Below are 144,179 nucleotides of genomic sequence, written 5' to 3'. Positions count from 1 at the left end.
TATTATTATGCTTGGTGATTTCAATATTCATGTGGATTCTGACTGTACTTCTGCTAAGGACTTTATGGCTATATTGGACTGTTTTGATTTAGCACAGCACATTGATTTTCCTACACACTGCCATTCTCATACCCTTGACTTAATCTGCTCCGTTGGTATTAATAATGTTTGTGTCCAGGGTCTCGAAGTTGGCATATCTGACCATAAACTCATTGACTTTAGTTTCTCTCTCCCTCTTGCCAAATCTAAAATCAAATCTACAATATCTTATCGAAACCTGAAAAACATAAACGCTGACAATTTCTCTACTGCTATTGCTGCTTCCTCTTTGCCTCTCTCTGTTAATCTCTGTTGTCCTGGTGAGATTCTCTTATCATATAACGAAGCTACATCTAATGTCTTGGAAGCTCTGGCCCCAGTAAAGACCAGAACTGTCCCCTCAGCTCATTCTTCCCCTTGGTTCATCCCAGAGCTCAGATTAATGAAAGCAAAGGCTAGGCATCTTGAACGTCTCTATAAGAAGACTTGTCTTCCTGTTCACGTTATTCTCTACTCTGAATTCATATCACAATATAAAAAAGCCCTTAACACTGCACGCGCTACTTACTTGTCTAATATTATAAACAGAGCAAAGTGTAAACCCAGGACCCTATTTTTGTGAGATCAACAAACTTGTTAAACCACCATCTCCACTTCTTAATGATTCTTCTGACCTTTGTGAAAATTTTCTGATATTTTTTACACACAAAATTGGCAATATCTATCAATCTTGTTCTTCTTTTATTCCTTCAAAAACTTCTACTTTCCAGATACCCTACCCACTCTCTAACTTTACTCTCACCAGTACATCTGTGGCTGAACAGCTGATTATGAGCTCTAACTCCTCCACCTGCCAGTTAGATCCTTTACCAACACATCTACTCAAAAACTTTCTCCCTTCCCTCATACCTATCATTCACATGATAAATAGTTCCCTTATGACTGGTTATGTACCACCTGGACTGAAAATAGCCATGATCACCCCATACTTAAAAAACCTGGCCTTGATGACACAGTACTGAGTAACTTTAGACCAATTTCCAACCTTCCTTTTTTGTCTAAAGTCCGAGAAAAGGTGGTCGCCACACAACTGCAGACTCACTTGGACAAAAATAATCTGCAGGAACCATTTCAGTCTGGTTTTCGCTCCCTCCACAGTACAGAGACTGCTCTTCTGAAAGTACTGAACAACCTCCTCCTCGCCTCTGATTCTGGTGTCCTAAGCCTTCTGGTCCTTTCGGAGCTGAGTTCAGCTTTTGATACCGTCTGCCACTCTATACTTCTGTCCCGAAACAGTTTTACAATGGCTAAGTTCATATCTCACAGACAGGCAGCAGTTCATTAGCAATTCAACTCTCATTCTGTCACCTTTTCCTGTGGAGTGCCTCAAGGATCTGTCCTTGGTCCACTTTTATTTTTAATCTACACACTTCCCCTAGGTCAGATCATCCGGTGCCATGGCTTTAATTTCCACAGTTATGCTGACGACACACAAATTTATTTGACTGTACAGCCTAATTCTGTTTTTCCTCCCTTTTCTTTAACATCTTGCTTACACGATCTCAAAATATGGATGGCTCAAAACTACTTAAAGTTGAATATGGAAAAAACTGAAATTCTGCTAGTAGGCCCTAAATCCCTTGATCTCTCCCATCATGACTTTTCTATTAACATTGACGGTGTTCTGTTTCAGCCCTCTTCCACTATACGAAACCTCGGTGTGTTTGATTCTAGGCTATGTTTTGAACCTCATATCAATCAGCTTGTCAAGTCTTGTTTCTTCCATCTTCACAACATTGTCATTTTAAGGCCCTCACTAAATTTCAAAGATGCGGAAACTGTTGTTCATGCTTTTATAACTTCACGTCTTGATTATTGCAACTTCTTGTTTTATGATCTACCCAAAAAAGTCATAAATCGCTTGCAGTTCATTCAGAATTCAGCTGCTCGGGCCCTCACTTTTACCAAAAAATCAGCTCACATCACCCCTGTCTTACAGCAACTACATTGGCTTCATTGTTAGTTACCGCATCCAGTTCAAGATTCTTGCTCTAGTTATCGAGGCTCGTCATGGTTTAGCACCTTCTTATCCCTCCGAATTGATTATCCCCTATGTCCCTGCCCGTACTCTGAGATCGAGCTCTGAAAATTTGCTTGCAGTACCCAAGTTCCGTCTATCTAGTGTGGGTGGTAGGGCTTTCAGCATATCAGCTTCTAAGCTCTGGAACAAACTACCACAAGACCTTCGTGATGTCTCTTCTCTTCAGACCTTTAAAACTGCTCTCAAAACTCACTTATTCACATTATGTTTTGTTAATTGATTGTTTCAATTTTCCAGCTCTATGCTTGTTTTTGTAAGTTTGATGTAGATTAACTTTCTTTGTCTGTTCCATCTGGTCAATTACGTGTTGTATGCTGACTGTATTGTATATGTATTCATGTTATCTAGTAGCTTCATGTAAAGCATCCTTGGGTTCTTGAAAGGCGCTAAATAAATAAAACATATTATTATTATTATTATTATTATTAAGGCATGTGGTTTATAAGACTGGGATGGTCTAATTTAGTGGCATTCAAAGAAATATCCTGGTTAAAAATTGACCGCTTCGATTTACCCCCAAGGCTCGAAAATAACTGACTTGTCCCTCAGTTTGTAAAAAACAACAACAGTATCACACTGTGGGCCAGAAATAAGAAGCTTCTGTTTTTGTAAAGGATTCTACATTCTACATCAAAAATGTTTTGTTTTTGAAAGTTTTATGTTGTTTATGTTTTTCAGTTGCGTTACTAGTAGATTTTCTGCTTTTCAACTAGTTACGTCACTTCAATCCAGTGCCTCTTTTCTGGTATCTCTTGCAGAATGAAAGTCAATGGTTTATTTACTATAATGATAACTATATTTGTGACCACACCAACGAACAATAACGGTCTGTTTATTCTAAGCTCACACGCTGTGGTTTCAAAGTGTGTACAACATTTTTTGCTGTTCTTGTTGCATTTACACGGCTTTAACCAGCAGATGTCCTCAGTGTGCTGTTTCGAGTGAATAGCTAGTGCAATCGATCTGATCTAACAGCGAATTTAGCTGACGAATTCAATATAGTGGAATAAAAACAACGCCTAGTCCTTTTCACTGCAACTGCAACGGAAGCTAGACAGTGTTGTCGAAACTAGCGCTGGATACCTGAGGTAATTTTATTTTACACTGTTTGCTAGTCTGGCATAATGATCTTATCGTTAATACTTCTCACCATTTATTCCAAGGGTATGACTTATTGTTTTCTATATATCCATTTTCTTTAAAGTATCCTTGAAAAGGGGGAGTAACTTGTCAAACAGTGGTAGCTTTTTCTGGACCTCGGCGATTAACTTCTCCGCAGTGTCGTCTGCCATTTTAAATGCGCGAGCCCTTAAATTATAATGGATTCTGATTGGCTGTCAGTGTTTTATCGTTCAACAGTTGAGAAAAAAAAAAAAAAAAAAACTTTCTGAAAGTGATCCCAACGATATTGTTTCTCTATATCGTTATTGTTATAGCTGTGGTGTGGACAGTGCTATTCTTTTATGTTTAGAAAGATTTTTAGAGCTATATAGAAGTATACCTTGCATACTGTCCATACAGCTTTTCTTATTTAACCTGGAATGTCTAGTTAATAAATCTCATTGCAAATCACAGTGCCTGAGGTTTCAGAATAACTAATTCAGTCTGCTAATGTGTGAGACATTATAATACCCCTCAGTAATGCAACAAATGTGTTTGAAAAAAAAAAAAAAAAAAACAAATTGTTTACAATCTACTGAACAGTATGACACTTGTTCAAATAGCGTTTACATGCAAAAATGGCCAATTTTACCGCAGGAGCACAATTTGTGTCAAAGGAGAGAGATTGAAGCTAATTCTGAAAATGCATGTGGCGCTATTTGGGAGTTTACAGGCTGAATCTTTAATCAAGCAAACACTTTCTTAAGCTAATTTGCAATCATTAGGATGCAGAAATTCATGTCAGATTCCAATCGATTTGTAGAATCGAAGTAGACGTATCCTTACTATAAAAAAAAAAGGCATGACCTATAGCAGGAGAGGTAATGAACTCCATGGATAATGTGCATAATCTGCTCTCTGCAATTTGAAACTGCCGCGTTGTCAGGAGAGTACCTAGGTTGTCTAGAAATACTTCCTAGCCTACCAGATTTTGAAAGAACCATTATAATTTCACTTTAAAATAAAAAGTTCTAGCTATATTTTCTTCATGCTTTGTCTTACTATTCATTGTTTTAATTATGACCAGGGAATACCAACACTGAGCATATTACCACAAAGATTTCCAGTGGAGATTTTGGTATTCATCCTTCAAAAACAGCGCAGGCGTTCAATGTAGGGCAACCGTTGTAAATGTCTTGACCTTCAAGTAAATAATGCATCTAAAAGCAAATAACATAGTTGATGAATAGAACATTACCTCAGACCTCCTCTCAGCCATGTAGCTCATCTCAGAAAAGGAGCCATAACTGCAATCTGCGGTCTCAAGCTTTGCTGAAATCCTATTTAACCCTCGGCTCAGGACCATCTGCACTTTTTTTTTACACTGTGTTCAAGCAAAACATCAACAACAACACACACACACAGACTAACAACCGAGAGTTTCCCCGCTGGACCGGAGGTTGTCAATACTTAGACTGGCCCTATGCTGCCGCGGTAGCCTGTTCATTAACTGATCCCTGCCAACCCCACTAGGGAATATGCTAACAACTCGGATAGGACATTCTGACATTCCGAAGCTGGTCTGGATCTTTTTCAATAATGGCTTCATCTGCAACTCTAAACCCGCATGTTCTCTGTGCCATGACCAAGTTAGAAGGGGAAAATATTGATAGCTTACCTCTTGAAACATAAGCACTCGTCAAGCACTCGTCTTTTTTCTTACTGCTGTAATCCTCACACCCTTCAAAATCTCTAACAACTGTAGCCTCATTTACCAACTGGCGCCTTTCTTTATTGATCCGAAAGAGAAATAAACAGCAAATTACGTATTGGCTTAGTTCTTACTATGAACGCTGATTCTGTAAGGCCATACAGGCTAAATACAGGCTTTCTATAATAATAAACTATGTATAGAAATACACTGCATTTATTTATATATTTATTTGTACTTCTAAAATATAATTTTATATATATAGTTCAATGACGTGACGGGTCATTTTTTTTGTCCAAAGGCCTTGATAATAATGAAAAACAAAGATATGACATCCAAAGTATGTAAGGTAGTACAACTAGAGCTCTTTTATTGAATCCAAAAGGTTTTAGTTATATTTTGCTACATATAAAGGTATTTTAAAGATGTTGAAGTGTCAAAAGATCATTCGGTTTAACCGTCCAAAGGCCAATACGGCCCTTTCATTTGTAATTAAGACATCTTAAAATGTAATAAATGTATATATTTTTTATTCTGGCATGAGTTTATAACATTATATGTCAGCATAGTGCACAATGGTATTAAAATTATGTTTAGAAGTCGTTATGAGAAAGAATGTCTGGAAAAATGAATTTCATTGATGTCATTCAGAGTAACCAATATAACCATTTTGGATAAAGTCATGCGATCAATGTCATGTGACAGGATGTGACATCATTCAGACACCTGCAAAGGACCACATGGTCATGAAGCAAAGTAACTAACTCTCTTTTAACTATTTGAAAAATTCATGATTTCACTTGCTCATACACATGTCCCGAAACATCAGGTCATTCGGTACAACCGCTATAAAACATGGAAAATGTTGTAATATTTTAAAAACTTGTACTAAATATAAAATGTTTGATTGTCCATTAGCTAACTAGCTAGTTAGCTAGATATCAGCCTTTTAGCAATGTTTGAAAATATCGTCATTCGGTAAAACCAAAATTTTGGTTAAACCAAATGACTTTTTTGGTGACAAATGAAGAAAGCTGTGTTAATTGATTATAAAAACCACATAATCTCATTGTTAACACTTAATAAAACTTCAAAATTAATTATATTTCCATTTTTTTTTTTTTTTTTTTTTTTTTTACACTTTTAAAAACCTCATTCGTCAATGACCCATATGTTATATTTTATATATCAAAAGCATATTTCTGTTTAGCTTGGTCTTGTTTAGTATAATGTTACATGAAACATCCGTAAACATTCAAAGAAACCTTAGACATTTCATACTTTAGATGCTGACCCCCCCCCAAACCCTCACCCCTCCTCTTGAATATCATTTATTGTTATTATGCTCAAAAGAGTATGAATGTACAGTGTGACAACATGCCCAACCATTGTCTTCACAATTTTTCTGGGCAGTGATGGTGTAACAAACTTTATCAAGAAATTTCATCAAGAAATTAACTAGCCCCGGTCTCCCTTACAATATTGTTACAAATTAAAAGTAAAAAGGTCATGCCCATTAATGTCTCAACTACTTGTAAGTTTTTGTATGATACATTAGTGTTTTGTGGATTTTTATTGTTGGCTGCAGCACAACTATTTTAAATCCCAATTTTAAAGAAAAAACCCAGCAAAGCTACTTTTGGGTTTTGATAAATGTACCTCTCTTAACACCTAGGTGCCGAAGCAACGGAAAAGACAAATGATATTTGGCAGATAAATCCTTTCCTTTCCTTTGTCACTGTTTAGAAATAAATGTCCCCTTTCTGTTGTTTGCTGGAGTGGGAGGATATATATTCCCACCACAGTGAATTGATCAAAGAAAGAACTAGTTTTAGATGTCAGAAAATGGTGGAGATGAAATTGTGCACAGCAGAGGAATGTCTTATAGAATCAGTGAAAATGAAATACAGAAGGAACCAGACAGAACATGATGAGAGCTGTAAAATTGTACAGCAGAAACAAATCGATACTTGGGGCAGATGAATCAAATCCGGCCCCATCAATCGGAATCCTGTGGGATTGTTGAACGCTCCCTAACTCTGCCCTCCCATTAGTTCCCAATCCCTCTAATATCCCTCTCAAATCCAACACATTCCACCGCAAAGCTTCAAACATCCTGCACTGCCATGTTTCTCCAGACAGGGCCTCAGAATTGTTTCAGGAACCACCATCATTGTTCAACAGAGTTCAGCTGAACACACAATCGTGACTTTCCCAAAGACAATACAAGAAACATCTTTGACACCCACTCAGCCTCAGCTCACTCAATCGTATGTAGTATTTTAAAAATAGAATTTACAAATCTCCTTATCAGACTTTTGATTTTTTTTTTCCTCTCTGGCATTGCAAACATGTAATTTGTTGGGGCAAAAGTGTCATTTCTCCACTCAGTTCTTGTAGTGCTGTGCGAAAATGAATGTCTAACTATTAGCGAGAATAATTTCAGTATATGAGGCAGAGTTCTGCACGGGTCCTGTTTGATAAACCCGCACCCGCAGTTATTAACAGCACACCTGACCCGATATCCGACAGAAACACTAATTCTAGCCCGTACCCGACCCGAACCGTTTGGCATAAAAACTGCGACCCGACCCGCATTAAATCTCCTTCATGACATGAGGTAGACAAAAGTCATTTTCTCATGCAGCCTAACACAAGCAATAAAACCAACATTAGGCATTCTATATGACGCTCCATTTAATTAAACATTGCATTAAACAACACAAGAAAAATAATAGAACAAAGAATGTTTTAGTAGGCCTATTTAACTGTAAGCTTAAAGCTAGTAAATATTTTAGCAGATTCACTTTTTAAACACGGTTGTCTCTTCTGAAACTAAGCAGTGTTTACCTGGCCGCTGGTCCTCTTTGTAGCAGCGCGAAAAATATTCTAAAACTTTTATTCAAATTGTGAATAGCCTATATTAAACACATAAAGCGAGCAAAGCGCACTCTCTTTAATATAATCATAGATTTCAATCAGATGCAGCGTGATTGGCTACAGTGCTCAGCGCTGCAAATCGTGCTGTAAGCCTTTAACGGTCTTCAGACAGAGCGTGAACACAAATAAGCACAGGACCATTTGAAAGCAGCTGTCAAATACACCGAATTGAGTTGGAATAGTCTTGGCTATTGGACCCGCAGTCCGCCCGTGCCTACCGCGCGTCCGACCCGCACCTGCACCTCACCCGACACGAAAATATTATTCCACCCGTTACATAAAATTTGGCGGGTCACCCCCCGCGTGCAGAACTCTGATATGAGGAGCTTGAACTTTAGGTCTTACTACATATGAAGTGTCGTTATTCACTGCAAGCCCTCATTTATCACACAACTGCCTCTTGCAGAACTTCATCTCAGTTATGCTTGATGTTAGCCAATGTTATTTATACATGACTATCCTATATAATCACCATTTTGCAATAAGAAAAAAATAATGCTGTGAAGCACAGCTAAAAATATTTGGCCTTTTCATGACTCACCCTTTAGAAGACTGGATTTCAGTCTCGCACTTGTTCTTATGTTTTTCATATTTTAATTTTAAGTAAATTTGAACCAAATTAGAACAAAATGTTTTAAAAAAGAAAAGGATATGGTTGGGACAATGTGAGATTTTACACAGCAGTAACATAAACATGCTAAAGAATATATGCAAAATTTTTGAAAATACTGCAAAATTCAAGAAAAAAATGTTGCTCCACATAATTGTACATTGAATATACAACAGTAGGTAGCTTACTATATATTATGCTGCTGTCACTTTAATACACAGATCAAGTATACACATGCGATTTCTTTCCCTGCTGTTTCTGTTCACAGACATAACCGACTGTGTTTGTGAACTTTGACATAACTGTATTTGACAGTTTAAGTGCAAAAAGACATGTAAGAGAAATCAGTTTAACACTCACAGGACGTGTGCTTCGGATGTGTGCGCTCAGAAAACCATATATCAGAAGTTTAAAAGTGTTATGGCTTTAAAACACGTGAAAATAATTAACTTTCATGATGATGAAGGACAGCAATGTCATGTGAGTGTGACTGTGAGATGATAATCAAAACCAAACATATGTTTTTTTGGCAGAGTATCTGAGGCATGTGTTGTACAGGCTCCGCCCTCTTCTGTAAAGCAGGATGGGGAGCAGCAGCTGATTTGCATTTAAAGATAAATGCACGAAAACAGCATGTTTTTCCTTACACTCAAAAATGGGCATTTACAACATGATACAATAAATGATATGTGGGGTATTTTGAGCTGAAACTTCACAGACACATTCTTGGAACACCTGAGACTTATATTGTAAAAAGGGGCATAATAGGTCACCATTAATATCTGCTAACACTTTATTTTGATGGTTCCCCTAACAGACATTCTACTGACCATAAATTTGCAAGTACATGTCAACTTATTCTTCTAACACTAACAGTCTACTAATACTCTGATGACAGTTAGTTGACATGTAGTTGCAAAGTTACTTATAGCTAGAATGTCTAAAGTAAACTATCAAAATAAGTAGGCAACAGGTTAAATGCATACATTGAGGGTTGAATTGAAAAAGTATCATCAAAGTACACACATACTTAGAGGGAAAATATGGAACTGTGTACATGGAAATGTGATATTTATACAAAAATATAAGGATTTTAAATGATGGATGTAAGTTTGTAGAAGCATAGATTAATGTTTTAAACAGCAGTTAAAGGGTTAGTTCACCCAAAAATGAAAATAATGTCATTTATTACTCACCCTCATGTCGTTCCACACCCGTAAGGCCTTCATTCATCATCGGAACACAAATTAAGATATTTTTCATTAAATCCAATGGCTCAGTGAGGCCTCCATTCAAAGCAATGACATGTCCTCTCTCAAGATCCATAGGTGCTAAAAACATATTTAAAACAGTTCATGTGAGTTCAGTAGTTCTACCTTAATATTATAAAGCGATGAGAATACTTTTTGTGCGCCAAAAAAACAAAATAACGACTTTTCAACAATATAGTGATGGGCCGATTTCAAAACACTGCTTCGGAGCATTAAGAATCGAAGCAGTGACTCGGATCTCCTATCAAAACGGCTAAACTTCTGAAATCACGTGACTTTGGTGCTCCGAGTCACTGATTCGTAAAGCTCCGAGGCAGTGTTTTGAATCGGCCCATCACTATATTGTTGAAAAGTCGTTATTTTGTTTTTTTTTGGCACACAAAAATATTCTCGTTATAATATTAATGTAGAACTACTGAACTCACATGAACTGTTTTAAATATGTTTTTAGTACCTTTATGGATCTTGAGAGAGGAAATGTCATTGCTGTGAATGCAAGCCTCACTGAGGCATTGGATTTAATCAAAAATATCTTAATTTGTGTTCTGAAGATGAATGAAGGACTTACAGGTGTGGAACGACATTAGGATGAGTAATAAATTACATTATTTTCATTTTTGGGTGAACTAACCCTTTAAATGTTAAAAACCCTTACAGTATTTAATTCGGTCTTAGAAAACCTTTGAGAAAAGGAATATACAGCATGCAGACTGCACAGGATAATATTTATTTTTAAAATGATGGTCCACTGAACATTTATTAGAAAGGTCATGGAGTTTATTCATTATTAAGAGTTCATTTGAGCCTTGAGAGGTGAACAGCATTTCAGGAATTAAATGAGGACATAAAATCTCAAATCCATACATCTTTTCTTCTTCATCTCTGCTCGGTACAATTAAAAATTATTTTTAATAAAATCATTCATACCGAGCTGCCCTCACAGCTAATTACCAACCTGACATTCTTCAAATATGTACCAGCCAGCACACACAATAAAGATTATATAAATTGAACATGAAATTGGTGAATGGAAGCCCAAAGTAGGCTCTAATTAAAATATATATGTTCAGTATTCAGACCTTTCCTTCAGTCATTAGATATTCCTGTTTTTATCTGCCTTCAGCTTCTCCCACTTCATCAAAATTCAGTACATCTAGTCTCAAGTTCACAAGCCCGACATATTGGCCTTTATGCAAACTTTTATGCTTCTGTGTTTCTTAGTCTGGTGATTCTATCTTTTATCTATCTCTCTGTCTGTCTGACTGTCTGTCTGTCTGGACAAACTTTACTTTTCTAGTTAAAATTATAACACAGTTTTATTTAAATTTTGGTTACATAAATAATTTCATATTAATTCCACTTCATTCAAATTTAAATCACAATTCTACATCCTGTTTTCTACCTCAGTTAGGAATTTCAAACCATTCTCATTTAATTTCTGAATGCCGCACAACCCTGATAACCTCTTTATTATTGTTTCTCCAGGTGTGAAGACTCCTCAGAGACAGAGAAGGTGAGAGAACTTATTCAGATTTGCCATGATTGTGTTTTCCTGATGGTTACAGATATTTTTTGGTTGAGTGAGATGGCTGGTAAGAGCCAGCTACCTTTTTTATGGATGTATTTTTTATAGTTTATTAGGTGCAGTGCTTTGCCAGCTGTCAAATGATGTGATAAACCTTTTTGAAATGTTCCATGTAGTCATAGTGACATTGTTAATATTAGGGTTTATAGAGAGAGAGAGAGAGAGAGAGAGAGAGAGAGAGAGAGAGAGAGAGAGAGAGAGAGAGATTTTTCTTGTACAGAAGCCTCTTCTCATTTGTTGAAATCTGCTGCACCACAGACGGCTCGAGTCACTGTAAATTGTAACAGCTGTAAAGGCTGAAATGTTTTTGTAGCACAGACCTTTCGGGAACACTTCACATGAGTATTATATCCCATCTGGGGTGTTGTACTCGTCCTTTAAAATATGAAATCTGGGATAAACTTTTTCTCTTGAGATCTAGAAAGCTCGCCTTTACCCATTTTATTTTCTGGTAAAACTACAATTACGTTCAAAAATAAACTTTGCTGTGCCTTTTAAAGATAAATATTCACTTCTGGTCAAGTTAGGGAAACCTTAGAGAGTATCATTTTCAGAGTGTTTTAATTAGCTTGATAGCGATATTCTGTTGCTCATTTGGTTTGAATGACATTAAAAATAATAATCGATCCATTGATTTGTGTTCATTTCTTCCAAGAAAGAAGAGCCTTAAAAGCATTGCTGAAGTAATCTCACATTTCCTCTAGAAGAGATCTCAGCATAAAAAAAAATTCAGCATAAAAAAAAAAAACTGGCATGAAAAATCAGCATAATATATGTATAAATTTCCAGTGAACTTAGTGAGTTGAATTATGCTAGTAGTCAAACATTTTATTTTATTTATTTTATTTTATTTTACATTTGTACATGCTGTATTTTTTATTTATTTTTTTGTATGGCAGCATTATACAGCTGTCTGAAGTAAAGCTTTAACTGTCTTAAATTAACTTGATTCAATTGGGCATGAAGGACCATTTCAAACATTTATGAGATCAATTATGTTGCCTGATTGTATTTATTTATTTTTATTTCAGTACAAATGTTTTCAGTTAATTTCAGCGTAAATTCAGAATTGACCTTCAATACGTGTTCTTGGCCTTGCGTATGATTTATTAGTGCACTTTATTCCAAGAAAAACATTCATCAATAAACTTTCTTCTCATTTTAAATGACTCTCCTTTTCAGCTAATAACCAATTTCAAAGTTTAACTTAAAAAAAATATATACTCTTAAAATGTGATTATTGTAATTGAAAATGGAATCTGCATTATTGAAAAAGCATCTTCCACACGTCAGTCATTAATTCCCACAAGTTGAGGTGAAATGGCATCGCATGATCTCCTGTGGTTCTGATTACAGATCCCCATTCGAGCCTTGGGCTACCTGAAGGCCATAACACACAATGGGCTATAAAAATTGTGCTAAAAAAAATGTATGGAAAAAAATCTGAATTATGTGCTAAAAATAAATGATATAGCATGTATCCCCCATGACATATACACTAGAAATAGTGTACTAGATAAACAGTACTGCAGCATAAATATGAAAGTTAATTACTATATATTATATACAGGGTTCACTGGGACTGAAAACGGCATTGGCATTGCCAGTTGCATACCTAAATGCGATCCAAGAGTACAGTATATGATTGACAGGTGGTTGTCTGATGGATCTGTTCAGGAACAGAGGAGTGATATATTTTCTGATGTTTTATAAATTTAAGTGTAGCCACTTTTTCCAAATTCTCCTGGGAATCCAAGGTGGGATTTCTTTTTCCTTTTCACATGAATCTCTTTTTAGTGCTGCTCTGGTGGCTGCTGTAGGTTTTTTATGTGGGAGAACCTGTGCTGGGCTTCAGCTGGAACTCTACACACTGTTTAATGATATTAAAACCCCCAGGTTTTGGGGGATTTGACCACAAGTGCACAAACTAAATACTACCAGTAAACAACTTCCAAAACATCTTATGATCAGTAGTAGTCAAAAACGAATGGGAGCCATGTTGCATTCGTATTGTAGACTAATCCGTCCTCTGCATCCTGAACAGCATGAACTGACAGGTGTAGGCGTTCTAAACCTGTCAGTCAACTTTGTGCTAAAACAAACGTTTTAAAATGTGCCGGTTATCACTCAAGACAGATGCTAATACCAGGTGCAGAGGCGTTTCTAGTCTTTCATCAGTACAGGGGCACATGCTCCTCATCAAGTCAATAATTGTACCTTTATTTGGTCTCAGTCCCCTGGGAGATGTTTGCTTCAAAATCTGCACCAGGCCGGTGACTTTGGGAGCAACACTGATGCATTTTCTTGGGTGCCTTTCATTCATTATTGTGCAAATATGGGCAACAGATGATCCAAGTTCAGTAAAGAAATTAATACTTTATCATCAAAGACACATCAAATTGATCAAAAGTGACAGTAAAGACATGTATAATGCTTTTGAACTTTATTAATCAGAGTCCTGATCAGCAAAAAGAATGATTAGAATGATTTCTGAAGGATCATGTAACACTGAAGACTAAATTGTAATAATATTTCACAGTATTACTGTTTTTACTGTGTTTTGGATTAAATAAATGCAGGTTTGGTGAGCACTTCTTCTTCCACTGACCCTAAAATGGTAGTGTAATTTAGAAGCTTATTCTTATGATCATGGAAACCATTTAGTTTACTTTCTATACATAGCAGAACTGCATTCATACTATTGCATTTGTTTGCAGGTGACCATTCACCTGTTAAAGTTAGATACAAACAACCCACAATGGAGTGGTGGAACTATGACGTTACTTTGTAGGCCAATCGGCAGTTAGCATCACACTGGATCCCTCAACAAAACCCAATAGGATTTTCCTTTAGACTTTTGGATTATTGCAAAAAATAAGCTCTGTGATCAACTAAAGTTTATGACACTTACATGTTTTGTCCATCAAGATAATTTTCACAGACGAATACAACTTTTATGAATTTTGAAGCCTAAATGCAATCACCAGAAGCAAAAAGCTAAAGGTAGGCTATAAGCAAACTACACCACGATCCCACAATTTCAATGTCACCACCACTAAGCTTCTGACAACCCTTTTAGTCTCTCTCTAAAAACATTTTCCCTGAAAGTTTGAATTAGAATAGTTTGTAAGAGCGCAATTATAAGCATAACTAGGCTGTAAAAGTGGACTGAGCTTACCTGTTCGGCGTGATGACGTTTAATGTCGCCAACAGCCTCTATAGTCCGATTTAGCCACTTGTTAGCAACGTCATTTTCAAGACATGTAACAGCTTAAAAAATCATGGGTAGGATAATACTGATGTATTTCATGTCTTAGAATAAAACGTTTCTTGAGCTTGTGTTAACCATGGACCTTATTTCAGCCATTTAACCAAAAGCCCATTCAAAACTGACTTTGGGACGATGCGACCGGAAGTGCTAAAATGCTAATTCACTTCCGGGTTTTGGCCTACAAAAATGTGCCATAGTTCCACCACTCTATATAGTCTCATGTAGCCAGACCTTCATACTAACGGCAGAAGGTCTGGGCACAGCTTTCATTGGCCAAGGGCCGCCCAAGAGGACGTTTGACTGACATGTTTTGTTTTGCGTCATGTTTAGGGGTGTGAAAATGTCATTGTCAATATGATAACAGACTGGCATGCATCTAATAAATTATTAAAGGGTTAGATCACCCAAAAATGAAAATTCTGTCATTAAAATAAACACATAGGCAGCAATGACATTGCACCTTTTGAAGTAAAGACATTGATAAATCTCAACGTGACTGCAGTGGTTCAACCTTAATATTATGAAGTGACGAGAATACTGTTTGTGCAAAAAACAAAACAAAAATAATAACTTTATTCAACAAATTTGTCTGTCCCCTGTCATACTGCTACGCTATTTTCGTTGCAGAGCTTCAGCGTTTACGTCTGAACGGCGGCTCAGTATTGGCCGACTCTGGTCACGTGAGCAGCACGACGCATGCGTGTGATGCTGATGCAGGAGCTGGAAAATACTGAGCCCGCATTCGGACGTAAACACTGAAGCTCTGCAACGAAAATAACATAGCAGTATGACAGGGGACAGATGAATTTGTCGAATAAAGTCATTATTTTTGTTTTGTTTTTGCGCACAAAAAGTATTCTCATCGCTTCATAACATTAAGGTTGAACCACTGTAGTCACGTCAACAGTTTTTACGACGTCTTTAGTACCTTTCTGGACCTGTCGTTGCTGCCTATGTGTGGATCAGATACCCTTGGATTTCATCAAAAATATCTTAATTTGTGTTCCGAAGATGAACGAAGGTCTTACGGGTGTGGAACGACATGAGGGTGAGTAATTAATGACAGAAATTTCATTTTTGGGTGAACTAACCCTTTAATTGTGCTTTCTTCTTCCACAAGGGGGTTTGGCATACGATGGCTTTGTTTCCAGGTGGACCGTTAAAGAACGTGACACACGCGTCTCCTGGAAATCCTGTAGAATTCAACCAATCAGATGACGACTTCAGAACTCCTGTAGTGTTTCCCATTTTGTGTGCCTTATGCATCAGACGTTCAGCCAACGGTCCATAACGTCTAAGGCTATATTGTGTTAGAAATGGTGTCACTGATGAAGACAATTATGTTATTTTGGGCAATTTATCCACCTTAGTCTATTACGTTTCTCTTTATTTATACTTTTCTATGTTTTTCTTTTCATCTTTCTTTATATCTTTCCTTTAGAAAATGTAAATCTTGTTGGGCAAATGGGGTTATTAGCACTGGAGAGTTCAGTTTAAGTGCATAAAATTAAAGTTGAGCTTGTAAAAGCTCCTGCAGCATCTTAACGCTGCTGCTCCTCTTTCATGTCAATCAGCATGCAGCATGCATTTTGTTCTCTGTGCGCGCAAATCAATAATCAACATTTGAGAGCATATCAAACTTTTTTTTTGTGATTTATGATTACTTTGTGTACAAAGTAAATACATTTATGTTGACTCTGTGTGGTTTACTGTGTAAACACACAGTATTTGCCACGTCTGTGTTCAGTAAAATTGCTCTAAATAGGCAAATTTAACCGTATAATATTCAGCAGTTGGTTCATAATCATGTGAGCAACGCCCTTGATGCAAACAGGGCCTTAAAGATTGAAAGGATTGTAATTAGGAAAGACATTGGTAAGGCGGACACTCAACTTTTCAGTCTGCAGGCTAAAACCTATTAGTGGTGTAGCATCAGTCTTTATTCCCATTCACCAAATGATCTTCCCTTCATTATCTCATTATGTTATCGCCCTCAAGACTAAGCACCATGCTGAAAAAGCCGAACTGTCAAGCTCTCCTAAAATCGTGTGAAACTTTCCTTACAGATTTCCCCGCATGCGGTCTGAAACATGCAGTCTCTGTTGCCCTGGGTTTCACCTGTTCCACAGTTCACTCCAAGCGGCTTCAAAATGACGAGATAAATTCACCTCAGGCATTCTGTAAGAGTTCAATTAATGCGGGCTATGCCAGTAGATGCAAATTTGCCCATGTGTGTGACAACTTCATTTACGAGGCCCAGAGAGAGGTTTTTCCCTAGACACGAGACCATTATGATTGGATGTCTGTTCTAATTCCTCATTTAGACACCGACATTGGCTCTCAAATAAGCCACTGATAACATGAATTCTTTTTTCTCTCTCCCTGGGACAAACAGAGCCTGAAGAATGATATGGCTGACATTGACAGGTCTACATATGATGCAGTCAGCGAAGGAGATTCTTTCTCGTCTGTTAATGTCAGGTGGGGAATGAGTTCATTTAAATGATAGCGGAACACCAGAATAGTAATGAAGAGGGAGTTCTGGCTTGGAAATCCTGAAGGATTAAAGTCAAGATGAGTGTTAGCTATGTCGGTTAGACGTGTCATTAGTACAACTCATTAGTAATTTTAACAAACATTATTATGTTATATAATACCAAACAGATCATTAGGGCTACTTAAATGAACAATTCACCTTGAATAAGAACCTCATATTGTTTCGAACAGGTCTCTTACAAGAACAAAAGTCATAATGGTTGCAAAAAGTAACAGCATGTGGATTTCGAATGATGTGAGGTTGAGTAAAAAATGACAATTATCATAATTTGCATGAACTATTTCTTTAATGTGCAATTAAAACATTAGGAATGTTGCAGAACTTTGATTCATACGTTTGCTTGCATATAAATATTAACGTATATGGGTCATTGGCGAATAAGGTTTTTAACTTTTAAAAACAAAATGGAGATATAATTAATTTTGAAGTTTTATTAAATGTTAACAATGAGATTGCGGTTTTTATAATCAATTAACACAGCTATTGTCATTTTTTACAAGATGGACAAAATTTGTCACCAAAAAAGTCATTCGGTTTAACCAAAATTTTGGTTTTACCGAATGACACTTTTGGTTATCTCGAATGACGATATTTTCAAACAATGCTAACAGGCTAATATCTAGCTATCTAGCTAGTTAGCTTGCTAGATAGCTAGCAAAAGGGCAATCAAACATTTTATATTTAGTACAAGTTTTTGAAATATTACAATATTTTCCATGTTTTATAGCGGTTGTACCGAATGACCTGATGTTTCGGGACATGCATATGAGCAAGTGAAAACATGAATTTTTTTAAATAGTTAAAAGAGAGTTAGTTACTTGATCCGAAATGGTCACTTTATATTGGTTACTCCGAATGACATCAATGAAATTCATTTTTCCGGACATTATTTCTCATAACAAAGCAATGACTTCTACACGTAATTTTAATACCATTTTGGACTATGTTGATATATTATGTTATAAACTCATGCCAGAATAAAAAAACATATACATTTATTACATTTTAAGATATTTTAATCATAAATAAAATGACTGTATTGGCCTTTGAACGGTTAAACCGAATGACCTTTGACACTTCAAAATCTTTAAAATACCTTTATTTGTAGCAAAATATAATTAAAACCTTTTGGATTCAATAAAAGAGATCTAGTTGTACTACCTTACATACTTTGGATGTCATATCTTTTTTTTTTATTATTATTATTAAGGCCTTTGGACAAAAAAAATGACCCGTCACGTCATTGATCCATATGTTTATTGATGCCTAAAAACAAAAAAAGGTAATTGTGAAAAAAAGTTGAAAATAAAACTCTTGCCAAACTGTGAGATACAAAGATACATTATACCAAAGTCACAATTTGTGAGATATACATTAAAAACTATGAAAAACAAAGTCAAAGATATAAAGATATAAAATCAAATTGTAAGATATAAAGTCACATTTATGTGAAATAGTTGCAAATACTTTTGAAAATGTTCTATTTTTTTATTTTTATTTTTTTTACCTTGAGGTAGAAACTGGTATCTATAAATGAGTTTTTTTTTTTTTTTTTAGATGCTTGCAATAGGTGATTTGATACTTTATATACTTCTAATTTATACTTCTTTATATGTCCATTTAATTATAAAATGGGTTGTTAGAAAACAACAACAACAAAAAAAAATCTGATGTCTTTAGAGGCTTATTTTGATACTGTAGTATTGTTTTCAGAAGTCAGAAAGATGGCATATGTACTGATCACTGAATATTTATCTTCAGTTCATCTTGTGTTGACTTGATGTTATTCTTGTCCAACATGAGGTCTGACACTGTTAGATCTCATGTGTTAGATTTTGACAGAATGGTGTTTAGAAGCTCAAATCAGTTGCCTCCAGGAGGCAAGCCTTAAAAGCCTCTAAATTAGATGCACAGATGAAGCATCTCCTCCTGCTTCATCTCGAACATCTCTGAAAAGCTGACACTTTTGTTAGGACAACTTTTTTGAAAATTGCTGTTATGAATTAGGCATTTCTAAGTGTGACAGCATCTACACAGGGTTCAGGGATCATAGTGAATTCCCTCAGAACCCAAAGCGTGTACACACACACACACACACACACACACACACACACACACACACACACACACACACACAGAGCGGATGTAGAACAGCAAAGACCTGGCTGTGATCTCATGCTAATGGGAGAGAGAGAAAAAAAAGACTAAGTGAATAAAACTTCTCTTCCTCAAACAACATCAATATGTGTGTCAGAGGCATTTGTGAAGTGGGTGGGTGTCACAAAAAGTTGCTTTGGTAGAAAAGAAAAATCTGCTAAGCACAGAAATGAAATGTGTTCTGTTCCCAGACAGGCCAGTAAAGGGGAATGTTAGATTGCTAGAATTACACTCAGGGGGATTTCAGTAAGAATGAATAATCCTGTGTTGTTTTAGCACCCAATTCACTAATGGAATTATGCAAACCAGGCAAGGCAGTGTAACCAAATATTTTAAGAATGTAAAGTATTTCAGAATTGGTCACTGAAAACCCATATTAAAAAATGAACAAAATTTACACGAAAAGATGGACAATACCTTTAATTTAAATATGCATGGCACAGCATTATTCTGGCGGGCCTGATAAGACGCACAGCTGTAACAGGCTGCAGCTGTTTAGTGAACTCACCCTTGAGGCTTTTTGATTTTAATACACCTTTGATCTTGGATATTTATAAAAAGCTTTTCAATGTTAAAACTGAACATCTAATTTCAGTCAGATGATCAAAGATTTCTGTCAAATCAAATGTCCACCAGTGTAGTGTAGAGTAGTTTTACTAGCTATCCATAACACTTTACAAATAATGTTTCATTTGTTTAAATTAACTACATTAGTTAACATGAACTAAGAATTCTACAGCATTTATTAATCTTATTTAATGTTAACTTCAACATTTACTAATGCATTATTAATATCAAAAGTTGTGTTTGTTAACATTAGTTAATGCACTGTGAACAAACATGAATAAACAATGAAGGACTGTATGTTTACACTAACAAAGATTGATAAATACTGTAACAAAATACTGTAAATACTATAACAAATGTATTGCTCATTGTTAATGTGAATACATTAACTAATGTTAACTAATGAGACCTTATTGTAGTGTCACCATTTTTTTTATAAATTGTTTTTTTGTAGATGATTACAGTGCTTTGCACTGAAGAAGAAAAAAAAGTGTGGTTCAGGCTCATTCAGACTTTTCCCAGCATGCACGGGGGCATATATAATTATCATTCCATTGTTCAACCATTTGCTTGTTTAATTCTCGTTAATTGTTTTGTGATGTCAGAAAGTGTGAGTTCATCTACTTGAGTGTTGAGGTCTGTCAGTGGTGGTTCACGATAATTTGTTAGTTAATTGCCAAATTGTTATTAGATTATAAAGTAAATAAGTTTTGCATTTCAACGGCGTATGACATTTTTGAGTTGATTTTTTTTTTTTCATAATTGAAAGTAAAGGTCTTGAATTTTTTGATTTTTTCCAAGTTCTGCAAATGCTCTTTTTTAATGGTGTTCAAATTTAACAAAATGTCTTGTTAAAACATCAGATTTAATAGAGTGCAACAGTAAGTTCTGTAAGTGAAGAAATCCATTCATGTTCTCCATAGGGAAATTGATTTTGAATGATGTATGTAAAAACGTTTAAAGACAGCCCTACTGTGAGCTACAAGGTTGTTAATCGATGATATTTGCTTCTGCTAAAGCCGTCAGCCTGCATTATTTCAGGTTATTTTTTTTAAATAATTGTGTTTAAAAATGGAATATCTGGTGAAAACTACATTACTCATGATGCTGAAGAGAAAATTACGCCAGAGAGTAGAAAAAGCAACATGTGTCAAAAATAGCTCTTTAGCTCCGCCCACTTGGAAGTCAGTGGGTGCCATGAACTGTCTGGTTACCCACGTTCTTTAAAATATCTTATTTTGTGTTCAACGGAAGAAAGAAACTCGTACAGATTTAGAACCACTTGATGGTAAGTAAATAATGACAACATTTTTATTTTTGGGTAAAATATCCCTTTAAGTACCTTTTGTCTTTTTGTCTGATTTTCAAAAAATGTTTTTGCTTGTTTTTGTAGTGATGTGATTCACCTCTTAGCTGATTGTCTTGGTTCATGGCTTATAACTCTTCAACAAAGACTTTAAAAAAAATCCCTATGGGATAGGGGTTGAACAACTTAAGATTTTTTTAAAGTCGACATTTATGTGATTAAAGTCAAGTCGACTAGTCGTTGATGACGTCATTAATAAACAAAACACAGAACGCGTTTTTCCATTCCAATGTGCTACTTTTCCATTGTTTTTCTATGTAAATAGGCACTAGATGAATGTGTATATGATCATTGCACTCGTGTCTTGTCTTTTGCAGCATCTCGCGCATGACACGAATTTCTGAAAACATGGCGCTCAAGATCAAATCAGTTAAAAAAAAAAAAACGTGTCTCCGGACCTTGCATTTTTCCCTATTCCACTGACCACGTTTTTGAAAGCAAAAACGCGCTCTGTGTGAGTGACCTTGAGCTGAGACTGTCATAGCTGTTGCCTTGAGCACAGCTATGACATATGACAGCGCTGCCCACAGCTTATTTCTCCTACATAAGTTTACTTTTATCAGTTCTTTTGTCTTAGGTTGTTATATTTCTCACAAATTTCTGCTCATTCTAAATCAGATACAGATAAAGTAGCACAGTAAAGATTACATTTATATGACTGCATTAGTGAGAAAGCGATTGCGTGTGAATTAATTCTACCTGGCAGCTTCTCTCTACAAATAGTCAAGCTGAGTGTTTTAGTTACTAAGAAATATATGCTAGAACTTTTCAGTTTCTAAGCTATTTTATTGATAAATCAGAGAACAGTTTTGACAATAGTGATTCTGTATTCGTGCAATCTATCTGCACGTGATCTGGTGCTATGTCTGTGTGTATGCGTGTTATATAGCACAGTTTAAAACGGCAACTATCTTACCTGTATAATAAGCTGTTTAACCCTCTGGGGTCTGAAGGTATTTTGGGGCCCTGGAGAAGTTTTGACATACTGTATGCTGACATTTGTGCTTTTTTCAGTTGCTTTTAAACATATTAATAGCTAAAGTCTCATTAAACTGTATTCAGCATGAACTTGGCTACCATAATATGTGAGCAACGTAAATGTATGTACATATATTTAAAACCTGACATTTCAACGTTTATTTGGACATATGTCTCATGTTTGTGTGATAAGTATTCTCTAAGTTACAGTTCATTTTCTTAGGGAGTATCAGAATGGACTTTTTTATGGAGTTTTCTTTATATTGCAAAAAGCACATTTTGTTTTTACTGTGAGTGTACACACATAAAAGAAGACATTTCACAGTTTTGAATGATGTATAACTCTTATATGTATGTCCAAAATCGTCTGAGTATTTTGAGTCTCTTTCGCACTGGTAAGGAAAAAACTGAGGTGGTATCGCTGGTGCGAACGCCGACCCGTGGGAGTTAAAAACGTGCATTCATCCAATCAATATTGAGCATCCAGATGGTATAATCAAATATATCTTGTGGAGCGCTCTTGGAGAATGCATTTATTTGTCATTAACTGTTGGATACAGAGTGTAAATGTGAATTTCAAAGATTTCTTACTTGTTGCGCCCTCTATAGGCCATGACAGTCGACGTCATGCTTAAAGCGTCATGGCAGACCATTAAAGTTGACTAGTCAATTAGTTGGTGCAACCCCTACTATGGGAAAAATGAATGGGAAAAAATACTTCTGGAACCACCGCTACTTAAAAAGGTGACAGGCACTGTTGCACTCTATTGTTGTGGAATTAACTTTTATCTGGTGCAGTATTTTCTTGTTTGATATAGTTTATAAGTGGTCCAGTTTTATTTTCTTCTGAATCCTCAGTTGATTTTCATGCCGAAACGGAACAATTTCTTCTCAGAAAGACCACATCCCAGGAGGTCGACTCAGTCACGTATCCAGGGTGTGGATCAGTTCTGGTCTTCTGTAACACTTATAGCTGTTGCTGACCTAGAAAAGTGGCACGGCTTCTATAACCAGTCCAGCTGTGGAAAAGATGCTCTCAGAAAAAAAGCCTTATGGTCAAGGGTGAGAAACCAAGTAGGACAGGCAGGTAATTTTTATAAAGAAACAAACACTAAGGAGGGAGAGAAGGAACGGCAGGTTGTGGAATGCTCAGCCAAGCTTCAAAGTCAGGAGGGAAAATGTTACACAAAGGCCAAACACAAAGAGAGACTCACCTCAAAGACTCGCAGACAGACCAAAGGGAAAGACGAATCAAAAAGAGGTCAGCCCGGTTTGCCGTAAGGAACTTAAAAATATACATACATTAAAGCAATATGGGTCATTAAATGATCCAAATGTATCTACAGGCAGGTTGTTTTAAAATGGGCGGCGTATATTGCTGGTTCGATTACAGAAGTCCTCTGCGTTGCAGCATATTTCACCTAGCCTATTAAAGGAGCACTTTGTATTCCCTCAGGGTAAATGTCTGGCTTCCAAGATGCTCTGCTTTTTGACCCCAACATTTTTTTCTGAATCATTCATTTAGCAGGCTTTTAACTTGTGATGTTACCTAGGATGCGAGATGTATTATTTACAAGCAGCGGTTTTGTAGTCGAACACAGCGAACAAGATGTTTGTGGCATAAAAATAGCTTTATGTTGGAAGGGATGGTTCTCCAATTTCTCTTGTTTATATTCTCATTATATGCAGAGGAAATGTTCAAAGGATGTTTAAATGCCTGCAAAGGTGCAACAGCAGCATTCTGTACACATTTTTCAAAGGGGGCACAAGGGTGATAATAAGTGTTTTTTTCACATGTTTTATAATTGTTAAAATTAAGCACAATTTACATTTGTATAATTTATTTTTTTCCACAGCAAAAACTCTAACATGATGGTTTTCTATTTAAAGCAGAAGTTGGAACTCGATTGAACTGAGCAAATTAAGACATTACTTTTATTTTACCATAGCATTGTAGACTTTTTTTTTTTTTATCTCATACAACAATCATTTGACATTATTATGAAAGCTGCATATTTTTTTGTGGATTGCATTAAAAATCTATTTTGAAAATAGGCATGATGCCTCTGTGCATACATTACAATAAATAGTGCTAAATGGCTTTCATTTCATCTCAGAATATAACCAGAACACTCATGACTTTGTGGCCTTTAAATGTTGCTAGAACACTGTTCAAACTAATCAATTACAGGAAAAAGATACTTACTCGTCACAATGAAACCCAATAAGCCGTGTTAGGGAGATATCTTTGCATAGATGATATTGAGCAGAGGTTTTGTTTTGCTACCTTGTTAAAAATCTATTTGCTGAAAAGCAATACAAATCCCAGGAGTGAAATAAATCATTGACTTCAGTAGCCTTAATGTAAATGTTCATATTTATTTATTGAAAAACAAAGGAGATTGTTCAATATGACATGTATACAAAAGTGCACTAATTTGTTCACCAAATGTTGCTGTTTTGCCTTTCATATTTAATACAAGGAAAATGTATCATATTACTGTAGTCAGTGTTGGGGGTAACACATTACAAGTAATGCAAGTTACGTAATCAGATTAACTATATTCAAGTAACTAGTAATGCATTACTTCTAAATAATTGCAGTAATTGAATGTTAAATAACGCAAATATACTTTATGCATTTAATCTCACTTTATTAAAGCTGCTGTCCGTAACTTTTTTTGTGTTCAAAATTTACAAAAATTAATGAGCATGTACATCATGAATCCTTTTTCCAAACCGTGTTTCTGTCTTATCCCGAATCACTACAGTACACCTATAATAAGTGTTTATATTCGGACTATTTTAGACTGCGTCCGGTTTGTGTCACTGTGGATTGCGTGACTCCTCATATACATAAACAGAGAAAAGTAGCTCCGGCTACAATGTTCTTCTGCAAGACACATGCAGTTCTGTTTATAAACCACTAGAGCGCCAGGAGTTACGGACTGCAGCTTTAACCAATGTCTTTGCTGCTGAACTTTGATGATCCAGTTCAACCATACTAATAAGCAAAAATTACTTTAGATAAACATCACATTTGTGATTATTTTTATTTTAGTTTTTTGTTTGTTTTTGTTGCTAAAGTAAGAGTGTTTCTCTTTTTTCTCTTGCATCCGATTCTTCCGCAATCCAGAATGGAAGCACTGCTGAAAGGTTTGTTTGAGCTGCGCCCTCTACTGTACAGACATGAATTTGCATTTCCTTCAGCCTGAGGCTTATTTATTTCACTGTGAAAGGGTCTTTACATTTGACGCCAACTCTGAATCAACATACAAAACTGCAAAACTTTCTATGTATTGTAATCATTATGAGCACAACTTGTAATAATTGACCCTTCGCCGGGAGTTTGATTGACAGGCGATCTAACCAATCATAACGCCGAATCCGCCGTTATGTCTGACAAAGCAGTCAGGGGAGTTAGTAAATTAACGTCATGGACTTGAACTTGAAAAATTGTGTACTGATGTCTTTCCGTGGTTGAAACAGCATTCCTTCTGATGTTCAGTCATGTTTATTTGATGCTATATGACTTCCTGGTGTCACGATCACTGTCTGTTCCTGTCAGTTCCTGGACTCCACTTCCCATAATCCTCCCTTCCAATCACATGCACCAATCACCAATTGCCACACACACCTGCAGATCATTACCTGGACTATTTAAGACACACACACACACACACCCTTTGCGAAGTCTTGATTTGCCCCGGTGATCATTACTAAGCGTTTTCTTGTGGACTGTTTCCTGGTTTCCGTTGGACTGTTTATTCTTTGTGATTCTCTGCTGCCTGCCCTGATCCTTGCCTGTACCCTGATTCTGTTTGTCTGCCGCCTGCCTCGACCATTGCCTGTCCTTGTTTATGTTCCTGCCTTTGCCCCTGTCTACCTGTATAAATACTGTTCTTAATAAAAGCTTGCAAATGGATCCCCGCTCTGCCGACCCATCATTACACCTGGCATATAGACCTGTTATAGTTTTTGCATTGGCATTTTTATTACCTTATTTTCCACTTGTATGGATAGGAATGATAGAGAGTAAACTGGTGATGGAGTAAAGAGGGGTGAAAAGGAGAGGGAAATCACCAGAGATAAACTGAAAGTGAAAGATGCTAGGCTACACAGCCAATGACTGAACAGATACCACAGAGCCTTGTTGCATTTGATAGGAAGGAGCCTTAATTAGCCCTGTTCGGTAAGATATCATCTCAGTGTGTGGCCAGTGCTGGGACATTGCTAATTCCCCCAGTACTTTCAGATCACCTTGGTGTGGGATTTGTGTTGACCAATTAATCTCTAGTCTGACTTAAATCTGGGTCTTTTCCTCACACAAAGCTATCGTATAGCTTCAGGAGACTTGGAATATAGCACACAAGCATCCTTAAAAAGTTTTTGGTTTGCCAGATGTGGTCACGCATGTGGAGAAAACACACACAAAAACATTTTTCAGTTTAGTATGTTTTTATTTCACTTTCTATTTTGGTTTTTCATTTTAATTTAGTTTTTGTTCATTTTACTGGTGTATAAATTGTTTTTATTTTGAAAGTGAAAGTGACATGTAAAGGCCAGGTAACACATACTCAGATTTTGCCTCTGCATTTAACCCATCTAAGTTAGTGCACACACATTAGGAGTAGTGAGTAGTGAACACACACACACACACACACACACACACACACACACACACACACACACACACACACACACACACACACACACACACACACACACACACACACACACACACACACACAGAAGCTGTGGGCAGCCATTTTGCTGTGGTGCCTGGGGAGTGATTGGGGGTTAGGTGCCTTGCTCAAGGGCACCTCAGTCATTTCCTGTTTTTTTTTAGACTTTAACCTGCAACCTTCAGGTTACCAGTCTGACTCTCTAACCATTAGGCCACGACTGCCCCATGTTTATATATATTGATGCATCACAAATTGTTCCATCTGATTATGGTGACATGCAGTATACAGCAGAAATTGTATCATCATCATTGTATATTATTATTGTTTTAAATTTATAATATAAAAATATGCTATAATTAAGCTATTAATTAATTAGCATGACTCTGGCATCAGCAGGACATTTGTGATGCAGCAGCATGGACTGGATCTGCTCAGATCTTGTGTCATATGGCCTGTGCTGGAGACATTGGATTTAAGTTTCAGAGTTTCATGGCATAAAATCTTTGAAATATATTCAAGAATTTTCTCTGAGGCCATTTGGATCATCTAATCATCTTTGTTTGCGGCACTTTGTTGCATGCTGGGCTGTTTTATTGTTTGTGCTGCTGATTTTAAATTTACTCAATGTGCATTTTAATTATTTGGACTACTAGAGTAAAAACACCTCTGAAAGTATGTCTTTTTGTGCGGTATGCAGATTATTATAATTGTCATGATGAACACGCACACTACTTTCATCACAACTGGCTTGCTTGACCGAAGTTCAGCACTTGCCACGTTAAAATAGTCATTTTTAAATGAGCCCATCTCAATCTGTTCCTGTTCATTTGCGTTCCTTCTGGGTTGTACGCTCTCTAGAGTGAATGTGTCCTGTGTCTTTGCCTCACTAGTTCTAGAATGAACACATGCTGTGTTTATGAGTGCACATGCTCTCCTATGTGCTAGTATTTCTGAAAATTGTCACAACAGTCACAAATGGCGCTTTTCCACTGCGTGGTACGACTCGGCTTGGTACGGCACGACTCGGCTCGCTTTGCTTTCGGTTTCCACTGCAGTTTAGTACTGCTTCAAAGTGGGTGGGATTATAGACTGATTGTGTAGTTGCGCTGCCTCGTGCCTGCCTGTCTCGTGTTTCAAATCCAATGACGCTGGTAGTGACGATTCTCTCTGACCTGATCTGCAGTGATTACACGTCACATTTAGTATAGGTACGGCACGCTTGGAACCTCCACCACGGTGGTACTATTTAAGCTAGCCTACCGTGCTGTACCGAACTGTACCATGCAGTGGAAAACTTTCCATATTTGACACATTCTTGTAGAGTTGTTACAGAATTTCGAATTCAGTAAAAAGTCACGCATAATCACGCATAATCATTCCCGATTATTGTCGTCATAATCATAATCGTCATAACCATAAAAATGTTTTTACAGAATACACAAATAGACTATTGTGAACTACTGAAGTTATTGTCTCCCAAAAGAAAGAACTGATTCTGAATTGCCTGAAACGAATCATCAGTAATTCCAGTCTCACTTCCTGCACTAACCTATGTAGATTTGTAACACATTTGCATAACGCCCACCTGTGGTCTTCATTTGCTGTCTGCGAACAATGTCTACTTTGACCCGCCCTCAAACACTGTAGTTGGAATTGATATGATAAAACCAATGCCATCATTACTCTTCGTATCACTGTGTATACAAGTGCTGAGGAAGCCTCCGGAGCTGAAATTCAGATATGGTAATGAGTGTTTCATTTATGATGTGCTGAAAGTGGTTGACAAATCACTGACCAATCAGAGCAGAGCAGGCTCTCAGGAAGAAAAAAAGGAGGCTTTAGAGAGACCAAATCCTTTATTGAACAATTTTAGACATTGAAGTGATGCAATGCTACAATGTTTGTCAGTCCAAAATTGACCTTGGATGCATTGTGGTTGAATAGAAAAGAACTGGAGAAGACTCTACAAAATTTGGGAAATAAATTAATAATGACAGAATTTTTATTTCTGCACTCTTAAAAAATGCTGGATTAAAGGGTTAGTTCGACCAAAAATGAAAATTCTGTCATTAATTACTCCCCCTCATGTTGTTCCACACTTGTAAGACCTTCATTCATCTTCAGAACACAAATTAAGATATTTTTGATAAAATCCGATGGCTCAGTGAGGCCTCCATTGCCAGCGAGATAATTAACACTTTCAAATGCCCAGAAAGCTACTAAAGACATATTTAAAACTGTCCATGTGACTACAGTGGTTCAACCTTAATGTTATGAAGCAACGAGAATACTTTTTGTGCACCAAAAAACAAAATAACGACTTTATTCAACAATATCTAGTGATGGGTGATTTTAAAACACTGCTTCATGAAGCTTCGAAGCTTTACAAATCTTTTGTTTTGAATCAGTGGTTTGGAGTGTATCAAACTGCTAAAGTCACATGATTTCAGTAAACGAGGCTTCGTTACGCCATAAGTGTTTCGAAATTTCTATGGTTCACCACTGGGGGGCGTGACTTTGGCAGTTTGATACACGCTCTGAACCACTGATTCAACACAAAAGATTCATAATGTTTCATGAAGCAGTGTTTTGAAATCGCCCATCACTAGATATTGTTGAATAATGACGTTATTTTGTTTTTGTTTTTTGCCGCACAAAAACTATTCTCGTCGCTTCATAACATTAAGGTTGAACCACATTGACCTTGGATGCATTGTGGTTGAATAGAAAAGAACTGGAGAACTGGAGGGAAATAAATTAAGTAAATAATAACAGAACTTTTATTTCTATAATCTAAACAAAGCTGAGTTAAAAAACAACCCAAGTTGGGTTGAAAATGGACAAACCGTTAAATGTTTGCCCAACGTTCTGGGCAGTTTTATTTAACCCAACTATTGTTTAAAAATTACTATATGGCTGGCTTAAAATGAACCCAAAATAGGTTGGAAATTAACATTCAGACATATAATTACTAGAGGCAACAATAATAATCAAAAGGTGAGCATTTATTAATAAGCAATTTAATAAATGTTTAATTATCATTCATTAAACATATTAACTAATAAATGTTAATTTCCAATTATTTATTTTAAGCAAGCAATACAGTACATTTTTGACAATAGTTGAGTTAAATAAAACTACCCAGCAGGTTGGGCAAACATTTAACCCATTTGCTGGGTTAAAACAACCCAGTTGCTGTGTTTGTCCATTTTCAACCTAACTTTGGTTATTTTTAACCCAGCATTTGTAGAGTGTATATAAGCTATTTCTTCGCATACATTGTATCATATGCAAAGGCCCATGATACACAGCTTAAAATGAAGACTCCAGATTTGCTTCCGTAACATCTTATGACAAATAATTCATTTAGTCCTACCTTTGCTTCCTAGGTTAATGATATATTCAAACATAGCACTTATATCTGCTAGCAGGTTTGTCTTAATCCTGAAAGATTACAGCCACCATCATGTGAGTCATTCTGTGCACAATTGGCCGTCATCCAATTCATTACATTAGCAAACAATTGCTTATCCCCCATTAAGCAGGGCCAAATGTTGACTTCTTGTTCTCGATTGTAATGTGCGGTCTGTAATTTCAGAGGTACATCACACTTCACTGTTAATGAGGCAATAAATCTTATTTATGTGCTTTTACATGAACAGACATGAAATTGACAAGGCTTTGAATTGTCTGTGTAAGCGGGTGAGGTACGAGAGCACTGTGCTGAAGCTGCGTTCCTCCCCTCCTGCCAAGCTTTAAAAGAAAGACTTCTAAAAGTTTTATGAAGGAGCAGATCAAAAAGGGTTGAGGCACGATTCCAATTCTACTTGTGTCTCTGGCTGTCGTGTTATTACCTGAGTTCTGATCAGCGCTGGAGTGAGGAGACCATATCCTAAACAAACTGGTTTTATGCCACCATATCTTCCCACTTATTTGAACTGATAGGAATCCGATAAACCTAAATATTTGAGCTACTGTATTGAACTATCGCTTCCAATCTACAGAGTGAAAAAAGACCCTTATGCAGTCTGTCCGTAGGCCTCCTTTTGCAGAAGATACCGACCAAGTGATGCTGGCTCTTGCCTTAAATTTCACTGCATTTTTAATAATTTCTGCACAGTAATTTTAATCATCTCATTATTATTTAGCTTCTTCACTTCCTTACAATATCACAAGAATTGTAAAATGTATGCTATGAGACTGCCATGATGCTTTTGCCCATCTGGATGTTAATTTATGTTCTCTTTTTTTTTTGTATAAAATCTGTCTTCTTGTTGTTCTAGAAAGGTTTATTTATTTATTTATTTTTTGATAGCTTGATTTTGAAGCAGCTTTTATATCATAGCACCTACAATTTCTTTCTTATGGATAATCGCAGATATAAGTTAATATTCTGTTAATAAACTTTTCCGCTCAGTTTTGGCTCAAAATAGTATATTCCCTGATGCAATAGTAACGTTAGGTTTTCTGTGTGGAGTAATTAGGAGTAAGGCTGCGTTCCATTTACTTGGGAAGAGGGATGTAGGAGCTGGGAATGATGTCACACCCGAGTTTACCGCGTTACACTAAACCGGTCAGAATACTAAAGTGGACTTGTCCAGGCAAACCTTTGTTGTGCTTGCTCTTTCGGAATATAAATACTTAAAAATGCGGTATTTTGCACAGATAATGCTAAGTATCACGTCCAGTGTTGGGGAAAGTTACTTTTAAAAGTAATACATTACAATATTGCGTTACTCCCTAAAAAAGTAATCCACAACTAAAAAGTAATTCCTCTGCACTTTATTTCTCTCAACATGGGGACAGGAGAGCTGTTAGTCAATAAATGTTAAAAGTAACTTGTGTTACTTATTTGAAAAAAGTAACTTAGATATTTTGTTGTAAATTGAAAGAAGTAATGCATTACTTTACTAGTTACTTGAAAAATTAATCTGATTACGTAACTCAAGTTACTTGTAATGCGTTACCCACAACACTGATCATGTCCACAAATAGAGGTTGAATAGTACTGTGTGGACCACTGAGTGTGAGACAAACAGAAGTGCTTGTAAACAATATTTTATTACTGTTTCACCACGGTTGATGCACTGAGCAGCCATCCTGGATTCTTAAGTCAGGGTTGTTGCACTTCCCCTGAGTTCCCCAGTTGCAAATCCTATTTAAAGTGGTGATAAAGTTCCTTATTGAACCTTTTTCTGGAAAATAGGATGTTGCTCAGCCCCTTTGTGAGAATATGAAGATGAAGCAGAGAATAAAAATCACATGACTCAAAATCGGAACAGAGTGAGTTTTGGAATTTTGTTTGTTCAAAGATTGTAGTGAATTTGTAAAACAGTTTTTACATTTATTTATGAAATACACATTTTGAGTAAGCAATAAGGTACGAGAGGCTGTGCTGTATCGTGAATAACTCACTGCTGAAGGGCATTGTTAGGCACGACGTGAAGCTTCTTTATGAGTGTGTCAGTCAGTAGCGAAGACTTTTACATTTGAAAATACTGAATTGTTGTGAACACGAAAAAAGACGCAACTGACAAATGCTTTGACTAGCACTGTCAGTCACGGGCAAACCCCATAACTGTTAAAAGGACAAGATAATACATCGGACATTTAAACAGATTTTTTTATTGTGAACATAGAACTGACCTGAAGGAAAATGCCAAATCTGAATTCAGATAATAAACTTGCTCACTTGATCTTTTTCTCACAGTACTCTTCTACATAATACAGTAAACATCAATGAACAATATCAATTGAGAACATACAGTTTACGTTGCTAAGAGTGGTTGCTAACGGTGTTGTGTAGTGATACACAGAACCGTTGGGTGAAGCGGTCATAGCCGTGTTTTACTGTGAATAAAACACAGCTATTGACCAATCAGAATCAAGGACAGGAACTAACCGTTTTATTCACGATAAAACACGGCTATGACCGCTTCACCCAATGGTTCTGTGTATAACTACACAACACCCTTAGCAACCACTCTTAGCAACGTAAACTGTATGTTCTCAATTTTAATATTATATTATTGCAATAATATTTCAATATTAATGTTCTATATTTTTGATCAAATAAATGTAGTCTTGGTGAGCATAAGACACTTCTTCCAAAAACAATAAAAAAATCTTACCAACCTCAAACTTTTGAACAGTAGTGCTTTATATGTATTTGTAAATTGTATAGTGTATAGTCTGTATAGTGTTCATTGCAAAATGTGTTTTATTGCAGGACACAGCCTGTCACAACACATTTGAGACATTCTTGAATAATGATCTACATTTATTTTTCAAGTATTTGGGACATGGTTTAGTTTTTACTTTTGTTGACAGGAACATCTATTATATGCTCCTTCAGAAGCCAATATTAACATCGTAACATTTTTATATTTCATATCTCTAGAGTCCTCCACAGTTTCTGACAAGTCCACCTCAAGAACAGTTGCTTATTGACAGTAATGCAAATGCTACAATACATACCGTGAGTCCTAGATCTCATTTGAATTCACTGGCCGCATTCTAACTAAAAACTAGTTACAAGCAAATCAGTCGTAACACAACAGCTGTAGTATATGCGGATATTTGTGTATCTATTTTGCAGTAATGCAGTTAGGTGAGCATTAAACAACTGCTTTCAGCAGCTGTTGGCCTTGGGTTCCTCACCATTACCGCTTATGTGAGCCAAACCAAATTAGTGAATGACAAGACACAAGGAGAGAATTTCAATATCGGAGTCTAAGCATTGCTTCTTAAAATCCTCTCACATGTCATGCCCTATAATACAATCAGCAAGTTGGTTAAAGAACTGACAGAACGCCGGCTGTCTGTAGCAGGCCAACAAGACACTGTTGTATGGTTTCTTCTTTCCTTTACCTCTTTTCTCCATCTGTGCTAGTCTTTCTCACTTCAAGGTCTGTTTGCTCGCATTCTGATTCAGTGACTGTGAGTTGATTTTAATTAAGGCGGTATTAATCACAAGCACAGTGTCCTGTGTTCTTCAAACCATAGTGGCTGTCACACAGTCTACAAGCATATGACTCCTCAGAAGTATGTTGCAGTGTTCAAGTAATGTGAAGATAACACCTGTCTTACTAGGATTAAAGGTTAGTTCAAATATTTGAGTAGCACAGCAGAGTGGGTCTCATTAAGCAAGCACACATTTAGACCCAAAGACCACCGGCGTGACTAGACTGCACCAACATCAGGGGCTGAACCTAGTGTCTTTCTTAGACTAGTTACCCCATAACTATTGTAATTTTTTAATAATTTCTAGGCTATCAAATCTAATACCAGTTTAGGTAAAGGCTAGTAAAATTCACTAATTCATATTATAATATTTAATATATTTATTTTAATATTATATATAAAAATAATAATATATTTTTCTGTATTAACAATACAATATTAAAGGGTTAGTTCACCCAAAAATGAAAATTATGTAATTTATTACTCACCCTCATGTCATTCCACACCCGCAAGACCTTCGTTTATCTTTCAAACACAAATTAAGATACTGTTGATGAAATCCGATGGCTCAGTGAGACCTCTATTCCCAGAAAGATAATTTACACTTTCAGTGCACAGAAAGGAACTAAAAACATATTTAAAATAGTTCATGTGACTACAGTGGTTCTACCTAATATTATTAAGTGACGAGAATACTTTTTGTGCGCCAAAAAAACAAAATAACACGAATTTTCAACCATATCTAGTGATGGGCGTTTCAAATCTGCTTCAAATCTTTCGTTTTGAACCAGCGGTTCGGAGAGCCAAAGTCATGTGATTTTAGCAGTTTGGCAGTTTGAAACGCAATCCGAACCAAGATTCGAAGCAGTGTTTTGAAATCGCCCATCACTAGATATTGTTGAAAAGTCATTATTTAGTTTTTTTGGCACACAAAAAGTACTCTTGTCACTTTATAATATTAAGATAGAACCACTGAACTCACATGAACTGTTTTAAATATTTAAATATTTAAACATATATAATTATATACTACGCACTATATTAAAGGGTTAGTTCACCTAAAAATGAAAATGATGTAATTTATTACTCACCCTCATGTCGTTCTGTACCCGTAAGACCTTTGTTCATCTTCGGAACACAAATTAAGATCATTTTGATGAAACCCTATAATTTGAATCTTTTGTTTCGAATCAGTGATTCGGATCGTGTATCAAACTGCCAAACTGCTGAAATCAGTGACTTTGGTGCTCAGAACAACTGATTCGAAACAAAAGATTTGTAAAGCTTCAAAGCAGTGTTTTGAAATCAGCCATCACTAGATATTGTTGAAAAGTCGTTATTTTGTTCTTCGCCGTTTTATAATATTAAGGTAGAACCATTACTCACATGAACTGATTTAAATATGTTTTGAGCACCTTTCTGGATCTTGAGAAGTTCAGTGACATTGCTGTCAATGCAGGCCTCACTGAGCCATCGGATTTCATCAAAAATATCTTAATTTGTGTTCCGAAGATGAACGAAGATCTTACGGGTGTAGAACGACATGAGGGTGAGTAATTAGTGACATTATTTTCATTTTTGGGTGAACTAACCGTTTAAAGGCACAACTAAAATGTGTCATTAGTGATGCATTGTTTTAATGTCTGAGTGGAAGATTTGCAAAATCTTTAGAATTTGTCACTGGTGTTATTGCAACCTATGTTACAACTCTTGCCTCATTCATGAAATTAAATAATAAAATTAAGAACAAAAGTGAAGTATCAAGTAAGTTTAAAAATGACCCTTTTATGCTTGAAAAGTTTAAGCATGGAGCTGCTCATTTGGATTCTTAGACTACCTCTATCTCTCTTCTTTCGACCTTTCCTTCAGATTCTTAAATATGCTAGTCAGTACTCCTTTTGAACGTGGAAAATTCTTTATTCTGAGAGCTTCAAATATTGCAGCCGTGGGATTTATCCTCTAATTATCGCATTGTGATGACAAAAAAAGGCAAAACTGCATAAATTGCAAATAACTCCCAGACTGCTGTTCAGAAACCTAATCGTTGAACATTCTGACACTGTTCGCTTGATGCATGTCAACATCCTCTTTTAGAGAAACGTATTCACGTTGTATCCTCTGAGGGAAAACAGAGACAGAGGGGAAAAGCCGATGCTAGCGTGACGGCCATGCCACATTACTCAGTAAATGCTGACTGATTACATTTCACATGCAGCTCTAGCAAATTTCAAATTGCTAACCTACTCTTGTCACATTGTTTCCACTGTGAAATAGATAAATATGTCCTGATTCTAAAGACTTTCAGCAATGGACATTTACTAAGTGTCAGTGAAGCTGATTCAGAACAAACTCTTAAATTAATTCTCAGTATACCTGAAAAATGGCCTCTGTGACAGTGGAGAAAACATAGAGGAGCTTCTGTTGTTCTGCTGAGAGGATCCTGAAACAAAAAAGTACATTTTTACAACAACAGTTTTAGACTGGTATATTTTCCTACACATTACTGTATATGTAGACTATTGACATGTGCCTGTAGTTCATTCAAGTTTTTGTGAAATTTTAGTTAAAAAGGTGATGTAAGTATAAGTGATGCAAGTATTTCAGAGTTATCCACTCTTAGACACGCCCCTTTTCCCCAAAACTCCGCCCTTCAACTGGAGACTGGTGTGAGATCGCAGCAACATTTTTGTTTGCACTTTACAAAGCCTATAGGGCCTTGATATACATTTTATTTTTGAGATGAAATTGAATATCAGGATGACTAAAAAAAATGCTTGCGGCACCTTAAGACTCAAAAATACTGGAAAAAATAAATAAATGAAAATGATTTTAAAAAATGTAATGACAGAAAAAGTCTCATGCTTTCATCAGGAGCACCAATGACAATCTATAACTTTCTCGATTTTCAGTCGATGAACTCTCTGTAACCACAAAGGTGCTGCAGCACATAAATAGACTGTCTCAGTTGCTTTCTTGTTGCATCATGGGTCTGATGCCATGCTTTTCTTTATTTTCCTTGTATTTCATGTTTGGTTGTTTATTTATTAATTTATGTATCTCTGCCTCTGATCATATTGATCACAAAGAATATAAAAAAACAGGACTCTTTTAACATACCAAAGACTTGGCCTGGACCTTGAGGCAGTAGAATATTAAAATGACATTTGGTTTGATTTCACTAATGGTCCTGTGTCTGGACGAGAGGGCAAGATGCTGAACATTTTTTGCTGTTGTTGTGAATTCGCTGTAGCATTAGTTAGGAATAAAGCCTCAAGTGCAACTAAAAGAAACTTTGTCTGACGCTGAATTGTCATCATCACTTTTAAAAGGTTTGGATTGCTGAATTAATTGGATGTAATTTTATATTTATTTGATAGTTGCAGTATCTCAGAAGTGATGTAAAGGAGTTCATAGAACAGTTGTGTTTTATTTACATAAACTTGATATAGAAACTGTAAACCACTTCATAAGAAGTACAACAGTACAACTATAGCAAATATATGAAAATTTGAATTCTCTCTTTCTATTAAACTGAACTAATTCATACTGTCCTCTGACTTCCTCTTTGCCTCTGAAAGCAATTAACTGAACGTTAAATCGCTTCTAGGCAGGGCAGACATCATTTAATTAATATGAAAAATGTTAATGTTGATGTCACAGTTATGGATGGACAGACTAAAGATATTTGACACTTAAGCTATGTTTTTTTTTTTTTTTTTTTTTTTTTTACAGCTTTAGTTAGAAAAGAAAAACTTAGTAAAGAATGATGCATCTGAACAAAAAAATAGTAGCTATTTTTAACCAGCGAGTGATTAACTCAGACACTGTTAACTGTCGAAATCTGATCTGTGTTGTTTTACTCAAAGATATGTCCTTATTTTTTTTCAGACAATTAGGTTTTGTAGTGGTCTACTACTCACCGTTTCGTGGTTCACAGCTCTGCAAAACCAGGAGCATATCAGGCAACAATAGAAACACTAATTGCCATGTTTCCAGATGGATGAGCCAATAGCAAGTTACTTTCATCTGCTTTACACAAGTCACCTCTGCTGCTCCTGTGGCAATAAGCCTCCTGTGGATTGAAGAGTGGCCAAAGAATAAAAAGTGGGCCTCCACTCTTTCTATTCCCTAGCTGGCCTAAAGCAAGAAAAGAAAAGATGCATGCAGCAAGTAGTGAGTTCATATCAAATATAATAATTCACAAATAGTGATATGGGTTAATTTTGGTTTGAGGCACATTTCACCTGAAAATGAACTGTCTTATGTATATATATATATATATATATATATATATATATATATATTGCGATATTTCTTGTTTTTTTAGAAAAAAAAACTGTCATAAAAAAACACCATATGCATAAAACCTGAGCAAAAACGGTATTTTATTTTATCAAGACAGTATAATTTGCATTTATATCACTAATCACTATTTTATGCAATCTAAGTAAAGGGAAAATATGCTTTAAGGTTCACAGTATAGCAGTTTTTAAATTCTAAAGTATTTAACAACAGAAAGTGCATAGTCCAATCCATGACTGCATGACTTTTATATTTAATAATGTAAAGCTGCTTGCTTAAAAAAAGTCTATTGTATAAAGTGCTGTTTAAATAAATGTGCCTTCACTGAATTGCTAGTGCAAACATATCCACATCGCTATGATCAGATGCTTTCTTGCTGCTGCCACCGCTGCCATTTTTGTTGTGTGTTTATTTTGTTATTGAGAGGAAAGTGTGCAGGACATATTTACATATTCTATCGAAACGCCACTCTCAGCAGTGCGGTTGGCATCGGGATGTTAAGTGAGTGCTCAAATTCGATGCCTTTCCAGAGTATTGGATTTTAACATGGCCTATTTTGCAAACAACATGACTCTTGTTGATCTCCTCAGTGGTTTCTTTATAGTGCAAGCCGGAGTAACTCTACCATCTTGTGAGCTGAGTTTGCTAACAGTAACACTAGCGATGCACCCTTACGATCTGAGATAACACTACCTTCTAATGGCCAGGTTTAAACCAAACACAAAGCCACGAATCTTGGTTGTAAACAAACAAATAAATAAATAAATATCGATACAGTGCTTTTGAGAATCAATACAGTATAGGCAAATATAACATTGCGATATTGACGTGTATCGATATTTTTTTAATATTCAATAAAAAAAAAATAAATAAAAAAAAAAAGAAAGTTAACACCTTATGTGTTCCACTGAAGAAAGAAAGTCATATTTGGTGTTCAGAACAGCATGAGGGCAAGTAATAACAGAATTTTCATTTTTGGTGAACTGTTCCTTTAAGTAAAGGGTTAGGGTTAATTAGGTTTAGGAATATGGAACACATGCACAAACATGCAGAAACAGAATGGACTGAGGTCCCCTCAGGGTTCATTGATAATCTCAAAATAACACTTTTTATCAGCTCTCAGCTTTTATTAAGTAAAAAAAAAAAAAAAGTAGGACTGCTGGGACTTTTGTGAAAGAACAGAGTGGCACTTAATCCAAATTACATGAGATATCGCCATGATGTCCATATGAGCTCTTAGACGTTACTTATTTAGCTCATATCTATCTATCTATATCTATCTATCTATCTATCTATCTATCTATATCAGAATATGTATGGATTCAATTTTGTTTCTTTCTTCTTTCTTCAATTAGTTGCAGTCTTCCTTTTATTTTAAAGGACAGGGAGAATAGAGAATCTTTGAACCAAAATTGTGTGAAATGAGGATAATTATCATATAATCTAGTAGGCATTAATTTTAAAGATGAAAGAAGTTTCCATATATGAAAAAAAGAAATATTCACAGAATGGAGTCTCTTCACAGACAAACTGGTTTTCAAATTGGTCGAGAAAATAAATACAGAACAGCGAATGGAGAAAAAGAAATCAGCACCGACAAGCTACTTTAAGAGAAAACAACTCACACATACAGAGAGAGAGAGAGACATGCACACACACAGACACACACACACACTTGTGCATTATCACAATGACTCAATCTGATATGATGTACCATAATGGGAGAGTGTAATCTCCACAGCTCTATTGGTCTAATCTCTGTGCCTCTGCTTTATGCTTTCTGTCAGGTAGACAAAGTTGTCAGTCAGGTTGGCAAAGCCATTTTCGGCTGTCAATAGGACACAGGGGGAGTGCTGAGCGTCTCAATAGAAACGGAGAAATTACAGCGTGACTGAGCTCAGTAGAGACCCGTCCTACTGATGATGGATCGACATTCCAAGGAGCCTTCGCTCGTCTCTTTCACTCTTTCCCTTTACCACTATGATTGAAAGACACTCCAGGAGAAAGAAAGAAAAATAAAGAAAGAGAGAATGAAAAAGAAGGACAGTGGTAAATCGGAATGATAGCAGGATTGTTGGATGTTACAGAGAGTAGAATGTTTTTATATATGTTCTGGTGAGGGTTTGAGGGTTTTTTTTTTTTTTCATGCATAACACAAACTGTCAGACGTCTGTTGCCTTCTGAGTGTTTTTTCAGTCTGTGGTATGTAGAGGCAAACCACAAAGTCAACACTGTCACACTGAGATATATTTTGACTGAATTTGTTCTCTAAATGCAGAGTGTAAAAGATGGGCTGTCATTTTTTGTTTATCAGAAAGCTTGCAAAACTTGATTTACAAATATAGTGAGGCCCAAAAGCATAGAGAAACAAAAACTGCCACCACTAGTGACAACTTTTTATTTGATACCAAAATAATATTAATAATAATAAAAGGTTTAGCATATGTGTTTGCATGTTTACAGTCAAACAGTTGGATTTTTAACTCTTCCCCTGCCAGTGTTTAGTAAACAACAACAAAAATTGCCAGCCAGCACCAGCATTTTTGATCATATCCACAAAACTTTCATGGCCCCTAAAATATTTTATGTTAGTTTTGATTTATATGCTGTTAAATGTTTGATGATCACGTTAGCTTGCTTGTGCAAAAGCAACTTCTATGCACCTTCTGGTTTACACAGATCTTCTTCTTCACTTGTTTTTGGATCTGGAGATGCTGTTCTATTTCAGAAGATCCATAAAAAGCACCCCCTACAGTGGGGGGGGGGGGGGGGGAAAAAGTGGATTGCTGGAAAAGCTCATCAGTGGTGGGGAAAGATTTAAAGGAAATGTAAATGCAATTCTGAAATAAAGCTGCAAGCGGCGATGAAAGGGCCCTCACACCTGGGGCCACCACCACCCGGTGGCCTTAGGAAAACAGTGAATAGTGGGTGACATGCAACGAGTAAATACAGTTGAAATATGGCATTTCAAAGTGTTTTCGACGTGTTACACTTCCTGCTGCCAACAGGTGGCACTTTGACTATTACTGCATATTGCCATGTAGATGTCTTCAGGCTAAGACTGTTATCAATCATGTGAAGTTTGGAGCAGATCGGAACAGTTACAATAACTTCCTGTTTCGTGGCGTTAATCGCAAACATTAGCATTTAGCCAAGTGTTGCATGATTTAACATGTTTCTAGTATGTTTGGTACTTCATGGCATATTTAAATGTGTTTCTGGGAGTGAATTATTGTGCAAAGCATGCCATTTCCTGTTGTCAGCAGGTAGCGCTATGACTAACTGAATATTGGCATATAGATGTCTTCAGGCCAGGACTCTTATCAAACATGTGAAGTTTGGGGCAGATTGGACACTGTATGCCTGAGTTACAACAGCTTCATCCTTTATGGCGAAACATCAGACTTTGTCAGGCCGCCACAGACACGCCCTTCAGCGAAAACTCAAGACCATCGCAAGTTAACATTGCTAAGGCCTTAAGATTAGACTCACCAAATATGATTTTGATCTAGTTAAATCTCTACGAGGAGTTAATCACAGTGTAAAACATTTCATTTCCTGTTGCCAGCAGGTGGCGCTACGACTGTAACTAAACATTGCATTATAGATGTCTTCAGGTCAGGACTCTAATGAATCATGTTAAGTTTGGGGCAGATCAGACACTGCATGCCTGAGTTACAACAACTTCCTGTTTCATGGCGAAACATCGAACTTTGTCAGGCCGCCACAGACACGCCCTCCAGTGAAAAGTCAAGATCTTCGCAATTTAACGTCGCAAAGGCTTTTAGATTAGACTGACCAAATATGATGTTGATCTGATTAAAGCTCTAGGAGGAGTTCGTTAGAGTGCAATGTCTGGAAATGGCAAAAACTACAAAAATTTTGCAGAGAAAATTCAAAATATCTCACTTCCTGTTGGGTTTACAGATTTTGCACCCAGGGACTTTTTTGTAGGTATTGGGCTGTTACATGTGTCTACCAAATTTCATACCTGTACGTGAAACGTAGTGTGAATGGCGCTTAATTGAAATTTTGTAGGTGGCGCTATCGAGCCATTTTGCCACACCTAATTCAGAAACCCATATCAGAGGTAAATTTTCACCACTTCTGACGCGTGTGCAAAGTTTCATGAGTTTTCGAGCACGTTTAGGCCCTCAAAAATGCGATTCATTTCAGAGAAGAAGAATAATTGACTGAGCAATTACATTAGGGTCCTCGCACCACCGGTGCTCGGGTCCTAAAGACACACAATCCTGTTATCCACATAAACAACATACACATATAGGTCTACAATTAATATAAATACAATACCAATGCAGAGTGCTGAAATGTGGTCAAAATACTGAACCTAAAAGTACAATGCACCAGATACAGAATTAATACTCATTTCTTTCTCATTCCTCAGATATGTGGACGATAGTGGATGTGTCATATTCTCAATGATGTATCTGACACGATGTACAGCGATCATAGCCCGAAGATGGAATTTTTCAAAAGGCAAAGGCCGTCGCTGACATGTTCAATGTGAATTCACCATCATTCAGTGGGTTGAGGAACCGTGATGATCAGGATCCGGTGAGTAACTGCTGGAGCAGTGCTTTCATTCAAAGGCAACTAGTGATTTGTTCTGTATCTGATAAAATCTGTGATCTCCACCATGTTCATGTTAATGATTACCCCAGCATATTTGTGCAGGGCCTGTTCTTCTGCTCAGAAAGAACTTCTAATCCATCTTGTCCAGATACCAAGAAACTGAACTGAGATAAAGTTTTCGAATGAATATTTCATTAGAATTTCTAGGGGGCCGTAGAGTATGCCAATAATTATTACATTTCCCCAGTATAAAGTGCTGTACATGTATGTTTCAGAATCCTAGACATTCATATTCAGACTAGTGCAAAAATGTTATGTTTTAATTTAACACCATTTCATATTATTTCATGTATTTTTCCTCTCCTGGGGTTGTCTGAGTGAAGTTTCTCCAAGTTTGCGATATATTTGGAGTTTTATTTGACTGCGTCAGGGGTTATGATGTTTAGTTAAGTTTATCTACAGGGAAATACATTGCTGTAGATTTGATGAGTAGATGTATTTGGAAGTTAATCTGTTTCACAATAACATAACTTTGTAGAAATCCATTTCCTTTGCATTTTATTTCCATCCAAAATGTCCATATGTTCAAATCCCAAATGTAATTTCCAAAACATGAAAAGAGACAATTCTGCTGCAAGTCAAATGCAACACTAAAAAAAACTGTTTCTACCAAATCAGCAAACCACACTTGTTTCTAAGCATACACTTAAAAGGAATTTATGAGTTTCTTAAAGTTTCTTAAAGGAGTAAAATCTTATATTTTGCATACTTAATAATTTATAATTTGTCCCTAAGCTCCATTTGCAATGTTAGCCAAGGTTTCTTGCAATTTTTTTTGTTTTGTTTAATTTCACAGTACATGTTCGTTGCACTTTTGCCTTTGATATAAAAGACCTCTGTTTTGACCTCTGTTTTGATTGGCCAACCTCTTTCCAAGCGAAATGAGTAGCATTGCTTTATTTGAAGGACATAGTTTTTCTTTCAGGTCTAATATAGTTGCTGTTGTCCTGTCCTTCAATAACAACCTCTTTGGAATGCCTTCATTAAGATTCACAGGAATAAATTTCTCTGTATATCTTCCTGATTTCTTAAAATAATAGTTCATATCAAAGATGTAAATTCAGTAATTTTATTTACTCAGCCTCATGTTGATTCAAACCTGTATGTTGTTATTCAGTTTATCGTGACCAGGAGCTGGAAAGGGATATATGTATGTATGTATGTATGTATGTATGTGTGTGTGTGTGTGTGTGTGTGTGTGTGTGCTTTTTTGTGATTTATGAGGACACAAATTTGTATAATGACATGGGTATTACACTGGTATTACGACGTAAACATGAAACATGAGTCCTCATATTTAAATTAGCTTTAAAAACGTAAAAATTCAGAGTGTGTGTGTGTGTGTGTGTGTGTGTGTGTGTTCAAGGAAAATTAGACTTCCTGACATGACCCCTGTGATCGCATCTTTTCAGGAGAAAGGCAGGCAGGTCATCCAGTTTAGAAATCAAGGGACTATAAATTGCACTAAAGAGGATCAATAAACAGTTTAAGCAGAAGTCAGCTAATTACTATGAGCCCATAATCATATATTACCTTCATCACTGCATTTACAGCTCATAGAATAAAAAATCTCTCATTTTAATTAACACACGAGCAGTGATTCCTGCGTCCCATTCCTCATTTTCGACTCATCCACTTCTTCTTTCTTTATTTCCCCCTGCCCTTCTCTTCTCGTCGAGCTGTGCATGTGACCTTGAGCCTGGACTCCTCCTTCTGTCTGCTGCAGTCATGAGGGGCTCAATGATAATGAATCCATCAAGCACCTGAAGCCACAATCTAAAGCTGTGATAACCATGACAAGTGCACACAAACACACACACACACCCACACACAAACACACACACACACAATTGAGGCATATCAATATGATAGAGCTTTGGATTCTGGAAAGTTAGAAGACCCATTCTCTCAGGAAAAGCCAGCATGAAATGCCCTTTCAAAGTAAAGTTCAGTCAGTGTATGTGATTGTGAAGGTAACTAAAGCTGTTTTTAGTGACATGTACTTTGTGCAGAGCTCTGTGGTTTCAAGGAACGCATTTCTGTTTGCTGAGAACCAATTTTCTTTGATCAGTTGAAAAAGCACAGGCCATTTCTAAATATAATGCAGGTCTTCAACCTTGGCATGAACCCCTTGGTGGATAGAGAAACTGAACAAAGACACTTTTTTTATTTTTAATAATATGCATAAATAATTGCAGAGCCCCACAAATGACATGCGGGGAAAAAATATATATCTTGTGGCCACGAATTAAAAATTCATTCCCACAACTTACGTCAGCACGTTTTACTAATTCTTTCTTCGTTTTAAGTAAATCGTGCGCACAATATAATTTTTTTTTTCTCTTGTTTTAGTAAATCGTGGCCACATAGTAATAATTTGTTACCTTGTTTTAGTTCAATCAAAACGAGCGAACCAATTGGTTCAATTTGACCAGGATTTACTAAAATAAGGGAATGAATTAATAAGTTGTGGGAACAAATGGTTAATTTGTGGCCACGATTTACTAAAACAAGAGAACGAATTCTTAACTTGCAGGAACGATTTCTGGCCACGATACAGTGGGAGTCTGCGTCTCTCGTGCCTCCCTTGAGCTCATAGAGAATGAACAGAGCCCCTAAAGCGTGCGGTGGGTTTTGTGGGGAGTAATAGAGAATGAATGGGGGAAGGTCACGTGAGAGGAGGCAGTGCCTCCATCGCGCTATGATTGGAGATGATCGGTTTGTGCGATAAATCCCACCTCTTGTTTATGATACACATACATATATTTTTTTGTCTGCATGTCATGTTCTCGGCTCTGTAAATAGTTATTTTTAAAAATATATATATTTTCAAATATTTTTTTTTTTTTTATATTTCATTCTATTTACGTAAAATGGAAGCTTTTCAAATTTCTTTATATGTATATATTTTATAAAAATTATATAGATAATAGATTTTAATAGATCTATTAAAAAATAGATTTTATGAACATTTTACATTGATGGAGTTTAAAGTAGTATTTGCATACTAAATTGTGATTGGTCTGTTCTTTCTTTCATCTGTTTATCCAAATGTCGCATTTATACTGCAAAGACAGTGTCATATTGTGTGTTGATTCTCAAACAGTCTCTGAAAACAAGACGCATAGTGAGCATCATGACAGCAGTAAAACAGATGTTCTGATGCTAAAAAAAAAAAACCCTAAAACTTTAGCAATATTATTTGGTTGCTTTGCAAACACTGCTATTTTTCCTGGAAATGCAAATCTTTTAAATTAGCTCACTTCAAACATTTTCCAGGTGAATACAATATCAGGCTTATGAAGCTCCAAGAAATAAACCCACTGTTTTTTTTCTCACTAATGTACCTCAGAAGAAATGCTCAAAAGCTCCATTTGCTCTTAGCGGCTCCGGATCTGTGCGATTCATGTGTGTAAAACTGATCCTGCCTTTATGAGATGGAAGGGGTGAGGGTGTGATTCACAGATCGAATGCAAATGAAGCTAATGAGTATCAGGTTAGTCACGGAAGGGATAGCTGTGTGTGTTTTTCATCAAGGGCTTTTTAGAGCTCTCTGACGCTCTTAGTAAAGAGAAGCTAAATCAAGGTGATGACCTGTGTGTGTGTGTGTGTGTGTGTGTGTGTGTGTGTGTGTGTGTGTGTGTGTGCATGTTTTTGTGACATATCAGGACACAAATGTGTATAATGACATGGGTATGACATAGGTATTACAAGGAGAGGGTTACTTATGAGGACATTACCCCATGTCCCTATTTTTCAAAAGGCTTATAAATCATACAGAATGAGTTTTTTTGATGTGCACAGTTTTCTGTGTTGGGTAGGTTTAGGTGTAGGGTTGGTGTAGGGCGATTGAAAATACGGTTTCTACAGTCTAAAAACCATTACGCCTATGGAATGTCTCCACAATTCACAAAAACAAACGTGTGTGTGTGTGTATTTGTTGTTTGCATGTCTCAATTTGTAAGTGAAGTCTCATCCACTAGTGCAGGATTGATGACGTCTAATGGGCTTTAATGCCTAATGGAGATTGACAGTAACTCTACATTTAGCAAAGCAATTAGCATGCAGTAACGACCACCATGCTGCAGTAACTCATGTCTCTCACTCTCACTATATATAGTGAAATTCTAAATGGAAATAAAATGCATATTGAAATATTTTGTAAGATCAACTGTGAAGTATTCTATTAAAAATCTATTGTCAGTGGAGTCTAAAAGTGTGTCACAAGCCCCATATGTTTCCGTAAACATGTGGACAAAGAAAGAGAGATACGATTTATCTCTCTGCATGCAGGGCGCATTCTTTCCGACACGGAGTAGACAGCAGCTGTGATGACTAACAGCTCAACTTTCACTCTTAACCTCGGGACGGTGACCTTGTTCTTTTTATCATCCCCTATAAACTGCATGTTGATCGCTGCATACAGACTCTGACCTTGTGCAAATCAGGTGTTGTGTTTATTTTCATGTAGACAGTAGAGTAGACCACAGCCTTTTTCTCTTGGACAGGGCTTATATGACACAGTCCAGCATTGCGATGACCTCTGGTAATTGTTTTGCTAATACATAACCATTTCTCGTGACCTTCAGCTCTTGTATGGGTGTTCACATTCTCAACGTGGATGGATTATAATGGAAGCAATCTAGTTTTATTGTGATGCATCACAATAAGTGTGTGTGTGTGTGTGTGTGTGTGTGTGTGTGTGTGTGTGTGTGTGTGTGTGTGTGTGTGTGTGTGTGTGTGTGTGTCACTAGCAAAGCCAAGGTAATAGCTTTGATTCCCAAGAAATGCATAGACTAATCAATGTATGTCTGTGTGTGCATATAAAAACAATAGAGCATGACACTTCCAACTTTGCTTTGGTAGTGTCATGCTCTATTGTTTTTATACACAAAAAAAAAAAAAAATATTTTTTTTTTTTTTTTTTTTGTGTGTGTGTGCTGTCAATCGATTAAAAAAAAATTAAATAATTAATTAATCGCACATTTTATCTGTAATTAAAAACATTGGAGGTTTTAATATTTTTATATTGTAATAATTTCACAGTTACTCTCAAAGTAAAAGAGCAGTTGTGGCCTAATGGTTAGACTTATAGTCAGACTTGTAACCCGAAGGTTGTGGGTTCGAGCCTCAGTACCAGCAAGAAATGTAGGTTGGGGGGAGTGAATGAAAAGTAGGGATGCAAAGGGGTGGGAAATGTCTAGTAAATATCCGAAAGCTTTCCAGAATTTTGGAAAATTTCGGGAAATTTTGGAAAGTTTCTGGAAATTTACCGGAAATGTTCCTCCCCTTTTCATCCCCATTGAACAGTGCTCTCTTCCACTCCCGTTACCCACAACTGAGGTGCCCTTGAGCAAGGCACCTAACCCCCAAAAACAGCTGCCCACTGCTCCGGGTGTGTGTTCATGGTGTGTGTTCAATACTCACTGCTGTGTGTGTGCACTTGGATGGGTGAAATGGAGAGCACTAATTCTGAGTATGGGACACCATACTTGGCTACATATCACTCACATCACTTTCATGTTTTAAATATTTTTTTAAATGGCATCTTTTTATGAATGAAGGCCAGTATCACTGATACTAATACTGGTACTGATGTCTCTATGAAATTGATTAAAAAAAAAAAAAAAATGAAATATAGACATTCAAGATTACAGTATAACTGAAAGCTATCAATTTAAACATTTAGTAGGCGTTAAAAAATAACTTTTAAGTTAAACAAACTTAAAACAATCTTCACATAAACCCATTATAATAAATGTCACATTTACCTTTTGAATAAACAAATTGAATAAACATTTTTTATATCTTCTTTTTGCTAGATCCTCTTGATTTGAAGTTGTTGCATTTGTTTTATTGATTGTGAATAATTTAAGTTGCTTTCTGGCTTATGTCACACAATTCATTTTTCCACTAGGTGCTCCTCACTACTGAGCAGCCCGCATACACCATATGGTCAATTGGGCACGTGCCCAGGGGCTCCACGTCCGAGGGGGGCACCATGCAGAGCCGTATAAATGTTTTCAAATAGTGTGGTGAGGGAACAGTTTAACAGCCAAAGATGTTTTAGTAAATATACAGTGTTTTTTTACAGCTCATTTGGTTCCTCTGCTGATCTGGAGCCCTGGGCAAATGTGTGGTAATCTTTCTGTGGCTGCAGTTGTTGTCTTGACTTAGCGAACAGCGCTGTACAAATTTACACAGATCACCATTTAGCTATTCAACAGAATTACCACAAACAAAGAATTTTCATCCATTAAAAACCTGTAGTTTGCGGGCTTTTGTTGTGTTGTGTTGGTTTGGGGTTCTTATTTTTAGCCTTGCATCTCTGTCCAGAAGTGGACCACTAAGGAGATGTATGTCTGAAACCTTTAGCGAGCACAAAAGCCTTTGTCTCATTTCACTCCTGACAGCATGTCATCCCTGTGATGCTGTGTTTATTTTCATGTAGTCAGTAGACTAGATCACAGTCTTTCCCTCTTGGCCAAGGTGTGTATGACATATTCCAGCATTGTGATGACTTCTGGTATAGTAATTGTTTTGTGGCTCTACATAACCACTTCTTGTCAGATGTGTCATACACACATAGACTGGAGAGAGGGCATGTAACGCCTCAGATTTGTGAGTCTATTTTAAACGCGAAAATGTGTCTTTAATCATTGAAATGCATAATTACCGTAGGCAGAATTGTTTGAAATGTTTTAAAAACTTTATTTTTTTCTTCTTTCTTTCTTAAACTTTCTAGCTAAATTTTTTTTCATACAAAAAAATTGTTTATTAAGAAAAATGGTAACACTTCAAGGTTTCATTTGATAAAGGCAGCCTACTAAATGTCAAAATTTATAAAATTTCTATAATGAGTGAGTACATCATGAATCCATCTTCCAAGCTGTGTTTTTGTCTTAGCCTGAATCACTACAGTATACCTATAATAAGTGTTTATATTCTGACTATTTTAGACCGCTGTGGAGTAGCCCTGTACCTGCGTGACTCGACATAGACATAAACAGAGAGAAGTAGCTACGACTAGAATGTTCTTCCACAAGAGGAATGCAGTTTTGTTTATTAGAGCGCCATTTTTAAGGTTAATAGTTGTATCCATTAACATTAGTTAATGTGCTGTGAACTAACATGAACAGTTTTATTAATTAACATTAACAAAGTTTTGTTGTTGTTGAGTAAGTGAAACGTGAGCTGTCTTTCCCCGCCGTTGATGGAATTTTCCGTCATTTATGACATAGCGCTTCCCTGCCATTAGCCGTGTTTCCATTACAATTTGCGCAATTTTTCTAAATGTCGATTAAAAACTATTGCGAAATGACTGCGTTTCCATTAACCAATGTTATGTGACTAAAACGTCTTTTTTTTTCCTCTCGCGAGAAGTTATTCCAAAAATCATTGCAACAGATGTTGGAAGGTTTACGTATATCCCAGCCACTGCACTAGCCATTATTTTCAATCAAAGGAGACGTCGGCATGTTATCCAAGCATTTATGGCACGGAAAGCCCCTTATACTTGCAAGAGCGGCCACGTATGAGGTGTTTCTGGCTGTTTCACTCTCCTATCTGCTTCGAGGTCTTGATAAATTCAAATTGTGGTGCTTTTTTTGTTGTTTAGAATCCAGTAGTCCCGTAATACTTTTGTCTTTTATGAGTTTTACTCTTGTCTTCTGTCTAAACATACCGTGCCCTCTTTAAAGAATCATCAACTTTTATATACGGCAGGTGACCTGTAAATGTGAAAAAGTTTCCATTGCAGTTTTGCAAAATATTCCTTTTTCAAATTGCCTGAAAAACCACTTCATGCGAGCGTGAAAACTTTTTTGCGATATATGGGAGTTTTTGCGAAATTAACGTGTTTCCATTGAGTGTATTTTCAATTTGCACAATTTAAAGGGTAATGGAAACGCGGTTACTGAAGGACATTTCCAGCAAACCATGTTTTCACTTTTATACAGTAGGGGGCGCTATTATGCATAAAAGAGTACAGAATCTCCGGATCAAAACACAGGCGAAAAAGAAGCAGAAACAAGCGATAAAAGCATTGCTTGTGCACATGTAAAATAATGCAATCATCAATGATTAAAAAGTGTATAAATCAAAACTGCCTGACATTACCAAATTAAATGTCGACCCGGGACGAGGTACAGGACTGTGCAAGCTTTGGGGGTGTTGATCTACTCCATCTATGTTTTGATCATCATTCTGAATCCGATCCAAACAAAGTTTTTGACACAAAATGTGATAGCAAGTGTTAATAAAAAAGAATGCATGAAGCTAGAATAATTTTAATTTATATAAAATATATTGCTAAAAATATATTGCTTATTGTTAGTTCCTGTTAGTTAAAGTGCCCCTATTATGCTTTTTTGAATATTACCTTTCACGCATTGTGTAATATAGCTGTTAGTGAATGTAAAAGGTCTGCAAAGTTGTAAAGATCAAAGTGCACAATTCCAGTCTCACTTCCTGCTACATACCTACAGTGTAAAAAATTTGCATAATGCCAGCCTATGGTCTTCATTGGCTGCCCACGAACGACTTTGACCCGCCCTCAAACACTGTAGTTGTAGCTAAGGCCTGGAAGAGTTTGATTTGTGTCGAGAAGATAATTTACTTTGCATACACTTCCAGGATGAGGACTCGCACTGGAACTGATACGATAAAACCGACGCCATTTTTACTGTTCGTATCACTATATCAAGCACAGAGGAAGCCCCCGGAGTGTTTTTTGACCTTGAATGCATGTAAACCTATTGAAGACCTCCAAAACAAAATTAGGAACCTTTAAAATAGCATAATAGGGGCAATTTAATGCATAAACTAACATTATTGTAAAGTGTTACCAGAAAAATGTGTATTAGTTGACTGACATTTTTAAAGAATTAAGTTAGTAAGCCTCAGGACTGTCAGCCTGATATAGGTGTTTATATTCGCAGGTTATTCACTACCAGTCATTATTTTAATTGATTTAGTGAACAGCGTTCTTCAAATCACACAGATCACAATTTAGCTCAAAGTAGAAGTGTTATTCAACAGAATTACCACCAAAAAAATAAGTTTCAGCCAGAAAACAAGCTGTACTGTGTGGGAGGGTTTTTGTTGTTATTTTGTGCGTGACATTTCCCGGCATTGTGATGACCTCTGGAAATAGTTTTGTGACCATACATAACCATTTCTTGTGATCTTCAGCCCTGATACGGGTGTTCATATTCTCAAGTTATCCGCTACCAGCAGCAGTCATTCTCTTGAGTTAGCGAACACCGCTTTTCAATTTCACACAGATCACATTTGTTAGAGATCACAAGGTGTTATTCTGTTGAAAACAACCTGTTCTTTTTGTGTGTTTTGGCTGGTATGCGGTCATTATTTTTAGCCTTGCTTCTCTGTTCTGGAGTGGATAACTAAGGAGTTTGTCTGTCCGAGGCCTTGACCGTGCACAGAAGCCTTTGTATCATTTCACTTCTGACAGCATGTCATCTCTGTGACTAACTAAATGACCGCCTGCCACAGCTGACAAATCTACCAAAACACAATGACACCCACCATGTCAAAATTATTCCAGAAAAACAGTGAAAGTAAATGTACTGCCCCTGGGGTGGGGTGACTGTGGGGCCAAAGTTATGGCGAGATGACAGCAGATTCAAAACTTTAGCTCGCCGAGCCCTGAAAAGAGGCTATTTTTTCTTCCTGTAACATTGAGTATTTGGCAGGACCTTCTACTGGGAATTAATCTATCTCTCTCCTTCTGTCCTTCTCCCTCTTTTACACACAAATACACACACCTAGTGCCTTCATTTTTGTCTCAACATGACTCTAAAATATGGATACTGTCCCCACTCTCTACCCTGATTTTCAGCTTGCATGCTTCCAATAAATAAACCTGTCACAACACTGTCTATATACTTGTTCTATTTCTGGACCAATCACTCCCAAGGTAGAGAGACACTTTCATGTCATAAGAAAATACACTTTTGTGTGTGTGTGTGTGTGTGTGTGTGTGTGTGTGTGTGTGTGTGTGTGTGTGTGTGTGTGTGTGTGTGTGCACTCGCATATGTTCGATGTAAACAGCTGCAGATTGTGGTCTTTTGAATAATTTCACTATTTAAGGCTTTCCAGCATTCGATACTGGATCTAATTCAGTTTCTTTCTTGACCCGTCATTGTGAGTGAACATAAAACCCTGGGAACTCTGGCCTCAATTAAAATATCATAATAGCACTTTCCATGAATAGGGTAAAAAAAACTGAGCCTGAATATCTATTATTTAAAATGTAAAAAAAATGTCAGTGAGAGTTTTGCCCGAACACTTATTTGCCCAAACTTGTTTGCAAATGTTGGTTTGAATGGTGAATGCAGTCTATATAAATATTTTTACATAATGTTTGTTTAAAAAATGAAAATTAGAGATTTTTACCAAATTTTTGTAATGGAGGAAAATCATTCAGTACTGGTTGCACTCTGGATGAAGCAAAAAAATTATATTTTTGGATTTAATTAATGAATACTTGAATATTATAATAATATTACAATATTTTAATTATTTTTGAAACTATTTTGAAACATATAATAAGATTTTTACCTCCAATACAATAAAAATGTAAATACCTGATTCATGGAATGTGTCTGCTGTTTAAAGGGGACCTACTGTATTATGCTTTTTTATATTTTCAACTTTCTTTAGAGTATAATGTTGCTGTTTGAGCATGAAAAGGTCTGCAAAGTTAAAAAGCACAAAGTCACTCCAAAGGGAGTAAACACTGTTTCTGAACTCCCTGAAACGCCCCATTGTAGTCTTCCGGAAACTTACAGGTCACAATATTCCTCATTTAAATTATTCCCGCCCAAGGCTTGCATAAAATAAAGGGGCCTGGTTGAGTTAGATAGTAGTGTGTTAAAACTTGTGGTTATGATAAACACACTTGAAGCTGTTGACCAATCACAACACACTGGTCCAGCTGACTAATCAGAGCACACTGCGCTTTTCGGAAGGAGGGGCTTCATAGAGACAGGAACTAAACAGAGCGTTACTGACAGACTGAGAAGAGAGGTGCTGCAACAATGTCAAATATATGAAAGATAATGTTTTTTTTGAACATTCAAGCATGAAAATCTATTCTAGTAAACCCATAAAACAAAATCATGACTTTGCATAATAGGTCCTCTTTAAAGGGGACCTATAATGCCCCTTTTACAAGATGTAATATAAGTCTCTGGTGTCCCCAGAATGTGTCTGTGAAGTTTCAGCTCAAAATACCACACAGATCATTTATTATAGCTTGTCAAATTTGTCCCTATGTAGAGCAAAAACAGGCGGTTGTTGTGTGTGTCCCTTTAAATGCAAATGAGCTGCTGCTCCCGGCAGCTTTCCAAAAGAGGGCGGAGCTTTAACAGCTCGCGTTTCACTTACTCAACAACAACAAAGCTGGAGAATCTCATGCAGCAAAATGACGATTGTCAGTAACGGTCGAACACTGATGGAGAGACTCAGGAAGAAGTTACAACTTTTAGAATGCAACTGGATGTTTCTGAACGGTTAGTGGATAAATGTATGTAGTTGCTGTGGAGTTGATTCAACTCATCGACTAGCATGTGCCATCATGTTAATCTTCTGTGCAAATCCAGCGTTGAATTGACCCTCGTTTGTGAAGCAGTCCTGCCGTAAAATGACGGCATGGCAACAACACTCTACTACAGCAGCTCTTCCTCTTCTCTAAAGCAGCTTAACATAGCCTCACTCCCTTTGTTGTGTGTTCCCGGAGGCAGGATTTATGTAAATTTTAGGGTTAGTGATGTCACTAACCCGGGAAGAAGCTCGTCGTAGTCCCTACTAGCCGTTTGTTGTAGTCCTTAAACAGAGAATTCTTTAAAAGAAAATATCTCCCTTTGCATTGAACTTTGTACTTTTATGCTGTAACTGCAACATTGCACTCTAACTAAAGTTAAAAAAGAGAAATCATAATCAACCACCTCTTTAAGACTTTCCCACATTATATCTTATTCATTGTCTCGCTGACCTATCATCATTACAATTAAACTCTTCGTACTCTGGTCTCAATGAGAACATGATGATAGTGTTTGTCATTGTGTTTAGTCTTTACTTACTGAATCTTCATTCTCCATGTCTGCCCTGTACCCTTTCAGACCTCTATATGAAAGCCACAGTGTTCAAGCCACTGGGGGCTACACTGTGCCAAGCAAATATCCTGTATCTCTCAGTTCCACTCACCTAAAACCCCTCCTTAGAGACAGTGAGGAAGCTTGTTTCATAGACAATATCATTATGGCTTACAATAGCGCTGATGAATATTTCATTGTGTGTATGTTGAGCATTATGTGGAGGTGTTTAGAGTTCCCACGAAGTATGAAAGGGAAACTCACACTCGCTAAATGTGTGTGTGTGTGTGTGTGTGTGTGTGTGCGCGTGTAAATGTGCTTAGTGTCTGCTGTGCTGAGACCACAAAGCTGTCAGTCCAATGTGGCAGCGGGGAACCTTGGAATCGTGTGTGTGCGCCCATGTGTGTCTCAGCCACCCTTTTTGTCTGCTAGCATCATTTCTATTCAGACAGCAACATAAACACTCTCCCTCATAAACACACTATTAGATTATGGAAATGAGAGCAGGGAGCATCTATTCCAGTGTAATTCCTTTAGGGAGGCGTTTAATTTGAACAAATAAATAAATAACAGCCCTGCATCAGGTGTTTCGTGAAAGGTATTGTGTAAATATAGCGTGGAATACAAAATAATAATCACAGCGTTTGATGAAGAAAGTTCACACAGATGATGCTTGGCACTTTTAAAGTTGCTCGCTGAATCTCATTATGCCAAAGACTCTCTGTATCTAAAACAGAGCTGACATTTGCTACACTGCTGAGATGCTTTTCAAAGAATGTTGAAAATGACCTTTAATTTCTGAACCGGCCCCACCTTCTTTGTCTGAACTTTTTGCTGTCTAACACATGTTGATTAGCTAACTCTCATGACGGCAACGGCGCTGTTTATTCGTTTTTAATATTGCGGGTAGGTGATGTTTCATATTGGATGATGTTCATAAGTTTATACTGCATAAAGCTTTAACATTTACTGAGTGTTTTGTAATTGCTTTATTTTTTAGGAAAAATTTCTAGTTTCTTTTTTAAACATTAATAACTCAAGTATGGTTTTTGCCATGAAAACAGCCAAATGAAAGGTTCATACCATTACAAAACCAACCAACAAACAAAAATAAGCATTTTTTGTAATGCAAATCAGCATTTTAGCATGCATGTGGAGATTTCTCTCTGGTTCAGTTACTATGTGTTACTATGTGTTACTTCACATTTGTTATGTTGTTAGTATATTTGGTTTTATTTAAATCATGAATGTACAGATTTTAAACTGGTCATAGTATTAGAAATTACATTTTTCTTAAAGGGGACCTATTATGGCACTTTTTACAATATGTAATATAATATATGCATCCCCAGAATGTGTCTGTGAAGTTTCAGCTCAAAATACCCCACAGATCATTTATTATTCCATGTTGGAAATGCCCAATTTTGAGTGGAAGGAAAAACATGCTGTTTTCGTGCTTGTATCTTTAAATGCAAATGAGCTGCTGCTCAGAAGAGGGCGGAGCCTGTACAACTCGTGCCTCAGATACATCTGTTTGGTTTTTATTATCATCTCTATCGCGGTCACGCTCATGTGCCATTGCAGTTCTTCGTCATCATGAAAGTGAATTATTTGCATGCGTTTTAAAGCCATAACAGTTTAAACTTCTGATAAATGGTTTTCTGAGCGCACATCCGAAGCACGCACACAGAAAGCTGGCGCGCGTCCTGTGAGTATTAAACTGATTTCTCTTAAACGTCTTATTGCACTTAAGCTGTCAGATACACACAAGGTTGTCAAAAACACACAAAGTTCACAAACACAGTTGGTTATTATGTCTGTGAATGTAAACAGCAGGAAAGAAATTGCATGTGTATATTAGATCTATGTATTAAAGTAACAGCTGTAAATATGAACCAAAAAACAAAAGAAAAATGGAAAATCACTCACTGCTCTTGATTAAATAACTATAGTAGCTTTAATAAGAAAACATTTCTTACTTGAATGCTGCTGTTAAATGCTCTGGCGAGGAGATAAACATGGCAGACTGTGTACAGCTCACTCAGGGGAGAAGCTAAGCTAATAGGGCAAGTTCTGTCGCCAGTCGTGGGCGGGGCTTCCTGGAACTGCTCGTTTGGAGAGACTGTTTATGATTTATGGGGATTATAAAAAAAAGAAGTGGGTGGATTTTTACCATTATAGGCTGGTTGTTTACACACACATCTTTGTTCAAATACCTTGTAGTGAATTTTGCATAATATGTCCCCTTTAATCTTTTTTAGGTAAACAACAACAACAAAAAAAAAAATCGATGCACCATAAAACCCATACGTCATGTCAGAAGTTCCAAACTTTTTGTTTTTCTTTGAAATGCAGGAGACATTTGAACTAGACTAGACCTTTAAAGCTTCAAAAGCACCATAAAAGTTTTTCATATTAAACAGTTTTCCATATTTATTATAAATTATTTATCCATGCACATTTTTTTTTTTCTTTTAATTCATGTGCCCTTGTAATCTTTAATCAAAATAACTTCTCCCTCTTGCATCGACATCTCTTCCGCTCTCTGATGATGTGTTTACTGGCGCAGCGGCGGGACAACCTGTCACTCACATGAGATCAACCAATAGCAAACCACAACCCCATGGACAAAATCAAGACCCGCCCAACATTTTTTTGTTTGAGAAGCAGTTTCACTCAGATATACGTCACAATAGGGAAGAAAAGATTATCGCAACTTCTGTTTCATGCCGACTTTAATGATATTACTCCTTTAAAATAAAAACACTCAATATAAGGGTGATTGTCATGATGACATTGAATTGGCATGATTAGTGCCAATTTAATTATGCCAAAATTAATAAAGCACAAAATATAAATTCCAAATCCAATTTATGAAAAACTACTCTTGAAAAATAGCCATTTTAAACATAAGAAAGAAAGAAAAAAAAAAAAAAACTTTTAGATATACCGTACAGCTCTTCGCTGCTTTTCTACTCTTGTCTTTCACAAATGAACCCTGGGTCGTTCGTCTGCTCTCTTCAGAAACACTGGAGTAATTTCTGTGGCTCGGTTTTCACAGGAAACCAGGCCAGTGTGAGAGTGAAAGTCACATGAATTATGCAGCAGGGACACCTGTGTGTGTGTCTGCTGCTGGAAAAGTCCGGAATGAGAGATATTTTACATTATATCTGGATCAGTCTGTCAGGACTAGCATATGCCCCATTTTTCCCTACTACCTGAAAGGCAGATGAATCATCATTTGGATACCGTGTTAAGATGTAATAACAAAGATGTATGTATGTGTGTGTGTGTTTACAGGTTGAGAGTGAGGTTATGACTCTAAAATCATATCTTGTGCTGTCACAATATGATTACGTGCTGTTTTTTTTCTTGACTCTACTGGTTCAGATTTTTTTTCTTTCTTTTTTTTTTAATCTTGGAACTAAAGATTTGTCTTTTTTCACTTATTTAGCACTAAGGTTTGTCATCCATAAAATCCTGCCTCTTGTCCTAACCATAAAGCAACTGTTCACTCTAAACATGAAAGTGATTAAAGCGGCTTTGTTTACCCAGGAATCTCTATAGCAATGAATGGGAATTTGAGCGAGGTGGGAGGTGTTTCCTTCACACAGGAAGCGAAAACATATTAGTCAGCTACGTGGAGAGTCACATAGCAGGTGAGATGAGATTCTTTCAACTGCTAATGTTTTGATAAGAGTGAAAGAAAGAGAGAGTTTTTAAATGTTTCACTGCCTTAAAGGGACAGTTCAACAAAAAATGAAAATTCTGTCATTATTTACTCACTTTCATGTCAACTTATATTCAACCAGAAAAGAGGAGAAATTCTGAAGAATGTGCTAGTAGTTCTTTTGTATTTAATTACAATCAATGAGACTGAATCTTCCAAAAAGGACTAGCTGATTCATTGAAAAGATCCAACTCAAATGAATGATTCATTAAACTCATGAACATGCCAAGGAGAGCTAAAACTAGTTTAGTTCAGTGGCGTTTGAACTAAACTAAAGGGAGGTGCCTCCTCAAAAAAAAATTGGATGAGAAAATAATCCATATTACATATAAAACAACACAAATATTACAAATTACGACATTAAAAAAGTCACTTGTATTTCTAAAGGAACACTGCCCAACAGCGACACCCGCAGGTAAAGTTACTGTAGGAATCATGCCTCCCTTTCAACTCATAGAAAACCATTTGACCCCCTATAGCGTGCGGTGGGTTTTGTGGGGGGTAATTGAGAATGAATGGGGGAAAGTCACATGAGAGGAGGCAATGTCTCCATTGCGCTATGATTGGATGTAATTGGTTATGATTGGATATGATTGGTTTGTGGATAAATCCCACCTCTTGTTGACGTGCACGTTCCACACGTCAGTTTGAATGAACAAATGATGGCTTCAATGGGAAGACTAATTGAAAAGTAAGTAAACAGATCACCCAGTTAGATATCACCGCTTTATGTCATGTCAAAATCAAACTTGAAATGGACTGAAAACCTGATTTTTAGTGCAATCAGCTTGGTGAAATTAAAAATACATCTTCGTGTCTGTGACAGACGGTGTTTACGGAGCATGACTGATGATCCAAAATAGCCTAAGTTGACTATTAAAAAGAAAAACATCAATACACAAATAAAATATATTGTTTAAATTGTTACAGCCTTTAGTTATTATTTTGGAATGAATGTAGAAATGCTTAAAACACTAACTTGATGAGATTAACTTGGTTTTGATAAACAGAACATTTATTACAATACGTTGTTAATGTAAAATTACAAAATAGAATTGTATTTGGTTTCTTTTTTTCTTTTTTGATGTAAAGTAGTGTTCATTTAACAAGGAAGATGTGTCAGCGTTAAGAGTAATGCACATGAATTTACATTTGATTCATAAATAAATAAAAAATGTGCCTCCTCATTTCAGAACACCACTGCACGCCACTGGTTTAATTGTAGTTAAAATGTCTTCAGTCTTCACATTTCATCCTTCTGTGCTCTAGAGAAGGGTCACATGGGTTTGGAATGACATTAGGGTGAGTAAATAATGACAGAAATATATTTTTTGAAGTACTGTTACTTTAAATCCATCACACAATTGATTTGTTTAATCAGACAAGCTGACACCAAGGAAACATTCTGTATAATATCTGCAGACATTTAGCAGCTCATCTGTAAGTGTCTCTAATCTCTTCGTTTAGAGTTGCACATTTGAGTGTGACATTTGAGAAAAGTCAACAATGATTTTGGATTCAGCAGCAGTTTTTGCTGTAGTGCAGATGAGAGAATGCCGTTTCACCTAATGCTGGCTTTCTGCAGGGTCTCGCTCAGCAGATTAATACAGTTTTGCCTTAGGCCAACATTACATTTAAAGTTATATAGTTATGATTTTAATTATTCTGTTAGATGATAATTCTTAATGATATTCTGTTCTCCTGTGATATGTTATCAGTTCTGCAATCCTTTTATATGAAATTATTTCTGTCCATATTTTATATCTTTGTAGAAATCAATAAGAAAATGTGTTTTATGTTACTTTACATTTCGCAGCGTATGTCTGGAGTTTGATGATCTCAAAGAACTTTTAAAAATCTTCATATACAACATGACTGAATTTAAAAAAAGGAATCCAATTCTATCCCAAGTATATGAGTATGCTGAGTTCATCCCAAAATGGAAATGATGTCCTCATTAACTCACCACATGTTGTTCCAAACCTGTATTATTATTGAAAAGAAAATTGGATGATGATTTATACTGCCAAGCTAAAGCCCCAAAAATACATAATCAGTATGACTCATTCAATATTTTCCAACTCTTCCAATATGACAGCCATACAATAGCTTTGTGTGAGAAAGAGACCGAAATGTATGTTGTTATATGCTGCTAGATACTATAAAGATAAAGATATAAGAGATACTATTTTTAATTGAACACAATGACAAATTATATTTAAGGTGATTATCGATTGGCTGAAATTTAGAACTGTTTATCATAGATGGCTGTTGTATGATTTCAAAAGACTTGGACAATAGCACACAAGTCAAGTGGACTGCTATTATGATACTTTTAAGTAGAGATGCACCGATGTATCGCCCGCCAATATTTATCGGCTGACTGTTGATTATTTTACAACCATCTGCATATCGGCTATAGTATGAAAAAGGCCGATATAACAAACCGATGGTTTATTAATTAACTGCGTGAAGGCACTGAGCTGTATAATGTCTGTTGCATAATCCAACCTTTTTCTCTGGGTAAAATAATTAAATACTTGCCAAAACAAAATGAAATCTGTACAAAATACAGCAGTGCCAACCCGATCTCACGGCAATTTGTACATATTTTACGAGGTGGCTAATTCGTACAAATTCGTACGTTTTATGCTAAAATCGTACGTATTTTACGAGTTGCCAAATTCGTATGAATTCGTACCTCTAACCCCGCCCCTAAACCTACCCGTTACTGGGGTTTAGACAAATCGTATGAATTTGTACGAGTGAGGTCGTACGAATTAGCCACCTCGTAAAATACATACAAATTGGTGCTCGTCAATAAGGACCTCCCCGGGTAAGCGGGAATAACTTTAAGGACAACTGAACTGTGCAGCACTGTCACTGTCCCGAGCAGGCCAGTGCTGCAGTGCTGCGAAAGTTTATCCTTGGCATGTGGTTTAAGCCTTGTGAATTGCGCAAGAAGACACGAAAGAGAAAACAATTTTACTAGCAGCGTCTCAAGACAGCATGTGAATACTGAATGGAGTTGTTTTTCGCTGCTTCTAATCCACACAAAATTATATCAAAATGTCACCATCTTGGTGAGTATCCTTGTAAACATAGTCGGTTTTGTCTTAAATGAACGTAAACAGCTGAGAAATAAAATGCTTGTGTAACAGTATATTGGATCCGTGCAGCTCTTAAAGTCAAAACACTATCTATTTTAATGACAAAACTTCAAATATGAAAAATATCGGTATTGGAATCGGCCAATAATTGTTTAAAATCGATATCGACCCCAAAAAAAAAAAAAAATCTATCGGTGCATCCCTACTTTTAAGTTGCATTTTTTTATGCTATTTTTACGATGTTATACATGATATACTGTGAATACCATCCACATTTCTTGTATGGAAAACAAGAACATCTCATTTTGTGATCCTCAAAAAAAATTACAGGGTCGGATGGGTAAATGATTTCATATTTTTCACCATTTTTCATCACTATTGCAGAACTAATGACCAGAGCAGTTACAGCAGTCATGCTAATTAACTTTTAAACTTTTTGTGTACATCTGAACAGCTCTGTAAAGTTCTGTAAATCACAGGTAGCTTTTGTTGTCCATATAGTTTCTGTTGTCAATCATAGATCTGAAACATTTCTCTAGAGTCAATTATCAGCATCATAAATGGACCAAGAGTTGCGGTATGCTTAACACATCAATGCTGCAGAGCAAATAATGGTGCTTAATGGCAAAGGCGTAGGAAAAGACAGGCTAATAATTTCAGTACAGCATTATGGATTTCAAAACCACCTTGTTGTCTTGCAGTCTGCCTCTTTCAACCTTTTGCGGTTCTGACATGAAACCATAACTAATTGCTTGCGTATACCGCAGCTAGTCTTAATGTGTTGGGTTTATTTATTTATTTTTGCTTTTCAAACTTGATGACGTGAAACTCCACATCTGCTCATTCCACAAACAATGATTAATATCTCATGTTCAAGCACCTTGTTTTTATCGGTGCGAGCTGTCAGCGAGATGGATATGAAGAGGCACAGAGCATGATGTATTCTAGATAGAGTTCCTGACATGCAACCACAGTGTGAAAATACAGGCAGACTACCTGTCCTCCCTGATATAGAATCTGTCATTCACTTCTAGCAGAAGAACATTGGTTTAGGGTAAAGTGCATAAGGGGTTTAAAGGTGAAGTATGTAATTACTGCGCCACTAGTGGCACCAAACGGAACTGCAATCACGTCCTGCTTTAGCAACTGTCATTAAGATGATTTCAAATGTTAACAGATATATTTCTCCAAGAGTGTTCATTATGTTTGCATTCATTTTGTGCCACTAGTGGCAGACTCACTTCACTTTAACGTAATACCAGCATTCAGCCCAGATGGATGCAAAACAAATGTAACATGAAGCATTTAAAACATTGCACTTAGTTATGTCCTTTTTTGTTAGCACTTTATTGTAGAAATCAGTGTATTACATCTTTTTCACAAAGCCAGAATGCTTCATTTTAGATAATGTGACAGAAATAGAAACAAATGTCCTGCAGAGAGTGTGTGTGTGAGTGTGTTTGAGGATGTGTGTGTGTAGGCTGGCAGCTGAAGGACAGTTTGATGGGTGCTTTGGGACTACGGCATGCCAAGGAAGGGATTTACATCCCTGAAAACACACAGAACATCCTCATCCAAGTGTGATGATCACACACACACACATACACACACACACACACACACTTTTTCCACACATGCATTTGATAGGCTATTCAATAAAAATCAGGCCAAAATTGGATCAGCAAGGACCTCCCTCCTGGCTTTCTTGTCTCCCAAACACACTTACCCGACAGGAGCAGAATTGCCAGTTTGATAACTGAATGACAAATGTTAGAGAAACAGTCTGAACCATGATCACATCCATAATCCTTCCAGGCCTGTCAGAGAGAGTGGAAAAAAGCCAGAGAAGATGAAGACGCTGCTCAACAAACCTCCATACAAAAGCATTCAAAACTCCTCTTGTTAAGAAAAAAGATGTTTTGTTTTGTGTGTGTGTGTGTGTGTGTGTGTGTGTGTGTGTGTATGTGTGTGCCAGCCAACTTCCATTACCATCATGCCTCATGGGGAAAACATGACTTTTTTTTTTTTTTTTTTTTTGCAAAACTTAAAATATCTTACCTTAAGTCATTGAAGTTTTCAAAGGAAATGTCCACTAGAAGTGCTAACTGTGCTATCTGTTGATATTGGATATTTAATTGTGCATGCTCATGTACCCTATTTTTGAAAATATATATGAGCAATATCACATTCGTGATATTCGCAATATAGCACACTCGTAGCTGTGCTATATTGCTGTATATCAGCACGGCTGTGATTCAGCCGTAGGTAATCACAGTGTGCTGATATACAGCAATATCACACAGCTACGAGTGTGATATTGCATTTATACAACAGTTCGACGGCACGAGTGTGTAAAAGAACAACAATGGATTGTTTTTAAAAACCCTCTTTTGTGAGGAACTACTTCCTTCTGCCATGGATTCAAATCTCAAGATGACAGTTTAACAGTTGAGCCCAAGCCTCTGTTACTAATTCTAAAACGTCACTTCAGAACTAGTAACAAAGGAACGTTGAGTCGCTTCATTGAAGCTTATTGTATTATGTAGAGTATGAGAGAGAGAGATTAACTAAACAGGTGTATTACCTGCATCTGATATAGCATTCATTCTTCAGGTCGATGTCCATATTATATCCATCATAAAGAAATCAGTTTGAATGTCCGCAGAGGAAAGCAACATCTTTGAATTTGTCCTTTTAAAAGTTCCCAAAGCACTAAAACAACTTCCTTGTTCTGACTCACTCATAAAGAGAGTCTTTGCCGCCATCTAATGGGGTAATAATGTAACTTTCACTGATACTATTTACGGACCCTTTCTCAATACCAAATACTGCATATTATTTATATAAAATAATATTTATTGAAGAACAATATTTAAATTAACAACAATAGCCACTATAAAAAACATAAAAACAAGCCAACATTAAACAAAAAAGCAAACAATTCAGTCAAACGTACAAAAGTAGCACTCCAGTGCAGAATTTAAGTAAAATGTAGCCTAAATATAAAGTTATTAAATTTAATTTCCCCCTTAACCCAAATCGTTTTGCTCTGGAACAAGTAATAGATTGACAAAGATTGCCGGTTTGATATACCCCAAATGAATTATATTTTTAACCACTATCTACATAAGAGCCAGCGGCAAATACCCGAAGGACTGGCCGAGATTAATCTGTTCTCTGTGGGTACATGAGCACTGAACGGCCGCTGAAGGCCTGCAGCTCGCATCTGCGGAAGCTTCAAAACAACTAGTAAAATAGGCGCTATGTTTATATATGAGTCACATATTTGAGGTGTAAGTAACTACATTCCTCCTAAAAAACTACGTTTTGTGACATAACAGTAGTATTTATAAAAAATATATATATATATATACTTTTTTTTTTCTTTTTTTTTTTTTTTTCTTGCGTATATCATGGCAGAACTCAATGCACAACTATAAGGTAAAATGGGGTAAAATGAGGTAAAATGCAGCAGGTAAAGAGGCGCAATAATAAAAGTTTTGAGTATGAAAACTTTCCCCCTAAAATATCCTCATATTTTTCTTTGGCATAGGTAATGTTTTTTTTTTTTTCCTTTCCCTCAGGAATAATGTGAATTTGAGAAGATGGCATTGATTTATGGGATTGCCATTGCTTAAAACTCTTTATTGGGATTTTCTTTCATATCTCCTTTCCATCTTTGTCGTTAAAGGGGTTTTCCTGTAACACTATAACTCATCTGACGTATGATTTTTGTTGTTGTTGTTGCATATCAAATTCTGTCATATAGCTAATGTTAGTTGGCCCAAATCGAAGGCATGTGAGCGCAGGATGTAACAAAATCCAAGTGAACGCTCTTAACTTACCATTTATAAGCAATTCTACAGTCTAAAGGAGGGTTATCCAACCAATACACAGCTTTAAGACGCTCCATTAGTCTTCTGTATATTTGTTAGCCTGTAGGGTGTCATTTACAGTAATGGGAAGGAAAGGGTAACATATTAGGCGTGATAAAAATAGATGGTTTAAAAACACAGCAAATGGCTCAGAACATCAACAAAATCGAAAGCATGCTGTGGAAACCTCCATTTGGTAATATGAAACAGAGGCGTTCTAGAAGCTCGCAAGCCCATTTTATATCACTTTACCATAATCTATTCTCACATGGGCTCTCAGGAAGACAGCAATGGTGGGTGAAGAGTTATATAGATATAGATGTGTAATCTTACAGGAGGGTGCGGCGGTATAGCTGCGAAGGGCCGTGCTGTGTTGGCTAATAGCGGATGAATTGGCCCCATTAAAATCCTCTGCTGTTCTCCTCTACCTGTCAGTGAGTCTGTAAGGAGACATGTTACAAATGGAGGCTGAAATGATTTCGCGTTTCCCTCCTCCTTATTTTCATCCCCCCTTCCTGAGCAGGCCATCAGCGGAAATGAGGCGGAAAATAATGGCTCTTCCCCTTCTGTTTTCCACCCTGACCCTCTCAACGCTGACGACTGCCACTGTTCACAGGTCAGTTCATCCCACTGCCCTCTTCTCTCGAAAGACATTTACCTGCCCACATGACTGTGCAGCTGCATTTCTCAGCACGCCAACAAGACACTGAGGAGACTCGATGGATAGCGGTCATCATCCTCAACAGGTTCTGGAATTGTAACTTAAAACCTTCTTTGATGAATTCAACAGTAAACACAAATGTGTAGAAATTAGGGCTGTCACAATTAGTGCATTGAAGAGGCCATATTTACAAAGTCTTGATTTTGTTTTGGGAGTATTATAATGGGTTTTCATGTTTGAATATTTAAAAAACACATTTTTCCACTTATTTTTTATTTTTGATTGCAGCACCTCTCTTCTCAGTCTGTCAGTAATGCTCTGTTTAGTTCCTGTCTCTATGAAGCCCCTCCTTTCAAAAAGTGCAGTGTGCTCTGATTGGTCAGCTGAACCAGTGTGTTGTGATTGGTCAGTCAAGCAGGTTTGGGAAATGTCATGCCCCTTACCATTACCGAGTTTCAATACACTACTAATTCAACTCAACCAGGCCTCGCCCCCTTTTTTTTTTTGCATATGCTTTCGGCTGGAATTATTATTTAAATGAGGAATATTGTGATGTGCACATTCCCCGAAGAAAAATCAAGGCTACAATCGAGGTGTTTCAATGAGTTCAGAAACAGTGTTATGTATAGAAATGATAAAGAGAGAACAGCTCCCTTTGGAGTGGACTTACTTTGTAACTTTGCAGACCCTTTTCATGTTCGAACAACAACAACATTACACACTAAAGAAAGTATAGTAATAGAAAGCATAATAGGTCCTATTTAACTTGCACAATTAACCTTAAAGGGTTAGTTCACCCAAAAATTTTGTCTTTAATTACTCACCCTCATGTCATTCTACACCCGTAAGGCCTTCGTTCATCTTCGGAACACAAATTAAGATATTTTTGATAAAATCCGATGGCTCAGTGAGGCCTCCATTGCCAGCAAGATAATTAACACTTTCAGATGCCTAGAAAGCTACTAAAGACATATTTAAAACAGTTTATACGGTGGTTCAACTTTAATGTTATGAAGTGACGAGAATACTTTTTGTGTGGCAAAAAAAAAAAAAAAAAGACTTTATTCAAAAATATCTAGTGATGGGCGATTTCAAAACACTGCTTCGAAGCTTTACAAATCTTTTGTTTCGAATCAGTGGTTCGGAGCACTGCCAAAGTCACATGAACCATTGAAATTTTGAAATTCTTATGACGTAACGAAGCCTGGTTTACTGAAATCACGTGACTTTGGCAGTTTAAGATCGTTTGATACACGCTCCGAACCACTGATTCGAAACAAAAGATTCGTAAAGCTTCGAAGCTTCATGAAGCAGTGTTCAGTTCAGTGACGAGTGCTAGATATTGTTGAATAAAGTCTTTATTTTGTTTTTTTGGTGCACAAAAAGTATTCTCATCACTTCATAACATTAAGGTTGAACCATTATAGTCACTGTTTTAAATATGTTTTTAGTACCTTTTTTGGGGCATTTGAAAGTCTAAGTTAACCTGCTCTCAATGCAGGCCTCATGAGCCATTGGATTTTATGAAAAATATCTTAAATTGTGTTATGAAGATGAACGAAGGTCTTACGGGTGTGGAACAACATGAGGGTGAGTAAATAAAGACAGAATTTTCATTTTTGTGTGAACTAACCCTTTAACAGGTTTACACCATTCATTTTTAACAATTAAATTCAAGTGAATTCAATTTGACATTACAAAATGTTTCATTCTTATGACTGGAAATTATCCTAGCAGAAGTGTGTCACAAACAAAAGCCTATCAGTAAGTGACAAAAGACACTTTTTACTGGTAATTTATTTATAAATAAAGCCCCAGATTGTAAAGTCATTTGCAGTCTTTGTTTGGTGGTAATTATCACCAAAGCTTAACAAGCAAAATGTTCTGTCGTTGCATTTCCAGTCCATTTTAATACAGACAGTTATAAAAATATAGATTTGTTGTTATTGTAGGTGTGTGAGACAAGTAAAAAGCAAAAATTTATGCTACTAATTATACCGTTGCATACATTTTCGCTGTTAGTATCATATACACAAATTGCTGAACCCAAAAATAACCCAAAGAGTTAACAATGAACAAATGAATAGATCAATTGTGACAAATATTTTAATTGTTTAGCATTCCTAATATGAATACTGTAAATGCATAGTTCATCTCAGACCTACCTCTATTTTTTTTTCATTCTGTATTTTAATTAAATTCTCTAATCCATATTATGTACTCCTGTAAGTAAATGCTCACATTTCCTTGTCTGTCAATATAGTAGCTTGGAAAAGCTTCCTGTTATTTCTAAAACGCTGAAGAAAGGATCTGTGTGCAAAAAGTTGCTTTTAATTCTTTTTTTTCTTTTTTCTTTTTAGAAATATACAATACAGCATGTGAGCAGCAATGGCTCTTATGTGCATGTCAACAAAGTGCAGTTTGAAAACCATCGATCAGGAAGAACTCTCAGCAGTGTTTACCCATCATGTCTCCTGTTCTTTTCTAAAACTGCTTTGAGTATATCAAGTCAGAGTGATACATGATTCCGAAGGCTCTTCAGATTTGTGCTGCTGCACGGACATATGTGCAAAAAACATGGGAGGCGAATTGCAAAGTATTGATGGGATACAGAGAAAGCAATACAGGCAATGATGGAGAGCAGGATCAAAAGACGTGCAAAATGAGCATCACATAAGCCTTCTTTTGCCTCTACTTTATTGCATTCATATTTTGCAGCTCTATTGAGCTTCCCCCCCCCCCACAGTCTGTCACTGGTTCAAACACACAGCGTTTTTATTGAGCTAGTGTGTTTTTCAGGGCGAAATTTAGGTGCGTTTTAAAGGCAATCTACAACTCTGTTCCAGAATAGCGTGTGAAATGAAGCTCACCGTCGAAGATTATCCGGACCATACCGGCAGTCAAAAGGCGCGGGGTGTAGGGGTCTTTTGTGTGGCGCCTGGCAGCATTTTAGATTGTTTGCCTGCCAGGAAATGACAGATTGGGTTTGAACAGTGGGATTCCCTCCCCATCAGAGTTTCTTAAAGACTTTGGCGTGGGACGTGCTGAAAAAAAAAAAAAAAAAAAAAAACCTTGAAATTGCACTAGCATATTAGGGCAATCCATTAAAAATGGTCTTTTTGTTGAGAAAAAGCGAGAAAAAGTGGGTAAAAAAATGCTACATACACAAACAAATCGTGACATCCTTGGAAATTATAGAGAAATGTCATTGGATTTTGAAAGGACATTTCCACGCACACATATGCACACGTTCGACAGTTTAGCTGTGATTAGAGAGTGTTTTGGTCTCGGCTGCAGGCTGAGTAAATGGGAGAGTGAGGCCTCCTGCAGCTCTTCAGAGTTATAATCACCCATCAGCAGGACTCAGGGAGAAATAAGGAGGGTGGAAATAGGGGGCCGTTCTCGCAAACAGCTTCAGAGTTAATTACCTCCGGATATAGTGACTGTCCTGAAGTTTGGCATGCAATAACCATTCTCACTCAAATACACGTATTCTTCAGATGTTCTTTATCGGAACCTTCTGTTGATTGTGTTTGTTTTGTGCTCTGAACAGATATGTCAGAAAGCACTTGAAAAGTCCAAACCGCCTTTAAATAAAAGAAATATACGGCTCTCCCCACTGAGATGGAGATTAATGCCAGGTGTTTCATTTCCACATTGGAAAATGAAACTCTTTGAAGATGACCAGTGAAGGTGAAATTAAAGAAAAGTTCTGAAGCTATTTATTTGATATGAAGCAGGCTATGTTCTTGACAAGAAGTAGTATGCATGTTTCTTATACTGTAGACCCCAATTTGGATGTTTGGTGGGTATGGATAGAATGTGATTGTATAGACTTTATAATTTACTTTATGTTGGGCTTTGTGTATTTCTGTTTTGGTTTTCGCCTTTTTTATTCATAGTATAGACCTAATGCGGCAGAGATACAAGCGCGTAGCCATCTTTACAGTTTTGTCTTTGAACATCTCTTTAAAGACAAAACTGATTGACTCTTCAGTAAATGTATTTCAACTTTCACAACTTTTTATTGCTCAAAACCTGTGAAATTTGGCATACTCTTAGAGAAGAGTCTCACCTTCCACCATGCCAAATTTGGGGTCTCTATCTCAAGTCATTTAGCACCACTGACAGTTTAATTTATTAATTTATATATTCTATTGGATTTTTTTCTTTTTCTTTTAACATTTAAACATTGTTCATGAAAACGGTTGATCGGTATCTTCAGGATAATTTTGCTTATTTAAATGAAATGTATATGAACTTGTGACCACACCCTTGAGTACAATAAGTGTGTGGTTATAGCACCACCTACTGGTCAAAAGTTGTAAATTAGGGTTATTTTTACTTATAACCTTTGAGGCGACTTTAATGTTGTTTATATGTCGATGTGGTGTTTTTAATGTGCTTTAAGAAAAACCATGTGCAAAGTCAACACTATTTTTTACTTAAAACTACAGTGAACCAAGATGCGGTTTGAAATTAATGGTGTTTCTGATGTCACAAACTGCCTTGTAACCAGTCACGTCGTGTGATCGTCAACAAGTGGATCTTTGAGCTGGTGTGAGTGGAGGCGGAGCTAACTTGCATATTCATAGAACCGCGTATACTAAATGAGGCAAGGGTGTAGAGTTACATTCAAGCTATTTTAAGGTATGAAGAAATTTTTTTCAAAAAAAAAAAAAAAACATTTAAATATGTCATTTTGGTGATCAAACATGAGTTTTAAGGGATACAGTTATTAACTACAGGGGGACTTTAAGTCATGCTGTCCTATGATTCTAGTTTATTCTTGTGTGTGTTTACCATTCACATTAGCTTGGTGTAAGACACTCCAGCAGCTACTACAGGAGATTAATGTTTCATAAAATGCCTGAAAAACACTATCACATGTGAAAATTCATTCTCAGTGGGAGACTATAACTTTCTTGAATCTCAGGAGACAAGCAGAGATAACAAGCATAGGAAATGTAGAATATAGACAACACTTTGCTACACAATCTATAGGATGTGACCTATAGGCAACACTTCATATGTCTGCTTGGATGTCTGATGGCTTTATGTGATAGTGTAAAAAAGGTGTTATGTAATGAAACTGTATTATGGAGGATATTGTAGTTTTGTACTGTACAATAAAGGAAGTCGTTGCCAGTATAGATATGAACTATAAAATGGTTAGTCATGACCCTAAAATTCAATTGGATGAACTGTGTTCAATGTGTAAAAGGCTGATAAATGCTCACTTGTCACTTGTACACATGCTTGTACACATTCTATGCACCATGTTTTTATGTTGCTTAGCAACTACAAATTAACAGTTAGGTTAAGGAACTTTATTATTTGTTGGAATATGATTATTGATTATTTACAATTTATTGATTAATGGTGTCTTTTAATATATTGTTGTTGTTGCCACCACCACCACAAAAAAAGCACCTTGTGTTACAGTTAAAATTACATTCCCAAACTAAAATAGATGCAGTTCTTGAACCCTTTGAGTGACAGGTAGAGTTTACCTGCTTATTAATGAATGAAACCACAGCTCTTCCATAACAATCATCACATTTATATGAAAGCCTTTTTTTTTTTTTGGCATCAGCGTTTACACAGCACTGTGCTTTTGTGGAATTGCGGCACTGCTAAAATTATATATAAAACATATTTGTAATATTGCTCTATTGCTCACACCTAGTTATAACCTTATTTGCCTTTGAGCAAGCTCATTTGCAATAACTAACCATTCACAGGTAGTTACAACCATATCTTATATATATATATATATATATATATATATATATGAGAACATTCAATAAAGGAGAGCTATTCCCCCTATTCCTGACATATGTCTGTACCCCTGTGTCCTGTACCATTATGTTTGTAGTGACCTCCAGACCACTCCTGTGATCAGCACTGTCATGAAAAAGTTTTTTTTTTTTTTTCTCCTCCTCTCTCCAGTGAAGTCCAGGTCATTTGAGGCCTCTATCTGTCGGCTGCTGAGATGTCAGTCACATATTGTGATGATGTCGCCTTCTGCATCAGAATTCTCAGATGAAACAGAATTCTTTGATGGGCAGGAGTGTTGAGGGAGTAGGCCACTGAAACTGCTGGTGTAGGTACTCAAGAGTATAACGCTGAATAAGTCAGACATGGATAGAGAGTAAAAGAGGCAGGAGAAAGAAAAGCTCACTCATAGAAAAGTGAGTGCTGACATGTTGAAAATGAATTAGAATGACTGTCTTACTTTTATATTGTATTTTTAGATTTAGGAAAATTATTATTATTATTATATCCACTGACAATCATGCATAATGGTATAATGCCAATATGTGTGTGTGTGTGTGTGTGTGTATATATATATATATATATATATATATATTATTATTATTTTATTTTATTATTATTTTTTTTTTTCTCCTGGTTTAATGATCCGTTGAAATGGTCTTATCTGCCATGAGTTCAAATGCAGAAGCACAAAAAAGAGCCTTTTTTGCAGCTTAGTTTTGACAAATTATCATTTTGGACTGGCAGAGAATTTTCTGAAAGTTACAGTATATTTTCATAGTTAATTGAACTATTTTATCTCAAAAGATGAAGGATAAGATGATTGTGATGTGATCACTTTCATGTCCATTTACAAAACGAGAAATTATCAATGGTTCATTTTTTTTTTCTTCATTTTTTAAAAGCATGCATTCAGTGGTTTTCATGAAATCAGTAGGTCTGTTTCGTTCACTAGCACTTGTTATGCACTTAACACAACTCTGAGTGTGGTGTGTTTTGTTCTCTAATGAATGGCCTCTCCTTTTAAAATCTGTGGATTATTACTCTCAGTAGAAGCATGTATGGGAAGGTTATGCTTTTGACGTTGAGTGACACTGTGAATCTGTATTCAGGGAAATGAAGAGCCCTTTATGGCCACAATGACACCTATTCATTTCCACATCTTCTCATAATCTCTCTCTCAGACACACACACACACACACACACACACACACACACACACACACACACACACACACGGAGACATTTCAGCTCACTTTGGATATGTCATTAACACTGCTTTTGCACTGATACACAGAGCACTGGAAAAATGATTACCTTAATATAACACAACTGAATTGAATGGCTTGTGTATGTGCGTGTTTGTATGTGTGCATGACTTCATGTGGTTGTGTGTATGAATGAAAGAGTATGCATGTGGACAACTATGATCATCCATTGGATACAGAAATGAACATGGCACTGAACATTTAGGTGAGCCAATGCAGCACTTTTAAGACTAGTTCATTAGAACTCCACTAAAACAGTGAATATAGAACCAACCAATGCATCTCAAACGATATAGGGGAGCTTCTTCTTCAGTCATAATTCTTCCACCCCTGAACAGATGGCCCTCTAATCATTGTAGACACTTGCACCTGCTAGACACAACAAACGTTTCACCACCGTAGACAGCCGGCAATTCACAGAGCATCTCAAGATTGCAGAAGTCATGTGTTTCTGTTCTGCTCTGCTGAACAAAACACAACTCTCAGTGTAAAGATCAGTGGCAGCTGTCTGCATAAAATACAAGCTCTGAAAGGCTAAGATAATGACATATTTGCAAAAACAGGTTGCTTTTTATTAGTGGTTGAATGAAGTGTTTTTTTTTTTTTTTCTTCTTTTGGTTGATGCAGGAAAACGGGTGGCTGATATAAAGCCATATATATGACAAACCAATTGTTTTTATTGTAATGAAAGATATCAAAAGCAAAACTAGAGGTTTGTTAGGTTTGAAATGATACAAAATGGATAGATTGTTTAAAATGAAGAGGAGAAAAATATTTGGATTTTGTGGTTGTCTAATGTTTGTTGAACACTTCCATAGCTAATGTGACGAACCTTGTTTGCTCTGCTAGGACACCTGTGTGAACTTGAGACTTCGTACATGCATGAAAAATCACCTTGACACCAGCTGGTTAAAAGTCACTGCAAAAATGATAAGAAAAGTGTTGTCAGTTCTGAGAAAAGGCAAAATTTGTTTAGAGGCCTCTAGGTTTTACATTTTGTATCAAATGACATTTATTCATTTTATATATGTATTTGATATTATTATTATTATTATTATTATTATTAGCATAAGACACTGAGCATAATAATTATACATAAGTGTCTTATGCTCAGCAAGGCTGCATTTAATCAATAAGTAAAAACAGTTCTGTCATGACAACTCTGAGTGTTTGGCATGGTAATGGGTATGACAATGTTGTATGTTTGGTCTTGGTGGAATAGATCTGCTACGCTGCTGCTGCTTTTATTGCTGTTGCTGCTGCTGTTGATTATTGCTGCTGCTGCAGAGCAAGTACAGGACTTGCTACTGCCAATACATACACAACACGCTGCTGTGAGCAAGTAAGAGATGCTGCTGCTGTACAATATAGCGTACATGAAGTACCCGTAGCAGATCTATACAGGTGAAGCTGGGGAAGGTGGAGGGTTTCTGAAGCACGCTGCACTGCTAAGGCAATGCTACCAAAGTATTTTGAAGGTTGAGCACGCAAGCTCATTGGCTACTGACACAGCAGGAACCAATCAGCTGGGCCCTATAGATAACGATGTAATTACGAGCAGGTTGAGGACCTATTAGCCTGTGCCATCTAGTTTCTTGACAGAACTTTGTATTAATATTGTGAAATATTATTACAAATTAAAACAACTGTTTTCTATTTTATTAAATTTTAAAGTGTAATTTATTCCTGTGATGCAAAGCTGAATTTTCAGCATCATTTCTCCAGTCTTCAGTGTCACATGATCCTTCAGAAATCATTCTAATATGATGATTTGCTGCTCAAGAAACATCTTCTTCTTCTTCTTCTTCTTCTTCTTCTTATTTCTTATTAAGCTGAAAACAGTTGTGCTGCTTTGTGTGTGTGTGTGTGTGTGTGTGTGTGTGTGTGTGTGTGTGTGTGTGTGTGTGATACTTTTTTCCAGATACTTTAATAAATAGAAAGTTATGAAGAACAGCATTTATTTGAAATAGAAATCTTTTATAACATTATAAATGTTTTGCTGTCACTTTTGAGCAATTTAACATATACTTATAATAAAAATACTGGTTTCTTTCAAAACAACAACAAAACAAATCTTACTCTTAATTCTGTCAGGACCACTATCATCAAATATGATTGATAATTGCATTGAGTTTGTATTGGCGGTATGGTTCTGTTCTGGGCAAGAACTCCCTGCACATCCATGCAGCCTAGCATGGGTAAGAGCAGGGAGAGCAGCGATAAGAGTAAACAGAACAGAACCAATATATGTGCAGATATCATTAATGTCAATAATTTAACATGTACACATATTTCAAGAATTAATCTGATTCAGGGGAATCATAAGGCCAAATCCTGACTGACGAGAGGATCGAGGAGGTTAATTAGCTCCTGAGAAATGCGATACCTGCTGATAATACTGAGGAGCTTATATACGGATGCTGTGATAGGCATTGTATTCCTGTAGGTAGACGTGAGTCACCTGGGAGTCAGCTGATGCGAGCTTTACTGATGTGACCTGCTAGAATTGATGCTACGCTTGATTTCTACTATTAGTATTATTAGTAATAAAACTAGTAATTTTCTTTTACTCAAAAATTTATGAAATTCACACAAAATATGCATTATCAAGAACATCAGAATGGCCAAATATCAGCCGATATTAGTACTGCATATAGTATATATATAGTCTCTCATCTTGATGTCTCTCCAATCTCCCTGACAGAGTGCGAGAGAGAGAAAAGCAACATCGCGAGCAGGCTATCAGGATCTAGCTAGCCTTCAGGGAGACAACTCCTCCTTGATATTATGGACTATTCTCATGCAGGACAGACTGTACCATGTCAGACAGTGAAGACTGCGCTGGAAGTTTTAGGCGTAATGAGGAAAAAACCTGCCACTGTCCCCTGTGAGGCATCTCTGGTAACAACAGAAAACTTGTTTGATGGAGGAGTCATTAAACCTCTACATGTCATCACCTGTTTTCACTTCTCTACATACTACCTCTCGCTTTCTCTCTACCTCCCAGCAACTGTCTTCCACTACCGCACACCCACCCTCCGCATCTTCCCCTCCCCTCCACGCTGTGTTCTCTGTGGGCTGTGAACAGTGGTGTCATGGGCAAAGCGCCACACAAGACCTTTTCCAGGTAATTGAGTCTTCTAGCTCACACCACTAATTTGTGAAGCTCAGCTCTCCCCGGCAGTTACCCGAGAGACAAAAAAAAAAAAAAAAACATGAGGAGAAAATAACTGGCCTGAGTACAATATGTTAATTGGTTTCTTTTAGGTTATCAGATCAGAAAAAGGTCATTGTTCGTTTTGAAATATTCTGAGAAGAGCATCCATGTTGTTACTAAAACTATCACAGCATACCACTGTGGTCACCAATAAGATTTCCTTTCTCTTTCATCCTTTCTTTCCTTCTTGCATTCATTCATTATTTCATGTATGTGTATCTATCTATAGTGTATGCTACAGACACTAATAAGATCAGACTAATTAAACAGACATGTTTATTTTATTGTTACTTTATTTTGTTAGAAGAATTTCCTTCCAGTTCTATCACTCTGCTGTCTATCACAGCGATTTACTAAATCGGTTACCTTCAGTTATATAGTTAGAAGTCATTAAACAATTTTTTCAGTGCAGAATGTCATGTTTGACCAATCAGAATCAAGTTTCCCAGAGAGCCATGTAATAAGGACACGTCACAACTGTTCTAATTATGTCGGAGTGAAATATCATGCTGTTATTTCTTAATTTCATCACTGTATGTCTGACTCTGTAATCAGTCTAATGACCCCATGAGTCCTGTCTCATGACTCTGGAAAGCCTCTCACGGCTCCTGATCTACTGATGAACTCAGGGGTCGACGTCTGACTCGCTGGAGGACGCCGTCCCCAATCAGCTGCTGTAAACCAGTGTCATTCAGAGAGATGATCTCCTTCTTCTGTATTTCCTGCAGTTTGTGCTGACAAAATGAGAGATTTGACCTGAGATTCATAGGCTGTACTTTAAAGTCAGCATGAAATGGAAGTCTTTTCTTCCCTATTGTGACGTATATCCATGTGAAACGGATTCTTGAAAAAGAAAAAATGTAGGGTGGGACTTAATTTTTTCCATGGGGAATTGATTGGATGGTTGTGGTTTGCTATTGGTCGATCTCATGTGAGTGACAGGTTGCCCCGCCGTCACGCCAGTAAACACGTCATCAGAGAAGAGAAGAGATGTCGCTGCAAGAAAAAGGGGAAGTTATTTTGATTAAAGATTATGAGGGCAAATTCATTTAAAATAAATACTAATGTAAATCAAAATAAGAATTGTCACTTTTGGTTTCATGGTGACTTTAAGGTACACTCTAAAAAATGCTGGGTTAAAAACAACCCAAGTTGGGTTGAAAATGGACAAACCCAGCAGTTGGGTTGTTTTAACCCAATGCTTGGGCTAAATGTTGCCCAACCTGCTAGTTTTATTTAACCCAACTATTGTTTAAAAATGAACCCAAAGTATGTTGGAAATTAACATTTATTAATATGTTTAATAAATGAACATTTATTAATAAGTTTAATGAATAATAATTAAACAATAAACATTTATTAAATTGCTTATTAATAAATATTCATCTTTTGATTATTATTGTTGCCTCTAGTAATTATGTGTCTGATTTTTAATTTCCAACTTATTTTGGGTTCATTTTAAGCCAGCCATATAGTAATTTTTAAACAATAGTTGAGTTAAATAAAACTGCCCAGCATGTTGGGCAAACATTTAACCCAACCGCTGGGTTTGTCCATGTTCAACCCAACTTGGGTTGTTTTTAACCCAGCATTTTTAGAGTGTATCATATATATCAAATATTCCTTTTTAATCAGTCTGGATTTGTTAGGTTATACCAACGAAAGTATTTTTTTAATGGTTAGGTGAAAAAAGCTCACAAGGTTTTAAAGGGTTAGTTCATCCAAAAATGAAATTTCTGTCATTAAATACTCACCCTCATGTCGTTCCACACCCGTAAGACCTTTGTTCATCTTCCGGACACAAATTAAGATATTTTTGATCAAATCCAATGGCTCAGTAAGGCCTTCATCACCAGCAATAACACTCCCTTTTTCAATGCCAAGAAAGCTACAAAAAACATATTTTAAACAGTTCATGTGAGTACAGTGGTTCAACCTTAACATTATAAAGTGACAAGAATACCTTTTGTGCACCAAAAATAACAAAATAGCGACTTTTTAAACGATTTCAAAACACTGCTTCATGAAGCTTCAAAGCTTTATGAATCTTTTGTTTCGATTCAGTGGTTCAGAGCGTGAATCAAACTCCCAAAGTCACGTGAACTATTGAAGTTTCAAAACACTTATGACGTAATGAAACCTTGTTTACTGAAATCGTGATTTTGGTGCTCTGAATCACTGATTCGAAACAAATGATTCGTAAAGCTTCGAAGCTTATTGAAACAGTGTTCGCCCATCACTAGATATTGTGGAATAAAGTCGCTATTTTGTTATTTTTGGCGCACAAAAAGTAATCTCGTCACTTTATAATATTAAGGTTGAACCACTGTAGTCACATGAACTGTTTTAAATATGTTTTAGTAGCTTTCTGGGCATTGAAAAAGGGAGTGTTATTGCTGGCGATGCAGGCCTCACTAAGTCATCAGATTTTATCAAAAATATCTTAATTTGTGTTCTGAAGATGAACGAAGGTCTTACGGGTGTGGAACGACATGAGGGTGAGTAATAAATGACAGAAATTTCATTTTTGGGTGAACTAACCTTTTAAAACAGAGCCTAAATATAAAAAAAAGCAGACAATCGTATTACAGATAGACATAGCGAGAGAGTGAGAGAGGCAGACTTATTGTATATGTAAGAAAGTGCAAGAGTATATGAAATCATACAAATCACTATGAGGATTCTCGTTTAGAGAGTGACTGAAAGTTTAATTTGCCTCTCTGATCAGGGATGTGTTATTTCATCTTTTGAAGCTCACTCTCCCCAATTCACACCATACCAGTGAGAAGCACCTATTCAGTTACAGTGCAATAACAATGCCAAGCCAAGTGTGAACTGCATCATGGGTAAGTGGGTAAAGAGCTATTTCAGCCCTCTGTGTTAGTGACACTTCAGCCAAAGCTCCATCACATCAGTCAGCGCTGAGATAATGAAGTCTGAAGGGGAAGGATGGAAGCGATGCTGGCTTTTAGTTCTGAAGCAGCAACCAAGTGCCTTCATCATGGGCCGTATTCAAGTTCTCTGCCTTGCTCTCGCTTTTTACCCTCTTCCTTGTCAGAGAGCAGTCTTCTATTTGCTGATCATTTGTCATCTGCTGTAAGACACTAAGAAGAGTTGATGTCAGAGATTTTGTAAGTTCTGCATGTAAAAGAAACGAGATGGAACATGTCATAGATGTGTCACGAACTGACAGTCAGAATATTATATTTAGAGCTTTTTGATTTAGAATTATATTATGAACAAAACAGCTTCAGTAATTACAGACTAAGTTGCTAATTTAGACCTTGATCTAAGATATGTTTGCTCATATTTCAAGTTCAGCCCTTCAGGATTTGATTTACGGTGTTCTGAGTTGCTATTGTTTGGCAGAGTTGAAGAGCTAATAGCAAATTATCTCAGAAACAGCCAAGAACTTTAAGCCCTAGCTATTTTAAATACTGGATGAGAGATATTGCCTCATGTCTGTATTTGTTCTATCTATTATCTTTAAGAATTTATTCTTCAAACCACTGAAGTTTAAAACAATGATTTTGCCTTTAGGCACAGAAGTGAAATCCATTTTGAAAACTGACAGATCGACCAATGAATAGGTGGAGAGGAAGACAATGTGGCAGATAAACAAAGATTTTCCATCTTTTCTTAACTATAAATGAATTTATCAAGAACATCGCTAGTGAGAGAACAGTTTCTCCAGAACAGGAACTCAGACAGACTTGAAAGTAAACAGTGCCACCTCTGGTAGTTTTTGGTACTGCATGCAGTTTGTGTCCCCAGATGATGTTCATTAAGAAGAAAAAAAATAATAATATTCCCCACAAAATAAATTTATATAATCAATTACATTATATAAAACTGACTGTATTGAAACACTATTGATAACAAGAGAAAATATGCTTTAACAAGCAGCACAATACAATGCTGGAAAATGTGTGAAATTACATATTCTGCATGTGAGGTTGCATCAGGGATTAAAAACAGATTTTAGATTTGGACAAACGTAGATTTTGCAACATAACACATAATTAACGTCCAACGAGTGTAAATAAGAATGCAATTATAAAATTAACAAGGCAGTAAGGTCTTTTTTTTCCCAAGAGCTCATTAGTGTTTGTCTGTCTTTGTGTTTGTGTGTGTTTTTGTAGTAAACTCTGGCACAAGCCACCAACAAACACAATTATATTATACAGTTAATAGTTTAAGCAACACCAACACAGAAGAAGGCATAAACACCTAGAGTACAGTAAGTGGTGCTAATTGGTCTGTATGTCAGACAGTTTCAACACTTTTCTCTTAGTTAGTCATATGTATTTACTTTGAGATTAAAAGGCCACAGTTAATAAGACATTCTCACTGAAATGCAGAGATCAGCATGAGAAAGTTAGATATTCAGGCTCATCTCATCTTGTGCTTCCTCCGCTTTTTCAGTATATGTTAAAATATTAATGGGATGATAATTTCCTTACCCTCATATGCATGTGCATGGAAGTGTCGCTATCAAATAATTTATTAGAGTCACACTGCAGAAGCACACACACACACACACACACACACACATACACACTATGCAATATATACAGTCTCATTCTCATTCTCTCTCTCTCTCTCTCTCTCTCTCTCTCTCTCTCTCTCTCTCTCTCGATAATAACCATGGCTGCGGGGTTTGAAATGATCCTTTAAACTGAGAGCCATCAGCAGTTTAGAACACATGAATACATTCTTTAATGCAGGCAGTAATAAAGTAGCACAGTCTGTATAAATGTACCAAACCTCATGTGCATTACTTCACAAGATGAAAAAGAAAGTTGGCAGGATATTAATGCTCATTTTACATTAGTTACATTAACAGTTACAAGTGTTCGGGAGTAACTAACTATACATGTCAATGCTACTAACTTTACCACATTTTCTCAGTAGATCGATCTTATCTCAGATGCTTTCATAATAGTGTAGGTTTTAAAATACTGTAATTTTTTACCTTTTCCAGCCTTATCACATCTGATGCATGCAGTTTACAGTTGAGCAAAAGCTCAACATACACTACCGTTCAAAAATATTACTGTTTTGTTTGTATTTTTGACCAAATAAATGCTTTGTTGGTTTATATAGGCAGTCAAACCAAAATTTATTCAGAGTTAAACTGTGTCAGAAAAAAATAATCTTAATTATGTCAGATAACACTTAAATAAAACATGGTCAGGTAAAAGTGTCTTAATAATTTTTGGTCCCAAATTTTTATCAATTTTACTGGTAGTCCACTGTATGAAGAATTTTTGGGTGAAATATGTCACAGTTGACTTTATTTTGCTATCCTCACTTACATAAATGAAATACAGTGTCCTGCACCCACTAGTAAAAATATATAAAAAATGTCTGAATAATTTTTGGTTTGACTGTGTGTGTGTGTGTGTGTGTGTGTGTGTGTGTGTGTGTGTGTGTGTGTGTGCTATCGTTCAAAATGGGTCAGTAAGTAGTCACTTATTTTCAACAAGCCTGCGTTTACTTGCTCAAAAACACAATAAAAATAAAAACAGTAATATTGTAAAATATTACAGTTTAAAATACCTTTTTTCTATTTGAATACCTTTTAAAATGTTATTTAATACTGCTTAATTCTTAGATTAATATAATATTCAAAAGCACAGCATTTATTTTTATAGAAATAAACATGGACTAATAGGTTATGGAGCCTTGTAAGTCTGAAACTTAGGTTTCCTTAGGAGATATTGCTTGAATTAATCATTGCCTGACTGGACAACAAAGCATTAGTTTCCAGACACAGTCAAAATATATCTTCTCCAGAACTACCTACTCGTAACCATGAGTGCTACATTAGCTTGCAGCACCAACATTAGCTGATGTATTGGCTATAAATGCAGTGCCCTTTGGAGTAGCTGAGTTATCTGGCATATTGTTTTACCCTCGTAGCTAACCAGCACTTAAATGTTTGTGTTCTATCCGGCTGGTCTTCCATACAGGTCGGCAGATGGATTCCCTATGAGGCCAAGCCAAGATGTTCTAGTGCCTCAGAGTATTCTGGGCAGCCACATCATGCAGTTATGTTGTCAGGGACTACTGGAAAGTGTGATTTTTACTTTTAGACATCCGCAACAGAACTTGTTAGAGTTACAAAATGTGTGAGAATGCAAATGTGTAAAACAGTCCACATTTATATTCCAATGATTTTGAATTTGCTGCTTTTCAAATATAGTAACTGTTTGATTATGCAAACAAGGGCTGTTAAAATAGAGATTAAAACTCTCTCTCTCTCTCTCATTTAAATCCTCTATCAAATGCTCTGCTGATATGTTCATTTGACTGTGCAAGCAAAACTCTCACTTTTCTCTATTGAGTTTGCTTTGTGTGATGTGATGTTCTCCTGGTGAAAGTTTATTTATTGCTAATTGGTTGCTTTTTCATAGCTTAGGAGTCTAAATTGAGTTCTCAGATTTTTGTTTATGAAGTGTTGGAGGTAACGCTTTACAAGTAACGCAAGTTACCATGTTGAAAGAAATCAGGAGTGAAGCCCTATTCATACCAGCAGTGACAAAGCGACATGATCCCATTCATTTCAATGGAGCGCTGGCGACGTCTGGCAACACGAGCGACAGTGACCGCAGGTGAATGTAGGCGACCCAAGCGACGGGAGGCACGTGGCAAAAGTTCAGAAATGTAAACTTTATGCAAATGAGAAGCGAATTTCACGAGCGAAAACCAATAGGAGTGAAGGCTCTCTGGAGCTCACATCACCGTCTCGTTATGTTGATTATTAAGGACAAGAAAATTGATCATTTGTCAAATTCGAATGACGTTTTAGTAATTTTTGACAGTATGTGTGAGTTTAATTTGTTGACTGATCGATCGTTATTAATCTAGTTAATGATTTAATGCACTGAGCACTGCAGTCACAACACTCTCCAACTGCATGATGTTACTTTTAATTCTTTTAAGCCTAATTCCCAGTCAAATTAGAATGATTTCTTAGTTTTATATATCATTTGTGATTGCATTTTCTATAGATATGGCCAGACGTGCAGTCTACCAATAACATTAGAGCGACAGCACTAGGAACGCCCACGGTACACAGTACAGAGACTAGCGACATGCAGCGAAAATGTCGCTGGCGGTGTGAACGGGGCTTAAGAGGCAGTGGTGTTGTGTGCGCTTCGTAAACATGATGGATATTGTAGTTCTGGACTAAATGTGAGCATGTGTTTACTCATCTCACTTGCACAAAAACATAGTCAGTATTCCTCAAAATGAATAAAAACTGTAAAATGCAAACTCAGAATATTATGCAAACCTGCAATAATTAAATATGTTAAATAACACAAATATACTTTATGTATTTAGTCTCACTTTATTAACCAATGTCTTGGTTGCTGCTGCTATTAACACAATTAACAAGATAACATAAATAGGTAATTTGGTCTCAAAAGATAATGATGAGAAATGTTTCAGTTCATATTGAGATCTCTGACTTTGTATTGCAGAATGTGCAAAACTAAGCAAAGTTTTAGAAGTTGCTGAATATCTAAAAGGGACATTTGTGAGATCACTAGGGTCTTAAGTTGGAAACTTTAGCAGTTTGTTTTTTCTCAATGGATTCTAGGAGAAACAATTGAGATATAATGTAGGATAATGACAGAAAAATGCCTTGACATTGTATTCTCCAGGAGGAGTCGTGAGAAGCGAGAACAACCCCATCTCCACCCCCTACCTCCCTCTCTTGCCTGTTTTCTAGGGTTGATTTACTTATTATGGGCTCTTTCTCCTTCATTCCAGTTGCACACAGATTAGATGGGTTTCAGATTGGACATCATATATCAGCGAGTCAATCCATCATGGATGTTTTTTTTTTTTTTAGGTGACTTGCTACTGCCATCTGTTGAAGTCTTTTGTGTCCTCTGGGCTGTATTTTGCCACAGTTTTAGGTTTGTCTCTCAAATACTGTATACTTTAGCTTCTAGTTTCAGTTGTAAAATGTTTTTCTTTTTTTTTTTATGCATATGACATTTTGATTTTTATTCAAAGCAACTTTCATTACATTTTAAGTATACATTTCAGTTCATGCATTTCCAAATCAAACCCAGGACCTTGGCTTTGCTAAAACTTTTTAGCTGTTCTCTGACATTTTTTTTTTTCAATCTTCACCAAAATTGGGTCAGACAATTTACAGACCAAGCCTTGCAAAAATTATTGAATGGTTTTTTCATTTTCTTCCCCTTTCCCTAGCAAATCTGTAGTGAATTTGACAGCAGGGCCACTAAGTTAGAAGGGTGGTTATATCTTGGCTATACTTATTGAAATTTAATATATACTATACAATGGCCTGATGGTCCTCATGAAGCTTCAAGATTATGCCAAATTTGTAAAAATTTCTCTAATAGCTTAAAATTACGATTCTTCCATTATCTGGCTCTTTCAGTCATGCTTAATGTGGATCTTTGCCAATCCAGTGCCTGGCCTCATAATTATTATGAACTATATTTTATTATTGTATCTTGTTCAAGGGCCAAGGGCCACTGTTTGGCTCAAACACAAAATGCCACTTCCTCCCACTGAATCAAAATATATATTTTGAATATTCAAAGATCTTTTAAACTCTATTAATTCCACTTGTAGGTTTTCATATTCTCTCGCACATGTTTGAAATGATCGACAGCCTTGATCTGCGATTGTGATTGTGAATGGTTGTTGGAGGCTAAGGTTTTTTTTTTTTTTCTCTCTCTCTCCCAGAAGAAGTCAGAAAACATTCATCCACCCAGGAGCCTTTATATTGAGAGTAAAGAATATTTCAGAATGCAAAAACAGGTCAATATAATCTGAAAAGCATGGTTGAACTTCAGTTCTAGTGTAGATAGGAACTGACCAGTCACAAAGTGCAAAAATAATTCAGAATTCACCATTTTACAGTCAATATTGCTTCATGTCAAAACTTCTTAATTCTTGTCCTGCTTTTTGAATGCAGGTTCATTTTTGTTCTTTTCTTTTTTTACTCCCAGTGACAGTCAAAAGAATGAGTGAATATGAATGTCTCACTCTCTCTCTCTCTCTCACCCTGAACCTCACTCTTTCTTGAAATATGTAGAACTATTCCTGTTATACTAATACATTTCAGTGCAAGTGAAATATAACTGAACACAGGACACTAGCTTAAGGAAACTTAAGGTAAATAATTGAATTATTTTAGTTATTCTCACCTCTCATCTTCGATCTGTCTGTCTGCCTCTGCGGCTTTCAGGCAATTGAAGAGAAGTTTCCGGCAAAGAGTGTGGACATGTACATAACCTATTCTGCACAGGCTGAATTTAAAGATTACCAATGCTGAGGAAATACATCATGTTACACCAGAGGAAATATTTGATTAAATTTGCCTAGGAATGGATTCAGTTGTGCTTCACAAATGGAAGCGAGGGCACGCGACAGGGATTTGATAAATGAGTTCCCTTCGCCCAAGTCTCGAAAGCCAGAATCTTGGTGAGCTTACAAATGTGGGAAACTGCAGCGTGATGTCAGAATATGATCTTTGCCACTTAGCTCTGCGGTTTACATCTCAGCCACAGTGCTTTGACTGACTAAACTGCTTTTTTGAGGTTTTCCTTTTTATGCAGGTGAAAAACATTAATAGTTAGAATATTTTAGTTTTAGATACATTTTAGTTTTTTATAGATATTCATAGATACATTTATATTCATCTACCAAACTATGCATTTAAGCATAATACTTTCATTGTAAAAATAATAGTATCAGTAAGTCATGGCAACTTATATTTTTTACATTGTTTTTACATCAAAATAAGTTAAGCACTTTCAACTTTTTTATATTACATGAAATTCAACTCCACATTTTAAGTCAGTTTAAAATAATTTATTTGAAATGACTTGTACAACCAAGTTGGTTATACTTAAAAATTTTAGAAAGCAACTGAACTTCGGTTTTTAAGTTGAAATAGTTGGAAATTTGTTAGTTTTATTTCTCTTTTGAAAACAACATCTTAAATCTCATAGTTTTTAAGTTGAAATAGGTGGAAATTTAGAATTTAGGTTTGTTTCTTATTAGGGATGCACCGATCCGATATTCAGATCGGGTATCGGCTCCGATACTGCCATTTTTGCCGGATCGGGTATCGGCCGGACGGGACCGATCCAAATCCGATACTGTGCGTATCAGTATATGGCTGTAATACATAGTCTGTGTTATTGTTAGGCTCCACAAAAGGCACAAAAACATTAAAAAGCACCAGAAAGTTTCTGTGCACTATATTCCAAGTGTTCTGAAGCCATTCCATAGTTTAATTTGAGGTACAGTTAAATTAAAGTTCACGTAAATGCCTCCCTCCGCTACGGCTGTCAGTCATTCTCAATTCAGCATTCAAACTGCGTGTCGCGTTCGGTTACAAGAGTCAACACAATGAAACTCTCTCCAAGATGAATCAATGTTTCTATTATTATACTTCATCTGTAGATAACGATACCGGTAATACAATACGCATCAATATATCTTCACTTTGTGCTTTGAACTTTTCAATGCGAAGCACTGCCGCTGCGCGCTGTGACTCCATGATGCTTCAAGCGCATCATTCTGCACACGGGATGCGCATAGCGCTTTGTGCCGCTCTGTATGGGAGCCGTTCACATTATAATACTTTTGCGCAATGAAAGTATTTTTTTTTGTTCTGTCCTATCTATCATATGTTGCTGCCTCATTAAAAAAAAAAAACTCCGCTATAAATTTAAAAGAAATGTCTTTTAATTTTATAGTATAGCCTATATTTATATATAAATATATTTAGTTTATGTTATATGACTCAAACATTCATGAAAAACAAGCCGTGAGTCATGGATGAAGGAATCATCTGGACTCCTGTTTATTTTGAATGTCTACCGAGCTAGTGAAGTTATTGGTTTATTTACAGTTGTTACACTAGACTTTCGATATATGAGGTTGCGTTAGACTTTCGCCGTCATTTTGACAGTCAGGATCGTAAAAATACCATCATAATTATTACCATGCATCATTTTCATTTTTATATTTTAATGATAAGACATTTAATAGCTTCTGATTTCGTCCACATTTTCATATTTATTCACAAACTTATAGGATAAACAAGTTGGCTATATATATATATATATATATATATATATATGTATATACACGTCACACTACCGCCGGTGACACTCCACGACCGCGGTGGTGCGGTTGTCATGCCGACCGTCACAGCTCTAAGTGAGGCATACAGTTTATTAGGCAATTTAGCACTTTTTTTAATTATTACTTGAATATCGGATCGGTATCGGCCGATACTGAATTCCAGGTATCGGATCGTATCGGAAGCAAAAAAGCCGGATCGGTGCATCCCTATTTCTTATATTATTTATATACAGTCAAGCCAAAATGTATTCAGACACCTTGAACATTTTATTCATTAATACTATAGTTTAAAAAAAATGGTAATAAAATATGACAAGATCTCAGAGTTAAACTGTGTCAGAAAAAAATATATATACTGGTAGTCCACTGGTAGTCCACTGTATGAAGAAGTTTTGGGTATAATATGTCACAGTTTACTTTATTTTGCTATCCTCACTTACATAAATAAACTATAGTGTCCTGCACCCACTAGTGTATATATATATATATATATATATATATATATATATATGGTGTTTAATTATTTTATGTCATAATATTAAAGGAATATAGAGTAATGAAGAAAATAGGGAAGAGGGAGGGACAGAGAAAAAGAGAGAAAAAAAAAGTTCTGTACTGTACAACATAGGGGCCTTAGACATTTTGGCTGGCACTGAGAAAGTAAAGTAGAGCGGAAATGTCAGCTGGACTCTCAAACAGTCACACATTCCAAAGTCTGTAAAGTCTTTGATTGCAGGGAATCTTTTTTCCTTCAGACTTCATTATCTCAGCTCTGACTGATGCAATGAGCTTTGGCTGCAGTGTCACTAGCACAAAGCACAGAAATGACACTGTAACCACTTACCCATGATGCAGTTCACACTAGCGATGACACTGTTATTGTCACTCAAACTGAATAGATTCTTATCTGGTTGTTCATAATGGGCAGAGAAGGAAGAAACATTAAACAACTTGTTGCACATTATAAACTGGGATTCAGGCTCCTTACAGCAAAAAACCAAACAGTGAATAGTGCATTCTATTGGGTAATTGAAGATGATAATCCAGAATGCAGTCTCAATTCAAATCAGTTTCTTTTTAGTCTCCCTTTTCAACAAAAATATATATTATATATTACTTACAATATTATATATTACAACAAAAGCTACTACTACTTGAAACTAACTAATGATAATGATAGTAATAATATTGGGGTCGGGAAATTGCGTTCCCTCTGGCGCCCCCTCTGGCACGTGTTGTATCAATATAATAATAATAGTTATAAATGTTATTATTAATGAATATTTATGTATTATTATGAATTATTATTATTATTAATAAGTAATAATATATTTATTATAATAGTATTATTTATTATTAGTAGTAGTAGTACACTGTAAACCCTAACGCTCAAAAAATTAATTGGTTTGAGTAGGGCAAATTCAAATTAAACAAATTAGTTCAATCAAATTAACTTTTATGAGTATTTAGAACTTTCTTTTACTTTTGAGTTCACGAAACTGACACATTTTAAGTAATCTGAATTGTTTAATTGTTTTGAGTTTTATGAACTTTCTTTTAATATAGAGAGATTGTTATTATTAGTAGTAGTTGTAGCAGTAGAAGTATTATAGTTCAGTAACATAGTTCAGAGCCAGACTCGAACCTGTGTTGTCCATATGAGCACTACAGATCAATGTGTTACTGTTAGGCCACAGGTCAGACAAGACAGTTCTGATATAATATATGCTCATTATTCGTGTTTTTTGCTCCATCCAAACTAGTATAGAACCCGTTGAACCATTGCAGGTAAAGACAGAGCACACACAAAGGTATTTACTCTGCTTTCACAGTATGTTGGATAACAAAAACAAATGAAAAATAGCATGTTTAGTTGAGGTGCATGATAGTAGAGTCTTTGTTGAGATTCAGAATGAGGAGCGAGCAGAATGATCAATCAAAATGCACTTTTTTGAGAAGATGTGACTTGAGGTGATGAATGGGTATTTATTTTTTATTTTTCATTTTTTTTGGTAAACAGTTGTGTGGTTTGAGTGGCAGGAGCGCTCACGGCTTATCTCTCACTTTGAACTTTTGCTTATTTATTCTGAAACATAAGCGTCAACTTGGTGAGTCATTGCTGTGCTTCCTTATGCGGAAAAACAGCAGTAATTGATCGTTACCACGCGTGAATCCGACATTCACTGACGGTTTTAGCTACAGTCCCCTTTCAGTTCCTGCCGAGTAAAATGCTTCTTGCAGTCCTCTGAAATACTCAATGACCTTTCCAAAGCTTGTCAATTACAGGAAACCAATTAACATATTGTACCCAGTCCAGTTATTTTCTCCTTCTCACTTTCACTCCTTCTTCCCGTTTTTGTCTCTCGGGTAACTGCTAGGGAGACTCGAGCTTCGCAAATTAGTGGTGTGAGCTAGAGGACTCAATTACCTGGAAAAGGTCTCATCCATGACACTGCTGTTCACAGCCCGCAGAGGAAAGCAGGGAGGGGATCGGGACCGGCGCTGGGAGGGAACGGTTGGGAGAGAGGAAGATAAAAAGAAAGATGGACGGATAGGGGGTGAGAGAGGAAGTGGACGTGGATAAAAAAAGAAAGAAAAGAAAGCAGGTGATTTGATGTGGAGTGGTGTGGTTTGCTTTGCAGCTGTGCCAAAAATACGAGCGGAACTTCTTGGTCGCTGTCCATGGTGCTGAACTGCTTAACAAACCACTGGCTGCTGTCCATGGTGCTGAAACCCTTGTGTCTAGCATGTGCCAATGTCTGCAATGATTAAAGGGCCATCTGCTCCAGGCTGGATGAATTATGACTGAGGGGAAAGTCCCTTCTATAACGTTTGATATGCATAATTGGTTCCGTTGTAACTCATCTCTGCACTTTGGATGATGTTTGCAGTGGATTTCGGATGTTGCTCACTCTGTGTTGGTCCATTAGGTGTTATTTTGAGGATGTATGAGTTCATTGTTGGAGCTTACCTTTGACAGTTAATTCATCTTTCTCGCTCTCTCATTTTATTTATTGTCCTCCAGTAGCTGAATTAGTGTTCTCTACTGTCTAGTGTTCTCTCTCCATGTCCCCATTCACACGTGTCATCCTATATTATTGCAATAATTGTTTCAGCCCTCTGAGTGTACCCGGCGCAATAACAATGTTAATGACCTCTCCGAAGTGAGCTGAACCTCTGTGCGTGCATGTGGAGATTATGGGGAAGAGTGTTTTATATGTGGAAATGAATAGGTGTTATTGTGGCCATAAAGGGCTCTTCATTCTGCTAAATACCGATGTATACTCAGTGTCAACTGCATAACCCTCCCATACATCCCATACTGTATATACTTACAGTCATAACCCGGGGAGGTTCAAAGAGCTTTGTTAGAGAACAATAACTACTGATGGTAATGAATCAGTGCTGGAGGAGAATGTTTTTAGTGTTTTTATTTGAAATATAATTACATTGAACTTTGGATGACAATTGTGAAAATGGACAGAAATGTCACTTTGTAAATACTTTGCATTCAAAGAGTCTGGTTTATGAAATTTGAGGGTTTTAAAAAGCATGATATATATATATACAAAGCAAAAATGGTTTGAGGTGTTGATTTGGCCTCCAAATTCCCCAGATCTCAATCCAATCGAGCATCTGTGGGATGTGCTGAACAAACAAATCTGATAGATGGAGGCCCAACCTCGCAACTTACAGGGCTTGAAGGATCTGCTGCTAACATCTTGGTGCCAGATACCACAGCACACCTCCAGGGGTCTAGTGGAGTCCATGCCTCGACGGATCAGGGCTGTTTTGGCAGCAATATATATATATATATATATATTAGGGGCTCTGTATGTTGTCACTTTGACAAAATCAATGAAAAAAATCCTGAGGAAAAAAAATATATATATTTATATTTTTATATATATATATATATATATATATATATATATTTACAGATGACTACTTTATACCAAATATAATGCTAAAAATAATGCTGTATGAACCATTTATGGTCTGAAAATCTACAGAGGGTTTTGGAAATTTGAGTCTGGAAAAGTATGGAATTTTGAAATGGAAAATGTGAAGGAACCCTGCACCTAACATGTTCTCCGGCAGTTTATTTCTGCTACAAACGAAGTGATATCACCATTTGCAGGGCATTGAAGGTACTATATCTTGTACATTTTGCACTTACTCACCCAAACTTGTCAACAAGGCTGCTTTACATGAACGTGAGCAGGTAGTTCCTGAATCGCAGGTGTTTCATAATAAGAGAAGTAATAATAATGTTGAGGACTAGTGCATCTTTGAGCCTAAAATCAGATACTCTAAGACTTTTACTCTAGTGGTATTGGAACTGATGACTTGTAACTTGTAATGGAGTAATTTTAACTGTAAGGTACAGTATCTGTACTTTTACTTAAGTACAGTATGCTCTTTGGGTACTCTTTACACCTCTGCTTCCTCGTTACTTCTCGCGTGAGCTTCACAGTGCACGTATGAAAGCAATGATTTATAGTTCAAAAAGTTTAAAATATTAGTATTTTTCTTACACAGAAAACATTGATTCATTCACTGGGGTTGAATGGATTACCATCACGATTGCTGTGTGTGGTTTCAACCGATCGGCACCCATTAAAATTCTACATTTTAATGGGTACCGAAGAACCCATACATCAGGGATGGCATGAGGGTGAGTAAATGATGAGAGAATTTTCCTTTTTGGGTGAACTATCCCTTTAACCCTAAACGCTGTTTTTCTAGTGCCTCCATCCTATCAGAAGGACGAAAAATGAGCAAATGAACCACCTTTCACATCCAGTTACTAAATGACTTCCTGTGTTTTAGTAGGCCAGCTCCCTGTAGATCGGTGCAGAGCATGTCCGCCCTCATCATGCTCTCTGTTCCTCTAAGTGCTTTCCATTCTATGACACTGATCGATGGAGAACAGTCATAAACTCTCCTACTGGAGGAGTTCTTCACTCATAATGGGAAACACCAGGACAGTGTTTTCCTGTCATTTTGTCACACATAAATCTGCTGGTTGTAGATGAGTGTTTCTTCAGCTATGGACACTTTTGGCCTTGCGGACATATTTTTCACACTCTGGCTAGTTTATTTAATTTGTCTACTAACAATGTCCAACAGTGGACAGACATGCCTCACAGGATAATTCTGTCATTTTTGTCATTTTGTTGTGAAAGTCAGGAACGTTTTCGGCCCAGTGTCATTTCCATCACATTTCAAAATATGTATTGTGCTTGAAAGCCTTCCGTGATTGCCATTTTATTCCAAAAATGTTTAAAAATGCTCTAAAATACTCTTTTCCTAAGTCTATTTTCATAGCTAGCATTTATTTGTCCTAAATACACACAGAAAAATCATATTTTCACATATTTGACAAACGTATTTGAAAATATGAAAATATTCTTTTCACAAGTGATATTTACCTTAATATTTGTCATATTTGTCATATTTTGTGAATTGTTTCACATTTAATTTCAAGCATGCTCTTCACTGACATGTTTCTCTCTCAGTGGGGTAATTTACATCACAACCAACATTTTTTTCTTCTGATAAAGTTTTTTCAAAAGTTATTTTACTTAGTATCCAAGGAGACAAACGTCAGTGAAAAGCGTGAGAGTCATCTATCATTGAAGAAACTCCCAGAAATATATTATGGCATGTACTGTCTAATGAAAGTAACATGTTTGACACAATTTTAGCTAAATAGAGAGTGAAAAAATGCCTAATTATTAAGAAGAATTATTGATAAATATTGACGAATTATTGAGAAGCTACCCACACTAAGAAAAATAAAGTAATGATACAAAGCAAAAAAGTGTCAAAGTACTAGTAAAAATTCGGTTTGCCAGAGCTGCAAACTTCTCTTCTGCATGGGCTCACTGCCCTTTCGTAACCTACAACCTGTACCATTTTTGGCATAAAGAAAAAAACAACAGCCAAACAGCCAAAATACTTAAAGTATACAGAGTCAAAATGCTCATCTTCTGTAGCAGGGTTGTTGTATTTTGGTTTCAAACAACTTTATTTGAAGTTTTCTCAACTGTTTTTATTTTAATTTTTAGATTTGTGTTTACATAAACCCCGCATTATGAGGACAAAATGTCCCCACATAGATGACAAAGATGGCAATATCCAAAATCTTTGTCCTTGTGGGGACCTTTTTTTGGTCCCCATGAGGAAAACAGCTTATAAATCAGACTAAGTGATGTTTTTTGTAAATCTAAAAATGCAGGTGATGGGTATGTTAAAGTTTAAGGGTAGGTTTATGGTTAGTGGATAGAATATACAGTTTGTACAATATAAAAATCATTATAGAAAGTCCCCATAAAACATGAAAACTCAATGCATGTGTGCATGTGTGTATGCTGATTAAATAATTTTTAAAATATATGTTTTTATTTTTGCCAATATACAGTATAACTCCTCCAAATGTGCTTCAACAATTATTGTTCTTAAAGCACATGCAGCACTGATGGTTCACCACCCAGAAACCCTCAGAGAGGATTGGCGACAGTGGGTGCCAAGTGAAGTTTCTGAAACATTCAGTGAACAGAAAACAGGGAGACATTTGGGACTTGGGCAGTGAACAGCAATCTAACAAAAGATAAAACTTAACTAGTGCTCTCTTAAGAACCTTAACTGTAAATATAGGCTACTAATAATATTAAATACCAGAGACAAGGTTATTAAAGGTCATTTATAATCACACTCACTGCAACTTTGCAATTAATGGTGCATGAACTTCTAGTTTCATCCAAAAAACAAATAAACAGATAAATAAATAAAAATAGAACAAGGGCCCATGAAACCTCCAAAGCAAGTCCCAGAGGAAATTTTGTGTTTGAGTGCTCAAATCTCAGGACAGTCAGTGCATCCAGTGGTAATTAACTCTAAAACAGTTTGTGAGAACAGCCCTGTATATCCACTCTCCTTATTTCTCCCTGAGTCCTGCTGATGGGTGATTATAACTCTGAAGAGCTGCAGGAGGCCTTACTCTCCCATTTACTCAGCCCGCAGCCGAGACCAAAACACTCTCTAATCACAGTCGAGTGTGGATCTTTGCATGTGTGTCTGACTGAGTCTGAATGTTTTGCACATTGATGCTTTTTCTTCAAAATCAATTCACTATCATGAGAGAGAAGTACCTGAATTGGTGTCTCTCCTCTTAGTTGTCCAATCATCCATTTTACCATTTTCTGTCTTATTTGTCCACACAGCTCAAGACACAGTTGGAATGACTGTTGTTTTATTTTTATTTTATTTTATTTTATTATTTGTGTGTGTGTGTGTGTGTGTGTGTGTGTGTGTGTGTGTGTGTACCTGGTATTCCCTATATGGTAAGTATAGTAATACCAGTAAACTGTGAACTTTTTTTTTTTGGTCCTCATGAGGAAAATGCAGAAAATTTTCTGTCATGGGTATGTTTAGGGGTAGGGTTAGTGTAGGGGATATAATATACTGTACAGTTTGTATAGTATAAATATAATTATAAAACTGTTAGTTCCTGTCCTTGATTCTGATTGGTCAATAGCTGTGTTTTACTCACAATAAAACACGGCTATGACCTCTTAACCCAACAGTTCTGCGTATTACTACACAACACCCTTAGCAACCACTCTTAGCAACGTAAACTGTATGTTTTCAATTGATATTGTTCATTGAAGCTTAGATTGAGTGAGCGAGTTTATTCAGATTTGGCATTTTCCTTCAGGTCAGTCCTATGTTCATAATAAAAATCTGTTTAAATGTCCGATGTATTATCCTGTCCTTTTAACAGTTAAGGGGTTTTCCCATGACTGACAGCGCTAGTCAAAGAATTTGTCAGTTGCGTCTTGTTCTGTGTTCACAACAATTGAGTCTTTTCAATGTAAAAGTCTTCGCTACTGACTGACACACTCATAAAGACAGTCTTTGCCGCCATCTAATGGCGTAATAATGTAACTTCTGTTGCTGTTCATGGTCAGGGATTATGTTTTCCTGCGGAAGGAAGGCTTTTATTGAAAGTTTACTTTTTCATGAAAGTTGCATTGATACATATTTTTGGCTTTAATATTTGTATTGTGTGGTAACCATTTTATAAAAGCAAAAATGGCCTTGCGTCGTGCCTAACAACGCCCTTCAGCCGTGACGTATTCATGATACAGCACAGCCTCTCATACCTTATTGCTTACTTATGTCTATGGAAGGTCTCCATAAAACATGGAAACCAGTGTGTGTGTGTGTGTGTGTGTGTGTGTGTGTGTTTGTGTGTACAGCTGGGTTAGTTAAAGGTCAGAGGTTGTTTACTGGGGTGAACATCAGCATTGGAAAGAACGTTGAGTTTTACTTGGTATTCTTAAAGAGAACTTCTCCATCTTTTGAGAAAGACAAATAAGTCACACACACACAGAAGGGAACAGTTCGTTCTGACTTCTCTCCAGGTAAAATACTTCAGTTTAGTTTTGTGAGAGTTTAGCATCACAAAAGTTGAAAGTTGGCAGCAAAAAAAAAAAAAAGATGAACAAGAGTTTTGTAATTTTGTATGTTTATTTATTTTATTATTATTTTATTTAATTCTATGCATTTAATCAGCAGATCCTGTATCTGAAAACAGTAGCACTGAAAATGTGTTTGGGTATAATTTTCTATTTGAACTCGGCAGCATTTGTTAACTCGCAGTGGTTAATGCTTTAGTCTGTTGTTTTCTGTAGAAGTTCTGCTCCGCTGAAGTGTCTTGTTTCATTAGAGTTTTCTGTTTTGGTTGGCTGACTAAAATATAAACCTCATCAGCATCAACTTTCATCAAATATATTTCAGGCAGCCGCTGGTAAACTGTGTTCCATGCCCAAAGCACCACACTGGGTTCAGTTTTAATCGGCCAGATGAAAAAGAAAACCCTGTTCCTAACAAACACGCCAGCAGAGCAGAACTTCTACAAAAACAACATTAAAACATGAACCACTGAGTTCCAATTAAAAATTACACCAAAGAAGTAACATCACTACTTACTTCAGATGCAGGTTCAGCTGATTAAGTGTGTAGAATTACTACATATGTAATTCTACACACTTAATCAGCTGAATCTGCATCTGAAGTAAGTAGTGATGTTACTTGTTTGGTGTAATTTTCAATTGGAACTTGGGGGTACTGATTTTTCAATTCTCAAAACGTTTTTCAAAAAGTCATGCAAAGGTTATGCATCGCCATACATACCAAAGCATTGTATTTTTATTTTTATTTTTTTTATTTTTTTTAAATACTGTTTTTCTTCACAAACATTTCAGTCAAGGTTGTTGTCGATGTAATAAAGAGAGTCCACCCAAACTCATTGCTCATTAAATATTCTTAATCATTATCAGATGGCGGTCCAGATGGTCTGTGGTGCAGTTCATTTTGCCAGGTCATTTTTACAGATGTGCTTTCACATATAAATCATTCATGTTATCATGGAGAAAAGAAAACCCATGATTATGCTTTTCTTAATCATTTTGATTTCACTACATGATTGAAGCTGAGAGCTGACAGGCATCTGTATCCTCCAGGTGTACAGAAACAAATACGCCAGTATAAGCCTTCACTGTTAACATCTTTTAAAGTACAAGACGGAACTGTACAGAACAGAATTTCTTTTTCCTCCCTGTCCCGAAAAGCTGCTCTTTGGGGTTTACAAGGTTTTCATCTTGACAGCTGAAGAGAAAAACACACCTCAGTCTAAGACAGAGAGACATAAAATGAGAAATATGGGCAAAGCCTGAGGAAGGAAACCAAGTGATGCACTGAAAGAATGGGGCGGAATGGAGTTTGGAGTCATTGACATCTATTTCTCTCCCTCGTATGTCCTCACAGGTTCCATCCATCCATTAATCACCTCCACTGATAAACACTTTTCTACCACCCTCCTCTCTCTCTTTCACCTGCTCGCAAATGGTTGTTTGCAGTTCCAGTGTGTGGCCTCCGTGAGAGGAGTCTGGGGAGTCATGTATCACTTCTGCTAACACCATTCAAGGCTGTTTCAGGAGACAAACAAGGATGATGGGGAAACGCCACAGAGACCTGCTCATGATACATGGCTCTGCAGCTCCACTTTACAAAGATATATTAGCTCTGTCCAGATGGACGATGTCAATATTCAGAGAGCATGGAGAGTTAAAGGTGAAGTGTGTAATTTTCATTGAAATACCCAGTATATATAAGTAACCATTCAGAGATTGACTTTCCCAAAGAGAAACACTGTATCAACTTCTAGCCTAATCAAAGACATGAGTTTTGGGTATATTTGGGAAGATGGGGTGTAGTGAACAGGGTGATAGATAGATAGATAGATAGATAGATAGATAGATAGATAGATAGATAGATAGATAGATAGATAGATAGATAGATAGATAGCTTGGTTGTTCGGTTGCTTGGTTGGTTGTTTTTTTTGGTTGGTCGGTAGGTAGGTAGGTAGGTTGCTTGGTTGGTTGGTTGGTTGCTTGGTTGGTTTTTTGGTTGGTTGCTTGCTTGGTAGGTTGCTTGCTTGCTTGCTTGGTTGTTCGGTTGGTTGGTTGGTTTCTTGGTTTTTTTTAGTTGGTTGCTTGGTTTTGCTTGGTTGGTTGGTAGGTAGGTTGCATGGTTGGTTGATTGGTTGGTTGGTTGTTTTTTTGGTTGGTTGCTTGGTTGTTCGGTTGCTTGCTTGCTTGCTTGCTTGTTTGTTTTTTTTTGGAGTTTTCAATTCACCTGAAATGTTTAACGCAATCAAACCATTGATCTGTTGCTCTCCTCTTTTGTCAATTCCAGAAATTACATACTTTAAAAGTAATATCGGTGTTGTATTGCAGTGTATTGGTGGTGTAGTGCAGAATGTAGCACAGAATTATTACACTTCAACTTTAAGGAAAGATGTACAGTAGTTTTCATCCAGAACTGCTGTATCTGAGTGTAGCACTCACTTCAGGAGCGTGTGAATACCCTTGTGTGTTGAAATGTGTTATTTGAGTAAGTTAATGAAAGATTTCCATTGCAGCGGTGGTGTTTGAGAATTCTAAATCAAAATACCTGATTTGAATGTCAAACGCATTAATTAAGACGCAGATCTATAATGAATCACTTTACATGCAGTTTCATCCTGTTGACAACACAGCTGCCATAGATTCTGATCATCCATGAGAGTCTGTTAGTTAATATACAGTTCACTTACAGAATCCCAGACCAATTAATTTTGATATCAAAAGTGTTAATCTCTAAAGGTTTACTTAACACAACCCATACGATGATAACGAAGACTGTTACGTTAAAAATTGGTAACCGGTAATAGTCTTATTTAGACAAAGTCATTATAATTAAGCCTTGTCCATTAGGAAGCTTGAATTAGCTCCTTTCTTTGTAGTGTTCTGCCTCATACTTCATCAGATTAGATCTCCAGTTGGACGACAGCACCTGTGTGACAGCTGAGTCTGCAGAGCAGGTACTCATCATCAGCCAAGTTAATTGAAATCATCAAATTATAAATCAAGGGCCTACTCAGTAATTTCTATGCGGTTTTATTCCTCTGCCAGTTAGGTTGTGAAAATGTCTAATTAAGGATATTATGGGAAGTTAATGAATTGTTTTCTGTTGATCTCGGGATAATCTCTAAGCAATCAGTGAGGGGGTCACAATTGCACTGGCAAAGGTTAACCTCATTCAGCACAATCAGAAAGGATGCCTATTATATTCCTGTATATTTTTAACAAACCCGCTCACCGATAATTCATTCCTTCACATTTAGTAATTGTAATGAATCGGTGACTGTCAACCGGTGGGTTGTGACCTCAAAAACCGGAAGAAAAAGCTAAATGCAAAAAATAAATTGCAAATAACCATACAGGACAGCCAAATTAATAAGCTTATCAACTTTTAAAAGACTTTAAAAGACTTTGCATATCTTCTGTTTTTGACATCAAAGGTTTTCTAATTACATTTTTTAATTAAGTTTTTCTGCCCATGGTAGAAACTATGTATAGCTGCCAAAATTGACATACCAGTATGAACAAAATGATATAGATTGCCACTCAAAATGTTGGGGTCTGTAGGATTTTTTTAAATTATTTTTTTAATAATAATAATAATAATAATACTTTTATTCAGCAAGAAGCGTTAAATTTATAAAAAGTGTAAAAACTGAATATTGAACATTTATATATTAGGAAATGTTTTTTTGAGCAGCAAATCTGCATATTAGAATGATTTCTGAAGGACAATGACACTGAATGATGCTGAAAATTCAGCTTTATCCTCACAAGAATAAATAACATTTATACACATATAAATGTACATTTTAACATATATAAAATATATTTTAAAATATATATAGAAAACTGTTATTTTAAACTACAATATTATTTCACAGTATTGCTATTTTTATTGTGGTTCTGATTAAATAAATGCAGCCTTGGTGAGCATGAGAAATAAATAAAAAACAAACAAACAAACAAAAAAATGACATGCAACAATTTTACAACCCCAAACATATCAACGGTAGTGTAAGGCAGGGGTTTTCAGTTAAGGGGTTCACAAGCACCTGTTAATTCAGAAGCATACACTCGAGTGAAACAGCTGTGCATGTGAGATTTGGCTAGCAAATCTTTAGTCATCCACTAGAGGGGGCAGTTTGACTATTCTCCCAGGTAATCATTGGCTACAGTCACAGCAGATTGGCGCAATTGAATTTGAGCAAAACAACTAATACCCTGTCAGCACCGGACGCGAGCTGTGACACAGTTTTGCACACTATACACAGTATATTAAGTAATATAGCAATAATGTTTGAACACATTAAGTAATATAGCAATGATGTTTGCGTTGGTTGGGGGTGGTGGGGGTGCGAGTGACTACCTTAACTTGGGTTCACTTGTTATGAACATGGTTAAAAAACATGTTACATAATACTTACTTAAAGGTGGACTCAGTATTATTTAAAATACGCTGTTTGGAAGTTAGTTGGGCCGATACCAACAACAAACGTGTAACCAGTCAGCATTAGGGTCGTATCACGATCAGGGAGACAGAATGAGCAAGAGGGAGATTTGAAAAAAACTGCAGAATGAGAGATGGGACACAATACAAAAGAGCTCAAAAGAATATCACTGGAATGAAGGTTTATGACTGGGCAAGCGCTTTAGGACCTGCGTTTATATTAGAAAAGCTTTCCAGCGCTGGAGAGAGCTAAGAGGGAAGGCCTGAAAACAGACGCAGAGGCTGCTTTGATTCCTTCTCATGTGAGTAATACTGGATTTTGATTGTCTGGAGCTGCTGTTCTGTTGGCGATTAACAACAAACTCTTGTTTGTATTTACTCTTGTGTACTGTACGTTCATTTTTTGTGCTTCCTTGTCGTTCGTTCATCAACTGCGCTTTATTTTTCGTGAAGCATTTTGTTGCGTGTCAGCTGTGATAAACAGACATCCACTCGCATTGCGTGTGTAACAGTGGCCAGATAGTGAGAGTTTTGCAGACTGCACACTGACGACAGCTAGAGAATGAGGTGTTTAGCGTCATTGGTAGTGCATTCGCCTCGCATGCCAGCAGCAATCGGGACTGACTCGGAGCAGGGTGGTTAGGATTGGAGTGTGAGTTTTGGAGGCGGAGCAACGAATTTGAGAAATCGCATAGTGCACCTTTAACTGCATATTGTTGAGCGTATTTCTTAGCAATATTACTTATTAATTGTTTGCTAAAAATGTAGTATTATGTTAGGTTGTCACATGTAGTCTGTTTTGGTTTCGTTTTCACTGTTTTGTTCCTGTTTTGCCTACCTGAGTTCCTAGTTAGTTTCCTTGGTTGTTAAAGTCCCCTGAAATCAAAATTAACTTTTTTAGCTTTTAGTATGAATATGTTAGCCTTAATGTTATGAATAAGCTAGTCTCAGGCTCAGCCTCAGACGTCATGCCCACGGACCGTTGGCTGAACGTCTGCTGCATATGGCACACTTATTTGTAAACACTTCAGGTGTTTCGAAGTCGTCATCTGGTTGGTTTGAGTTATACAGGACGTGTGTGTCACGTTCTTTAACGGTCCACCTGGAAACAAATGCCGTGACGTTAAATCCCCTCGTGGAAGAAGAACACGGTCATGTATACAAATTTTCAAAAGTATGTGAAGTTCGTGGCTCCATTTTTGCAGTAAACTTGCACAACATTCTTGAATGAATAATTCATTGATGCATGTTATTGCAGGGACTTCGACTTCACATTTTTACGCCCCTAAACATGACGCTGTGATTGGTTGCGTTAAATGTCAGTCAAACGTCCACTTGGGCGGTACTTGGCCAATGAAAGCTACAATAGAGTCCAGACCTTCTGCCATCAGTCTGAAGGTCTGGCTACGCGAGATTATGAATAAGCTGGTGTGTTCCAAAACAATGGCAAAATTTGATATAATGCATTGATATAAGCATTCAAAACTTACAGTCTCTCACTTCCGCTAAAATGGATCACGGATTTTCATGACATCACCATGGACTTCAGCTTCTCATCAGATCTTCTGTCCAATCAGATGCTCTCTAGAATCTCAAGTCCCACCCCCTACATTATAAATAGACGCTGAAGATGTGGCTGAAATCGGTCACTTGTTCACAAATTACTAGTTTCTATATGGTGAGTGGCACATAGTGTACTATATAGGGGATAGTGAACAATTCAGACAGTGTAAATATGCTTTCCATTGGCCAAGCTGTGATCTAGACGAAACGCTATTGGCTATTTTGAAAAAAGGAGAGGAGCTTTTAGATATATCCTGCCCTGTCTCCCCGTTTCATTGGAAATTATGTCAACACAGTGAATAAAGCTGCACATTTCAGTGGGCCTTTAAATACTTCCATACACCTGTTCCTGTTCACTTTTATTACTCCTTGTCAGTATTTAAGCCCTCAGTTCTTTCTGTTCCCTTGTCCGGTATCGTCTAAGTTTAACGTGGTTGTGTTTATGTTTTCTCCTCCGATCTATTGAGATTTCAGCCACTATGTGACATAGGTTGCCATTTGATGTCCAATGTAAAATCTGGGTCCTGAAGCAACTGAAGTAACATTACAACATTGAAAGTCAGGCCTCCTGGGTTTGATGTTACATGCCCAAATCTACAAACTAGAGGTTTGGACGCGATCCATTTTGAATGACCTCAGTGCTTGGATCAAAACTGCTGTTTGCTAGATGCCAGGAGCGTTTGTTTCCGGTATTCAGGCTTGATTCCAGGCTTCATTATGATGAGAGAAAACTAGCCTTTATATAGCACTAACATAACTATCGTGCACAGTTTTACTATTTGGAATGAGGATTCAGATGAGAGGGCACTGCACCCTGGGTACCCCATCTCCTTGAGGTGTGATAGGTATCGTACCGCATGGTGATGAGAGAGAGTCTCCAATAAGCAATTAATCAAGACACTTGACTCAGTGTTGAGTCATACAGAATCCCACTTTTTTCCTTATAATGCTGATGCACACTTCTCTTCATCAACATGCTGTTTTTCCAATATGAGCTGTCACAGACAATTTCCTGGATGGTCTTAAATAAATAGATGGTGATGAAGAGGCTTAACAGGACAGAATAAGCAACCGTGGAGAGGTTTGAGTCCTTAATGTACTGCATTCATTGCAACTTCACTGGAAATTGTATATTAAAGGAGAGGTGTGTAATTTATGCACATCTAGCGTCACCAAATGCAATGTAAATGTCATTTTTTTTAACTAAAAGGACTACAATTGAAAGTTAACTGTCTGCTCTTGAACTTTCTAATAAAATGAGTCAATCGTTTTTGATTTGTTTCATACAGAGCCCCTAAAGGTTGTGATGAGGGAGAAAATGAGATGGGATTAAAAATATATTTCAATGCTTTTGTCATGAAACTGCTCTGAAGCACAAGTGAGGAGCCAAATGCAGCTTTATTAGGGCAATCAAGAATCATAATCTATAAAACAGCCAATAGGTCAAAACTAGGGATGTAACGATTCACTCAACTCACGATGCAATACGATTCACGATGCTGGTTTCACAATACGATTTTCTCACATTTTTTTTTTTTTTTTTTTTTAACAAAATTAAATTTAAGACAAATTATAAATGAAAAAGTGTTCTTTTATTATTTCTAAGACAGAATGCTGCATATTTCTTTGTGAAATTGAAATATTGAAATATGCAATTTTAGAACTAATCCCAAAAAAGTCCCTCCAATTAGATCTTCCAATGCTGTTTTCTCAGGAGAGGAGGTTTGTTTCGGCTCAGCTCCTGCTGTGTCTGTAGGCTGCAGATATAGTAAAATCTAAGTACAACAGTGACAGAAGTTTCACATCATTATAAAGGCAAGATTTTAATATTTGCTATAATTTGTATCTTTACACTTTCAAGAATTACTTTTGAACACGTTTAGAAAAATATGCTATAATAATCTACATGTTATTAAAAAATCCGGTAACATTTTACAGTAAGGTGTCATTTGTTAACATTAGTTAAATATATGAGCAATACATTTGCAATACAATACAGTGCATTAACTAATGTTAACAAATGCAACTTTTGATAATGTATTAGTAAATGACGTTAACATTAACTAAGACTAATAATTGCTGTAAAAGTATTGTTCATCTTTAGTTCACGTTAACTAAAGTAGTTAACTAATGAACCTTATTGTAAAGTGTTACCAAAACTCTATGTACACATTTAGAAAGAGTACAATAAATACAATACATGCACAAGCACAGCTTTCTCCTTCAGTCTGTGGAATACATCCTTCCTCTAATGTTAGATGAGGCAGACCGGAAATAACTTTCTACGACGGAAAACGACCTTATCTTTTGCCATGAAAACAGATCTCCGTGGTTCTCGCATTCGTCGCCGACTGCTATTAGTGTATGTTAGCATGCTATTAGTGTACATTAACATCATCTTGAGGTATCTGCAACTTAATACTTTCATTTTTAGTCTTTGTAAATGCCGCCAATGCTGCCATTTGAATGAGGAAGGATGGGTCGTCCTCAACATCAGCGCTTGACAATCAACTTGCTCACTGCTCTCGCACCTGTAAAGCATCGTCACACAGTAATCAGCTTCGGCGATAGCGCCCCCGCTGTTTAAAATGTGTATCGCGATTCGTTTAACATTTCAACCGACTTTAATCATCACATATTTTCATAGATTTTAAATCAACTCGTGATGCATTGTTACATCCCTAATCAAAACAAAGGGCAGATAAATCAACAAGACAACAGGGCAGAAAAAACACTGGCAAACAGGGAAATCCGGGAAAGTTTCGCTTTCCCCTGAGAAACTTTGCATTAACTCGCAATACCTTTGGTTCCCTCGCAAAACTCAAAACATTAAAAAACGATCAAGGACCAATGTTGTTATTGTTAACTATATCTATTAAATTTTTATTATTTGCAAAAAGTTGAAATAAAAAACAATAAAATATTATTTGGAATTTTGGAATTGGGAAGCCTTTGAAAGCTCTTTCTATCTATCAATCATGCCACATAGAAAAACAGATGCCCGAAGCATTACTAAGATGGTCGCCAACTTGCCTGACGTGCACTTTGGTCATCTCTCATTCCATTTCTCTCACACTCTAGTATAGTATACAATATAAGCTATATAAATATATCATCAAATGATAAATAAATAACATTTAGGATGAAGCCGCTGAAGTGTACAGCTTACCTACCGAATGGCTCACCGGATTCAGTCATTCTGGTTTCCCCTGTGTCTGGATAATGTGGTGAGAAGTACTACAGCCTCACAGTCGTGTAGACGGGCAAATGTCTTTTGAGAGAAGAGGGCAGTGGGATGAACTGGCCTGTGAACGGTGGCAGTCGTTTGGGTTGAGAGGGTCAGGATGGAAAACAGACGGGGAAGAGACATTATTTTATGCCTCATTTCCGCTGATGGGCAACAAGAAAAAGGTGACAAAATAGCCGAGGTAAAAAACCTCAGGAAGTCATTTTAAACTCGATTTGGTAACATTTCCTCTCACGGGCCATTTGGTGGTGAGAAATCGAGGTTTTTAACGCTGCTGAATCATATGCTATTAGCAGACAAGGCAGAGCCTTCAGGGGATAAATCCTGTATCCTAAAGGATTACCACTTCCTCTCTTTAAGTTCAAGTCGGTCATGCTTTTGGGAACGCCATGAAAATGAGTTACACAGATAATATCCTCTAAATTAGTGCTGGGAGCTTTTACAATTTTTGAATTTCATTCTTTCTTTCTTTCTAAATGCATGGTTACATTACCTGTATTTTCTGAATAACCTGCAGGTTTAATGACCAGAAAGTCACTTCGGTCAATAGCTTTTTGTCATATAATTGTCAGTGCCATTGCATATGCCAATGAGGATGTTTTTTTATGATTATGATTCAAGCTATATGTGCCCTGTGGAGCCCATTACTGTTAATGATGTATAGCTGACTCACTGTAACAAAAAAAGACTTAATGGGGTAAAACTGGGTAATGACTAATTTCAAAGCCCCCCTATGGACATAAATTATCATGAAATATATAGAACCGAGGCATGTATAATATGGGTCATAAGGGGAATTATTTAAGACATAATCTACTTACATGGATCAAACTTGAAACAGATGAATGATCCAGTTTAGCGCACACTTTGCTTATGCCATATATTTTGTAATGAATGGGTGGCCAAATGATCTGTCACTGGCAACACTGTTTGATGATATTTAAAGATTTATAGGGTATAATGGGGCTAAAATATACTTCTTTTTTTCTTGTCCCAAATTACACTACTGATCAAAAGTTTAGGGTCAGTAAGATTTTTTTATTATTATTGTATAATTGTGTTTAAGAAATTGATATGTCTTAAAAGGATACATTAAAGGGATAGTTCACCCAAAAATGAAAATTCTGTCATTAATTACTCACCCTCATGTCGTTCCAAACCCGCAAGACTTTTGTATATCTTCGGAACACAAATGAAGATCTTTTGATGAAATCTGAGAGCTTTCTATCCTTCCATAGACAGCAGCACAACTGAAGCTTTGACGCTTCAAAAAGTTCATAAAGAGATCGTAAAACGAATCAATATGAATTGAATTTAGTCCAAATTTTCTAAAGAGAAACGATCACTTTATATGATGAACAGATTGAATTCAGGCATTTATTCACATAATAAACATTGATCAGTGAACATAAACAGAAGCTCAACCGAACCTGCTTGATGCGCGAGAACAAACCTCTTGCAGAAGCTCAAACGTGCTGCGTAACACGAGAATGAACCTCATTGGTTTTCACACGTCATGCGAACATGCCTAAGCTTCTGTTTACCACAACTGATGTGTGCGTTGATGAATGTTTATGTGAATAAAAGCCTAAATTAAATCTGTTCATCCTATAAAGTGATTGTTTCTCTTCAGAAAATTTGGACTAAATCACTCAATTCATATGGATTAGTTTTACCATCACTTTATGAACATTTTGAAGCATCAAAGTTTCAGTTGCCTAGCTGTCTATGGAGGGACAGAAATCTCTCAGATTTCATCAAAAAGATCTTAATTTGTGTTCCGAAGATGAACGAAGGTCTTACGGGTGTGGAACAACGTGGGTGAGTAATTAAAAGACAGAATTTTCATTTTTGAGTGAACTATCCCTTTAAATTGATCCAAAATGGTGACAGTAAAGACATTGTTACAAATCATTCCGTTTCAAATAAATGCTGTTCTATTGAACTTTCTATTCATCAATGAATTGTGAAAAAGAGTATCACAGTTTACACAAAAATATGAAGCAGCACAACTGTTTTCAACATTGATAATAATAAAAAATGTTTCTTGAGCAGGAAATCAGCATATTAGAATGATTTCTGAAGGATCATGTGACAGTGAAGACTGGAGCAATGATGCTGTAAAAGCAGCTTTGCCATCACACAAGAATTGCAATATACGTATATTAAAATAGAAACCGTTTTGTTTGAATTGTAATAATAATTTGATCAAATAAATGCAGCCTTGGTGGGCATACCAAGACACACACAACACACAAAAAACAAGAGAGTCTTTTAGTCTTTGTACCCTATACAAATCATCAATGACACCAAAATTACCACTGATACCCCAATGATACCACATTTGTGTAGCAAAGGCTATTTGCAAATAACCTGATTAGGCCCATTTTTACAGCTGTGGACTCCTTTTAACAGTGACATGCAAAGTAGCTCTGTAAACAGAATAATAGATTCAACCAAATAATGTCTTCATAAGAAAAGGTTTTTCTTTGTTTGAGGGGTCTATTGAGCAGGATATTCATTGTGCCTGGATCTTTTCCACTCTCTCTGACAGGCCTGGAAGGATTATGGATGTGATCATGGTTCCGACTGTTTCTCTAACATTTGTCATTCAGTTATCAAACTGCCAATTCTCTTCTTTGGAGAGGGGTGGAGGGTGAGAGGATGGTGGGTTTGAAATGAACGTGAGCCAACAGAGAGATTTATACTAATCCAAATCTTGGATTGATGTTCATAGAATATCACGTCCGCGTGTGTGTGTGAGTGTGTGAGGAGTGTGCGTCATTCTCTTTAGATTCGAAAATTCAGTGTGTATTCAAGGACCATTTCTTGGCGTGTCACAATCCAAAATCAGCAATTAATTGCCAGAAAATACCACCCGCGAGCTGTATAGTACATCTGTCATCTTTTTTGTGACATCTTTTTGGAAGTGTCAGTATGTGAATATTAAACACCTAATCTCAACCCAGCGTACTATTCTTCTAAATATCCACTGGACATTAATTTGACAGCGCAGCTCCGTGAATATTAGAATTAACTAGTTGCATGTTTAGATGCAAGAAACTGTTTAGAATGCATCATGCTTTTTGCCTCTCAGTATTAATCTCAATGACAATTTATTGATGAAATCTAAGGAGCTTTGACATCAGATATTAATCATTGTTTGTGCAAGCAAAGCTAGTTCATCTCAGCGGATTTGAAAAGCAAAAGGCTCCACATTAAGACATGAAACGGACCAAGACCAGCTGCAGCTACAGCCGGTCCTGCTAATTAATAATGGTTTATATCAGTACCATGAGATTCAGTTTGGAAGTGGCGAAAAAGAAAACACAATGGGGGGGTTTTGAAATGCATATCATGTTGAACTACGCAGCCGAAGAATACTGCTTTTGTAAATAATGAATTCTTTTCTTTTAACTGTTTAGTTCCTTTCAAACACACACACACGTGGATCTCCCACATTGAAACTGATAATAACGAAAAACAATTCAAAGGTAACAAACTGTTTCTGCTGGCTTATTGCCTGTGATGTTGTTTATGTTCCGCTAAGCATTATTTCAGATCTTCACTTGGAACATTAAAGTCCATTACGTACTTTCCAAACATAAACCAGCATAAAAAAAACATGGTGTTTTAATCTGGTCTACTGTATTCCGTATTAGCATGGCTTTGATTTCTCTCCCTTGATTCAGTCACATTGAAGGTCATTTGAAAACTCTTTGATGCACAGCTACTCCAGTCTTGTAATCGGATGTAAAAACAGATGTAGTCCTCCTCATTATTTTTAATAAAAGGAAAAACAAACCAGAAGAAGAAAATCATGCGGCAGAGGTATATAAACAAAACCGCAGTAATTAAAAAAGAAGAAGTGGAAAATAAATCAATAGAAAAAGTTTTCACGTATTAGTCAGATACCGAACTTCAAGATTCCACATGCCCAGATTGTTAATATGCAAATGTGTAAGTAATGATGGCACAAAAGAAGAGAAATTTCTTCCGGTATGTGAGCCATTTGGATAATCCATCAAAGTAACAAATAACAAAACCATTAGATACAGCACTTAGTTTCTTCTATATGGTCACGCAACCATATGTATATGTATCGGATTCATGCATGATGCGTTTGATGTGCACACTTTAATGGACAGAATGATTGTGATGATCATTACATGAATGGAGACACATCTGTTTTTATATCATTTAATTTTAGAAATTGTATGTATTTGTACAGTATGTCGCTCTTGTATAATTGTCCTTAATCATCAGAACAGGTATAGGTTTTTTTTAATATAATTAGTATATATGAAGGTGTTTCTTCAACTATAGGCACTTTTATATTTTATTTTCAACTATAGGTAGAAAATAAACTGTTCAACCGTGTAGGCCCTACAGACAGTATATGTTGTACATGAATCCAGGATAATTTTTTTCTTTTCTTTTTTTTTTTTCTGAGACATGAACATTTCCACCACATTTCTAGCTGTGGTTTATAGCATGAAAATTATATTTTAAATATTTTGTATTTTTGCAATAAAATGACAGAATTCAGGCTAATTTCCAGCTTTTTTCAGCAGCAGCATTTTTTCACAAAACTTTCATGGCCCTCAGAATATTTTGTTGTACGAATATCTGAACATAAAATAAGAACAAAACAACCATTTTCATACCTGCAAACGAGTCGCTTTTCGGCGAAATTCACCGTTTTGAATCAAAATATGTCATTTATGTGAAACGTAGTTTTTTTTTTTTTTTTTTTTCCGGGGGTGGGGGGTGTCAGGGTGAGTTTGCAGGCACAATAAATCGAAAATGGGCTACTTTCCCATAGACTGGAGTGAGACCATAAACGTCTCTCGAGCTGTTGTGATCATTTTTGGCGCTCTGTGGTGTGACTGACACATCACTTTAGCGTTTCAGTTCAAAATGAGGCAGAGCGCACGTGAACCGATCATCTCTTCCGCTTTACAACACGAAATAAACATGAATGAATGTAGGATGAATGAATACCGAAGGTATGCTGAAAGATCCAGTACAACTTACTGAAATCCGTATCATGTCATATGTAACGTTAATCGATCAATCATTGTTTCAACTGCAGAAAAGCGCCAATAAAATAGCTTGTAAAAATGTCACATTTACCGTAACATTTACCTCAGAAAAGCCGTTCAATGTCAAAAAACTTGGTAGACAGCTACAAAAATAAAGCTACATTTTGATATATATCCACTGTGAGTCATAGGCCAATAACATGTGCTTCAATACTGAACGAATAGAAACATAGTATTAAAAACGAGTAGAAACATAATTAAATCATTAAAAATTTATTATAACGTTATTATAAAAACTTCTTTATGTGTAATTTATATGTAAGTAGCTTACAAATCAATTAATTTTAACCTTTAATATTATAATGATGTACCAGCTGTGGTTCCACAGTATAGTTTACAGCATTAGTTGAGAGATATTTTTTCTTTGAGGAAATTTGCCATGTACTGTACCTGATAGGCCCCAAATTAATCAATATTGAATTGAAGGTAATCAAATCAAAATCAAATCGCAAGCTTCTGAATCAAAATCGAATCCAATTGTGGAATTTGTGTCAATGCCCAGCCCTAGTGTCAATAAATGTTTTTTTTTTGTTTGTTTTTTTTACTTGAAGCAAATGTCGTTTTTTTCCATTTATTTTCTTGTGGGAGTGCACCAGAATGCTTAGTTTATATGTTAAAATCACGAAAATTTTCTCATGAGGGAGAAAATGGAGGTTTACTTTGTAAACATGTCACCTTTTTCACCACTTTGGAGTTTGCAGGTATGATTTTATTCTAGCTTAATGCATTCTTTTTTATCAACACTTTCATTTAAAAAAAAAAAAAAAAAAAAGCAACATTTTGAACAAAAAGCTGAGAAAATCATGTTTTTGTCAAAGACTTCGTCCAGATCAGATTCTGAATGATGTTCAGAACAGATCGAGTCCATCAACACCCCCAAAGCTTCACAATCCTGTACCTCTTTGTTGGTTCAAACTATTTTTTGTTTGATTATCACCATAGCTTACATGTGTTTAAGCAATGCTTCTATCACTTGTTGCTTTTTCTTCGCCTGTGTTTTGATCCGGAGATTCTGTACAGGATGCGTAATTTCCCCCCTTACCATATAACAGTGAAAACATGGATTGCCAGAAAATTCCTTCAATGGCGAGGAAAGAGTTAAGGTCAAAATTGCTGATTTTGATGGAAATTACACCTGTGGGAAAGACTTTTTGAAGAAAATGTATATAATTATAATTTTTGCACTACAAATATTGAAGGTGTAAATGAAATGTTCCAAGTGCAAAGACTGTTCATGAACATTTTTAATTTTGTGAATATATTTATTCTGATAATCACATTTACTTGTTCAAAATGATAATTATGCCACCCCCCATCACCACCTTTTCATTTTAATCATTTGGCGCATAAAACTTAGGCTGTAAAAACAGACTGTGTTTGTGTATGTGAAGAAGTCATTTGCCAAAAAAGAAAAGTGTGTTATTATTTTTACTTGCAAATAGGATTCAGAGAAGATACAAATGCTACAAAGTTGTTGGAAGTTAACACGGCTCTTCTATTGCGATGCACCTGCCATTAAGTTAGAAAAAAATGCAGAATAAAACCTTGTCCTGACAGACTGATCCAGATATAATGTAAAATATCTCTTATTCCGGACTCTTCCAGCGGCAGACACACACACACAGGTGTCCCTGCTGCATAATTCATGTGACTTTCACTCTCACACTGGCCTGGTTTCCTGTGAAGACCGAGCAGCAGAAATTACTCCAGTGTTTCTGATTGCAGAGAGAGCAGACAGAAGGTCTAGGGTTCATTTATGTTCTGTGGGAGACTAGACAAAAGAACGCCATTTATTTTCTCCTTCTCCTCTTCTCTTCAGTAGCCTGGCATTTAATGTCGTTTCTGCAGCAAAGTTTTGAAGAAGAAGTACCTGTGTGATTTGAATGTATAAAGAGAAGCTAAGTGTTATATAACAGTTTAACAGAGAAAAGCTGTGTTCTTTGTAAAGAAGCATAAAGTGTAACCTAAATCCATTATCTTATAATTTAATTTTTCTATATGCAATAAACTCAGTGGAAATATATCTATCTCATCCAAAAAGTTGCTACACAAGCTGGCAACAGTTCATTTTAGGCCCTCAGGTGTATCTCAAATGAATAACTTTTAAGTGTTATCTTTAAACAATAAGCACAATTTCACTAAAATTGTGCTTCAAGAAGATAATAACAAAAAAATAATATTGTGTGGTCCTGAAAAGATCTGACCATTTAATTATAACCATTTAATGTTACAAAATCAGTGAATGCCTCATATTGTAATTAAGCACAATGCATCCTAAAACATTGCCAAAGATATAATTCTGCTTACATTCACTTTAGCAACACAAAAGTAAGCTATTTTCTGTGATTGTGTGGGAATTTTCATTGGAATAATAACTAAATGCTGTAAATGGTCAAATAAGTTGTGCTACAAACCAGTGCGTTTATGATTACGATAATAATCAAGCTGCATATCGGACAGTTTTTGTACAGCTAAAATAACTGGAAGCAGATGAGACCAGAAGACTTGATACCTTCAAGTTACAATGGCACCTGCTCTTATGTTAAGAATAAGGTGAATACCCTAAGACAGACCATTCGTACTAACAGTATGATGTATATATGTGAAGACAGAACTTGTTGCATTAATATAGTATTCAAATGAAGTGCGGTCATAGGTGTGCACTTATTGGTTTTGCAATGACTTTAAAAATTACATGCAATCAGAGTAAACGGGAATATAATGGAATTTTTGCACTGCTTCCAGACATATTCATGTGAAATTCATTACTTTTTTTTTTTTGATAGTCCACTTTAGACATTCTACTAACTCTTTGCAACTACAGTACATGTCAAATACCAGTCATTAGAGTATTAGTAGACTGTCTGCTTAATATCTGCTAACACTTTAATACGATGCTCCCCAAATAACATTTTACTGACTATAACTTTGCAAGTACATGTCGACTTATTCTACAAACCCTAACCTAACAGTCTACTAATACGCTAATAAGTGTTAGTTGACATGTAGTTGCAAATGTTACTTATAGTTAGTAGAATATCTAAAGTGGACTACTGAAAAAAAGTGTAAGTAACCAATTTTATTGTTTGTTTTTTGTCCATCAAGTTTCAAATACAAAAACAAAATAATAAAATTAGTATTTTTATTTGTGTTTATTAACTGGATTATCCAAAAATAGACAATACCCATTTTTCATACAATATATATTATATACAGATTACTGTGATACAAAATGACTCATAACTCCTACATGCTAATTTTCCAGGTCTCATTTGCACAAAGTTAGTTAGTCTCTGAACCTTCAGGCAAAAACCACCCCAGCTAGAGAACTAAGAATACTTAGTTCTCCATTTCTTACACAATAATTCACTGGTACGAGCTTCTTCAAACTGGTTTCCGCATTCCCAAACAATTGTTTGTGACAGTATATCATACCCTCAGATGTATTCTGTAATTTCAGTAATAGCGTCGCATCAGTGAGTCTGTTGATAGTCTTTTGATCATCAGAAACAAAGTCTCTGAAGAGCATTAATGAGGCACTGTGTCGGGCGTGTTAGCGTTCCCCCATTAGATCCTGTCCTTATTATTCCATATTCTGCATTATATTTACACAATAGCCTTCACAAAACACCTGATGCAGTGATGTTTTATATTTATTAGTTCAGATAAAAAGCCTTCCTTTAGGAATTAAGCTGGAATAGATGCTCCCCGTTCTCATTTCCATAATCTAATAGTGTGTTTATGAGGGAGAGTGTTTATGTCGCTGTCTGCATAGAAATGATGCTAGCAGACAAAAAAAACGAGTGCAAGAGAGAGAGAGAGAGAGAGAGAGACAGAAGGATGAAGAGAAAGAGAGAGTGTTTAACATCCTCCTCAAGCCGCATTGTTAGTCTCAGTAGACGTTGAAAAATATACACACACTCTTAAACACACGCATACAGGCATGTATTAATAATTTAGTAGCAACGTCTCACTAGGGTTCCCATATGAAATATTATTTCCTTCATTAATGGAGTTTAAAAGGGGACAGAGTGCAGTTGCTTTTCTCAGCAACAGAATGTAATTGTGTGCGTCTCATCTGAACTCAGAGTCGGAACCCCTGAACGCTCCGGCTAAACAAGAAATGCACACATAATGAAATATTCATCAAAACAATTGAGTGCAATAATTGTATTGACAATGGTGGTCACCTGTGTGTGTGTGTGTGCGTGTGTGAGTGTGTGTGTGTGTGTGTGCGGGCATCTGTTTTTGCTTCAGGGTGCGTGTGTTTGTGTAAATGCATTCAGAATAGTATGTGTAGGAGTGCTTCTTGAGGTCCTTGCGTTTGGACTTGAATAGATTGTGAAGGTCTGGATGTAAAAATGCCATTCAGAATATCCATAATTGATTTTTGGAGTTATTGTATAATTTTTTTTTTTTTTGAGACAGAACTTACCATGAGCTCCAAGGCTGGTAAGCAATAGTACATGCTTCTGTAATCAGTTTGATTTTTAAAAGAGATCCAGTTCCCAAAATACTACACTACTGGCAATTTCGAAGTGAAATCCGCCAATCAGAGAACTCACTGTCACCATGGAAATAGAAATTGCAAGCAGGGTGATGATGAATTTTTGGCAGGCAATAAAAAGCTAGATACCTGACTAATGTTAGTTAATATGGGATATTAACGGACAAGAAAACCTTTACAGCTGGAAAAGAAAGAAAGAAAATCTGTCATTAATTACTCACCATCATGTAGTTCCAAACCCGTAAGACCTTCGTTCATCTTCGGAGCACAAATGAGGATCTTTTTGATTAAATCTGAGAGATTTCTGTCCCTCCATAGACATCTGCGCAACTGACACTTTGATGCTTCAAAAAGTTCATAAAGAGTGGTTTAGTCCAAATTTTCTGAAGAGACTCAATCGCTTTATATGATGAACAGATAGAATTTAGGCTTTTATTCACATATAAACATTGATCAGTGAACATAAACAGAAGCTCAACCGAAATTGCTTGACACGCGAGAACAAACCTCTTGCGGAAGCTCAAACGTGCTGTGTAAAACACACGAATGAACCTCACTGGTTCTTACACGCGTCAAGCAAAACATGCTTGAGCGTCCATTTACCACAACCGATGTGTTCGTTGATAAATGTTTATATGTGAATTAAAGCCTAAATTCAATCCATTCATCATATAAAGTGATCATGTCTCTTCAAAAAATTTGGACTAAACTGCTCAATTCATATGGATTCGTTTTTTGATCTCTTTATAAACTTTTTTAAGTGTCAAAGTGACAGTTGCGTAGCTGTCTATGGAGGGACAGAAAGCTCTCAGATTTCATCAAAAAGATCTTAATTTGTGTTCCGAAGATGGATGACATGAGGGTGAGTAATTAATGACAGAATATTCATTTTTGGGTGAACTATCCCTTTAAGGTTAGGTTTAGGGGTTGGTACCTACTTATAACCCAGTTATTTTAATTACTTTAATAAGTACATCATATGTACATGGGGAACAGGACTGTAACCTTACTCTAGGTTTAGGGTTTAGTTTAGGGTTAGCATGTAATTATGCATAATTTACTGTTACTATAGTACATGTAAGTACATGTAACGTGTAACAAAGACACTGTAAAATAAGGTATTACCAAAACTAACATACTGATATCAATTTCCAGATAGAGATGCAACGGAGGTCAGCTAGTAAGAGCTGTTCATGTAAACCTCAGTCCCCTGATCTCAAGAGGCGCACTAGTGACAGACGCTAGAGACTGCTGTCTTTGTCCTTGTTAGCACGTCTGCCTCCAATGCTGGAGACATTGGTTCGCATCCCGCTTGGAGCAAGTCGAGTTGGACCGGTTACATTGGTGCCGTGACCCGGATGGGAGTGAGGTTTGGGGGGTTGAGTGTAACGGAGGCAAGAGCTGTGTGGGTAAACCTCACTCCCTTGATCTCAAAAGGTGCACTGGCTAGAGACTGCGGTCTTTAGAACGCGCCCACCTTCCATGCCGGAGACGCCGGTTCAAATCCCGTTCTGAGTGGGTCGAGTAGGACCGGTTACAGACAGTAAAACATCTCTTTACTGGTGGATGTCTAGAAGTAACTTGTCTTCCAGTCATAGCCTAGACTTAGTGCTCTGGTCCATGTCATTGTAAACCATCAGAAAACCATAATGCAGACCTGCAACAGGGCAAAATCCCAAGCATTCTTTATAAATCGGGTGTACTTTACAGCAATATCCACCATCAAACTGCTGATGTAGCCTTAGATTTATGGTCAGTCAAAAAACCAAAACTACATCAGAGGTGACAGAAAGCAGCAGTTAAAAGATCTCTGCTGGGTTCCATAATAATGTCAAAAAATAAGGAGACACAACGGGGAGGCCAAAAGTCATCATCAAGCTAATCAATGAGCCATGGAGGATGGAGTGTGTCCACTTGAAAGCCCCTTCATGTCAACCTTGTGACACTTTTAACATACAGTGATTTCAAGGAAGTTCCAACCAATGGCAAGAGGGTTTACTAACATCAAAACTTAAAAAAAATGTAATGTTATGATTTATCTCAGAGATGTTTGGTTAATTTTTTTTAATCCCCTTTGAGAAAATTAATAGGGAAAATTCTTTGCAAACTAATGCCACTGAAAAAGTGGGTGGTAGATATAATATAAAATGCTAGAAAATATCCAAATATTTGCAAATTGTTTACTTACTATTCCAAAGTTTTAGCAATGTACAACTTTCAGTTTTTCAAGTTTCACCTTTTTACCTTTCATTTCAATGCTTTTGCAATATATATAGTAGTCAACATTTGAAGTAGATAAAAAAAAGTTAATCGAAGTTGTCCTAAAAAGAAGGTTTTAGGACAACTTTGATGAAACGTTTTGATCCAGTTCCAATGTTGACTACTGTATATATTTAGTGCTGATCCTAAACTTTTGAACAATAATGTATATATTACTATTATAAAAAAAAAAAAAAAAAACTTTTATTTAATTTCTACTAACTCCTGTGTAACAGTTACGGTCAGCAGACACTGACTGACAAACACTATCACTCTTCTCGCTGAAAGCAGATACCTCACTTTTAAAGACAGATTAGCAGCTGAGACTGACAAAAGAAGGTAATTGCCACTTATTGATCCATGTCTACAATGACTCTTTAAAAGCTTGACAATACTACAGCATAGAGCATGTTTCCTCACGCTTGTCTTTTTTGTCTGATAATCGAGAATATGTCTTTTTAGAAAATCTGTATGTGTCAATGTGCGTGGCCTTGGTTTATTCTGAAGATGTTTATTCTGAGCATTATTTGCATGTTCTTTGGGGAGATTTCTCTCCAATAGCATTAGTAAAGCTCTTGTTAACGGCACATCACCTTGGTGCTAAAGTCCTCAAGGAGTTATTAGTCTTGTTTAAAATAACACAAGTTTAAATAATTCATAATTCAGGCTCATTTAGCTGAAACAGTGTGGGTGTGCGAGCAGGGGGACAGGTCTTGCATTATAAAGACTATTAATATTCCATAACGCACATAAGCAGCTCAGCCCATTTATCCATCACGTCATAATGAAGGACTAACACCTGGGAGCTTCCATGAAACAGGCTGATATCAGATGACTATATTAGTGTGTTACTTTGAGGTGTCTGCATGTGTGTGTGTTTGTGTGTGTGCATTTAGGCTCATCAGATTGAGTTACTCCCAAATTCCCAGAAGAATAACCTGCCCAAATTGCTTCTTTCTCCCTTTTTTCCACTCTGCCACCTAAACAGATGTTGACACTCTCTATCCATCTAAGAGTCGTGGACAATGCCCTGTGGAGGACTGACTGGGGAATTGTGGCTGATACACATATTGCGCCGCTCACGGTCGCTGTAGGCACAGTTTGAAGTCAATATCCATCATTTGAATTGCAAATTGGTACATACACCGATATCACCTCACTGTTTGCAGGGGATGAATGCGAGGACAAGGTCACGGTTATGGGATCAGAGACCCTGACTAGGTCCTTGTCACTTACAGACATTGGCTCTGCTGTTATTGTAATTAAAACTCTAATGGACGAATTCTCGTTGTGAGTCGCGAGTCACATTGAGCACAAGAACCTGCTAACCACACACAATACAAACTTTCAGGAATTGAGGTTTTTTTTTTTTTTTTATGCTGTTATTTTCTCTGTGAAACAAAAGGAGAATTTTGAAAAGGAGTTTTTATCTGCAATTGCAAGTTATAAAGTCAGAATTGTGAGATAATTGTGAGGAAATGTCAGAATTGTGAGCTGATTTTTTTCTCAGAAAATTGGACTTTATAACTTGCAATTGCGAGTTTATATCTTGCAATTTTGAGGAAAAAAGTCAGAACTGCGGGATATAAACTTGGAATTGCAAGAAAAAAAGTCAGAATTCCATACCTTTTGCATACTGGTTAATAGTATATTTTAAAATCAGCTTTGCCATCACAGGAATAAATTACATTTTAAAATATATGAAATATGTCAAAGCCATAGTTTGAGTCTTTTCCCAGTCCAATTCCCCTCTCCCGTTTCCCATGATTTCCTGTCTGTCCTAAATAAATAAATGCAAAAAAGGCCAAAAATGTAACTTTAACATAAATAAATGGTATTAAAATAGAAGTAATTATTTTAAACCGGTTTTACAATATTCGTTTTTTACTGTATTTTTCATCAAATAAATGCAGTCTTGATGATCATAAAAAAACAAAAACTAATTTTGACCGATAGTGTATATTGATGTTTATAGTGACCTGTCAAGAAGAAAAAATCATATAAAAGTGCAATAAAAGTAGTCCATGTGACTTGTGCAGGACATTATATGTCCACCAATGCTACAGTTGTGATGAACAGACCATTGTGATTATGAAAAGTGGGTATTCACTATCAAATCAAATCACAAAAACATTGAAAACAATGTGTGGAAACTGAAAATAAATGCTACTGGTAACTGCAATCCATTCTTAAAATCTATTAATTTTACAAATAGATACCATACTTTTTTCTTTTCTGTTCTTTTCTTTTCTTTTGATTTAACTGCAATGCAAATAAATAGTATGACAAGATCATATTATGTTTCTTAAACGTATTACATTTTGTACACCTGTCTAAAAGCAAGTTTGCTGTCATGTGCTCAGCAGACGCTGTTTGCAGAAGATTAAGCGCATATCCCTTTCATCCGAACCACCCACCTGTTTCTGACTAAAGCTCATCTTTTGGAATAAATCTATTCCTTGATGGCCCCCTACACATGAGAAAAAAAAAAAAAACATACACTTTTTTGCACTCTTAATTAGTGAGAGTGGAACGCATTTGTTTGGATCACTTTTCATTATGTCACTCATCTGAAGACATTTAGAAATGATCTAATGCCAGAGTATAGCAATGGAAATCTAATTACAATCGTGCGCCTGTGGAGTGCATCGAGTTTGTCAATGCGCATCTGTATAAATCATTTATTTTGAGTTGGATGTCATCCAGCTCCTTGTCAAATCAAATCTCATGATAATCAAGATAATCACAATAATTAAATCTGGTAAAATGTATTATGCGATGCAAGAAGCCTAAATTTATAAGCAACTTTTTCCTCTGAGGAGGCAATCGAGGCAGTGCCTTATCAAAAACAAAAATTAGAATAAAATGTAAACAATTGAAGAGGAAAGCAGTCTCTCTTGAGCTTATTGTGTTCTCATTGAGATTCTGAGGCATGAATTCCGTAGTGTGCTGAACCAACGTTATTCATGGCAGACCACGCGATATTTGCGTTGATTCTAGCCAAAGAAGTGGATGCGATTGAAATTCCCATGTTTTGAATCAGATATTCAATATCAAGATTGGTTAAATACAGGAACTTGTCTAAGAAAAAGAAACGCAACACACGTCGTCCTTATCATCACAGAATCTGACTTTATGAGAATAAAGTGTGTCGTCATCAAGGCTTTCACAGCCGATTTTGAGCAACTGCTCAAACTGTCTCGTTTTGCTCTCGCGGTACTTCGATGGCACATGTGATCGTAAGGCAGCGCCGATCAAAGTCAGACAAATTTTCTAGCCAGAAATTTTCTGCTTTTGTCAGGCGACAACTGATCTGTGTGGGGCCGCATGAAGCCGAACAAGCCTGTTGTTTCCGTGTTGCTATGATTGGCTCAATGTTCTCAATCACTCCACAAATTTGCCTTAAAATGGTGGAAATGGATGGACTAATTACAAATTAATCAGCACACCTACTCAAAAATAAAATCAGAATGACTGACTTACTTGAAATGACTTGAATCGGTGAGTGAGCCAGTATTTAGCAAGTTCCAGTTTGATTAAATTCATAGGCTTTGCCAAGGATTTGTTGACTAATGGTCCAAAAGAAGGTGATTACATTAATAATGTATTTCAAGCATCATTATTATTAGAATGAGAAATATTAGTGTAGATATTATTTTTTTCTAGCAAAATAAAGATGTTATAAAAATGAAAAAACTTAATGAGACTTCAATGTGATTTGACGAAAGAAAGAAAGAAAGAAAGAAAGAAAAAGAAAGAAAGAAAGAAAGAAAGGATTGCAGAGTAGCTGCAGTACAGTGGCCTTAGGCTGGTTACTGCTACATGAATACTGATTGGTTTCATAGCAATATGTGAAACGTTACAGTGAATTTCCTTCAGTGTGAAAGCTCTGCACTGGATTGGGATACCCCACACACACCTCATACAAATGGTTTTACACATTAAGATGTGACTTCCAGTAATTGTCTGTGATTAAAACGCACACAGAACTCATCTTCATTTACACTGCCTTAGATCTGCAAAAGATTAGATGTAAATATGTGCTGTGGCATTCCTCTCAATAACGAAATAAATAAATGACAGCAGTGAGAAAACTGTAGTTAAGAAAGCATCTTATCATAGTGACGTGGATATGTTTGCACAAGCTCTGCAATTCGACACTCCAGTCAAGTCACTTCACATTTATTTATATAGCACTTTATACATTAGATTGTTTAAAAGCAAGCAACTTTACAGTATTAAAGGTGGGGTAAGCGATATTTCAAAAACGCTGTTGGACACTTTGGCAAGCTGTTTTGAACTCCAAAAATGAACACAAAACGAATTTCGATTTGGCCTGATTTTGTTTGAAATGACGTCACACCAGTTTGTTCTTCGATTTTGCTTGAAGCATATCGGGGCCTTTAGTTTAAGAGATTCAGGCCTGAGACCAAATGTCAGACTGTATGGGGTTCACACAGCCAGACAATTTCATGCAAATCTTCACAGACCTGCTGATCTTTTTAAAGAAATACTATGTGCTGTAGATCTCAGAGATCTGAATCACTAAAACAAAGCCTTAAAAACCCACAGCATGTCAAGGAAAGCATTTATCGACAAGTGCTGTAAAGCCTCATGCCAAGGCGCATTTAAAGTACACATAAAGAAAACAACAAAGTGAAAGGGTTACGTACTTTGGGAGAACTGCCTGCAATTTCTGCTGTTGAAATGGTCATCGCCCGAGGAGTTCTATACAGATAGTCAGAAAGCAGACCTTTTTCTGGACACAAGCGGGGAAGAAGAGAACAAAGGTCAAGCATATCTGACACAGAGCTGCATGGTTGAGATGAAGCTTAGAGGTATCCAATGCACAGGACAGATTTTAGAGGAAATTATATATAGGTTAAAGTCGGATTGAAACAGAAGTTGGAATAGTGTTTTCTTCCCTATTGTGCTGTATAGTTGAGTGTAATGGCTTCTCAAACAAGGAAAAAAAATATAGGGCGGGACTTGATTTTGTCCTTCGGGAATTGATTGGATGGTTGTGGTTTGCTATTGCTGTGATCTCATGTGACTGACAGGTTGCCCCGCCCTCTCGCCAGTAAACACGTCATCAGAGAAGAGATTTCACTGCAAGAGGGAGAAGTAATTTTGAATAAAGATTATGAGGGCGCATGAATTTAAAAAAAAAAAATGTGCAGGGATAAATAATTTATAATAAATATTGCAATATTCCATAAAAAAAGAATGATTAATTTTATGGAGCCCCTAAAGGAACGTGGTGATGGAAAAAATATGAGATGGGAGGAACAAATATATGTCAATGCTTTTGCATTCTCTCACAAATGTTTTGTGTTGCTCCGTGAAACTATGCGTTTGCTCGCAAAAGCTTTGCGTTCCCCCAAGAAACCTTGCGTTCCCTTGCAAAACTTTTGCTTTCCCCCGAGAAACTTTATGTTCACTTTGCGAAACCTTTGCGTTCCCCCAAGAAACATTGCATTCCCTGGCAAAACTTTTGCTTTCCCCCAATAAATTTTATGTTCACTTGCGAAACCTTTGCATTCCTCCAAGAAACTTTGCGTTCTCTGGCAAAACTTTTGCTTTCCCCCAAGAAACTTTGCATTCGCTCGCAAATCACTCAAAAGTTTTGTGAGCGAATACAAAATTTCTCAGGGGGGCATTCACATTCATTGAAGCAAATTTCATGCCACTTTTAATCAGAAAGGCCCACTTAACTTCTTACAATAATTCTGACCCTTCACACTGACGTTTCATCTTGTGTGTGTGTGTGTGTGTGTTTGTGTGTGTTTGTCATGGTTATCACAGCTTTAGACTGTGGCTCTGACTTCGTGATGGATTCATCATCAACAAGCTCCGGCCCCCTGTGACTGCAGCAGTGCAGATGCTCAAGGTCACCGGTACAGCTTATCAAAGAAAAGAAAAAAAAAATGATGAGGGAAAAGTGGGGGGGCTAGAAAGAGAGAGAGGATGAATGGAGAATAGTTAGAGATGATAGGGTAATTTGAAGTGACAAATATGTGTGTATGAGCTTTAAAAGCCGTGGGTATGTTAAGTATGTAATTAACTAGCAGTAATTGGCTGCCATTTAAAAACTGTCTATTGATCCTCTTTAATGCCGGGATTTATAGCCTCGGAAGAGATTCTTTACTGGGATTCCTGATTGCCCTTCTTCCTAAATGAAGCGTTTATGGATTTCCCTCATAAATATTATATACCGATCCTTAAAGTTTGCAAAACAAAGTGCTGATTCAGGGTTACCTTTCAAACTTTCAGCAGAAATTCTGTTTTTACATGTTTCTGAAATTACATTTGGGATTTGAGCATATTCACATTTTTATTCAGATAAATCAAATGCATTCCGTTTTATTTTGGAAAAGTATTTTGTTCACAATAGATAAAGGCCAAACCCATCAATTTATTGCAAGGGCTGTATTTCCCCAGAGAAATCAGAACATTTAACTATCATCATTCTGTCTGAAAGAGAGAGAAAACAAACATTACAGCATGGTCAAAACTAAAAGATAAGTCAAATTCTGTGGGGGTGGCCAAATATTATATTAATTCAGTCACTGGTGCTTCACTTGTATAAGCCAACATCAGCATTTACTATAAATAGAAAATGCATTACACGGGTAATTCACTCGTTTTTATGTTCCTATAATGCAGGAAAACAGATGCAGTTTAAGGTCTGTGATGGAGCCTTGACCTTGCAAGAAAGTGATGTAAGTAGCTATACACTTGTAAATATAAAGGTTGGAGTTTGAATTGAAAAGCGTTTTACAGTTCAGACTTCAAATTCTGATTCAATGAGTTGTTTAAAGCAGTTTCATAAAAGAGGTAAAGCCACGCATTACAGTAATTCACAGGAAGTTTTCAGAAAGAACAACATGAACTTTTTATCTCCTAAGAACCATATAGCCAACTCAAGAATCATATAAGCTTTGAGTGAAAATGTTTCTGACAAGAATAGGGTTCTTTGTTGAACTAACCTTTAATTTTAAGAGTAGCTATACCTGAGCCATTGCAGTTTGTCAGACTAAAGAGAAACGCTTACAGACATCAGAACTTTAAGGAGAATATGTCCTAAATGAAGTGAAAACATGTATATTTATTTTAAAACATTGTTACTTTATAATAAAAAAAAAAAAAAGTCCTTGAAAATTATCTAAAAGAGCTTTCCAGGTCACATCAGCATATCAGGAGCCTAAAGCTCTTCAATTAATTGATAGATGAAGTTTTGGCTGTGGGAAGAATTGAAGAGAGGATAGTATAGCATATATCTGATAGGACGAAAGAGTCTTAAAATGCTGACATGATCATTAAACTGTAGATCAGAAACGCAAGCGTGGTGGAGTGTAGAGACTTGAGCTCCCCTATCAGCAGATGAATAGATCACACGGTGTCTTTGATTCAATGTGCTGCTTCTGCAATTTTTGGGAGTTTAAAAAGCTTTTGATCGTGATGGTCTGCCAATGCAATTGATTTGACCTTTGGACACTGTTGAACTGTTACTTTACAGGGTCAGATGAAGATCTTGGCCAGTTGTGCATTGCCCTTCATTGACACTCCAGATTAACATCAGGTATTTTTACTGCAAAAAGTGAAAAGGCTGTTACCTTGAAGAGTTTCCTTGATTCGACACATAAAATGACTTTGTGTGTGCGTGTTTGTAACATAAGCTAGTTAAGTCGTTAAGTAATATTTTTTGAATAAATACTTGAATAAAACCAGATGTAAATTTGTTTAAAAGTAGATAAAGTAGATTTTAGATGTAATTTTATTGTAAGGTTACTTTAATAAAAAAAAATTTTTTTTCTAAAATTCTGCCAGAACTTGACACGTTTTGTTATGTATGATAGTTTGTTACTTATTTATATGAGTCCTGCAAATACAAGTGCAATTTGCTACAGTATTGTTTAACTTCACTATGCCATATACTGTATGATATGTGCTATGACAACACATTAAAAAATAAAAAGAAATGCAAATGGGTAAAATATGTAAACACGAAAAACGTTTATATATAAACAAAATGACTAAAAATTAAAATAAAACTAGCATAACTAAAATATAAAAACTTTTCATTTAGTTTAAGTTTTTCAACTAATATTTACATTTTATTTATTTCAGCTTTATTAACTGAAATATTTTAAGTAAGCAATAAGGTATGAGAGGCTGTGCTGTATCGTGAATAAGTCACGGCTGAAGGGTGTTGTTAGGCAGGACGCGAAGCTTCAGCTGTGACTTATTCACGATACAGCACTAGTCTCGAGTACCTTATTGCTTTTATAAAACGGTTACCACACAATACAAATATTAAAGCCAAGAATATGTAACAGTGCAACTTTCATGAAGTAAACTCTTACTATAAGCCTTCCTTCCGCCAGAAAAAATAGTCCCTGACCATGAACAGCAACAGAAGTTACATTATTATGCCATTAGATGGCCACAAAGACTGTCTTTATGAGTGTGTCAGTCAGTAGCGAAGACTTTTACATTGAAAAGACTGAATTGTTGTGAACGCAGAACAAGACGCAACTGACAAATGCTTTGACTAGCGCTGTCAGTCACGGGAAAACCCCTTAACTGTTAAAAGGACAAGATAATACATCACATTTAAACAGATTTTTTATTATGAACATACATGACCTGAAGGAAAATGCTAAATCTGAATGCAGGTAATAAACTCACTCACTCAATCTTTTTCTCACAATACTCTTCTACATAATACAGTAAGCGTCAATGAACAATATCAATTGAGAACATACAGTTTACGCTGCTAAGAGTGGTTGCTAAGGGTGTTGTGTAGTGATACACAGAACCGTTGGGTGAAGCGGTCATAGCCGTGTTTTATCGTGAATAAAACACAGCTATTGACCAATCAGAATCAAGGACAGGAACTAACCGTTTTATAAATAGTTTAAGTTAATAATAATAACCCTGGTTCATTCCCCTTGTTACCAAGGAAACGTGAAACTGTTTTGTCAGAAATGTTTTGTAGTATAAACTTAAAAATGGTGTTTGAAGTGCCTGATGCAGTCCATTCTGCTTCACTACCTTCTGATTAGTTCATAACAGAAACAGGACAGTGTCAGTGTTACTCAATCCAATAATCCAAAGCCCTTCCTAGAAAAGTGCTGTTTTTTTCCCCCCTTTTTCTTCTCCTGAAAACTACATTAGCCTTTCACCTGTTGCTCACAGCACTGTTTGAATAGCTCCATTCTTCTCATCTACACAGTCAGCCTTTACTTACATTCTCACTGTCCCTCTATTTCTCTGTTTCAATCTATCTGTAGCCCCACTGAATGTCTTTCAATCACTATGGCAGAAATGGGGTGGAAAGAGAGAAAGTGAGAGAGGCGAGCGAAGGCTTCTTGGAATGTCGATCCATCATCAGTAGGACGGGTCTCTACTGAGCTCAGTCACGCTGTAATTTCTCCGTTTCTATTGAGACGCTCAGCACTCCCCCTGTGTCCTATTGACAGCCGAAAATGGCTTTGCCAACCTGACTGACAACTTTGTCTACCTGACAGAAAGCATAAAGCAGAGGCACAGAGATTAGACCAATAGAGCTGTGGAGATTACGCTCTTCTATAATGTTGCATTGTATTAGGGACGCCATTGTGGTGGACTATTTGTGTTGTCTGTGTGTTTCTATTGTGCTCTGTGTGGGTTTCTCTGGAACAATCTCTTTGTCTGTTTTCACTGTACTCTGGACCTATTTAAAGATGTTACTTGTACCTTTCATGACCCTCATAGAAGCTCAAAGGCGTGTTCGGAGAAAACTCATTTCACTTTCTAGATGGAGGTATGAAAGGACTGAAAGGCACCGCTTTCTTTGAATTGCTCAAATCTATTTTACTGTCCCCTCAAAAAAAAAGGTACCCTTTTCTTTATATTTTTAAATCAATTTATTACACAGCTTTCTGGAACACTTGATTGTGATTGGTCAGTTGAAACAGTTGAGCAGTCAAATATTACTAAATATATACTGTATATTTGACCATTGGCCTAGACAATATGATACTGTTTCAGCTGTTTCAGCAATAAAGTCAAATTTATTCTATATATATATATATATATATATATATAAACTTGACTTTATTGGAAATGCTAAATAAAATCTAAATAACTGTCCCCTCAAAAAAATTACTCTTTTCATTTCTCATTTCATACATTTTATAATAATAATAATAATAATTGGTTGGTGGCACCCTTCATAAATATGAGCAAAGAAGCCTGTTAAAATAAATCTGCATTGTTAATCCTTTTTATCTTTTATTTAAAAAATTCTAAACCTTTCATTGAAGTAAAAGAATTGAAAATGTGGGGAAAATCATAAAAATCATAAATAAATGTTTTTCTTCAAAACACGTTGGCCACAATTATTCACACCCTTTTATTCAATACTTTTTTCAACCTCATTTTGCCAAGATAACAGCTCTGAGTCTTCACCTATAAGGCCTGATGAGTTTGGAGAACACCTGGCAAGAGATCAGAGACCATTCCTTCATACAGAATCTCTACAGATCCTTCTGATTCCCAGCTCCATGTTGTTGCTTCTAATCTTCAGTTCACTCCACTCTTTTTCTATAGTGTTCAGGTCAGGGGACTGGGATGGCCATGGCAGAAGCTTCATTTTGTGCTCAGTGACCCATTTATGTGTTGATTTTGATGTTTGTTTTGGAACACTGTCCTGATGGAAGATCCAATCATGGCCCATTATAAGATTTCTAGCAGAAGCAGTCAGGTTTTGATCAGATACCATGTATCTGAACAAGATGTCCAGGACCTCCGGCAGAAAAATAGGCCCACAATATTAAAGATCCAGCAGTATATTTCACTGTGGGCATGGGGTACTTTTTATCCATGTGTGCACCAAACCAATCTGGTGGATTTGCTGCCAAAAAAAAACAACTATTTATTTATTTATATGCTAAAAAATGTAAAAATGAATGGGAATATACTTCAGAGATATTTTACTCATAAAAAAATCTATGGGTGCCAATAATTGTGGCCAAAAAACACTTATTTCATAATGTGATTTTTTTTTTTTTTTTTCCCCCCACTTTCAATTCTTTTACTTCAATGAAAGGTTAGATTTTTGCTAATTTTTTTTTAATGAAAGATCAAAAAGATAAACCATGAAGAATTATAAGTTATGCATAATACAAACCAAATCCTAAATCCTACATGTAGTTTAATGGTACATTAATATTACTCTGCACTTAAATGTATAATTACATAGTAACATGGACAACTAACCAAATTTTTTATCCATATATTTATTTGGTTAGTTAATAAATGGGAGACGGCAGCCAGCTTAGTCAATATCACAAAAACATCTGCTTCTTCTAATAACCTTTTTATGCAGTTATATAAATATTCTTTTTAATGCTTCTCAAACCTGTCCTGGAGACCCCCACCACATATTTTGGATGTCTCCCAAATCGGACACACATATTTTGAGTCTTGGAGTCTCTACTAATGAACTGATGAGTTGAATCGGATATGTTAGATGAGGGAGACATCCAAAAATGTGCAGTGGTGGGGTTGTCTCCAGGACAGATTTTAGAAGCACTGTTTTAATGGATTGTTTTTCCTTTGAGAGACAATAAGCACCAGTTTCGCTGTCCTGTTACAAACAACAAAGCATCAACGTCTAAGACGGACTGCCATATTGATTCATGTTGCTTTACTGTCAGTCAGCTGTGTAGACAGGCTGATCGCTTGCCGAGCCTCTTGTGAAAATTACATTCATTATGTTCTGCTGCAGAGCGTGATGTTCACGCTAACAATGGAACACTGCAGGTATGAAAAGGGGAAAGATGGGTTTCCTTGCAGCCTCCTCACAAAATAATACCCTGTTTTTTATTTCCTTGTCCATATTTTTATTTCAAATAGGACTCACAGCCCTGTCCTAATGGCCCAGAATCCTCATCTCTTTGGCCTAGATGTGTTTCATCCCATGAGAGTAATTAAGTTACCTGTAAATATCCACTTCCTGTCCATTCATCCCTGCAACATGAGCATGTTTCTTACGGTAATTACATTATGGCTGCTCTTCCATAAAGCAGTTGAAAAACAAATTAATTTGCTTCAGTGTCAGGAATGTAGTTAGGTAGACCAAACAGAATGGATTGTTCTAACAAAGTGCAAATTTAAAATCCTGCTATGCATGACCCTTCTCAAACTATTTCAGACAATGCATCAACACATTTAAATTTAGCAGAAAGGATGACACAATGGGGTGAATTTACTAAACAGTTGCGTGACTTTTACCCAGGGCATTTTGGCGCAAAAACCTGCAAATTCATGCACTAAATACCTACAATCTGGATTAAATGGGTGCTATCAGCACTACAGTAATTTGTCGTTCTATTTAGCACAAACACGCCTCCTTTCTGTGTAAATTAGGTTCATTATAGAGTGCACAAAAGTCAGTGCAAATTGGATCAATTAACGTTGTAATATTACCACCTACCAAAATCAGGCAGTAAACAAGTTGGATTTAAAAGAGACGTTTGTGTTCATTTTCAAATGATTATGGCTGCTATCAAATGATGATAAAATGATAGAGAGGAGTATTATAACTGGGCATATATCCAGACTTAATTTCAATACATCACTTTAGTCAAATGCACATCCACCATGCTGTGCAAACACAGAGTGAAAACAACTGGGAGATGTTTTTATAAAGGCAACACACCTGCAGCAAATGAGAGGTGTGAATGAGCGAACAACTGAGCATGTGCAAAAGACCGTTTACAAATTGGTTCATTAAATACTTAATCATATAACAATTAGCTGCTGAAACACACATCTGACACACAGTGAACACCATACACTATTCAAATTACCACAAAAGAATAAGATTACTACATTACTGTGGTCAAGTTATTGATTTATAAGACACCGCCAACGATTATGATATCACTACAATACTATAAGATGTCTCTCTTTCTGACTATAAAGTATGATGCTATATTTCAACAAAATGTTTGTTTAATCCCTAGGACATCTTCACTTCTGTCCTTCATCTGCTGGGATCCTGTTGACAATGCAGATAGGCTGACTATAAATCATAATTATCTCACTTACTGTCATGCTGAGAAATATAGGTAAGACCAATTACATGGAATATCACTTGATGTCTAAAGATAAATACAAGATCCCAGCAGCAGTATGGTTATAATTTCTTAGACAATATACACATACACATGGTGATAAAGAGTCATAAAAGTGACAAAATGAATGTTTTCGTTACAAGTCAAATGTTAGTCTTGAATTAAAAAATAAAGCTATCATTTGGCTTCAGCTAATTTATCTCTCAACTGCATGTCTTTTATAGGTTTATGTCCTTTTTAAAGCTTCACAATCATGGTCACAATGATTTTTTAAGCACTACTTTGATGATGCGCACACACACACACACACACACACACACACACACAATGGGTTTTCATGTTTTAGGGGACATTCCATAGACGTAATGATATATATATATATATACAACATATATACGGACGAGCAAACCCACTATATTTTTTTATAGATACTGTTATTTTGTAACAGAATAGTTTTAGGAGTTTTTAGGTGAGAATGTAGTTGTTTAAATCTCAGATATGCAATTTAAATGTAAACTAACGCTTATTTGAAAATTTATTTAGACGCTTCCCTCTAGGCCGTCAGCGACCGTTCAGCACTCGTGTACCCGCAGAGAACAGCTTCATCTCGGCCAGTCCTTCGGATGTTTGCCACTGGCTCTTATGTAGATAGTGTTTAAACATGAGGTATAATTCGTTTTGAGGGATAATTCAGATATATCAAACGTGCAATCTTTGGTCTTATTAATCTATTACTTGTTCCAGAGCTAATAGATTTAGCTTAATGGCTATATTAAGTTTCATAACTTTACATTGAATTTAAATCCTGTACTAACTAGAGGGCTGCTTTTGTCCGTTTGAACTGTTTGCTTGTGCTATTTTACTACTTCTACTGTTATAATGGCTATTGTTGTTAATTTAAATATTATTGTTCAATAAATGATATTTCATATAAATAACATGCTGTATTTTTTGGTATTGAGAAAGAGTCTGTTAGCGGTTTCGACAGTGAAAGTTACAGTGGGTACGGAAAGTATTCAGACCCCCTTAAATTTTTCACTCTTTGTTATATTGCAGCCATTTGCTAAAATCATTTAAGTTCATTTTTTTTCCTCATTAATGTACACACAGCACCCCATATTGACAGAAAAACACAGAATTGTTGACATTTTTGCAGATTTATTAAAAAAGAAAAACTGAAATATCACATGGTCCTAAGTATTCAGACCCTTTGCTGTGACACTCATATATTTAACTCAGGTGCTGTCCATTTCTTCTGATCATCCTTGAGATGGTTCTACACCTTCATTTGAGTCCAGCTGTGTTTGATTATACTGATTGGACTTGATTAGGAAAGCCACACACCTGTCTATATAAGACCTTACAGCTCACAGTGCATATCAGAGCAAATGAGAATCATGAGGTCAAAGAAACTGCCTGAAGAGCTCAGAGACAGAATTGTGGCAAGGCACAGATCTGGCCAAGGTTACAAAAAAATTTCTGCTGCACTTAAGGTTCCTAAGAGCACAGTGGCCTCCATAATCCTTAAATGGAAGACGTTTGGGACGACCAGAACCCTTCCTAGAGCTGGCCGTCCGGCCAAACTGAGCTATTGGGGGAGAAGAGCCTTGGTGAGAGAGGTAAAGAAGAACCCAAAGATCACTGTGGCTGAGCTCCAGAGATGCAGTCGGGAGATGGGAGAAAGTTGTAGAAAGTCAACCATCACTGCAGCCCTCCACCAGTCGAGGGCTTTATGGCAGAGTGGCCCGACGGAAGCCTCTCCTCAGTGCAAGACACATGAAAGCCCGCATGGAGGACTCCAAGATGGTGAGAAATAAGATTCTCTGGTCTGATGAGACCAAGATAGAACTTGGCTATAATTCTAAGTGGTATGTGTGGAGAAAAACCAGGCACTGCTCATCACCTGTCCAATACAGTCCCAACAGTGAAGCATGGTGGTGGCAGCATCATGCTGTGGGGGTGTTTTTCAGCTGCAGGACGACTGGTTGCAATCGAGGGAAAGATGAATGCGGCCAAGTACAGGGATATCCTGGACGAAAACCTTCTCCAGAGTGCTCAGGACCTCAGACTGGGCCGAAGGTTTACCTTCCAGCAAGACAATGACCCTAAGCACACAGCTAAAATAACGAAGGAGTGGCTTCACAACAACTCCGTGACTGTTCTTGAATGGCCCAGCCAGAGCCCTGACTTAAACCCAATTGAGCATCTCTGGAGAGACCTAAAAATGGCTGTCCACCAACGTTTACCATCCAACCTGACAGAACTGGAGAGGATCTGCAAGGAGGAATGGCAGAGGATCCCCAAATCCAGGTGTGAAAAACTTGTTGCATCTTTCCCAAAAAGACTCATGGCTGTATTAGATCAAAAGGGTGCTTCTACTAAATACTGTGCAAAGGGTCTGAATACTTAGGACCATGTGATATTTCAGTTTTTCTTTTTTAATCTGCAAAAATGTCAACAATTCTGTGTTTTTCTGTCAATATGGGGTGCTGTGTGTACATTAATAAGGAAAAAAAAAGAACTTAAATGATTTTAGCAAATGGCTACAATATAACAAAGAGTGAAAAATTTAAGGGGGTCTGAATACTTTCCGTACCCACTGTATATATATATGGGCTACAACTTTCAATACAAATAATAAATCAATATATTTTTAAGACTCATCAAATAAATCTCAAATATATATTCATGTATGTAACATACATATCCATGCTTCAAACAATAAATAAATAAATTAACGTTATAAAAATTAGGTCATTCCTTCAATTTACAATAATTGGTGTAGAATAATTTAGTTAGTTGCATTGTTAAAGAACAGTATGAAGATTCTTCAAAAATTCTCCTTGTGTGTTCCACAGATAGAATAACAACATATAGGTTTGGAACAACATGAGGGGGAGTAAATAATGTCAAAATACTCGTTTTGGGGTGAACTATTCCTCCAAAGGAATTACCCTGTGGAGTCATGGAGAAAAAGGCACGCGGTTATTACAGACTGTTTTACGATAAGCTTCATAGATTAGACAGTGCGCTGAATTCCCCCGGTGGTCATAGTTCAGGAAAAGCAGGTGATTGGATATGCACCAGTAGAGGAGACAGATGCAGAGTTGTGTGCAAGGTTGTTCTTATTTCCTCCCTCACTCATTCATCCTCCAGGGATCTGGGAAGAATCTAGCTCTCTCTTCCTCTTTCTTTCTTTCTTTCTTTCTTTCTTTCTTTCTTTCTTTCTTTCCATCTCGGCCTCTCTCCTGCTCTCATTGGCAAACATTCTCTCTTTTTCCTCTCTCTAACTATAACCTTAGACTGATGAAAGTCAAATCCAGGCCCAAGCTGAGAGAGCTCTCCCAAATGTCATAAAAAGAGGAATAGAGGGTGTGTTGGGTCAGAGGTAGAGCTATCTAAAGAATTCAGATTTTTTTCTTGCAGGACATGCTCTTTGTATTCTCTGTGATGTGTGATCAGAGAAAGACTTACATACATTAATAAACAAGCCTATAAAAAAAGCATGGCATCACACCAGTGATGCAATAAGAAAGCAACAAAGGGCATATGTGTGAGAGAAAAGCTTTTTGTTAGGCAGCGCTAATTAACACGTAATCTGAGAAAGAGACCAGCTCATCACTCGCTCTCACTGAATGATTTCAGACTGATGTTCTCGAGCTGCGGTCTCGCACCTCTAACAAGAGCCAAGCTTCTTTCTCAAGACGTGTTCCAGAGGGCTCTTCAAGATGGCATTTGCAACTAAAAAGACATTTTCTTCTAGCCAGAATGACTTTTTTATTCTGTCGAGTCATTCTTTAAGCTCATGCTCCAGGGAAGATGACACGTTATGGGTCATTTTAGTAATTAAAATGAGACAATTTGAAAAGTTAAAACTTGAAAAGAGAGTCTCGGAATGATATTCATCTCTTTATTGAAGCAAACTCTGTAACACTTTACTTAAAGCCTTTATATAGAAGTATTTTAATGCATTATAGTTATGCCTCCTTGTAATGCACCTTATAATGCACTATATGATCTCATAATACAATATAAAACTTACTGATTCACCTTTAGAAAGTGTAATACATTTAAACAAATGACACAATGATGGAACATGGAATGGATGGAACAAGGAATCTGCAAATATTATAATACTTTTAACTTTGGTTATAATTATTTATGAAAAGATATAATGCATTATAACATACATTATGAATATCTTTATAATGCATTGTACAAAAAGGCTTTAAAGGGGTCATGACATGAGAAATCAAATTTGCATTGCCAGCATATACAAGGTCTTTGTACCATTAAAACATCCTGCAAGTTTCATAGCTTAAAACATCTTCCTCATTATAAACAAAGCATTTTTTTTTTTAAATCAAGCTCCAAAAATGGCTTGTTTGGATATTGTGGGATTTGTGACGTCACACAGACAAATACATTTGCATATGCCTGCTTCCAGAACAAGACATTGACGAATAGTTTTACATCATTGCGCCATAGGCCCCGCCCACTGGCGTTTAGTCACTTAACAGCTGACATTTGCCTACACTGGATGCAAGTGTCGCGTCACATCAAAAGCAAATAGAATACATTATAATCAATACAGTACAGATACAGTATACAGATGCGTGTTCAGCTTCTGATATAATCCATGTGTTTGACTCTGCCGTCCACAGGACAAATGGAAGGGTAAATGGAAGCATAAAGGAACGTCCGCATAGACGCGTCCTGTTTAAATGGCTTATTTGCCCATTTCTGTAGAGACTTCAGAAGAATACCAGCATCAGGAACAAGTGGTTATTTTTAATGGCATCATGAATCGTGTCAGAGGATTATGTTTGTTCAGAGAATTTGACTACAGATTGTTTTAGTGGTCTAAAACATTATATATATATATATATATATATATATATATATATATATATACATACATTATATATATATTTTTTATATATTTTTACTAGTGGGTGCAGGACACTTTAGTTCGTTTATGTAAGTGAGGATAGCAAAATAAAGTAAACTGTGACATACCCAAAAATTCTTCATATAGTGGACTACCAATAAAATTGATAATAATTTGGAACCAAGAATTATTCAGACACTTTGACCTGACCATGTTTTGCTTAAGTATTATCTGACATAATTAAGACTATTTTTTTCTGACACAGTTTAACTCTGAGATCTTGTCATATTTTATTACCATTTTTTTAAAACTAAAATGAATAAACTGTATTAATGAATGAAATGTTCAAGGTGTCTGAATTAATTTTGGTTTGACTGTAGTTTTATATAGTTATATAGTAGTATATATAGTAGTTAGTACTATAAATTCAGGAATTCCATTTTTAAAATCATAATCATAAATATAAAAAAAAAAAAAAGTTTATTTTTTGGTCTGTTTTTTTTCATTTGGGAAAAGTTTGGTCTGTTGCCATTTGACATTTTATTTTTATCATTTTGCACATTTTAATCAAATACATTTATTAACCTTTAAATAAAGTAAAAAAAAAAAAATAATTAAAATAATAAAATGACTTGTTTTATTAAAAAAAAAAAAAAAAAATCAAATTATTATTTTCTTAATGATAAATGCTGTGGCACTTCAGTCAGAGTAAAATGGACAATATATATGCCAGTGGTTTTCAATCCTAGTCCTGTAGACCCACAGCACTGCACAATCTTGTATGTCTCTCTTATTAAACACACCTAATACAGATTATCAGATCAATAGGAAAGAGCTCCATGAACTGTACTGATTTTGTCAAAAAAGAGAGACATACAAAATGTGCAGTGCTGTGGATCTTCAGGACCAGGATTGAAAACCACTGGTATATGCCATGATGAAATATTGCCTAAATCTAAAGGCAAAAAACTGTAAAAAATAAACTCCAAATGTAGCATTTCAGTGACCGAGAGGCATAGTGATTAAGCAGCTTACACTTAATTAGAAACCTGAGTATTTCATTAGTGTGGGAGGAACTGGGAATATTAGAGGACAGGTCGGAGGTCAAGTCCAGAGTTATTTGTGGCTGAAAAGAATGCAGCAGAAAAAAAGTCCTTTTATAAAACTCCAGTATACTTAGGGAGATGCCACCTTGAGGGCACATTACTTCTGGCAAGCTGTCTTTCACAAGATCCTTCTGCACTTCACTGATGTAGAACCTCTAAACGAAACCCTCTTGTAACTCCACTGGTAGAGCATGGCGCTAGCAAAACAGAGGTCACGGATTTGATTCCCGGGGAATGCATGGAATACTGATAAAAACGTATAGCTTGAATGCACTATAAGTTGCTTTGGATAAATGTGTCTGCCAAATGCATAAATGAAACTAAAATGGGTAATGCATGAAACAAGCAGACAGGCCTGTAATGCTTTTGCTAATTAATCCTCAAAATCAGAATAGGGTGAAAACCTATTCGCTCACAATCCTATCACACCTAACCATGATGTAAGTCTCCGTGTCTTTGCAAACATCAAAAAACACAGCACTCAATTAAAAATATTTCTAGCTTGAGAAGTATATATCCCCGAGGGTCAACAACAAATGAAACATAGCCAATTCTAAATAAACTACACAACGGGATTTTTTCTGTCCTGGCAGGTTTGTCCCCTTGTGTCACAATGGGAGCGTGTAAAGAGTAGGTTAGCAATTTGAGATTTGCTAGTGCTGCATGTGAAATGCAATCAGTCAGCAGCTGCTGAGTAATGTGGCGTGGCTGTCACGCCAGCGCCGCCTTTTTTCTCTTTGCCACTCTTTTCCACCGAGAGTGCGGCGCGAATTTCAATGGCTGCTCTCATCAAAAGAGGATGTTGACATGCATCAAGCGAACAGCACCGTCGGCTCTGACAGAATGTTAAACGCTCCCGTTCCACACGGCAGTCTGGGATCTATTTGCAGTTTTTGCATTTTTGTCATTTTTCATCATCAACATTTTGGTAATTAGAGGAGAAATCCCACTGCTGTGGTTCCTTAAGCACTCACAGACAAAAAAGAATATTTTACATTCAAAAGGAGCTTTGAGTTGCACATCTAAGAATCTGTGAGAATAAAAAGAGCTTTAAACAAATGAGGACTCTCAGGAAAAGTGTAACTGGCACTACCACAGTATAATTTGAATATAATGGCTGTCTATCTATAGCACAATAAGAACTTAAGCAAACTTTTCAATCCGTCATGATTGGGTCATAATGTTCAAATGTTATTTTATTCTTTGAGATACAGGATTTTGATTATGATTTGATTATGAATTTGATATTATGATTGCCCTTCACTGAAGACAGAATATCTTAATTTCTACAAAAAGTTCTTGAACATGCATTTTGCTTGATGTTTATGAACATAAGTTTAAAATAATAGTTCACCCCCCTATTGTCTTAATTATATTATTTATTTATTTATTTAATTATATTATTATGGTAACACTTTATTTTAGGGTCTTTTAACTAGTTGCTTATTAGTACGCATATTACTAGAATATTGGCTTTTTATTAGTACTTATTAAACACATATTAATGCCTCATTCTTCATGTCTTTATTCTACATTCTTAGGGGCTGTTCTCACAGAAAGCGTTTTTCTATCCCAATGCACTACTTTTTCATTGTTTTTCTGTGTAAACACGCGCTAGACGGACGTGCATGACCGTTACGCTCGCGTCTTGCGTCTTTTGCAGCGCCTCGCACATGAGCGCCGTGTTTTTAAGAGACCGTGTCAAGTTAGAAGAATTTCAACTTTTACATGCAGCGCCGCTCATCGATGCCGGTTCCAAGACAGTGGACCACTCAGAAGAACTCGGAGGTAGGGCAAGCGTTGCGAGCTTCTGTTTACAGTAGCAAGTTGGCGTGGCAACTGTTTTATTTGTTCATTATTGCCGTTATTGCATCACGTCTCAAAAGTGCATCTCGAGACCCTTGCATTCGTGTTTTTAGACGCTAAGACGCGTTCTGTGTGAACAAGCCCTTAATCCTACCCAATACCTAAACTTAACAACTACCTTACTAACTATTACAGTAATAAACAGTAAATTAGGAGTTTATTGAGGGAAAAGTCATAGTTAATAGTTTATATGTGTTCCCTATACTAAAGTGTTACCATTACTATATATTTGTTATATATAAGAGGAAAATTATATAAATTATATATGTTTAATATTTTTAAGTATTTTAATTAAATTATTTACACATCTATGTCATTTCAAACTCATATCTCAAACATTCACTCTCAGAAAAAAAGTATGCCACTGTCACTGGGGCAGTACCCCAGGGGCGCCGCTAGCAATTTTGGGCCCTATGAAAGAATACGAGGTTGGGCCCCCTACACACCCATTCCGCACCAAACATACAAACCAACCTAGCTATCCAAAATCTTTGTCTGCAATTTAATAATATGACCTATTACTTTTGCTATTGCTTTTGACTACTAGGTATTAGTATTTAGTCAGAGACCTACCATGGCTGTAGCTAGCAGATTATTTATTACGCAAATGTAATAGAAAAATACAGAACAATAATCAAATATCATAGAAAATGCAACATTCTTAAACAAAACCAATTGTTTAGACAAAATTCAAGAAGGTCCATATTTTAAAGCTCTTTCTAACTTGTACTCGGCCTTAAAAGTAACATAGTTCTTATAGTTGTTTAACTATAGCATTTGTTACAATAAGGATATAATTACAGGTAAGACCATATGGCTCCTCATTACCATTTTCTCTTTCTTTTTATCTATAACATTTATGAAAAATAGCAATACAGTTAGAAACTATAGCTACTAAGGGCCCCAAAAGTACGTGGGCCCTTAGAATCGTCCTAACTTCCCCCCCTTAGCGGCGCCCCTGCAGTACCCTAAGGTACAAAAGCGAAAAGGTACATATTTGTACCTTATACTTACCCCTAAATGGTACATATTAGTACTTTAAAAGTACATATTAGTAGCTTTTCACTTTTGTACTGCCCCAGTGACAAGCACTGTATCTTTTTTTCTGACACTGTTGAAACAAAACCTTTTATGGTCCCTTTTGGAGACAGACATGGTCACTATGAATTGTCATTGAATTCTGCAAAAATCCTCTATTTGTTTTTTTTTTTTTTTTTTTTTTTTTTTTTTTTTTAGAAATAATGACATAATGGTAAATAATGTGAATAATGACAGAATTTTAACAGAATGTGTGCACAAATGTCCATCGCTGCTCTCCGAATAGATACTACATTTGAATTAGAATTTACTTTGCAACTATTAAAAACGCATGTTCTATATAGTATGAATGACATTCGGACGTACTACAACTGCCATGCTGTGACTATCATGTGACCTACAGTGACAGTTGTGTCAAGACCACTGTCGTCAAATATGATTGATAATTGCATGGAGTTTGTATTGGCAGTATGGTTCTGTTATGTGCAAGAACTCCCTGTGCATCCAGTCAGCCTAGCATGGATAAGAGCAGGGAGAGCAGCAATAAGGGTAAACAGAACAGAACCAACATATGTGCAGATATCATTAATGTCAATAATTTAACATGTACACATTTTTCAAGGATTACTCTGATTCAAGAGGAATCAGAACAGAAGGCCAAATCCTGACTGATGAGAGGAGGAGCTGGGAATGGAGGAGGATAATTAGCTTCTGAGAAATGCGATAGCTGCTGATAATACTCAGGAGCTTATGTATGAATGCCGTGATAGGCGTTGTATTCCTATAGGTAGACGTGAGTCACCTGGGAGTCAGCTGATGCGAGCTTGACTGACGTGACCTGCCAGAACTGACGCTACGCTTGATTTGTGTCGCTCCACTGCCATTCATAAATCCTCTCCCATGGCCTCATGGGATAGTAAAGTGTCCATCGAATGTGCACTTCAGAATCTCTGCAGAAGTAGTAGGTCATCCGTGGGCTTTTCTCCTACTGTTTTTAGAATACTATCTATTGGGACATACTACTTTTGGCATATGCTTTTTTTATATACTATATAGTAGAGAAGTAATTTCAGCGCATGTGTATTGAAAGATCTGGAGTGTTGAAGTACTGGTGTTGTACTCAGAGTTAGCTGAATGCACAAAATTGCTCAGTGCAGTCACCAAAACCAAAAAACAACAAATGGCTTGGTAGGGGTCAAAGGTTATGCTTTCTGAAAAGTGTGAAGGAACACGGCCTGGAGAAGAAAAATAAAATTTCCTTCATAGCTTTTCCTTCACAGCTAATAGAATCCAGAAGACCCAGAGAGAAATCTCTTTCTCACTTTTTCAATAACATAGCCTTTATTTGTGGAGTCAGCACATACAGGTGATCAGGTGCTGTGGTGGAAAACCCATTCTGAGCCCCATTAATGCAATCCCAGGTTTAAAATTCTGTGCTGCAAAGACTTAGTTTCATACAAAAGAAGGTTGATCAAATTGAGGGTTACCTTTCTTAACTTTTCAAATAATTATCATGGCTAGGGGGCGCTACAGGTGATTGTGAAGGAAAGAAGTCTTTGTGTCCTAAGAGACAGATGGATAAAAACAATGAAAGTCATTGACACCGATTTGTAAAACTAAGCTGTGGTCGTTTTCCTTTTGTGTGTACGTGAGTTTGTGTGCTTGACTCAAGAAATTCTGAATGACTTCTACTAATAATCACAGATGAGGATACTAGGGGCTGTAATTAAAACGTATCATGGTCTAGTAGTCAGCACATTATGGCATATGCATATCAAACTAGAGCAACCTTGGCTCAAATGCTTGTTTCACTTTGTCAAGGATGAATGCAATCACTGTATCAAGAGGACATCTAGCTCATATTCAACACTACAACATACAGGCCAAAAGTAGAGAATATATGGGGAGATTGAGCCTAGTTATTACATTAATTACAAAATATATTGCAAAATATATTACATAAATTACAACATATATAAAATTCTCAGTTATGTATTGTAAATTATGGCGCCCCACACACAATGTGCAGGAAGAAATATGTATATCATGGCCACAAATTAACAAATCGTTCCCACGACTAATACGTCAGCATGTTTTACTAATTCATTCTCTTAAATTAATGCTGCAGTCTGTAACTTTTCTTGATTAAAAATTGTCCAAAATCAATTTTTGAGCAAGTACATAACCAGCCAGTGTTCAAAACTATCTCCTTACCTTATCCTGATTCACAACGGTAAACTTGTAATAATGTTTTCTAATCTGAGCGGTACTGGTAGGTTTCCGCAGGAAAATCGAGCATGTTGTCATTCGTCTTTGCGTCATTACGTCACGTCTGTTTACATAAAGAAGGAGTCCCAGCTAGTAGGCTATATCACATGTGAGGATGCTGCTTGTAGCGGATTATTTATAGCCTTTTCCCACAGTAGCTGGAATAATTAAACTTATCATTTTGATGGCGGTTTGTATGGTATGACAAATTAACATTAGAGATTAGACTGTGCAGAAATTGAAATCTACAGGTAAGGCTAATACACACTAAATACACATAGTCACGCAATGCTGATGTTGTTAACATTAAGAATTTGAAAACAAAGAATAACAATAATAATAATTTGCACGGTTCAATGTGATATGAGCTAAGCCATCATTAGATTTAATCACCATTGGTAGCGCGATTTATTGTAATGTTTTTTTTTCTCAGTTGGTCAGAGCAAAAGTGGCAGATTTGTTACTTGTACAGATGACATTTTCCGGTGAAAATTTTCCGGATCTGCTCATGCGCGAGGTTAAATCATATAGGGCCTAGAAGCTTTAAGTAAATCATGCACACAATATAATAATTCATTCCCTCGTTTAACTAATCTAAAACTTACATGAGAATATAACTGGTTCCCATCATTATCTAACATTGCTATATATATATATATATTAAGTATATCTCTATAGATAATTTTAGAACGTTGAACGCTGAACGTTGTCTGGTCCTTCTAAAAGACCAGCAGTAGTTGTTTGAATTGTTGCACCTATAATAATTGAGATTTAGCACATTTTCTGCACAAAAGGGTTGTGCCCTCAAAATTTTGAATGATATTATTTACAATTATGTGCAGTATAGTACATAAACAGGTTGAGCTATAAAAGTGCAGCACACCATGATGGAGAATAAAATAGCAACATTAGTCTTTGCTTAATAGAGGGTGAACTGTCACTTACCATATTAATGAACTAGATGATGGCCAAACATGTGCAATCAAAATAATGGAGGTTATAACAATAATAGTGTTTAATAAACAACTGCTCATGGAAGCGGCAAGCTGTGGTCATAGATGTATAAATATAACAGACAATGTAATGTTAAATCATACAATCTAACTAATGGTGACAAATGGATGATATATTAATACAATTAATGATGATATAAAATATAATTTATGAAATGCCAAAAATATGCGCATAATACATTTCAAAGAATACTGGTCAACTACAGTATCTCACAGAAGTGAGTACACCACCTCACATTTTTGTAAATATTTTATTATATCTTTTCATGTGACAACACTGAAGAAATGACACTTTGCTACAATGTAAAGTAGTGAGTGTACAGCTTGTATAACTGTCTAAATTTGCTGTCCCCTCAAAATAACTCAACACACAGCCATTAATGTCTAAACCGCTGGCCACAAAAGTGAGTACACCCCTAAGTGAAAATGTCCAAATTGGGCCCAAAGTGTCAATATTTTGTGTGGCCACCATTATTGTCCAGCACTGCCTTAACCCTCTTGGGCATGGAGTTCACCAGAGCTTCATAGGTTGCCACTGGAGTCCATCATAGACGACATCACAGAGCTGGTGGATGTTAGAGACCTTGCACTCCTCCACTTTCTGTTTGAAGATGCCCCACAGATGCTCAATAGGGTTTAGGCCTGGAGACATTCTTTAGCAAGGCAGTGGTCATCTTGGAGGTGTGTTTGGGGTCATTATCATGTTGGAATACAGTCTCCGAAGGAAGGGGATCATGCTCTGCTTCAGTATGTCACAGTACATGTTGGCATTCATGGTTCCCTCAATGAACTGTAGCTCCCCTGTGCCGGCAGCACTCATGCAGCCCCAGACCATGACACTCCCACCACCATGCTTGACTGTAGGCAAGACACACTTGTCTTTTTACTCCTCACCTGGTTGCCGCCACACACGCTTGACACCATCTCAACCAAATAAGTTTATCTTGGTCTCATCAGACCACAGGACATGATTCCAGTAATCCATGTCCTTAGTCTGCTTATCTTCAGCAAACTGTTTGCGGGCTTTCTTGTGCATCATCTTTAGAAGAGGCTTCCTTCTGGGACGACAGCCATGCAGACCAATTTGATGCAGTGTGTGGCGTATGGTCTGAGCACTAACAGGCTGACCCCCCACCTCTTCAACCTCTGCGGCAATGCTGGCAGCACTCATACGTCTATTTCCCAAACACAACCTCTGGATATGATGCTGAGCACGTGCACTCAACTTCTTTGGTCGACCATGACAAGGCCTGTTCTGAGTGGAACCTGTCCTGTTAAACCGCTGTATGGTCTTGGCCACCATGCTGCAGCTCAGTTTCAGGGTCTTGGCAATCTTTTTATAGCCTACGCCATCTTTATGTAGAGCAACAATTCTTTTTTTCAGATCCTCAGAGAGTTCTTTGCCATGAGGTGCCATGTTGAACTTCCAGTGACCAGTATGAGAGAGTGAGAGCGATAACACCAAATTTAACACACCTGCTCCCCATTCACACCTGAGA

This window comes from Ctenopharyngodon idella, chromosome 12 (genome assembly GCF_019924925.1).
Source record: "Ctenopharyngodon idella isolate HZGC_01 chromosome 12, HZGC01, whole genome shotgun sequence".
In the NCBI taxonomy this organism is placed as follows: domain Eukaryota; kingdom Metazoa; phylum Chordata; class Actinopteri; order Cypriniformes; family Xenocyprididae; genus Ctenopharyngodon; species Ctenopharyngodon idella.
This window is presented reverse-complemented; position numbering follows the sequence as displayed.